The sequence below is a fragment of the Chiloscyllium plagiosum genome, unplaced genomic scaffold (genome assembly GCF_037043375.1).
Source record: "Chiloscyllium plagiosum isolate Xiang-an unplaced genomic scaffold, Cpla_swu_hap1 HiC_scaffold_31, whole genome shotgun sequence".
In the NCBI taxonomy this organism is placed as follows: Eukaryota; Metazoa; Chordata; class Chondrichthyes; order Orectolobiformes; family Hemiscylliidae; genus Chiloscyllium; species Chiloscyllium plagiosum.
The window spans coordinates 4,231,577-4,333,625 of record NW_028270169.1 but is presented as its reverse complement, the minus strand read 5'-3'; the positions used below and the strand labels follow the sequence as shown (position 1 = coordinate 4,333,625).

The 102,049-nt window shown below is 44.0% G+C and overlaps 1 protein-coding gene and 1 long non-coding RNA gene across 3 annotated transcripts; one reads left to right on the top strand and one right to left on the bottom strand.

Moving 5' to 3' along the window:
* Positions 1-39,564: 39,564 nt before the first annotated feature.
* On the bottom strand, positions 39,565-83,455 carry crk (CRK proto-oncogene, adaptor protein). The gene is made up of 2 exons (XM_043718085.2): positions 82,288-83,455; positions 39,565-47,398 (listed from the first exon to the last, which is right to left on the bottom strand). Exons 1-2 carry the CDS (start codon positions 83,068-83,070, stop codon positions 47,261-47,263), a joined length of 921 nt encoding a protein of 306 aa, XP_043574020.1. The 5' UTR covers positions 83,071-83,455; the 3' UTR covers positions 39,565-47,260.
* A 48-nt stretch (positions 83,456-83,503) lies between these two features.
* Positions 83,504-96,714, top strand: LOC122563880 (uncharacterized). 2 transcript variants are annotated; one of them, XR_006315762.2, is made up of 4 exons: positions 83,504-84,058; positions 84,660-84,733; positions 90,029-90,242; positions 91,764-96,714. It is a non-coding gene; the product is annotated as an uncharacterized LOC122563880 (long non-coding RNA). The 2 variants fall into 2 exon arrangements; XR_015752313.1 differs by having other exon boundaries at positions 83,512-84,733; positions 91,764-96,713.
* The last annotated feature ends 5,335 nt before the right edge of the window (positions 96,715-102,049 follow it).

Sequence of the window (102,049 nt, the reverse complement as noted above, 5' to 3'; positions counted from 1 at the left end):
TTCCACACATGTCATTTACTGCATCCAATTCTCCCGATGCGGTCTCCTCCACATTGGGCATACAGGACGCCTACTCGCAGAGTGCTTCAGAGAACATCTCCGGGACACCCGCACCAATCAACCTCACCACCCTGTGGCTGAACACTTTAACTCCCCCTCCCACTCTACCGAGGACATGCAGGTCCTGGGCCCCCTCCCTCACCACCCGACACCAGGAGCAAGAACTCCTCATCTTCCGCCTCAGGACCCTCCAACCCCATGGCATCAATGTAGATTTCACCAGTTTCCTCATTTCCCCTTCTCCCACCTTACCCCACTTCCAACCTTCCAGCTCAGCACCGCCACATGACCCATCCCATCTGTCCATCTTCCTTCCTACCAATCCGCTCCAGCCTCCCCTCCAACCTATCACCTTGCCCCCCACCTCCATCCACCTATTGCACTCTCAGCTACCCCCAGCCTCACCCCTCCCATTTATATCTCCACCCCGAGGCTCCCAACCTATCATTCCTGATGAAGGGCTTTTACCTGAAATGTCAGTTCTCCTGCTCCTCGGATGCTGCCTGACCCGCTGTGCTTCTCCAGCACCACACTCTCGACTGTAACCTCCAGCATCTTCACTTTTGCCTTAAGTTTCCTTATTACCCATGAGAGGTTGGTGGTGAGCTGCTGCAAGTACACCCACAATAAAGAGGGAGTTCCAGGGTTAGGAGCTAGTCACACCAAATTAACGGCGATATATTTCCAACTTGGGATGGTGAGTGGCTTGGAGGGGAACTTGAAAATGGCGATTTTCTCATGTATCTGGCTCTAATGCAACGAGGGGTACGTCGGCTTCCAAGAGATCAATTGTGTTAGGGGATTCTGTAGTCCGAGGTACAGACAGACGTTTCTGTGGCCAGCAGAGAAAAAGCAGAATGGTGTGTTGTTTCCCTGGTGCCAGGATCAAGGATGTCTCAGAGAGGGTGCAGAATGTTCTCACGGGGGAGAGGGGTCAGCAGGAGGTCATTGTCCACATTGGAACCAACGACATTGGAAGGGAAAAGGTTGAGACCCTGAAGGGAGATTACAGAGAGTTAGGCAGAAATTTAAAAAGGAGGTCCTCAAGGATAGTAATATCTGGATTAATCCCAGTGATACGAGCTAGTGAGGGCAGGAATAGGAGGATAGAGCAGATGAATGCATGGCTGAGGAGCTGGTGTATGGGAGAAGGATTCACTATTTGGATCATTGGAATCTCTTTTGGGGTAGAAGTGACCTGTACAAGAAGAACGGATTGCACCTAAATTGAAAGGGGACTAATATACTGGCAGGGAAATTTGCTAGAACTGCTCCGGAGGATTTAAACTAGTAAGGTGGGGGGGGGGGGGGGGGGGGGGTGTGGGACCCAGGGAGGTAGTGAGGAAAGAGATCAATCTGAGATGGGTACAGCTGAGAACAGAAGTGAGTCAAACAGTCAGGGCAGGCAGGGACAATGCAGGACTAATAAATTAAACTGCATTTATTTCAATGCAAGAGGCCTAACAGGGAAGGCAGATGAACTCAGGGCATGTTTAGGAACATGGGACTGGGATATCATAGCAATTACAGAAACATGGCTCAGGGATGGGCAGGACTGGCAGCTTAATGTTCCAGGATACAAATGCTACAGGAAGGATAGAAAGGGGGGAAAGAGAGGAGGGGGAGTGGCATTTTTGATAAGGGATAGCATTACAGCTGTGCTGAGGGAGGATATTCCTGGAAATACATCCAGGGAAGTTATTTGGGTGGAACTGAGAAATAAGAAAGGAATGATCACTTTATTGGGATTGTATTATAGACCCCCCAATAGTCAGAGGGAAATTGAGAAACAAACTTGTAAGGAGATCTCAGCTATCTGTAAGAATAATAGGGTGGTTATGGTAGGGGATTTTAACTTCCAAACATCGACTGGGACTGCCATAGTGTTAAAGGGTTAGATGGAGAGGAATTCCTTAAGTGTGTACAAGACAATTTTCTGATTCAGTATATGGATGTACTAGAGAAGGTGCAAAACTTGACCTACTCTTGGGAAATAAAGCAGGGCAGGTGACTGAGGTGTCAGTGGGGGAGCACTTTGGGACCAGTGACCATAATTCTATTAGATTTAAAATAGTGATGAAAAAGGATAGACCAGATCTAAAAGTTGAAGTTCTAAATTGGAGAAAGGCCAATTTTGACGGTATTAGGCAAGAACTTTCAAAAGCTGATTGGGGGCAGATGTTCGCAGGTAAAGGGACAGCTGGAAAATGGGAAGCCTTCAGAAATGAGATAACAAGAATCCAGAGAAAGTATACTCCTGTCAGGGTGAAAGGGAAGGCTGGTAGGTATAGGGAATGCTGGATGACTAAAGAAATTGAGGGTTTGGTTAAGAAAAAGAAGGAGTCATATGTCAGATATCGACAGGATAGATCGAGTGAATCCTTAGAAGAGTATAAAGAAAGTAGGAGTATACTTAAGAGGGAAATCAGGAGGGCAAAATGGGGACATGAGATAGCTTTGGCAAATAGAATTAAGGAGAATTCAAAGGGGTTTTACAAATATATTAAGGACAAAAGGGTAACTAGGGAGAGAATAGGGCCCCTCAAAGATCAGGAGAAAGTGAGGACTGCAGATGCTGGCGATCAGAGCTGAAAATGTGTTGCTGGAAAAGCGCAGCAGGTCAGGCAGCATCCAAGGAGCAGGAGAATCGACATTTTGGGCATGAGCCCTTCTTCAGGAATGAGGAAAGTGTGCCAAGCAGGCTAAGATAAAAGGTAGGGAGGAGGGACTTGGGGGAGGGGTGATGGAAATACGATAGGTGGAAGGAGGTTAAGGTGAGGGTGATAAGGTGATGGTGATAGGCCGGAGTGGGGGTGGGGGCGGAGAGGTCAGGAAGAAGATTGCAAGTTAGGAAGGCGGTGCTGAGTTCGAGGGATTTGACTGAGACAAGGTGTGGGGAGGGGAAATTAGGAAACTGGAGAAATCTGAGTTCATCCCTTGTGGTTGGAGGGTTCCTAGGCGGAAGATGAGGCCCTCTTCCTCCAACCGTCGTGTTGCTATGGTCTGGCGATGGAGGAGTCCAAGGACCTGCATGTCCTTGGTGGAGTGGGAGGGGGAGTTGAAGTGTTGAGCCACGGGGTGGTTGGGTTGGTTGGTCCGAGTGTCCCAGAGGTGTTCTCTGAAACGTTCCGCAAGTAGGCGGCCTGTGGTCCGGGTGTCCAGATCAGCAAGGCAGCCTTAGTGTGGAGCCACAGAAAATGGGGGAGATACTAAATGAACATTTTGCATCAGTATTTACTGTGGAAAAGGATATGGAAGAGAGAGACGGAGGGAAATAGATGGTGACATCTTGCAAAATGTCCACATTACAGAGGAGGAAGTGCTGGATGTCTTGAAACGGGTAAAGGTGGATAAATCCCCAGGACCTGATCATGTGTACCCTAGAACTCTGTGGGAAGCTAGAGAAGTGATTGCTAGGCCTCTTGCTGAGATATTTGTATCATCGATAGTCACAGGTGAGGTGCCGGAAGACTGGAGGTTGGCAAACGTGGTGCCACTGTTTAAGAAGGATGGTAAGGACAAGCCAGGGAACTATAGACCAGTGAGCCTGACGTCGCCTGACGTCAGTGGTGGGCAAGTTGTTGGAGGGAATCCTGAGGGACAGGATGTACATGTATTTGGAAAGGCAAGGACTGATTCGGGATAGTCAACATGGCTTTGTGCGAGGGAAATCATGGCTCACAAACTTGATTTTTTGGTGAAGTAACAAAGAAGATTGATGAGGGCAGAGCAGTAGATGTGATCTATATGGACTTCAGGAGGGCGTTCGACAAGGTTCCCCATGGGAGACTGATTAGCAAGGTTAGATCTCATGGAATACAGGGAGAACTAGCTATTTGGATACAGAACTGGCTCAAAGGTAGAAGACAGAGGGTGGTGGTGGAGGGTTGTTTTTCAGACTGGAGGCCTGTGACCAGTGGAGTGCCACAAGGATCGGTGCTGGGCCCTCTACTTTTCATCATTTACATAAATGATTTGGATGCGAGCATAAGAGGTACAGTTAGTAAGTTTGCAGAGGAAAACCAAAATTGGAGGTGTAGTGGACAGCGAAGAGGGTTACCTCAGATTACAACAGGATCTAGACCAGATGGGCCAATGGGCTGAGAAGTGGCAGATGGAGTTTAATTCAGATAAATGCGAGGTGCTGCATTTTGGGAAAGCAAATCTTAGCAGGACTTATACACTTAATGGTAAGGTCCTCGGGAGTGTTACTGAACAAAGGGACCTTGGAATGCAGATTCATAGCTCCTTGAAAGTGGAGTCACAGGTAGATAGGATAGTGAAGAAGGTGTTTGGTATGCTTTCCTTTATTGGTCAGAGTATTGAGTACAGGAGTTGGGAGGTCATGTTGTGGCTGTATAGGACATTGGTTAGGCCAGTGTTGGAATATTGCGTACAATTCTGGTCTCCTTCCTATCGGAAAGATGTTGTGAAACTTGAAATGGTTCAGAAAAGATTTACAAGGATGTTGCCAGGGTTGGAGGATCTGAGCTACAGGGAGAGGCTGAACAGGCTGGGGCTGTTTTCCCTGGAGCGTCGGAGGCTGAGGGGTGACCTTATAGAGGTGTACAAAATTATGAGGGGCAAAGTCTTTTCCTTGGTGTTGGGGAATCCAGAACAAGAGGGCATAGGTTTAGGGTGAGAGGGGAAAGATATAAAAGAGACCTAAGGGGCAACTTTTTCACTCAGAGGGTGGTACGTGTATGGAATGAGCTGCCGGAGGAAGTGGTGGAGGCTGGTACAATTGCAACATTTAAGAGTCATTTGGATGGGTATATGAATAGGAAGGGTTTGGAGGGATATGGGCCGGGTGCTGGCAGGTGGGACTAGATTGGGTTGGGATATCTGGTCAGCATGGATGGGTTGGACCGAAGGGTCTGTTTCCATGCTGTACATCTCTATGACTCTATCTGCTGGGTTTTGAAGGAGCTTTGACAAGTTGCTGCAGTGTGACTTGTAGATGGTACACGCCGCTATCACAGTGTTTGTGGTGAAGGGAGTGCATTCTGGAGTTACATTCATCTATAAAACCAGAAAAAAGTAGGAACAGGAGTAGGCTATTCGACCCTTCAAGCCCGCTCCACTTTTCAATAGGATCATGGCTGATCCGACATTCCTCATGTCCACTTTGCTGCCCTTTCCCTATAACCATTGATGCCCTAACTGATCAAGAATCTATCAATTCATTGCCATGGAGTGCAGTGGAGGCTGGGACGTTGGGTGTCTTCAAGGCAGAGATTGATAAATTCTTAATCTCACAAGGAATTAAGGACTACGGGGAGAGTGCTGGTAAGGGGAGTTGAAATGCCCATCAGCCATGATTAAATGGCGGAGTGGACTCAATGGGCCAAATAGCCTTACTTCCGCTCCTATGCCTTATGGTCTTGTGGTCTTACACCTCAGGTGAGATATCCTGAATCTGGGCACCAGGCAAGCAGCACACTCTTTGGGTCCCTCAATCCTAGCCTCAGAGAGTACTGTCTATTCCCTGACTATACTATCTCCCTCCTCCCTTGTACCACAGTGCTATGGTCATTTTCCTCGCCCTCCCTACAGCTCCCACTCTTGTCCACACAGGGAACAAAAATCTCAAATGTGTTCGACAAGATCATGGGCGGAGGCTCCTTCAGCTCTACCTGTCTCACTCATAGTCACACCCTCCTGTCCCTGGCCACTGACCGAGTTCAAGATAGTTAATCTAAGGCAGGTGACTGCATCCTGGAACACAGTATCAAGGTAACGCTCCCCCTCCCTGATGTGTCAGAATGTTTGAAACTGAAACTCCAGCTCATCAACTCTGAGCTGGAGTTGCTCAAGCAACCACCACTTATAGAATCATAAAGTTATAGAATCATACAGCATGAAAACAGACCCTTTGGTCCAAATACTCTACACTGACCAAGTTTCCCAAAGTAAATTAGCCCCACTTGCCTGCATTTGGCCCATATCCCTCTAAAATTTGCCTATTCATGTGCATGTGCAAATGTCTTTTAAATGTTTTAACTGTACCTGCATCCTACCACTTCCTCTGGCGGTTCATTCCACATATGAACCACCATCAGTGCGAAAAAAATTGCCCCTCGGGTCCTTTTTAAATCTTTCTCCTCGCACCTTAAAAGTATGCCCCCTAGTTTTGAACTCCCCTACCATAGAGCAAAGACCTTTGCTATGCATCACATCTATGCCCCTCAGGATTTTATAAACTTCTATAATGTCACCCCTCAACCTCCTACACTCCAGTGAAAGAAGTTCCAGCCTATCCAGCATCTCCTTATAACTCAAACCATCCAGTCCCAGTAATAATTGTATAAATCTTTTCTGCACCCCGTGGCAACCAGAACTCTACACAGTACTCCAGAAAAGGCCTCACTAACATCCATTACAACCACAATATCATGTCCCAACTCATAGCTATACTCAATGGTCTGAGTAATGAAGGCAAGCCTGCCAAATGCCTTCTCTATCATCCTGTCTCGCTGTGACTTTCAACTAACAATGTACCTGAACCCCTAGGTCTCTGTTCAGCTACACTCCCCAAGGCCCTACCATTAACCATGTAAGTCCTATCAAAATGCAATCCCTCACACTTATCCAAATTAAACTCCATCTGCAAATCCTCAGCCACTGGTCCAATTGATCAAAATCCCTTTGTAATCTTAGATACCTTTTCCATTGTCCACTATACCACCAATTCTGGTGTCATCTACACGCTAACTAAGCAAGCTTCCTGAACTCTCATCCAAATCATTTACATAAATGACAACCCAGCACCGATCTCTGCTGAACACCACTGGTCACAGGTTTCCAGTCCAAAAAAACAACTCTCCACCACCACCACCCTCTCACAGAATCCCTACAGTGTGGAAACAGGCCATTTGGCCCAACGAGTCCACACTGACCCTCCAAAGAGTAACCCACCCAGACCCCTTCCCTTACCCTATTACTCTACATTTACCCCTGACTAATGCAACTAACCTCCACATCCCTGAACACCATGGGCAATTTAGCATGGCTAATTCACCCAATCTGTACATCTTTGGACTGTGGGAGGAAACCAACACAGACATGGGAAGAATGTGCAACACAGACAGTCGCCTGACGCTAGAATTGAACCCGGGTCCCTGGTGCTATGTGGTAGCAGTGGTAACCACTGAGCCACCTTGCTGCCCCTCTGTCTCCTATCATCAAGCCAATTTTGTATCCAATTGGTTAGTTGTCCCTGAATCCCATGTGATCTAACTTTACTAACCAGTCTACCATGTGGAACCTTGTCAAAGGCTTTACTAAAGTCCATGTAGACAAGTCCATGTAGACCAGCTCCCACATTATGCAGGCCAACTCAGCATCTCTATTTTATTTGCTTAGTCCTTAATTTATTTATTCCTACTAGTCTTTTAGTTTGTAACTCGTAAATATTTTCCCATTTGCCTTCAATCTGAAAAAAAAACTATAATAGATAGTCAAATTAGTAGCTGGCACCAATAAATTTATGGTTTTTCTGTGAAATCACTCTTTTGTGCCCTGATCCCAGATTTCAGTTTATCCTGTTAAAAAAAAGTCAAAAAAGCAAGCAAAAAGCACCTCTTCCCCTCTGCACTGATTCCCCACTCTGCCTCCAAACTCCCCAAACTATAAACTCACTCGGACTGTGCCTCACTCTGGATGTGATTCTCTCCTTTTTGACCGTGTAAAACTTACGTTCCATGCAAGCAGAGAGTCACTCTCCTGACTTGTGCCTTGTAGATGTTGGACAGGCTCTGGGGGGTCAGGAGCTGAGGTACTTACTGCAGGATTCCTAGCCTCTGATTTGGTCTTATAGCCACAGTATTTATAATGTTGGTGCAGTTCACTTACTGGTCAATTGGGTTTAACTTCAATATCGTAGCCAATCCATCAGTTGACATCACAGAAGCTGATTACTTGGTCATTCAACTGCTGCTGTCTCTGGGGTCTTGCTGTGTCCAATTCACTGCTACATTTCCCTACATTACCAAGTGATTACACTTGAAAAAGTATGGAATTACTTGTAAAGTGCTTTGGCATGTCTGAAGGCTGTAAAGATGTCAGATACATGTAAATCTTTATGTTCGTAAATACCAAATCCCAGATCTTGTTAGTGGGGGATTCAATAATGGTAACATCATTGAAGCCAACAGTCAAGTCTAGAGTAGCTTTATTTGTCATTTCTACCATATACAACTGATACAGTAAAAACAAGACAGCGTTCCTCCAGGACCAAGCACAAACTACAAAATCATACACAACATAAGGTGCATAACAAGCGCAAAACACACAAGACAGCACAGTAATTCCTGACACATCAAGATAATAGGTACAATGGTGTACAAATTACAGTGCAATAAAAGAATGATAATTAATAAAACATTCTTCCAGCAGCAATTCAAAGTTGTGCAAAGGGTTTCAGATGAAATACAGTCTGATTACACAGTGTTAAGGAGCCTGATGATTAATTCCTCTCAGTCGGAGGCTATGTCTCGGGGGGGGTCTGAGGAGAATATCTGAGGTGGAGCGTGAGCTACGGTCCCCCTTCAAATGGTCACAGGAAGGTTTTTCTTATTTAGGCATCTTTATCACAACTGCGTTTGATCAGCTGTTTAAGGCCAATTTTGCCCACTTGCTTGACAGGATTAAGCAAGATTTTCAGCGATGGGATGTGTTTCCAATATCCTGGTTAGGCCGGGTATCTCTTACCAAAATGAATGTTCTCCCCTGTTTGCTCTATCCTATACGAATGTTTCCTTTGATTTTCCCAAGGCAAATATTTCAGAGACTTAATGGAAGGTTTGGCTCTTTTATTTCGTACCAATGGTGGCCTCTTATTAAGTTGTTTAAACTATAGTTATCTCATCGGTTGGGGAGAGTGGATCTCCCAGATATTAGAAAATATCAATTAAGTTCTCTTCTATCGTTTGTTAGTGATTGGGCCTGTAAAAACCTGGCGTCATTGTGGTTAGATATTGAGGCCTCCCAGACAAAATGTCCCCTTATCAGCCCTTTATTCTTAAGTAAATGAAGATGGTCATGGAAAATTGCCGTTGTCCAACTGTTAATAGTACTGTTAAGGCACAGAGGGTAATGTGGCAGAGGGAGGGTAATATGTCCAAAATGTCATTTATTACCCCGGGATTTCAGCCAGGGGTAATGGACTCCGGATTTAAGCTCTGGGCAGCTAAGAGAACCTCCTGTTTGGGTGATTTATTCGAAGGTGAAATAATGATGTCCTTTTACCAAATAATCCGTAAATATGGTCCAATTAGCAAAGACCTTTTCTGCTTTCTCCAGGTAAGTGATTTTGTTTAGTAAGGGACCACGCTCTTGACTAACCCCTGCAGATCTATAATGGAGAAGAGGATACTTTTTACTAAAAGTACTTTCTCTATTAGTATGCTTTATCCTATGCTGGGGGGAGGAGCAATCCTTCAGGAGACTGTGAGCGGCTTTGTGGGGTTTGGGAGAGAGATTTAGGGGTTGAGATCTCTATGGAGGCATGGTGGGCAGGGGGGGGGGGGGGACATTTGCAAGAATACGAGAAAGATATCAATTTGTAATAGGACCCATGCCACGCGACTAAAGATTTTGCATTTGGCCCCAGATGGTTTCTCAAAGTTTAAGGTGGGAGCATCCCCCTTTTGTCCTCAGTGTAAGATAAACCTCAGTATTCTCGCTCATTGTTTATGGTCCGTATGTATTGGAGTTCTATGGCAGGGGTTATAGGTCAGGTCATGAGGGCTGAGGTTAAGAAGGACCCTGTCTGTCTCTTCCTGGGCCTCCCAGTATACCCTCTTTTGAATGCTTAGGGGGAGAAAAAAACTTGTTAACATCCTCACTTTCTGTGCTAGGAAAAATATTTTAATGTGTTCACTTTCTGAAACCACCCCCCAGGTCTGTTGGGTTGGCATGGGTTTATTATGGAACATATCCCTCTGGACATTTTCATGAAAATGGTGCACCGGAAAACAGAAAATGTTTACAGGAAATGGCAGCCTTTTCTGCACTACTTGGGTGCAGATTTCCCTGTCATTTTAACTAGGGCTTTCATGTAGCCATGATGTTCTGATTTAGTGTACTTGATGTCCTTGAAGGAAGACTTCTGAATATTTTGAGTGCAATGCATAGTGCTCTCGGAGGTTGAGAGCTAATGTTTTGTTGTGCTGAGCCGTATTGTTTATTCATTCAGTAACTACCTTTACTGATTTGTCTGTTTTGCACATGGGTATAGTTGATGTTCTTTTCTCTTTTTTGTTGTTATATGTAGATAGAATAATGTTTACTGGTGTTGTAATTTGTTTTCTTTTTTTAAATGGTTTTGTAAAGAAAGAAAAGTTTAATAAAAATATCTAAAAAAAAAGGAACCTTATGGCTTGGGTGAAGAAACTGTTGCACAGTCTGGCCGTGAGAGACTGAATGCTCTGGTATCTTCTGCCAGATGGCAGGAGGGAGTAGGGTTTGAGTGAGGGGTCTTCCAAAATAATGATGTCCTTTTACCAAATATGGTCCAGTTAGCAAAGACCTTTTCTGCTTTCTCCAGGTCAGTGATTTTATTTAGAAAGGGACCACGCTCTTGACTAACCTTCAGGAGACTGTGCAGCCTGTGATGTAAATGTCCATAATGGAGAGAAGAGAGACCCCAATGATCCTCTCAGCTGTCCTCACTATCCGCTGTAGGGTCTTACAATCTGACACGGTGCAATTCCCGAACCAGGCGGTGATGCAGCAGCTCAGGGCACTCTCAATGAACCCTCTGTAGAATGTGGTGAGGGTGGGGGTTCGGCTTTCCTCAGTCTGCACAGAAAGTAGAGACACTGCTGGGTTTTCTTGGCTATGGAGCTGGGGTTGAGGGACCAGGTGAGATTCTTCGCCAGGTGGGCGCCAAGAAATTTGGTGCTCTTCGCGATCTCCACAAGGGAGCCATCAAAGTCCAGCAGAAAGTGGTCGCTCCTTGCCCTCTTGAAGTCAACAACCATCTCTTTCATCTTGTCCATGATCAGAGACAGGTTGTTGGCTCTGCACCAGTCCGTTAGCTGCTGCACCCCCTCTCCCCATGCTGACTCATCGTTCCTGCTGATGAGACCCACTACATTAGATTAGATTAGATTAGATTACTTACAGTGTGGAAACAGGCCCTTCGGCCCAACAAGTCCACACCGACCCGCCGAAGCGCACCCACCCAGACCCATTCCCCTTCATTTACCCCTGCACATAACACTACAGGCAATTTAGCATGGCCAATTCACCTAACCTGCACATTTTTGGACTGTGGGAGGAAACCGGAGCACCCGGAGGAAACCCACGCAGACACGGGGAGAATGTGCAAACTCCACACAGTCAGTCGCCTGAGGCGGGAATTGAACCCGGGTCTCAGGCGCTGTGAGGCAGCAGTGCTAACCACTGCGCCACCGTGCCACCCACTACAGTTGTATCATCAGTGAATGTGATGATGTGATTCGAGCTGTGCGTCGCTGCCCAGTTGTGTGTCAGCGGGGTGAACAGCAATGGACTGAGCACACAGCCCTGGGGGGTGGCATGCTCAGTCTGATGATGTTGGAGGTGCTATTCCCAATCCGAACTGACTGAGGTCTCCCAATCAACAGGATCCAGTTCCAGAGGGAGGTATTTAGGCCCAGCAGACTCAGCTTTCCAATCAGGTGCTGAGGAATGATAGTGTTGAATGCAGAACTGAAGTCTATGAACAGTAATCTGATGTAGGTGTCCTTCTTCACCAGGTGGGTGAGGATCAGATGGAGGGTGGCGGAAATGACATCATCTGTTGAGTAGTTGGGTCAATAAGTGAACTGCAGGGTGTCCAGTGAGGGGAGCAGCAGCATATGCCTCATCACGAATCACTTCATCATGATGGGTGTTAACGCAACGTTGACACAGGACACTGAAGACACCTTCAGCACAGGGACGATAGTAGCAGCCTTAAAGCATGTTGGAACAATGGCACAGCTCGGGGAGATGTTAAAGATGTTTATGAGAACATCTGCCAATATGTCAGAGCATCCTCAGAGCACTCTGCCAGGGATGTATTCCTGATGAAGGGCTTTTGCCCAAAACGTCGATTTTGCTGAAGCTCCTCGATGCTGCCTGAACTGCTGTGCTCTTCCAGCACCATTGATCCAGAATCTGGTTTCCAGCATCTGCAGTCATTGTTTTTACCTCAGGGATGTTATCTGGTCCAGCAGCCTTACCTGGGTTGGCCGTGGTAAGACACAGCACCTGGTCATTAGGAGGGGGGATCAGCTTCCTCACTGCCACATCGTTTTGTGCCTCAAACCCGTGCATAGAAGGTGCTCAACTCATCTGGGAGGGAGACATCACCAGCACAAGCAGGCGATGCTGTTCTGTGGTTGGTGATGGCCTGGATGCCCTTCCACACGCTCCGCGTATTGCTGCTGTCCTGAAAGTGGCTGTGTATTCTCTGTGTGTGGGCACACTTTGCCTCTTTGATGGCCCGGGTCAGGTTGGCCCTCGCTGTTATTAGGCCTGTCTTGTCATCTCCTCTGAAGGCCTCCCTGAACACACGCCAGTCAGTGTGCTCAAAACAGGCTTGAAGAGCAGAAATAGTTCCTGCCGGACAGGTTTTCCCCTGCTTCCGAACCAGTTTGACCCGTCTGACGAGCTGTATGCTGGGATTAACCTAACAGGGATGTGGTCTGAGGAGCTGAGGTGGGGCCGGGGCCCTGCCCTGTCTGCGTTGGGGATGTTTGTATAAACCAGATCCAGCATGCTCCCCCTCTCGTCACAAAGACCCACATGCTGATGGAATTTAGGGAGCACAGGCTTGAGATTTGCATGGTTGAAATCTCCAGCAACAATAAACAGTCCAGGGTGTGCATTCTGCAGTCCGCTAATAGCCCCATACAGTTCACAGAGTGCCTCCTTAGCACTGGCACTGGGAGGAATATACAAACCGACTACAAGGACAGCAGTGGATTTCCGCGGCAAATAAAATGATCTGCACCTAACAGTCACAAACTGCACCAGTGATGAGCAGTAACTGGAGACTAGCATAGAGTCTTTGCACCTAGCATAGAGTGTTGATGTAGAGACACAGACTGCCACCCCAAGCCTTACAGCATAGAGCTGCAATTCTGTTAGTGTGAAACAAGGTGGGCCCGTCTTGCTAGATGCCGGTGTCTGGAACTGTCACTGAGCCATGTTTCTGTGCAAACAAGGACTCAGCACTCTCTGAGCCCACGCTGAGGCACCTGACACAGTCGGATGCAGTCCAGTTTATTGTCCAGGGAGCAGACGATGGAGAGCAGAATGGACAGGAGAGCTGGCCAGCTAGGGTTTGTTTTTAGTCTGGCACAGACTCCTGCACACTTACTGCACTTCTGCCCCCTCACACACCGCTTCCGATGTCACAACACCTGGCCACCGGCATCAGGTGAGGCAGAGAGCTGGAGGCCTGGCCTCAGCAGCAAGCCAAGACCGCATAACTCCTGCAGCAGCTCTCCATTCAGGTACATTTGCAGACACTGAGTTACCTGTTTCACCTGGAATTGAACAGCCCTTGGTCGGGAGAGGCTGCTTCAAGTTGCTGACATGCCGCCTTCTTGCCAAATGTAAAGAGAGTGTGGTCAGACTGTCTCTAATTGGAGATGGTCATAGCCTGGCATTTGTGTGGCATGAAGAATACTTGCCACTTGTCAGCCCAAACCTGGATATTGTCCAGATCTTGTTGCATTTAAACATGGGCTGCTTCAGTATCTGAGGCGTGGCGAATGGTGCTGAACATTGTGTAATCATCAGCGAATATCCCCACTTCGGACCCTATGATGGAGGGAAGGTCATTGATGAAGCAGCTGAAGATGGTTGGGCCTAGGACACGACCCTGAGGGACTCCTGCAGAGATGTCCTGGAACTGAGATGACTAACCTCCAACAACCACAACCATCTTCCTGTGTGTCAGGTATGACTCCAACCAGCAGAGAGTTTTACTCCTGATTTCCATTAACTTTAAGACTCCTTGATGGCACATTTGGGCAGATACTACCCTGATGTCAAGGGCATTTGCTCTCACTTTTCATCTGGAGTGTAGCAAGGTCAGCAATTGTTGTCCATCCCTGATTGCTTTGGAACTGAATGGTTTGCTGGGTGAGTTCTGAGAACAGTTAAGGTTTAATTACACGGTTGTGGGTCTGGAGTCGTGTAGGTCAGACCAGGAAAGGATAGCAGATTTTCTACCCTAACGAGCATTAGTGAACCAGATTGGTTTTTACAAAAATCAATGTTAATTACATCGTGACCATTATCAAGACTAGCCTTCAGTTCCAGAATGATTTATTGAATTTGAATACATTGGTTCTGTCTTTACAAGGCAGCTCACAAATAATGTCCCAAAAGTGGAGAAACGAGCACCGGGGAAATTAATGGGAATAAAGGCCAATAAATCCCCAGGGCCTGATAATCTACATCCCAGAGTACATAAGGAAATGACTCTAGAAATAGTGGATGCATTGGTGGTCATGTTTAAAGATGCTCAAGACTCTGGAATAGTTCCTGTGGATTCAAGAGTTGTTAGTAAAATCTCACTGTTTAAAAAAAATGGTAGTGAGGATGAGAAGGGGCAGTTAGTTATGGGATAGGACGAAATGGCTGAGGCATTGAACAGCTACTTTGCATCAGTCTTCACAGTGGGGGATACTAATAACACGCCAGAAAGTAATAGAGACAAAGGTAAGTGAGGACCTGGAAACACTTATTCTTACGGAAGAGCTAGTGTTGGGTAAGCTAATGGAGCTAAGGATAGATAAGTTTCCTGGCCCTGATGGAATGCATCCCAGGGTACTAAAAGAGATGGCAGGAGAAACAATAGGTGGATTGGCAGTAATTTTCCAAAATTCGCTGGACTCTGGGGCAGTCCCAGCAGATTAGAAAATAGCAAATGTGATGCCACTCTTTATAAAGGGAAGTGTACAAAAGATGGGGAATTATAGACCAGTGAGCTTAAACTCTTTAGTAGGGAAGATGCTTGAGTCTATTATCAAGGAAGAAATTGTCCCCTTGTACAGATGCAGCATGGGTTCATAAAGGGCAGGTCATGCTTCACAAATCTTTTGGAATTCTATGAAGACATTTCAAGCAAGGTGGACAACGGGACCCAGTGAATGTGGTGTACCCAGATTTTCAAAAGGCCTTTGACAAAGTGCTGCACATGAGGCTACTGCATAAGATAAGGATGCATGGTGTTGGGGTAGAGTATTAGCGTGGGTAGAGGATTGGTTGACTGACAGGAAGCCAAGAGTGGGGATAAATGAGTGCTATTCTGGCTGGCAATCAGTGACTAGTGGTGTGCCTCATGGATCGGTGTTGGGATCACAATTATTTACAATTTATATGGATGATTTGGGAGTTGGGGACCACGTGTACGGTGTCACAATTTGCCCCTGACACTATGATGAGTGGCAGAGCAAAGTGTGCAGAGGACTATGAAACTTTGCAGAGGAACATATATACATTGAGTGAGTGGGCAAAGGTCTGGCAGATGGAAAACAATGTTATTAAGTGTGAAGTCATACATTTTGGTAGGAGGGTAACAGCAAAATAGGTTATTACTTGAATGGTAAAAAGTTGCAGCATGCTGATTGGCAGAAGGACCTGGGTGTCCTTGTGCGTGAATTGCAGAAAATTGGTCTGCAGGTACAACAAGTAATTAGGAAGGCAAATGGAATTTTGTCCTTCATTGCTAAAAGGGTTGAGTTTAAAATCAGAGAGGTAATGTTACAGCTTACAAGAAGCTGGTGAGGCCATACCTGGAGTACTGTATGCAGATTTGGTCTCCTTACTGAAGAAAGTATGTACTGGCACTGGAGGGGGTGCAGAGGAGGTTCACTAGGTTAATTCTGGAGTTGAGGCGGTTGGCTCATGAGGAGAGGCTGAGTAGATGGGGATTGCATTTGTTGGAATGCAGAAGGATGAGGGGGTATCTTATAGAAACATATAAAATTATGAAGTGCATTGATAAAATAGAAATAGATAAGATGTTTCCATTGCTAGGTGAAACTAGGACAAGAGGGCATGGCCGCAAGATTAGAGGAAGCAGGTTTAGAACTGAACTGAGAAGGGACTTCTTCACCCAGAGGGTTGTTAATCGATGGAATTCCTTACCCAGGGAAGTAGTTGACGCTACTTCAGTAATCGCTTTTAAAGCTAAGGTAGATACTTTTTCGAAAAATAAAGGAATTAAGGGATATGGTGTAAACACAGGTAAGTGGAGCTGAGTCCACAAAAAGATTAGCCATGATCTTATTGAGTGGTGGAGCAGGCTCGAAGGGCCGAAGGATTCGAGTACAGGAGTAGGGGTGTCATACTGTAATTCTGCAGGGCCTCAGTGAGACCACAACTTGTGTATTATGAGCAGTTTTGGTCTCGTAATCTGAGGAAGCACATTCTGGATGTGGAGGGAGTGCAGTGATGGTTTACAAGACTGATTCCTGGTTTGGCAGGAGATATGAGGAAGACTGAATTAGCTAGATTCATGGGAGTTTAGAAGAATAGTGGGGGGCGTTTCATAGAAACCTATGAAATTCTAACATGACTAGCCAGGATAAATGCAGGACGGGTGTTCCTGATGACCAGGGGTCACAGCTTAAAGATATTGGATAGGCCATTTAGGACTGAGATGAGGAGAAATCTTTTCACCCAGAGATTGGTGAGCCTGTGGAATTTACTCCCACAATAGGCAGTTAAGATCAAAACATTGAATGGTTTCAAGAATGAGTTAGATATAAGAGGAACCTCAATTATCCAGCATTTGATTATCCAAATTTCGGATTATCTGGACAAGATCTCAATGTCCCAGTGCTTGGCTAAACTGTAGTATCCAAATATTCAATTATCCGAACATTGGATTATCCAAACATTTGATTCTCCGAACAAAATACTCCCTGCCCATGTCGTTTGGACAATGGAGGCTCCTCTGTAGTACTTAAGGGTAAATCCTTGGAGCTTGGTGGCTGTGCCCTACATACTAAGATCTATAAGTTTATATGGTTTGCTGGGAACAGTTCCCGAGTCCCCAGGATCATTATCATAACCTTGTACAAAAACAAAAAAGAAAAGCCAGATTGCTCTAACTAGCATGGGTTAACCATCCATCTATTGTTGGGATGTTCCTGGCTAAAATCTTTCAGAACTGCTATACTCATAGACAACAAGAAAGAAGCCAGTCATCTCATCATATCTGCACTGGTTAACAAAGACCTGACCGCACTAATCCCATTTTACAGCTCTTGACCTATAACTCTGGAAGCTATGTCAACATGTGAACATCTAAATTCTGCTTAAATTAGAGTTCTCGACTTCCACCACTTCCTAGACTTCTGGGTGAAAACAATTCTGTTCAACTCCCCTCTTAGCCTTCTACCTCTGACCTTCAATCTGTGCTCCCAATCATAAGTCCCTCTACTAATGCCTTCCTATCCACTCTATCTACACCCCTAACATTCTTACACACCTCTGTTCCCATGAAAACAACCCCAGTCTCTTCAATCTCGCCTCAAAGCTCAGAGCCTCCAGCCCAGGGAGTATCCTGGTGAATCTCCTCTGCAACCTCTCCACTTCAGTCACATCCTTACGGTAATGTGGTGAGCAGAACTACACACGCAGCATTGGCCTAATCAGCATTTTATACAGTTTCAGCATAATCTCTTTCCTCTTGTGTTCTATGCCTTGGCTAATAAAGAGAAATATCTCATCGAACTTCATAACCACCTTATCTACCTGTTCTGCTACCATTAAGGATCTGTGGATGCACACATCAAGGTCCCTCTGATCTTCAGGATCCTAACATTCATTGTGTAATCCTTGTTGGCCCTCCTCAAGTGTATTACCTCACACGTCTTTAGGTTGAATGCCTTTTGCCACTGCTCAGCCCAGCTGACTGGTTTGTTACTATTTCTTACAGTTTACAGCTACTCTCTTCAATATTTACTTCTCAACCAACTCACAAACCTCTTGACCATTCCTGCTACATTTAAGTCCAAATCATTAATGTACAGATACAGCAAGGCCCCAAGCACCTGGCCCTGTGTGGACATCACTTTCGTACCAAAGCCATCAACTTTGTGAGAAGGATGGACTTTGGAAAATCCTTGATAATCTTTGATGTCTGCCCAGGCTTCAAGCAGTTTCATGATGATCAGTTTGGACAAGTTAACCATGACACCAACGTTTTAAAATCCAGTGTTGTGAAGCAGGGATATGGGTTCTGATCATATTCACCAACTTCTTTCACATGATCTGATTTGATTTGATTGATTATTGTCACATGTACCGATACAGTGAAAATATCATTTTGCGTGCCAATCGGACAAATGATACCTTCCAGAAGTACATTAGGGTAATAGGACATAAAACAGATACAGCGACAGAGGAGATGCAGAGAAAGATCAACTCAGATGCTGCTGCTGGCAATGGGAGACCTTAAGAAAGGAGGTTACATGCAAACATAGAGGGAAAGCTCATTGTGAATTACATTTTGCTGATGACTGCGCTCTCTTGTTTGTCTGACACTGCAGAACCTTCTGGATAAAAATCAGTTTAAAGAAAACAGAAGCCCTTCATCAGCCTGCACCTCAAGAGGAAAACAGAGCACCAGGGAACTGCCAGCAAGTGAACTGAGCTGAGAGCTGCCAAGAAGTTGACCTACTGGGGGATTGTCATCTCATTCGATGTCACCATGGACAAAGAAATGGACAATCGACTTCTTAAAGCAAACTCTACAGACAATGTGGAGCAGCCACAGCACAGAGCAACATAAAATACACAGAGCGATTGTCCTCACCGCCTTCTGTATGGCACTGAGTCATGCATTCTGTAACACCAATATGTACAACTTCTACAGAGCTTCCATCGGCTCCGTCATCACAGCATCCTTGACATCTGCTGACAGGACAAAGATCATAAACATTAAGCTCTTGGAAAACAGTGGGAAGGCCAGGTGGAGCTTACAATGCCGAGAGACAGGAGATTGGGAGTCATAGAGTCATAGAGATGTACAGCATGGAAACAGACACTTTGGTCCAACCCGTCCATGCCGACCAGATATCCCAACCCAATCTAGTCCCACCTGCCAGCACCCGGCCCATATCCCTCCAAACCCTTCCTATTCATATACCCATCCAAATGCCTTTTAAATGTTGCAATTGTACCAGCCTCCACCACTTCCTCTGGCAGCTTAATACATACACGTACCACCTTCTGCATGAAAACGTTGCCCCTTAGATCTCTTTTATATCTTTCTCCTCTCACCCTAAACCTATGCCCTCTAGTTCTGGACTCCCCGACCCCAGGGAAAAGACTTTGTCTATTTACCCTATCCATGCCCCTCATGATTTTATAAACCTCTATAAGGTCACCCCTCAGCCTCTGACGCTCCAGGGAAAACAGTCCCAGCCTGTTCAGCCTTTCCCTGTAGCTCAAATCCTCCAACCCTGGCAACATCCCTGTAAATCTTTTCTGAACCCTTTCAAGTTTCACAACGTCTTTCCGATAGGTAGGAGACCAGATTTGCACACAATATTCCAACAGTAGCCTAACCAATGTCCTGTACAGCTGCAACATAACCTCCCAACTCCTGTACTCAATACTCTGACCAATAAAGGAAAGCATACCAAACGCCTTCTTCACTATCCTATCGACCTGTGACTCCACTTTCAAGGAGCTATGAACCTGCACTCCAAGGTCTCTTTGTTCAGCAACACTCCCTAGGACCTTACCATTAAGTGTATACGTCCTGCTAAGATTTGCTTTCCCAAAATGCAGCACCTCACATTTATCTGAATTAAACTCCATCTGCCACTTCTCAGCCCATTGGCCCATCTGATCAAGATCCTGTTGTAATCTGAGGTAATCTTCTTCGCTGTCCACTAGACCTCCAATTTTGGTGTCATCTGCAAACTTGCTAACTGTACCTCTTATGTTCGCATCCAAATCATTTATATAAATGATGAAAAGTGCAGGACCCAGCACCAATCCTTGTGGCACTCCACTGGTCACAGGCCTCCAGTCTGAAAAACAAACCCTCCACCACCACCTCTGTCTTCTACCTTTGAGCCAGTTCTGTATCCAAAAGGCTAGTTCTCCCTGTATTCCATGAGATCTAATCTTGCTAACCAGTCTCTCATGGGGAACCTTGTCGAACGCCTTACTGAAGTCCATATAGATCACATCTACCGCTTTGCCCTCATCAATCCTCTTTGTTACTTCATCAAAAAACACAATCAAGTTTGTGAGACATGATTTCCCACGCACAAAGCCATGTTGACTATCCCGAATCAGTCCTTGCCTTTCCAAATACATGTACATCCTGTCCCTGAGGATTCCCTCCAACAACTTGCCCACCACCGACATCAGGCTCACTGGTCTATAGTTCCCTGGCTTGTCCTTACCACCTTTCTTAAAGAGTGGCACCATGTTAGCCAACCTCCAGTCTTCCGGCACCTCACTATGACTATCGATGATACAAATATCTCAGCAAGAGGCCCAGCAATCGCTTCCCTGGCTTCCCACTGAGTTCTAGGGTACACCTGATCAGGTCCTCGGGATTTATTCACCTTTATGCATTTCAAGACATCCAGCACTTCCTCCTCTGTAATCTGGACATTTTGCAAGATGTCAACATCTATTTCCCTACAGTCTATATCTTCCATATCCTTTTCCACAGTAAATACTGATGCATAATACTCATTTCGTATCTCCCCCATCTCCTGCGGCTCCACACAAAGGCCGCCTTGCTGATCTTTGAGGGGCCCTATTCTCTCCCTGGTTACCCTTATGTCCTTAATGTATTTGCAAGAACCTTTGGATTCTCCTTAATTCTATTTGCCAAAGCTATCTCATGTCCCCGTTTTGCCATCCTGATTTCCCTCTTAATTATACTCCTACTGCCTTTATACTCTTCTGAGGATTCACTCAATCTATCCTGTCTATACCTGACATATGCTTCCTTCTTCTTCTTAACCAAGCCCTCAATTTCTTTAATCATCCAGCATTCCCTATAGTTACCAGCCTTCCCTTTCACCCTAACAGGAATATACTTTCTCTGGATTCTCGTTATCTCATTTCTGAAAGCTTCCAATTTTCTAGCCGTCCGTTCAGCTGCAAACGTGCTACAGTGGGAAGTCCAGGCAGAGATTACAATGCCTAGAGGCCTTTGAGAGTAGGTCAAGAGTTAGCATGGATGACTAACGCAGGAGAAGGAGTCATCCAATAGGCACCAGCAGTAGCTGCAGTGTCACCTCCAGCTGCTGTGGGAGAGTCACTGATGGGCCTGAGCTGTGAGCTGTGGGCTTGCAGTAATGAATAAAACCTTTTCTAAAATCTTCATCTGCAAAGAAATGGAAAGAGAAAGAATTGTCCACCACCTTCCACAACTGGATGTGGAAGGACGACAGAGTTTCGATGTTATTCTTTGAACATGAGATCACGTTGCTCTTTCTGTTGACTGCTTCCACCAATTAGCATTTTTAAAAATCATTCACGGGGTGTGGGCATCACTGGCTGGTCCACTGTGTATTGCCCATCCCTAATTGTCCTTCAGAGGGTGGTTGGTGAGCTGCTTTCTTGAACTGCAGCAGTCCTTGGGGCAGAATTGGGTTCTGAAGAACTCATACTGGACTTGAAATATTAACATAGTTTCTGTCCACAGATGCTGCCAGGCCTGCAGAGTTTTTCAAGTACCGTCTTTTTTTTTAGATTTCCAGCATCCACGGTATTTATTGGAGAGGTTATGATTTTTTTGGCAATGAGTTGTTCTGATCTGGAATGCAATGCCATGGAAGGGCGGAGGGAACAAGTTCCAGCAGAACTTTCAGACAGGACTTGGAGACAGTGTTGAAAATGTGAATATTTGCAGAGTAATACAGAAAGTGTGTGACAAGTGACTATTAAAGACACTATTAAAGGACCAGCAGAGGTACAATGGCCAAATGATTTGTTTCCTGCTATTTTGGTCAATGTGTTCAGACCTGTTTTGGCACATCTCCAAAGCATCTCGATTCAGGACTTGAACCTAGGCCAGAGGTAGGGACACAACCAGTGTGCCACAACAGTGCTCAGCTTATGGTCTCACTAAATATTGCAACATTTTACCATATTTCCTAATTGATCCTGTGGCAATTTCTACTTTGAAGGGTGTTATATAAATGCAAGTTCCTTTTGCTGTTGTTGCACAGTTTCTCCTTTCTTTGAACACAAAACACGGTTTGATTTCTTCCATCTTGTCTAAAATTACTGAGTGCGCCTGGTTAATGGGCAGAGTACTTTAAAGTCTGTGTGAGTTTCTGTTTGTGAGGATTTTTTGCCATGTTTTGAGACTTCCCCATGTGTTTCAGTGTGTCCCATGTGTTTTGTGTTGGCTCTGGGTCAGGTAAGGGCAGGCCAGGGCAGGTATCAGAGTGAGCCACGAGCTGTTCAATCCTGAAGCTGCTTAGCCCAATATTTGCTGCAGCTTTTATTTATTCTTCTTTCCGGTGGCTGGTGTCAGCTTCAACATCCGCAGGTTTTATCTTTCGAAACCAGGAAAAGCTGCTGCTGTCGAAACCTAGTTCCTCTTCAGATTCGGTTTGGTTAGGAACTACATGTTAAATCAGCCTTACATTGATTCTCAGTGACTGTACTAGCAGCTGAACATTCTTCACAAAATTGTGGTGACTAGGGGATGCCATTCGGCCTATCAGGTTTGTGCCAGTGAGAGTGATGTATTGAATCCCAGACTTTGATATAATGTCTGGGAACAGTATTTTTAATCCCCCAGTAACTGATTTGGTGAATGGTAATGACACTGCTCCTTGGGTGTCTGGATAATGGGTAAATGTTAAATGGTGTAACGAAGGATTCACAAGAGGCCAACTTCAGGGGAATATTGCCTTTGTGATCTGGTCTCTGCCAAAACGTTTACTCGCTCCTTCCCTGGTTTGTCCCCTGGCACTCCCTCAAATTCCATTCCGTGAGACTGGTTAACGCAAACTCAGACAGACGTGGCAGACAAACAGTTCAGGTGACTCATTGTCAGATCAGACTGTATCCCAGCAATGACTGACAGCTCTCACTCACTGCTGAGGCTGCTATTTCAGGATCAACCAACAACATTGAGACAACACCCAACATCTCCGTCACTAAAAAATATCTTCAACCCCTTGGCCCTGCCTCTACTCCCCTCCAGCTGCTGGGAGACTCTCAGCCCTGGGTCCATCCTTCTCGATCTGGTCAGAGCTGGAGCCTGCAGCTGCCTCTCTTCCTGCTCCCACCCCGTTCTCTCTGCTGTCCCCCCAGGGATCTCTCCTTGGTTCCTCCCGTTTCCCATCTACACTGAACCTCAGCGACATCATCCGAAAGCACACTGTTAGTCCTCCCACGTGCACAGACAGCTCCCAGCTCAGCCCCACCCTCAGCTCCCAGCTCACCCCCAGCTCCCAGCTCACCCCCAGCTCCCAGCTCACCCCCAGTTAGCTCCATCTCACCCCTCCCCACTCCCAGCTCACCCCCCAGCTCCCAGCTCACCCTCAGCTCCCAGCTCCCAGCTCCCAGCTCAGCCTCAGCTCACCCCCAGCTCCCAGCTCACCCCCACCCCAGCTCCCAGCTCACCCTCAGCTCCCAGCTCACCCCCAGCACCCAGCTCACTCCCAGCACCCAGCTCACCCCCCAGCTCCCAGCTCACCCCCCAGCTCCCAGCTCAACCCCAGCTCCCACCTCATCCCCAGCTCCCAGCTCACCCCCAGCTCCCAGCTCACCCTCAGCTCCCAGCTCACCCCCAGCTCCCAGCTCACCCTCAGCTCCCAGCTCACCCCCCAGCTCCTAGCTCACCCTCAGCTCCCAGCTCACCCCCCAGCTCCTAGCTCACCCCCAGCTCCCAGCTCACCCCCAGCTCCCAGCTCACCCCCCAGCTCCTAGCTCACCCCCAGCTCCCAGCTCACCCCCAGTTAGCTCCATCTCACCACCCCCACTCCCAGCTCACCCTCAGCTCCCAGCTCACCCCCAGCCCCTAGCTCACCCCCAGCTCCCAGCTCACCCCCCAACTCCCAGCTCACCCCCCAGCTCCCAGCTCACCACCAGCTCCCACCTCATCCCCAGCTCCCAGCTCACCCCCAGCTCCCAGCTCACCCTCAGCTCCCAGCTCACCCCCAGCTCCCAGCTCACCCTCAGCTCCCAGCTCACCCCCCAGCTCCTAGCTCACCCTCAGCTCCCAGCTCACCCCCCAGCTCCTAGCTCACCCCCAGCTCCCAGCTCACCCCCAGCTCCCAGCTCACCCTCAGCTCCCAGCTCACCCCCAGCTCCCAGCTCACCCCCAGCTCCCAGCTCACCCTCAGCTCCCAGCTCACCCCCCAGCTCCCAGCTCACCCTCAGCTCCCAGCTCACCCTCAGCTCCCAGCTCACCCCCCAGCTCCTAGGTCACACCCAGCTCCCAGCTCAGCCTCAGCTCACCCCCAGCTCCCAGCTCACCACCAGCTCCCAGCTCAGCCTCAGCTCACCCCCAGCTCCCAGCTCACCCCCAGCTCACCCTCAGCTCCCACCTCACCCCCAGCTCCTAGCTCACACCCAGCTCCCAGCTCACCCTCAGCTCACACCCAGCTCCCAGCTCACCCCCAGCTCCTAGCTCACACCCAGCTCCTCGCTCACCCTCAGCTCACACCCAGCTCCCAGCTCACCCCCAGCTCACACCCAGCTCTCAGCTCAGCCTCAGCTCACCCCCAGCTCCCAACTCACCCCCAGCTCCCAGCTCATCCCCAGCTCCCAGCTCACCCTCAGCTCCCAGCTCACCCCCAGCTCCCAGCTCACCCTCAGCTCCGACCTCACCCCCAGCTCCTAGCTCACACCCAGCTCCCAGCTCACCCTCAGCTCACACCCAGATCCCAGCTCACCCCCAGCTCCTAGCTCACACCCAGCTCCTCGCTCACCCTCAGCTCACACCCAGCTCCCAGCTCACCCCCAGCTCCTAGCTCACACCCAGCTCCTCGCTCACCCTCAGCTCACACCCAGCTCCCAGCTCACACCCAGCTCCCAGCTCACCCTCAGCTCACACCCAGCTCCCAGCTCACCCCCAGCTCCCAGCTCACACCCAGCTCTCAGCTCAGCCTCAGCTCACCCTCAGCTCCCAACTCAGTCCAGAACTAACTTGAGCTCTGTACCAGCTCTGTCAATTCTTCCAACATATTGACATAAATAGGATATTTCCCTTGCCTCCAGTCCTGGATTGAATGTTGAACGCTGGGAGGACTAAAGCCATTGTCATTGGTACATTTCTTGCTGCAGATGCTCACGTTCTGTCTGGTCCTGGTCTCAGAGTGAACCACCCTGACTTCACGGTTCTAGTTGATCCTATACCTTCTCCAGCACAGAGACTGCCCACTTCCACCTCTTTAATGTTAGCCATCTTCACCCATTGCTCAGCCCCAGAGGTGACTAAGATGTAGTGGATGGGTTTTAGCTGCAGATAAATTGAGGGAGGGGTAGAGAAAAGCAAATTAAAGAAGTGGGAATAGAGTTTTTGGAGAGGATACTGTGTGAGGTCAGAAGCTGAGATCAGGGATAAAGAAGCCACTAAGTTTGAGAATAGAAAAAACAAATAACTGAGGTTTGTGGAAATCCAAAACAAAACAGAAATTGCTTGAGAAACTCAGCTGGTCTGTCAGCATCTGTGGAGAGAAAGCTGAGTCATAAAGTCGTACAACCTGGAAACAGACCCTTCGGTCCAACTTGTCCATGCTGAGCAGGTATCCTAAACTGAACTTGTCCCATTTGCCTACACTTGGCCCATATCCTTCCTGTACATGTACCTGTCCCAACATCTCTTAAATGTTGTAATATTACCAGCCTCTGCCGCATGCTCTGTCAGCTCATTCCATACACACACCACCCTCTGCATGAACATTGGGTCCAGTGTTCCTTCTGTAGAACTGACTGTAGCTCAGAAGAGGTTGGTATAAATGCTGAAGATGGGGTGGGGAGAGTGGGCAGGAGTAAACAATAATTTGACAATAGTTTTGTTTAAGCTGACTGTAAGGGGGAATGCTGTCAGTGGCTTGAAGACATTAGCTTCAGTCTTGCAAAAATTTACCTAAAGTTGGCTATGGCTCATTGTCCTGAAGAAGGGCTCATGCCCGAAATGTCGATTCTCCTGCTCCTTGGACGTTGCCTGACCTGCTGCGCTTTTCCAGCAACACATTTTCAGTTATGGCTCATTGTCTCTAGATATGAAACACACAATTTGATAAAGTGAGGATAATCGCAAAGTCAAGACAGTGACTGGAGTATTCCAGCTCAGAACTGAATGCATGTTGCCAGGTGTCAGCAATGGCTTAAAGATAAACCTTCAGCAGAATATACGTTCAATGGAGCAGGGATGGGCGCTCAAAGGGTGTGATTCCCTGGATAAACCTGGATCAGATACTCTCGGAGACACTGGATGAAGGAAGCGAAAGGTTGGACATTAATGTGTGATCCACCCCATCAGTGAGATTATGAGAGGAGAGCCCATCATGGTCACAATGTCATTGTGGCTGTGGTTAGGTCTTGGTCCTGTGTAACGGTGGATTGATGGGTTTCATTTAGGGAATTCTGGGAAAGATGAGCACAGATTTGGCAGACAGCAACTTAATCAAAGATCCCGGACTTTTAAAAAAATATTATTCACGGGATGTGCCCATCACCACCTGGGCCAGCATTTACTGCCCATCGGACTGAGATTTGGGTTAGAGTTGGGTTATTGGTTACCAGGAACAGAATGTAAGAGGAGGAGTAAGGGCAGGTTCCTCCCTGCCTAACTATGCCCCTCACTCAAACAAAGAGTCCAAAAGGTGAGAGGGGAGAGATTTAAAAGGGAACTAAGGGGCAATGTTTTCACGCAGAGGGTGGTGCATATCTGGAACAAACTGCCAAGAGGAAGTGGCGGAGGCTGGTACAATTACAACATTTAAAAGGCATCTGGATGGGTATTTGAATAGGAAGGGTTTAGAGGGATATGGGCCAAATGCTGACAAATGGGACTGGATTCATTTAGGATATCTGATCAGCATGGACGTGTTGGACCGAAGGGTCTGGTTCTATGACTATTATTACAAAAATTATAACAGAACGCTCAGAAATTTGAGGCACTTGGCCAGAATTAATCTGGTTTTGTGAAAGAGAAATCAGGATTAATCAATTTTATTGAGCAAGTAACATGTCCTTTGGATGTAGGGAAATAGGTGGATGAACTTGAATTTCCAGAAGGCATTTGAGAAGCTGCCACATCAAAGATTATTGTGAATAGTAAAAGGATATAGTGTGTGGGGGGGGGGGGGGGGTAACATGTTCACGTGGATAGAAGATTGGCTGGCTAATAGGATACAGACTTGGCATAAATTGGTTAAATTTGGCAAGATGTAACCAATGCTGGATCAGTGCCGAGGTCTTAACAATTTTTATCATTCATTTCCAATTACTTGGATAAAGGAATCAAAGCAGCGTGCTTAGTAAATTTTCTTATGACACAAAGAGAGGTGGGAAAGTACATTTTGCAGAGGGTACGAGGATGTTACAAAGGGATGTAGAGGACAGGGCGAAGACAGTACGCAAATGTCTGTTAAATGGAGTATAATGTGGAAGGACATGAAGTTGTCTATCGCGGCAGGAAGAATAAAGGAAGAGATGCAGAGTTCCGAGATGGCAGCGTTCCAAGATGGCAGCGTTCCGAGATGGCAGCGTTCCGAGATGGCAGCGTTCCGAGATGCAGAGTTCCGAGATGCAAAGGGATCAAGCTGGCCCTATCGCACAAGTCACAAATGGGGAGTATGCAGGTACGGCAAGAATTAAGAAAATGCATGAAATGCTATCATTTATTGTGAAGGAAAGTGAAGACAAGAACAGGGAGATTATTCATTAGTTAATCAGAGCATTGGTGAGACCACATCTGGACTACTGTATACATTTATGGTCATCTCCTTGAAGACAAGATCTAAATGTGCTGGAAGTTTAGACTAATATCTGGAATAGAGTGAGGAGGATTGTCTTCTGAGAAAAGGTTAGACAAGCTAGGATCGTATCAGCTGAAGTTTAGAATAGTAAGAGGTGACGACTGAAACGTACAAGATCCTGAGGAGTCTGAATAGGGTGGGTATGGGGAGCAACACATCAAAAACATCTGGTCCCTCCACTCAGTGGCAGCAGTATGTGCTACTTACAAGATGCACTGCAGAAGTTCACCAAAGATCCTCAGAGAGCACCTTCTAAAGCCAAGATCACTTCCATCTAGAAGGAACAGGAGATTCGACGTTTCGGGCACAGGCCCTTCTTCAGGAATGAGCAGAGTGTTCAGCAGGAGAAGATAAAAGGTAGGGAGGAGGGACTTGGAGGAGGGGAGTTGGAAATGTGATAGCTGGAAAGAGGTCAAGGTGAGGGTGATAGGTCGGAGTAGGATGGAGGCGGAGAGGTCAAGAAGAAGACTGCAGGTCAGGAAGGCGGTGCCGGGCTGGAGGGATCCGGCTGAGACAAGGTGGGGGGAGGAGGGATGAAGAAACTGGTGAAGTCCAAGTTCATCCCCTGCGGTTGGAGGGTTCCCAGTCGGAAGATAAGACGCTCCTCCTCCGACCGTCGGGTTGTTGTGGTTTGGCGGTGGATGAGTCCAATGACCTGCATATCCTCGGTGGAGTGGGAGGGGGAGTTGAAATGCTGTGCCACAGGTTGGTTGGGTTGGTTCGTCCGGGTGGCCCAGAGGTGCTCTCTGAATCGCACCGCAAGTAGGCGGCCTGTCTCCCCAATATAGAGGAGGCCACACCGGCTGCAGCGGATGCAGTAGATGATGTGGGTGGAGGTGCAGGTGAATCTGTGACGGATATGGAAGTTTCCCTTGGGGCCTTGGAGAGAAGTCTCACTTCTCTCCAAGGCCCCAAGGGAAACTTCCATATCCGCCACAGATTCACCTGCACCTCCACCCACATCATCTACTGCATCCGCTGCAGCCGGTGTGGCCTCCTCTATATTGGGGAGACAGGCCGCCTACTTGCGGAGCGATTCAGAGAGCACCTCTGGGCCACCCGGACGAACCAACCCAACCAACCTGTGGCACAGCATTTCAACTCCCCCTCCCACTCCACCGAGGATATGCAGGTCATTGGACTCATCCACCGCCAAACCACAACAACCCGACGGTCGGAGGAGGAGCGTCTTATCTTCCGACTGGGAACCCTCCAACCGCAGGGGATGAACTTGGACTTCACCAGTTTCTTCATCCCCCCTCCCCCCACCTTGTCTCAGCCGGATCCCTCCAGCCCGGCACCGCCTTCCTGACCTGCAGTCTTCTTCTTGACCTCTCCGCCTCCATCCTACTCCGACCTATCACCCTCACCTTGACCTCTTTCCAGCTATCACATTTCCAACTCCCCTCCTCCAAGTCCCTCCTCCCTACCTTTTATCTTCTCCTGCTGAACACTCTCTGCTCATTCCTGAAGAAGGGCCTGTGCCCGAAACGTTGAATCTCCTGTTCCCTGGATGCTGCCTGACCTGCTGTGCTGTTCCAGCAATAAAGTTTCAACTTTGATCTCCAGCATCTGCAGACCTCACTTTCTCCTCCATCTAGAAGGATAAGGGCAGCAGATACATGGGAACACCACCCCCTGCAAGTTCCCCTCCGAGCCCCTCACCATCCTGACTTGGAAATATATCGCCGTTCCTTCACTGTTGCTGGGCCAGAGTCCTGGAATTCCCTCCCTAAGGGTATTGTGGGTCAACCCACAGCACATGGACTGCAGGAGTTCCATGGCCGCTCATTGTTGTTTTGTTTTATTTTCACTTGTGGGACATGGGCATTGCTGGCTGGGCTGGCATTTTTACTTTTTTTCTGTAGCACCAGCCAGCACAAACTCAAAATCTCCTGGTTATATTTTTTTTAATTTTTTCTTTCTTCTGAAGTGACTCTAAATCTCCTGGTTGTTTTTTTTTCTTTTTTTCTTCTTCCCCCACACTACTGCCTAACTGCGGAAGTGCTTATTTTTTCCCCAGCACCCATGCTGTGTGTGTGCAGGTGTGAGACACAGTGAGATACACAAGGTGCATGAATCTTTATTCAATTCCCACCACCAGGAAGAAAGGAAACACCCGAGTGGCCAGTGACAAGCAGTGTCCTTCTCAGAGGACAATGCTGCATGATCAAAACAGTGAAGGGGATGGCAGGGATTAAATCCAAATAGAGTTGGAGGGGGAAATAATCTACTCCACTCCCTGCAGCGCCCACCTCTCCCTGAAAATCTCAAGAATGTTGGTGGACATCACGTGCTCCTTCTCCAGGGACACCCGGGCTCTGACATAATCGTGGAAGAGGGGTGGGCAATTTTACCTGCATCTGTATTGCCTTCCCTAATTTCCCTTGAGAAGGTGGTGGTGATGTTGCTTCTTGAACCATTGCAGTTCACATGCTGTAGTTGGGGGGGTGGGGGTATGAGTAAGGACTTCCCAGCAGGTCAGCAATTGGACAAGTGGAGATGGTAAACACCACTGTCACTGAACATCCGTGGTTGGGGGAAATGGATGTTTGTGGATCAGGTGCCAACCAAGGGGGGTGCTCTGTCCTGGATGGTGTCGGGTTTCTTGAGGGTTGTCAGAGTTGCGTGCATCCAGGAATGTGGGGAGTATTCCATCACATTCCTGAATTGTGCCTCGTAGATGGTGGACAGGTTTTGAGGAGTCAGGAGGTATGTTACTCGCTGCCGTATTCCTAACCTCTGACCTGGTCTTGTAGCCACGGTGTTTATCGATTTGAACTGATTGTCACGTGTACCGAGGCACAGTGAAAAGCTTTGTCTTGTGAGCAATACAGGCAGATCACAGAGTTAAATAGTGTAGATAAATAAATAATAGGTAAACAGCAGCAAAAACAAAAACACAGGTACTGGCAACTGTTAAGAGTTTGTGAGTCTATTCAGTATTCTAACAACAGCAGGGTAGAAATGGTTTCGAAATTGGCTGGTGCACGTGTTCAGGCTTTTATACCTTCTCCCCGATGGTACAGGTTGTAGAAAAACATTGCCAGGGTGGGTGAAATGCTGGCAGCCTTACCTCGTTAGCGGGCTGGGTAGATGTAACCATTTCCAATCTTGAATGGTACAGTTCCCATAACAGGTAGTCTTACATGCAGACAGAATGCTCTCGATGGTGCACCTATAAAAGTTGGCAAGGATTTTTGCCGTCATGCCAAATTTCCTCAGTGTTGGCGGCTGAGGGGCCATCTATACAGAGATTTATAAAATTATGAGGGGCATAGATTGGATAAATAGACCAGGTCTTTACCCTGGGCTGGTTGAGTCCAAAACTAGAGAGCATAGGTTCAGGGTGAGAAGGGTATGATATAAAAAGGATCTAAGAGGCAATGTTTTCACACAGAGCATGGTACGTGTATGGAACGAGCTGCCAGAGGACATGGTGGAAGCTGGTACAATAACAACATCTTTAAAAGCATGTGGATGAATAGGAAGAGTTTAGAGGGATATAGGCCAAGTGCTGGCAAATGGGACTAGATTAGGTTAGGATATCTGGTTGGCCTGGATGAATTAGACCAAAGGGTCTGTTTCCATGCTACACATGTCTATGACAGTATGACAATTCAGAATAAGCCACATTGCTGTTGGTCTGAAGTTATATATATAGACCCAGATCAGGTAAAGACTTCGGATTTCCTTCCCTGAAGAAAATGAGTGGATCTGTCATGTTCTCGTGACAAATTAACAGCTTCATGGTCACTTTGAGTGAATTTAGAGTTTTGAAAATTAATCGCAAACTCAGACTGCCTGCTGGCACAGCTCTAGAGACAGTGGATATTTCAGGGTTTTCAGATCATTCATCAAACAACCGAGGTCAGAGTGAATCAGCTACATTAGGAGGCTGGGTTCCAGTATGTGCAGACAGGATGATTATAGATGATCTAATTGACAGTTTTCGAATAGTGATGGGTGAAATGGCCTTTTCTGAGGTCAAGGAGTGCCAACGAAGGGGACAGAGTCTCAGAGTCTGAAACCAAAGGGCATATATTTAAGGTGAGAGGGGAAAAGATTTAAAAAGGACCTAAGGGGCAACTTTTCATACAAGAGTGTTGTCCACATATGAAATGAGTCACCAGAGGAAGTGGAGGAGGCTGGTACAATTACAATATTTAAGGGGCATCTGGATGGGTATATGAATAGGAAGGGTTGAGAGGGATATGGGCCAAGAGCTGGTAAATGGCACTAGATTAACTTAGGATATGTGGTCAGCATGGACAAGTTGGACCAAAGGGGCTGATTTCATGTTATAGAGCTCTATGACTCTATATTCAGCAGAGCCTGACATGCAGAACTGCTCTGATTATCCCTGGCCAGCTAGTTTAAGAAAACTATATTGTAAGCAACATCCTCAATCTGATATGCCAGCAGAGGTCACTGCAGTCCAGAAATGCTACAGTAGAAAGGGAACATTTCACAGTAATCAGGGAAAGGAGGATTTCCAGAGACAGGATAATGTTCCACGATTCAAGAAATTACAATGTTAAGAAATGAACCATTGTCCTGTTCCTGTGTTAAGTTTCTGAGCAGCCCAGGGTAGCAGAAAGGATCTTGTATCTTTTCTAACCAGAATGGAACAAGAGGGGAAGGCAGGAATAACTGTGCTCTGCTCCCTTCCCCTCAGCATTCGCTAGTGACTCAGACTGAACAACCCATTTATGTACGGAGAAAGTGAGGACTGCAGATGCTGGAGATCAGAGCTGAAAATGTGTTGCTGGAAAAGCGCAGCAGGTCAGGCAGCATCCAGGGAACAGGAGAATCGACGTTTCGGCATGAGCCCTTCTTCAGGAATGAGGAGGGTGTGCCAAGCAGGCTAAGATAAAAGGTAGGGAGGAGAGACTTGGGGGACGGGCATTGGAAATGCGATTGGTGGAAGGAGGTTAAGGTGAGGGTGATAGGCTGGAGTGGGGGTGGGGGCGGAGAGGTCGGGAAGAAGATTGCAGGTTAGGTAGGTGGTGCTGAGTTCGAGAGTTGGGACTGAGACAAGGTGGGGGGAGGGGAAATGAGGAAACTGGAGAAATCTGAGTTCATCCCTTATGGTTGGAGGGTTCCCAGGCAGAAGATGAGGCGCTCTTCCTCCAGCCGTCGTATTGCTATGGTCTGGCAATGAAGGAGTCCAAGGACCTGCATGTCCTTGGTGGAGTGGGAGGGGGAGTTAAAGTGTTGAGCCACAGGGCAGTTGGGTTGGTTGGTCCGGGTGTCCCAGAGGTGTTCTCTGAAACAAGTAGTCGGCCTGTCTCCCTAATATAGAGGAGGCCACATCAGGTGCAGCGGATGCAATAGATGATGTGTGTGAGGTGCAGGTGAATTTATGGTGAATATGGAAGGATCCCTTGGGGCCTTGGAGGGAAGTAAGGGGGGAGGTGTGGGCACAAGTTTTGCATTTCTTGCGGTTGCAGGGGAAGGTGCCGGGAGTGGAGGTTGGGTTGGTGGGGGGTGTGGACCTGACGAGGGAGTCAGAAAGAGAGTGGTCTTTTTGGAACACAGATAGGGAAGGGGAGGGAAATATATCCCTGGTGGTGGGGTCCGTTTGGAGGTGGCGGAAATGACGACGGATGATACGATGTATCTGGAGGTTGGTGGGGTGGTAGGTGAGGACTAGTGGGGTTCTGTCCTGGTGGCGATTGGAGGGGCGAGGTTAAAGGGCGGAGGAGCGGGAAGTGGAGGTGATGCGGTGGACAGCATCGTTGACCACGTCCAGGGGGAAAATGTGGTCTTTGAAGAAAGAGGCCATCTGGGTTGTTCGGTATTGGAACTGGTCCTCCTGGGAGCAGATGCGGCGGAGACGAAGGAATTGGGAATATGGGATGGCGTTTTTACAGGGGGCAGGGTGGGAGGAGGTGTAGTCCAGGTAGCTGTGGATGTCGGTCGGTTTATAGTAAATATCCGTGTCGATTCGGTTACCCAAGATAGAAATGGAAAGGTCTAGGAAGGGGAGGGAGGAGTCTGAGACGGTCCAGGTAAATTTGAGGTCGGGGTGGAAGGTGTTGGTAAAGTGGATGAACTGTTCAACCTCCTCGTGGGAGCACGAGGCAGCGCCGATACAGTCATCGACGTAGCGGAGGAAAAGGTGGGGGGTGGTGCCAGTGTAGCTGCGGAAGATGGACTGTTCCACATATCCTACGAAGAGGCAGGCATAGCTGGGGCCCATGCAGGTGCCCATGGCTACTCCTTTGGTTTGGAGGAAGTGGGAGGATTGGAAAGAGAAGTTGTTCATGCCCGAAATGTCGATTCTCCTGCTCCTTGGACGCTGCCTGACCTGCTGCGCTTTTCCAGCAACACATTTTCAACTTATTTATGTACGTCTATTAAGAGGTCCCTTAACCAGCTCCCCATTCATACACCCATATTTGAAATGTATTTGCAACTGAAACATAGAAAGTATGGCAAAGACGACTCAGGGTGCAGGGTAGCACCTCTACCTTTGAGCCAGAAGATTAAGGTTTAAGTCCAAACCTGTTCCAGAGGTATACTAACCTCTAAACATGTTGATTAGAAATATCATTAGAAAATGTGGCAACAAATTTATACTCGGCAAGATCAAAGAGGATTGATGAGGGCAGAGCAGTAGATATGATCTATATGGGCTTCATTAAGGCGTTCAACAAGGTTCCTCATGGGACACTGGCTAGCAAGGTCAGATCTCACAGAATACAGGGAGAACTAGCCATTTGGATATAGAACTGACTGGAATGGAGAAGACAGAAGGTGGTGGTGGAGGGTTGCTTTTCAGACTGGAGGCCTGTGACCAGTGGAGTGCCTCAAGGATCGATGCTGGGTCCACTACATCATTTATAGAAATAATTTGTTTATGATCATTAGAGATATAGTTGGTAAGTTTGCAGATGGCACCAAAATTGGAGGCAAAGAAGGTTCCTCAGAGTACATGATCTTGACCAGATGGGCCAATAGGCTGAGGAGTGGCAGATGGATTTTAATTTAGATAAATGCGAGGTGCTGCAAATTGGAAAAGCAAATCTTAGCAGGACTTATACACTTCATGGTAAGGTTCTGGGGAGTGTTGCTGAACAAAGAGACCTTGGAGTGTAGGTTCATAGTTTCTGGAAAGTAGAGCTGCAAGTAGATAGAATAGTGAAGATGACGTTTGATATGCTTCCCTTTGTTTGTTAGAGCATTGAGTACAGGAGTTGGGAGGTCATGTTGTGGCTGTACAGGACATTGGTTAGGTCACTTTTGGAATGCTGCGTGCAATTCTGGTCTCCTTCCTATCGGAAGGATGTCATGAAACTTTACAATGATGTTGCCAGGATTGGAGGACATGAGCTACAAGGAGAGGTTGAATAGGCTGGGGCTGTTTTCCTCAGTGTCAGATGCTGAGGGGTGACCTTATCATGAGGGACGTGGATAGGATAGAGAGAGGGAGAGGGAGTCCAGGAGTCCACAACTGGAGGGCATAGGTTTAGGGTGAGGGGAAAGATTTAAAAGGGACTTAAAGGGCAACCTTTTCACACAGAGGGTGGTGCATGTATGGAATGAGCTGCCAGAGGTGGTGGTGGAGGCTGGTACAATTGCAGCATTTAAAAGGCATCTGGATGGATATATGAATCGGAAGGGTTCAGAAGGATATGCACCAAGTGCTGGAAAATGGGACGAGATTAGGTTGGGATCTCTGCGCGGCATGGACGAATTGGCCTGAAGGGTTTGTTTCCGTGCTGTACATCTCTATAACTATCACTCAAGCTGAATGTCATCATATCTGCTTCTAGTGGCATCGAGGGATAAATGAGGACACTGGGAATTACGCTAATCTTCACAATAAATCAGATCCTGAGATCATCCACAGTGCCGGGTTTTTAAAAATTCATGATATTGATACATTAAGTAGGCAAAAAGTTAGCAAATTGAGTATAATATGGGAAAATGTGAAGTTCATTTTGGAAGGAGATCAAAAAAAGTACAATTTAAGTGGTGAAAAACTGCAGGAAGCTGCAACACAAAAGAAACTAGGGGATACTTGTGCACGAAACACAAAATTAGTACCCAGGTGCAGCAGGTAATAAGAAAGGCTAATGGAATGTCAGCCCTCATTTCAAGGGGATTGGGGTAGAGGAGTAAGGGAATCTTACTGCAGGTGTACAAGGTGAGGCCACCATCTGGAGCACACTGAGCAGTTTTGGTCCTCTCATTTAAGCAAAGATATTATTTCAATGGTTGCAGTTCAGAGAAGGTTCACAAGGGTGGTCCCTGGCATGGAGGGAGTAAACACTGAACAGGTTGAGAGTGTACTTATTAGAGTTTCAAAGAAGGAGGTGTGATTTCACAGAAACATACAGCATTGTTAAGGGGCTTAACAGGATAGATGCAGAATGTTTACCCATTATGGAGATCTAGGCCAAGAGGGCATAGTCTCAGAAGAAAGGGGTGCCAATTAAAGACCAAGGTGAGAAGGAATTTCTTCTGAGGGTTGAGAATCTTTGGAAAGCTGTGGGGACAGAGTCCTTATATACATTCAAGGCAGCAATAGATTCTTGATCAACTGGAAAGGCCAAGGTTATGTGGAAAGGCCAGTAAAGTGGATGCGAAGAATGTGACATCCTGTTCAATGGCAGAGCAAGCTCGACGGGCCAAATGGCCTACTCCTGTTTCTTATGATGTAGGCATTACTGGCTAGGCCAGCATTTATCGTTTGTTCATTGTTGCCCTAGAGGGTGGTGGTGAACCAGCTTCTGGAACCACTGCAGTCTACATGCTGTGGGTAGACCCACAATAATGACAGGGCAGGAGTCCCAGGCCTTGGAAATCTACTGCTGTTCCTTTAATGCCACTCAGTCCAAGTCAGATGTGTGGTATAGAGGGGAACTTGCAGGGAGCAGTGTTCCTATATATCTGCAATTCTTGATGTTCTAAATGGAGGTGGATGTGGATTTGGAAGATTTCATTTCTCACTTTAAATATGGACTCTCAGAGGAAAAAAAAAAAAGTGTCCTCAGCACTGACCCTCCAAGTGCAAAACTTCCTCAGTCCTGCTGAGCAAACTCTGCACAGTCAATATACCAAAAATAAGTTGAGATATTGGGGCTCATTGAAGTGACACTAGAATTCATCAACTCTGACGAGAGAAAAGTGTTGTCAGCAAGTTATGGCTAACAGGTTCAGACTCATGTTGCAGGTGACCCAACACCAATTCCAAGACAATTAAAGATTGGCAATAAATGGCAGTAATGCCAGTGAATCCATAGAGAGACTGGAAAATATCAAAGATACAGCAGTCAGTTAAGACCAAGTCAGCAGTATACTTACAGAATATAACTAGGTTTTCTCTGGTCTCAACACCCAAATCGGAAACTCAGTTTCATTTGTCCTGTAGAAATGTCTCCTAACGCATGAATCCCATCCTGCTGAATTACACAATACACTCCCACCAACAACCCAGAGAAGTTCCAAACTTGGTGCAGATATTCCATTCCACACATGCTGGCACCTCAGTTAAATATGCACAAGTCACTACAACTTGGATATCATCCAGTCTCAACCTTATAGAGTGTAAAACCCAACATAAATCACTGAATAGGAGTAGAATGCTAACAGAAGCTGATTCCCATCTCCCCCATATCAGTGATATTAAAAGGAGAATTAAAAATAAAGCAATCTCAACTCAATGTATATGGGGGGGGGGGGGGGGGGGGGAGGAGGAGAAAAGAGGGTGATGTAGAACAAATCCCTCCTTCTCCTACATATAGCTTCATGCCAAAACAAACCCCAAGACAGACTGATAAATATGGCTTTGAATTGGAGGCCAGTTACCTGGACTTCCAGGCCCCATTTGATATGGATACACATTGGTGGGCAGGTGTTTGAAGCTAGCATCATACCACAATTCCATAACAGCCAATCCCTACCTTCAACTGTACTGCAGATTCCACTGGGAGGGGCAGTGAAAAAAGGTTCCATTAGTAAAATATCCTGAAAAATTTCATTCCACCGCCTCAGACATTTTGGGGGTACCCATGTGACATAATATAACTAAGTGTTATATATACACACACTTTTTGTTGTGGTAGTTAGGATCATAAGGGAGAGAAACAAAAAAAAAGGTAATTATTGGCCAGTTAGCTTACATGTTATCGCAAAAAAAAGTTAGCATCCATTGAGAGAATATAATAGCAGTGTCTAGACTTTAATATGTTAGCGTGACTTCAAGGGAAAATCATGCCCAACAAGTTTACTGGAATTCTGTGGTGATAACAAGCAGGAAGCAACCATAAGATGCAACATATTTGGATTTGCACAAGGTGAGAACATGGTATTAAGGTACTTCATTAGCATGGAGACAAAACTGTCTATGAGTCAGACAGCTGAGATATGGGGCATTTTCAGGATGGCAAACTGCAATCAGTGGAGTGCCAAAGGGATGAGTGTTCAAGCTAATAATATTGACAACATACACCAATGACTGGGACGAGGAAACTGAACGTACGATCAACTTTGCAGATGACAATTGGGGGGAAGGTGACAGGTACTCCAACATGCAATTGAAGGCCAGCTAAAAGGAATAACGTACATGGAAACAGATCACAAACATTGGTTGTACCCCAAATTCAGGAGGTCAAAAGGTGTTTAAAAAGAAATGTTTTTCAGGTCATAAGAAACTATTTTCTCTGATGATCGGAAGGATGTTGCGAAATTTGAAAGGATTCAGGAAAGATTTACAAGGATGCTGCCAGGGTTGGAGGATTTGAGCTGTAGGGAGAGGCTGTTTTCCCTGGAGCAGCAGAAGCTGGGGGTGACCTTAGGAGGTTTACAAAATCATGAGGGGCATGGATAGGATAAATAGACAAGGTATTTTCCCTGGGATGGGCAGTCCAGAACCAGAGGGTATAGGTTTAGGGTGAGGTGGGAAAGATATAAAGAGACCTAAGGGGCAACTTTTTCACAGAGGGTGGTACGTGTATGGAATGAGCTGCCAGAGGAAGTGGAGGAAGCTGATACAATTACAACATTTAAAAGGCATTTGGATGGGTATATGAATAGGAAGGGTTATCAGGGATTTGGGCCAGGTGCTGGCATATGGAACTAGATTGGGTTGGGATATCTGGTCAGCATGGACGAGTTGGACCGAAGGGTCTGTTTCCGTGCTGTGCATCTCTGACTCTATAACGAAGAGAAACCCCAATCAGGGGGAATAATTTCACAATTAAAGCTAGACTGTGCAAAATATCAAAAAGTACTCCTGATTTCTGAAGGGTCATGGCAATCTAGAACTCCGTCCTAAAAGAACAGGTGGAGGATGCTGGCAGTCAGATGGATCAAGGTTGGGTAAATGGATCAAAGATACAAGTTAGTTACAAAGGAAGAAGCAGAGTGGTCAAATAGACTGCCATTGCATTCCAGAGCTCATCCTAAATGTGCTTGAAACAACAGGACAGGAAGTGAGTGGACAGTCCATCAAGTGCAACGCTTTATAATATGAATAATTTCTCCATCAAACAAACAAACAAATACAGACTCATTTCTCAAGTGATTTTATTCGCTAGGTATAATAAACATACAATACAGAACATGCTACAGAAAATAAAGCTGGATTTTAATTGTCATGGAGGATAGTGTTGTAGATGACACCTTTTCATATTAACACAATGCATTAAGATCTCCACAGTAACAACCCAGAATTATCCTGAACTGATTAACAAGGGTACAAATACAGATACAAAAATAAGAATTTTAAAACATTGATTGACACTTACTGAGGGAGAGCAGTGTTAAAACAGTGGGTATGGATTCAGCTTTCCCATTTTTTTAAAAATATATTGGGGGAAAAAAAAAGGTCTAAAAATCAATCAGAAACCAAATCTTTTCCCCAGAAAGTATCTAGAGCCCCTCATTTTAAATCTCTGCCTTTAAGCAGAAATATCTCAAGTTGAAGTGTGTTGCTTTTCTTCCTGTATCCTGTAACCACTTACTGAGTCACACTTGGATTGACGGCCCAGTACCAGTCAGAATCCCAATGCATGGGTCAGCCCTGAACAGAACTGCAGAGAAAACTGAGTTCTACCTTTCTTTAAAAAAAAAGGTGTCTGGACTTCCTTTATTATTGTTTGGGCTGTGGTATTGTAGGCAATGACAGCATTTGTTGCGCAGCCCCCAAGTTGCCCTTGAACTGAGTGGCTTCTTATGTCAGAGGGCAATTGAGTCAACCACGTTGCTGAGAGTCTGGAGTCACATACAGCCAGACCAGGCAAGGACTGCAGTTATCCTTCCGTGAAAAGGGGATCAAATGTACCTTAAAAGGGTCTGGTTTAAGAGTGTCAGGCAACCACAGTAAGAAAACAAATGGTCAAATTACCAGCATATCTGGCTTGGGTTTAGTGTTTCTTGACCCATCACATTGAATTTTTCACATTCCACATTATGTCAGCCCATCAGAAAAAGCTGTCACTACCTAGATTCCCTTCAGCTTTCACTCATCGCACTGCAAATAGCAAGCTGGGGTACTACCACGTACTGGCAACTTTCCATGCATTTTCCAAATGTGCTGGCTAGCTATTTAAATATTTGAGGGTTGGGGTTAAGTCTGTAATCTCAAACTTATTTCAATTTCTGTAGGCATCCAGCCTCACCAAGATAACAAACATATTCAGGAGCAGCAAAGTTAGTTTACTTTGCCCAAGATGTCTGCATCCTCAAGTTCTCAAATTGATGGATCACAGCCACTTGGTCAAACTTCAAAATGCAAGGATAGTCTTGTATTGCAGTGCAACTAAAAACATTAATACTTCTCAATCCATACACCATTTATAAAAATTGACACATGGTCTATATGAGACCAAATAGTACAGTTCAAGTCCTCTCTCCATCCTCCCCCCAAAAATAAAATAATTTCACAACATGGGGTGACAGTTCATCACTGGGAGGTGTTCCAATAGGATGACCTGACTGTTGTACTGACTATCCAGGGATTCTCCAATTCACAGAGCAGCTAAGTCTCTGCTTTACTCTCGTATGTTCATGATTTAAAAATCAGTGTGAAGAACTCAATTCTGTTCCAGTCACTAGCCCTGAAACCTTATTACAAACTATAAGCTACACAGCTTCAGCAATTATCTACCAGAAGCAAGATCTTGTCTGTACAAAATTTTGAAATGCTCCCTATCGCATATTATTGCCAAGTGACCTGAAACCACATGTTGCTGCAATGCAGAGAAACTCCATGACTCTTTGCTGCTGCAGAATTTGCTCTATCTCCCTCATACTCAAAAATGCAGACCCTTTGGTGCAAATTCATTTACAGTCCCTAGTTATCACTCAATCCAGTGGTCCATCACTTGGGAACCTTGGTACTTGTACTTGCTTTTTGTTTTGGAGGCAGGGGTTGGGGAGCAATGTTGCATTGGATCATCTAGATCTCACTTAACATCCATGTACTTGCTCAAACTTCCGCTGTTTATGCAATCAGGAACTTTCAAATAATTACAGAAAATGATGGAAAAAGCTCAACAATTCTAGCAGCCTCTTTAGAAAGATCTGCACCCCTTAATCAGAAATGTTCTGAACAAGTTTCAGATCTGAAACTTTGACTCATTTCTCTTATGCACATAGAGTTAAAACTTCTGCAGAATCTTTTTCTTTTAAAAAGTAATTTTGGATTTCCGGTATTTGCAGCATTCACCTTACAATGAGCAGAAATGTAGTTTTTTTTTTCTTAATCTGCAGCATGGATAGGGCAGATATTGCCGCTGGCAGCCATAGGCTATTTTTCAGTAAATAAACTGGTCTCATTGGGCCATATGAAGCCAATAGAATGAATGAATGCCAGAATGGAATAGTTGGAGTCGAACAGACTATTACTTCAACATAAAGGAGCCAATTATATTAAAACTGAGCATCAGCTTATCGAAGTGAGCCTGTGTAAATGTTCAGTTCTTATAAAGTGTGATCACCAAATTAGATTTGTCCTGAAGACACAAGACGGTTACTGTAAATACTGGGGAGGAAAATAGCGTTACAAAGGCATTGATCCACAATAACATCCAATGGTTAATAGCAGCTGAGAGGAAGGAGAGATCCTCCCATTCCAATCAGCTGATTACCACCTAACCCAAAGCATCAACTAATCTTTTCTCCACAGATGTCATATCATTTGACCTTTGCAAATCCAGTCTTTTGTGAAAAGGCAAAATCCAGTGAATTTTATCATTCCAACAGTAAATGGGAGGACTTGCATACACAACCTGCAGTCATTCCTGGTCCACTGGACTCAGTTACACTGTTATATTGCCAACTTTCAGCACAAGTGTTCCAACTGTTACAAAGGCCCAAGCAGATTAGCCTGAACAATGACTGCTGACAGTGATTTGCTTAGGTATATTTTAACATTAAGCGCTGTTCTTAGATATCCATCTGCACTGCAAACTCATCAGAAGTTTTTACAACTGGGAAGGTGTTTGATATTAAGTATTCAAGACTGACAGTTGTTTGTTAAAAAGTGCTTACTACCATTAACTAGCACACAGTCTGATGCACATAAGCAGTTAATACTGCACTCGCAATAGCACTGTTGACTGTTAGCACCAGAGATTTAAATTTTAAAAATCTCACTGCTAGAAAAACACTTTTGTAGCCATTAGCTGGTTATTTCAAAATTTAAAGTATCAAGTTCCGTTGCTGCAAAAATCACTTTTACTGGCTGAAAAAAAGTTAAACAATGAACAGCTGTGCCATTTCCCAAACAGTACGGTTTGCAGTGATGAGGCTACCAGACAGGACAAATCCAAACTTTCAGAACCCATAATTCACAACTTTTAAATGCTAGATTGACAGAAAAATGAAGATTTTCTTAAATACTATAAGAGCTAATTTAAAGATTAGGATACAGACAAGTTATTGGATGGGTAGGTACTATGTAGTCCAGAAAGATAAAATAACAGTTCCCTACCCCACAATGCAAATAGCAACAAAATGGAGGCAGGTAGCAGTCTAGAGTTGTCCAATTCACTTGCCACATCAAGCAAATTGGCCACAGACATGTAGAATATTATATTCATCAGTTGAAAGATTTCAATAAGATGACATGAGAATCCTGCAGCAGCCCATTGGACCCAAGGACAGAGTTTCAGGTCTATTTAACATGAAGGCCAAGTAGAAGTAAGCAGAAAATCCTGAAAAAGTAATCTTGACCATTAAAAAAAGTCTGATGTGACAGATGTCATGGTAGAGAAGCCACCACTGGAAGAAATGAAAAGTTATTGAGCATCTTTATTGCTACACAACTGGATGCCTTGTATAGTGACTAGATGCTGTATTATTCTTTGATAGCTGCCCCCAAGTACAAAACACTACTGCTCACCTTTAGTCCCGAATTTAAAGACTTAGAGGTGACCCATGAAAAATTGTTCACATAATCCTGAATATAGATTTTTTTCCAAAAACAAAAAATCAGCCCAGAGGGTTATTAGGCAAGTGGCTGATTTAACACAAGAGCCAGCAACTTCAATAGTTACAACGGATTGGGTTAATTGGATTGATTAATCACAAGACATTTCGAAAGGCACTAGTAGGGTAATGGCAACTAATGTGAAGAGCAGCTCAGCACATCAACTTCTCACCTTCATTAATCTCAGGATCATTCTGAATCTTCCCCATCGGCCCCAAAATGACCCATTACAAGTAGCAGGAAGATGTGCTGAGCTTAAACGGTAAACTGGAAAAAGCAGGGAGTGAGTGTTAGTGACTTCACAGTAGCAAGATATTCTATAAAAGCTGAAATCCAGGTGCGTTTGCTACCTTCTTGCCCCACAGTATGTTAAAAACACCAGGAAGGGACTAAAAATGTCTATTTTCTTTTACAAGTTAATAATTGGGGCTGTAAAGGTTCTGCAACTTTATGTAGTGAGTGGAGCAGGTTCCATCCCTGGTCTGTGCTGAATTAGTGTATGGGTGCACAGTTCAGTACATAGTGATTTAAAAGTAGCACAGAAGGATGGGTTATCCAGATTGCAGTAATGATTTGGCAGAGGAACTTTAACTGGCACAAAAATTGCTGAATGGCAACTGAAGCAACATCGTAGCACACAATGGAGTAGCACAGAAAAATGAAAACCATCGAGCAAGCTCAGAGACCCGGCTCAAGTGATCAACACCACCTCTCCCATCACAGAGGTAGCTTCAATGTCCTTAACTATCAAATACTATACTATTCACACAAGCATTACATAACAAGTGTGTTAATTTAGGGTGAAGGTTTAATCATGACATGGCTGAGACTGTGCCAAGGGCCCATGATGAATTAATACATGATTAAAATACCGATTGGCACGGATGCATTAGAGCTCCAGGCTGTGCATTATTACAGCTGGGATGAGCAGAGTGACCATCAGGAAACAAAGTCCACATTAATCAATATGGTTGAGCAAAGAGTTACTGAGACTGAGGCAAGCAACCAAACAGTGTGATTAGTGTTTGGCTCTACTTCCATTGCTGTAAGGTTTTATCCAGAAAGTGCGATCTTTGTTGATCGGTTACAGTTGTTCCCTGATGGCCAACTTTTCTCCAACAGGTGCTGGCCACTCCTATTGTTCCACTGTCCATTGATTTTTAAAAGAGCATGACAACTTAATTTAGGAACATTGGTAAGTAACTGCACTTGTTAAACACCAACTAACTTCAATTTTAGCATTGCCTCAAGGACTTCAGAAAAAGTCATGTTTACACATTGGAATATAAAGGAAAGCTGAATACCAGAGTGTATAGAGAGGTTAAAGAGCTTGAAGAATACCAAGATGTCATCCAGCCACCCCCCTCAAGCCAAATTTGCCAGTCTTTCATACTAAAATTGTTTTAAAATCAAAATCCAAATCAAATACTTTTTTTTTTTAAGGTAAGATAATTCATTACTGTGAGTAAAAATCAGTGCCACCCTCTTCGTAGCTCTAATTTTTCTGACTGATGTTAAGCTTTGTCGCACATCTGTATGGCTTCTAGAAAGGAGGAAACTGAAATTTCTCACTTCTACTAAGCCCAAGTGAAAGGACAGGAGGCAATTAATAGTAGACATGAGATAAGTACATGCTAAATTTCTGTTCAACTTCTCTCATTAGCAATCTGCACAGATGGTTTGAATTAAATTTAACTCCTGACACAGATGACAAAGACACAGATAAACTACAGCTGCAAACATATTCAAAACATCTTCCTGAGGGATAGCACAGAGATCCAGTGCTTCAAGGATACGAGCAGAATAGGATTCAAATGGCAATAATTGAAGTTACATTTTACAATGGTTGCTAGCTAGATGCCATTGAAAGGAATGGTCTCTCCCACCCTCTCAATTAACACTTGAAGCCTTTCCCAGGGGACCAAACTCAGAAGGCAGCCAACCCGGATCCCACCCACATGCTATTTCTCCATGGTACTTTCTGAAACATCCACGTCCTGATGTTGCTACAGTTCCAAGTCACAAAACAAAAAAAAATTACAATCTGAAATCAGAACAAGAATTAGAAGGCAGACGAGAACTGGACTTAGGGAGAAATATTTTGCAAATTAGAGCACAACTGCAAAATGATATTTGACTATGATGTAAGTTAACTTAACATCAGTAAAACATTGAACACCCAGTCAGTTCAGAAGAATGTTTCTCAATATTTAGCTTTTCTTTATATCTTCTTGTACTATCAAGTTGATTTTTCACATGTAGAAATTATACTTGTTTGAAGAGTAACGTAATTTTATTCACACCAAAGATAGGAAGACAAGGGATTTAGTCCCTAAACAGTCTAAGTTATAGATCTGCAGAGCACTTTCATTGTTCAATAACTGTCCCGCAATGTCAATGTTCAAGCATACCTAAATATTCAACATTAGGCACAGATCCGCCAGTGAACTCAAACACCAACTTGAAATTCACTGCTCTTGGTCACCTTGGTGGACAGTTTCTACATCATTTGGAGAAAACTCACGGCTGAAATTTGTTGACCCTCTCCTCATTTAGTGTTAACGTACTTAGTGTTTCATTTTGCCGTTCTCCCAGGCATGACAGCACTTAAAATACATGATTACATTTCTTATAAAGACCTGGCCTCTTCAGAATTTTATTTTTGTCAAATTGCGAGGCCTGGGAGAAGGCTGCAACTGGAGAAAGTAGTATTTCATTTGACATTGGACTTGGCCTCATGATGAAACTTTAAAAGCACCACTTCTGTGATTTGAGTCCTCCAAAACCAATAAGGCAAGAGTTGTTTCCATGCATTGTACAGCTGATGGTCCATCTGTAGACTAGGTAGGTCAGTTGCCCATACAAGTGTAGTGTCTCTCTGAATGTGTTACCTTAAAAACATTTGTGTGTTGAAACTGTAGAACATATTCATTGGCTTATTAAAGTACCTGAAATCATCCAAAATTAGTAAGATATATTCCCAATCAGTAGTGTTTAGTATTTACAACAACGAACAGTAAAGATAATGTGTGAGGACATGTAACAAACAGAATTATTAAACTTGAACCTCTCTTCTGCTGTTGATTGGTGCAGGTGTAGGGAACAATCCCCAACCTTCAATGCTCACCCAAAATGGGCTTTTGCCATGTATAGGATGAGCAGGCTGTTCAACCACAGATGGCATCACAGCAGATGTAAATCCTGTCCTTGTTCAAGTCCACATATGCTACATATCTCTTACACCTAATCCTCTGGTTCAGGACTCTAACTGAATTCCTGCTAACTCAATGCAGAACAAAGATGGAACCAGGCCTCTGATCTGAATGGGTTGGTGTTGCAAAAACAAAAAAAGGGGGCGTTGCTATTCACTTGGCCACTGAAGAGAGTTGTTTTTAAACATATTCTCAACACATCTGACCACAGTATCCAACCAATACTTGTGTGGACATCAATTAGTGTCAACTAGAGTTAGACCAGCTCTCTAACTGGCTGCTCTGGAGCAGGCTAGATATGGAGAAAGCTGTACATCACATTGTGTGCCATAAACGCAAGCACTGATGAACAAAATCATTAAGTCAGATGAGAAGTGACATTAAAATATCTACCAGCACAGTTCTTCACTGGGATCTGCAGGCTGCAGACTCAGAGCCAGCTGTTATCTTTCTGGGTTACTGTAAACGTCAAAGGGCCAAAGTCTTCAGGGGAGAAAGTGAACTAGAGAAAACTTGTTCCCATTTGTAATTCAAATCATTGTTTTTAAAAACAAGCGCACTCAGCTTAGGTCCTCCTCAGGGTTCTGTTGATCCAGGAGTCGAACGTGGGTGAAAGGGAAGTGACCATGTTTACCATTGCATTCTCCTTCCCATTGGCCATTCACATTGATCTTGGTCACCTTCACTAGGTCACCAACCTACAGAGAAAAACAAAACAGGGTCACAACACCAGACAATATTAATATAATTTAAACAAGTCATTATCAATATGGTGCAATACAACAATTCCATAGAAGACCGAGTGTATATTACCGTTATCCCAAGAATCTTTAACACAAATGCTATGCCCATCAACAAAATCAGTGAATTTGAGGTTTCACAGTAAAGTCATCATAGGGAAGAACTGAAAGAGGCATGCATGACAGGCGTGATATCAAAAATGTTTTCACGCCCTGTTAAACAGCAGTAACAGCTGGGGGTGACATGGTGCTTCCCCACCCACCCCCTCACTATTCAGCTGTGATTAGAACATTGACAATTCCCAGGGGTATTTTAGAGTGCCTGCTTGATCTTGAGCAGACTTTGAGTCCCACATCCCAAAATCCATCAAAACTGTCGACATCCAACTTTATTATTATTATTAATGGAACGTGCAACACATATACAACCAACTATGGAGCAATGCCAAAACCAGCACTAATCACAACAGTGTTTTAGAAAGGTTTCTTGGAAAAGGACAGCCTGAACAATCACTGCAGAACTTCAGACAGGTGCCTTTAGTTTACTTAGGCACTATAAGACACAGGAACAGAATTAGGCCATTCAACCCATTGAGTCTGTCATGCTATTTGTTCACAGCTGATACTTCTAAATCGCATTGTCCTGCCACCTCCCCTTAATTTCCTAAGAATCAAGAACTGGTCCTAAATCCACTCAACGACTTGGCCAGCTCAGCCATCTTCAGCACTGGAGTTCCACAGAGTCAGCGCCATCTGACTGAAGAAAATCCTCATCTCAGTTTTAAAGGGTCATCTATTCACCCAGAGGCTGTCGTCCCAGGTCCTGGTTTCTTCTCAAAGTGGAAATATTTTCTCCATGTCAGCTCTATCCAGGCCTCTTAGTATCCTGCAAATGCAGTCTGACCAGAGACACTCAGCTTCAGCAGTAGATCTTTGCTGTTGCATTCTAGCCCTCTTGAAAATGAATGCTAACATTGGTCTTGCTAACTGCCAAGTTAACTTGCAAATTAAATCTAGAGAATCTTGAACGAGAACTCCCAAGTCCCCTTGTGCTTCAGATTTCCAAAGTTTCTCCCCTTTAGAAAATACTGTTAGTCACAAGAAAGATTGGTTGAGGCTTTTAAAAATAGAGTTTACAGGAATGATTCACACCAAATCTAGGGAAAAATCTGAAATAAATCTGAATCCACAGGGAGACAAAGTAAAGAAGGTTGTTTTGTAAATTGTATGAGGTACAAAATACAACTTTTCCCACAGGTCAGCAGGTACACATGGGCCTGAACTACACAGATCAAAATGATCCAAAGTCTGATTCCCAGCCAGCAGTAAGTTTTCTAAAACTTCAGCCAAGTTAGTCCACAACAAAAGGGCTTTACATTTGGTGTCTATACCCCTTATCGAAAGAGAGAAGAATGATTTTTACCAGAGTTCCATTTAGTTACTCCCTAGAGAAGAACAAGCATGTGAATACCAGGAGGAGAAAGCTGCACGACTTTAGTCGGAGCCCTTAGAACCAAATGAATGGAATCCAGCAATCTTCATATCTAACAATCTGAGTAAGCAGAACTCAAAAGATCTAATATAGAGAGCAATCCTATCTAGCAACATTCTTTCAAACAAAGTCACTCATTTGAAATTCGGCAGGTTCAGACTGATATATCACCTGGCTTTTACTATGCCCTTACACATCCAGAGAAGGGCTGAATCCTCCTATCAGCCACAACTATGTCAAGGGATGAGTCATTCTACAAACAAGGGAGCCATCACAGAAACTGCCCTGCTGATTTGAACAAAGTTGAGAAAGTTGGAATACTGATTTTGTTGGGGCAAAGTTGGAGGAGGAAATTAAGGAATCCGTTAAGTACATCCCTAGCATACAACAAAACAAATACTGACGAAGATTACACTTTTCATGCCAATCACAAGAACTCCCTCCCTCTTTACACTAATTTGTTTCAACGTCCCAATTCCACTTCAGGTGACCACCATCCAGGAGATCAAACCTGCAGATAGATAATCTTCAGTCTGAAGTGGTCACCATTGATTTGACAAAAAGTGGTGAGATTTATTAATAAAATATTTTTATATATAAGCCATTTTAAAAGTGTGGAGTTTAAACTAGTGGTACATGGGTAATGGCTGATTTAAGCCCTTGACAAAAGTAACTAAGGTCAGAATCCTTTCCAGGACAGTGCCCATATCAGTGTCAGAGATCACGAGACTTCAGCTAACACTGCAGTGGTGCTTGAAGATTGTTATGAACCCCAGGATGTAAATATTCAATGAATTAGATTGCCTTTGGTTTAGAAAGGATCAAGGATTAATTTTATAGTTTAGAAATCCCAAAGATTGAAACCTTTACAGGCCCTTTTGAAAGAGGCTAAACTTGGATCAGAGGTGAATATAGTCAACAAGTACAGGCCAGTTCAGGGAAAACTTTGTGTAAAAGGTAAGCTTGTGAAACTTTCAGACCAAAACAGAGTTTGATGAGAAACTGGCAGGTTATTGAAGGACTGAGAAAACTTAATTATTCAGCTTTTGGAGTATTCATGCAAGTCTTCAGTTCACAGGACAGACTGGGAAGCAGCACTCAAGTCAAACCTAAAGGTTAGACACAAAGGGAAATTTTTCAATATTTGGGTATTTGGAAAGTGGTGGTGCTACACAATATTGGTATTTTGCTTTGTGCGATAACTTTGATATTGTCTAGATTTGTTGCATTTGAACATGGACTTCAGTATCTGAGTCACCGCAAATGGTGCTGAACGTTATGCAAATCAATTGGTGAACACCCCCACTTGTGACCTTACGATGGAGGGAAGGTCATTGATGAAGCAGCTGAAGGTGGTTGGGTTGAGGACACTATCCTGACTAATTCCTGCAGGGATATTGTGACGCCAAGATGACAGACCTCCAACCACCACAACCGCCTTTGTGCGAGGTCTAACTAACCAGAAGAGTCTGGTGCTCCCCATGCCAAATTCCCATTGACTCATTTCACAAGTATGTCGCAAAGCTACAGTCAAATGCAACCTTGATGTCAAGGGCACTCTCGCACCTCACTTCTGGAATTCAGCTCTTTTATCCATGTTTGAACTTACGCTATTATTGAAGGTGTGGCACTGGCAGAACCCAAACCGAACATGAGCAAGCAATGCTGCTCGACAGCACTGTTGATGACACCTTATCACTTTAGTGATGATACGGAGTGGATTGATGGGGTGGTAATTGGCTAGGTTGGATTTGCTCTGCTTTGTGTACACTGTACAATTTTCCATATTGTCAGGTAGATGGAAGCAGTACTGGGATAGCTTGGCTAGGAGTGCTGCAAGCTCTTGAGCACAAGTCTTCAGGACTACAGGTATTGCTAGAATGTCAGGCCCCATAGCCGTTGCAGCATCCAGTACTTCCAGCTGTTTCTCAATAACATGTGAAGTCATTTAGATTGGTGGAAGACTGGCATCTTTCATGATAGCTACCTCAGGAGATAGCTAATTTGACTCACCCACCCAGCATTGCTATCTGAAGCATTTGCAACAGTATTATCTTTTACATTGATGTGCTAGCTCCGCCATTTGTGAAGATGGGAATATTGCTGGAGCTTTCTACCAACATTCATAATTTGATGTGGCAGGACTGCAAAACAGAATTATGATCAGATCCTTTGGCTGTGGAATCATTTAGTCCTGTATGTAGCTTCACCAGGTTTACCCCTCATTTGTTGGTGCCCCCAGTGTTGGTCCTTATATGCCCTCATGCATTTTTCATTGAATGGCTGATAGGTGGCAAGTAACACTTGGGCCCTACATCTGCTTGACAATATAATCTCCAATATGACAGATCATTAAAAGGTGGCAGTACAGGTAGAAAGAGCAGTTCACAAAACATACCATGTCCTCAGCTTTATTAATAAAGACAGAGTATAAAAACAGAGGAGATTGTTGAACTTGCACAAGATGCTTGTTAGCCCTGAGCTGAAGCAGTGTGTACGGTTGTGGGTACAACACTTGAAGGTTATGAAGCCGTGCGAGGGCAAGGAAGCATTTACAAGGATGGTTAAAGGGATGAGAAACTGCAGTGATGAGAGGAAGCCGCTGAGGGGAGGGTTTCAAAATCATGAGCAGGACTAGACAGGATACAATAGAAATTTGTCACATGTACTTTTACGTGAAAAATACAGTGATAAGCTTTATAAGTCACTCCACCATGGCACCTACATCAATGACAGAATTCATGCATAATAAAGCAAAAGTAAAATCAAGACAAAGTTAATCACAGTTCAGTTCATTACTCCTGGGCATGGGGAAAGTCAAGTTAGGAATGATAGAATACCCTGAAGATGCAGTTGGGACAAGACTGCCACATTGGACCACTGAATACTAGACTGGAAGCCTCCACCAAAGATGACTGTCACTCCTGGATGAGACTACCTGCTAGGCTGATGGAATACCTGGACAAAGACAAACTCACACGGGGACAAGGTTGCCACTCTGGGCCAAGACCACCTTTCTCCACCTTCAGGGAACCACAGCCTTGGCCTAGTCTGCAAGTCCAGGCAGGGGACAGTCAGCCCAGACCTGTTCCTCGCTCGCCAGGAGATCCCATGCTAGGGCTGAACTGTGTCTGGCTGCTGACAGAGCCTCCTCCTTCATCCACCAATTTCCAGTCTTAAAAAGAGAAAGAAAGTGGATGGGAGAGGACGAGCCCTGGTCTCAACCCCCCCTACATTCCTGCTCATAAAAAAGGAAGAATAAGACAGCATAAGCAAGTGCGATGCAAGATAAAACACACAAACTAGTCAGGGACTGGAATGCATTGCCTGAAACAGTGGGGGTAGGTTCAACTTAGGCATTCAAGAGTATTTTAATATAATTACTTGGTTAGAAAGTGTGCAAAAATATGGGGGAGCAAGAAAGTGATCGGCACAGGTAACAATGCTCATTGGAGAGAGAGTGCAGGGACAAGAGGCTGAATTGCCTCCTTCTGTGTTAAACAATTGAGATTTTGTGAACTCAGGAGTGTGATGGAATACAGTTAATTCTGGGATAATGTACGTTTCAGCAGCATGATTTGGTTATAATGTCACTGAAGAATTAGGGAACATTATTTTTGAGGAATTATTTGTTCTCAATAGTGCAATTCAAGGGGGGTGGGGAAAGAGTAAAATCAGTTCACATGCTTTGGTCCACACATGCACCAAAATCTCTATGCCATGCTGCATGTGCACGATGTCAGTGTCAGTCTTTGTGCTGTCCTGCGCATGTGCCTGTATCAGATGTCGACAAAGCAACTTTCTGTGAAGGGGTACTGTACAGAGCAGCTCTCTTCTAGTTTTTAAATGTATGGTGTTAAATTTACTTTTGTTTCATTGATAAATATAATTTTAACCTTCATTCAGGCTGCACTACACTGTGTTAGCCAATTGGGTGAATTTTGAGTGGTCATATTTTTTTTCCCCCACCTTTTCCCAAAGATCCCATTATTTACATTAAGTAAGGTTTCACAGGAACGCAATTATGACATCATAGGAGAACCCACTGCACTCTTCACTTGCCTAGATGAGTGCAGTTCCAACACAAGAAGCTTGATACCATTCAGGACAAAGCAACACCCAATCCATAAATTTACATTAAAAAGTCAACGTTTCACTGCAGCACTGATGCTTTGTAGCACTGCACACTACTAACTGTAAAGATGCAGTGCAGAAATTCATCAAGCCTTGCCCGACAGCATCTGCAGCACTCATGACCACTACCAATCGGAAAGACAAGGACAGCAGATGAATAAAAGCATCACCCTCCCAAGTTTCTCTCCTAGCTATTCAGCATCCTGATTTAGAAACATCACCGCTCCTTCGGTATCACTGGGTCAAAAGCCTGGAACTCCATCCCTAATGACACAGTGGGTCTGCCAAATACATGACAAGAGAAGGTATGGATGCACAATAAATGCAGCCATCGACAACCACATTCCATAAGTGAAGTTCATTAAAAGTTAAAAATTAAACTTCCATGGTAAACTAAATCTGCAGCCTCATCCCCAGGTGCCAGTGTATGCCTACCACGCTAATTCATAAATAAGTGTGATCAAGCCAAATTTCAGTTATGGTGATATAGCGGAGACCATAACAGAGGAGGAGCCAACATTGTTTGAAAAAGAAAACAATGCATGGCCAATTACAGTTAAATTGGTTTTTATCTGCAAAAATAACAATTTGCACACAAAATCAAAATATCATGCGAAACCACAAGTTGGGCACCAACTCCCAGCTGTATTCAGGGCTAAGAATAAGTAGTGAACAGCTGTAACAGCAAAATCATTTGTATTTTCTCAATACACACAAACTATCCAAATGATTTCAGAGTTGTGACATGAACCAGTTAAGCCACAAAATATTCATCTGGAAAAAAATTCCAGAACCAAAAAAAAGGAGGTTTAAAACCACTATCTAACATGAGACAAACAAACAGCATGTTAGAGAAGCTCAGGTCTGGCAGCATCTGTGGACATACAGAGAATTGAAGTTAATGTTTCAAGTCCAATATGAGGCTTCTTCAGAATAAAATGCCAGCATTTAATGATTGGTTCCAGTTCTCCTTTGAGCATTCGGTCACAAACTTTCCTAGTTCAAAAAAAAATTGAAACAACTGAAACTATATATGACTGGTTTTTAACCCAATCAATACATGGCAGTTACAGTGGTTAATACAGTGTCTTTCATTACACATTTGATCTGAGCAGGTCTCCCTGCAGTAACACTTCAAACAGGGCTCCTTTTTCACCTCAAAGTCAAGTAAAAAATGTTTAAGGAAAGCAGGCAGAAAGAAGGACAAAAAAATTTAAGACAAAATTGATTTTTTCAAAACACGGATATAATCCTTAACTCCACTTTCCTGCCTTTGATCTACAGCCCCTAATTACCTTACTGATTAAAAGTCTGTCAGCCATGAAGATACACCCTTAATGACCCAGCCTTGACAGTCCTCTGTGATAAAGAGCTACGTAAATGATTCCTCATTCCTCAATTATAGGATTCCTTATTCTAGATATTGTGCCATCTAAGACAAATAAGGCCAAGGCCTGAAAGTCAAATAGAGAAAAATACAAATTCCTCACTGGTTATGAAATTTCACCTGAGTTTACAAGCAATTCACTTAAAACTGGTTTTATATATTGTAAAACCAAATTCAGCCATAAAGAGGTCTAACAACAGCAAACAGCGATAACTCAAAGCTAACCAGGAAACATTAGTCTGTCAGAATCTTGCAAGCTTACTTTGAGTTTGCTGCTACTATTGACCTCTGAACTTTGGATTGTGTTGTCACTAAATAGCACACAACATGATCCAAGAATAAAGACAGCAATCATTACCAAGAGCTATTCTAAAAAAAAAAATCAAACTGTCAATATATATAGATCTAAACCATTCAAGAGGCAGCTACATGGTAATTGCTTGGGCAGGGAAAGTTTAGTACCAGTAGGTTTCTAACCATTGTAGAGCAAAATGAAATAGATGTTGAGACAAAAAAAAAACTGGAGATGCTGGAATCCAAGGCAGACAAAGCAAGAGGCTGGAAGAACACAGCATGCCAGGCAGCGTCAGGAGGTGAAGTCAATCTTTCAGGGAGAAACCCTTCTTCAGGGCTGGAGTTGGGCGAGGTAGTGATAAGTGAACGCAGGTAGAGGGTATGGCCTGATTGGTTGTTGGGAGGAATTAATCCGGTTGGTAGCTGGAAGGAAGGGTTGGTCAGAGGAATGGAAAAGAGGAGGAGGGGCTCCAGTTCCACCCTCAATCCTCTTCCATTCTTCTGACCAACCCTTCCTTCCAGCTACCAATCAGGCCGTACCTTCTATCTGTATTCACCTATCACTACCTCCCCCCAACTCCAGCCCTGAAGAAGGGTTTCCACCCCGGTGTCCCCCAACCCCACCTTCATCTGCAGCTTCCCTTGTCTTCCCCCACCCCCACAAGCCTCGTGATGGCTGACATTCTGCATGTGGCAACTGGTGGATTTACGCAGATAGCAGCATTATTTCCAATTCCGGAAGTAGCTGCTGCTCAGACCCCAAAACATTTGCAAAGTAAAACAAAAGACAGAATCCTGCTCAACAGCAAGTGAGTCTTCCCATGCCCTCCCTTTTCAACATTCTGATGGGACCATTCCATCTGCAACACCCTGATCCACACCCTAGTCAAACTCACCAGCAGTCCCTGGACAACCTTTCCTATAGCACACTGCTCCACAGCCTGCTGAGCCTTTTTAGCAGTTTCTGTTTTTATTTCTATTTCAAAGTCCTGAATTTATCTACAAAAACACACTAGCGAACCTTAAGGTCTACAATAGTCATAATTCTAATCAACTACACATCTCCTCCTCCGTTGACATGATAGAGACAGCCATTCCTGGCTTAGATAAATTGTTTTGAATCCAAAGCTTGATCTGTTATCTTCCTCCTCTAAATTCTCCACAAACTATTTCTTCAACTTCACCCACAATCAGTTCTCTTCATCCAGTCCTCAACACCTGCTCAGATTATGTCCTCTGTCAATTAAACATGAAAAAAGCATCACACTGAAACATGTTGCATGTAAGCATTCCAAGCGTGATGGCAATTGCACTTAAAAATAATTCATTGCAACAGCAACAAAAAAAAAAGATTGAAATGAAGCAGTTCTCGATGCAACACTACTATGAATAGGAGTCTAACCAATGATATTTCAACTCTAACATGAAACCACCCCTTTAAGCATCCTAACTTAACCAGGAATTCTATGAGTGACTGGAATGTGATTCCAAATTGATCCATGCATGAAGTCTAATTATTTTTGCATCTGGATTTCACTTGTCAGGAGTCGGCCATAAAACCCTGTAGTCATTTATTCCAGGCATCGGTGATCAGAAGCCCTTATTTTTATTTCTTTGTCCCCTCAGAGCATTCACATCACTCTTTTCATCTCTTCTGCTTCCTATTACCAGCTTTTGGTCCAATCCTCAAGTTTATATTTCAAAAACAAGTTATTCAAATCAATAGCAAGGTGCCAAAAGCAAGTTCATTGTGTTTTCCTTCAAGCCGATATCCTGTTTGCTGAAACATTCCTTCTGCTGTCCTGGCACAGATCAGCACAGCTTTGTGATCAAAAACTGAGATCTTCTTGAATCTGGAATTACATTACTTCTTCCTTGATATCAAGAGTGTCAATAAGTCAATTTTCTTTCAGAGACTTAAAATGCAGAGGATCAACAAGAATCCAACACAATCTGTTCAACATGTCCCAGAGCATGCACTACAAACATCTTTGATAAACAAGGAAACCGCACAAGAGGACTAGTTTCACATGACTAGTGAATAAATAAGAATACCGATTGCAGGAGCCACTCACTCAATCACAAAAAGGTAATGTTACACTAACTGTGCTACTTGTGGCCGATGCAAAATCTGTTATTTTCTCATGTACTTTTAATTATGGACCAAACAATAATTGTTATAAAACAAGGACTGGTGGATGATTGCAAGCAATTTTACACTGCTGCTTGTTCAAAGGTGATTAAAAAATGCAGTTTCAGACAAACTAGAGCTGAGGGGGTTGTGTGCAAATAGAAATTCAGCTGGTAATAAGTAGCTGTTTCAGAACTGGTCACTCGTCCACAAATCAATGACAGAGACCTGTGCTTGCCAACAAGCATGTGAAGTGGTTCTCGAGCATCTGAACACTTTGGGGCTGAGAACAAGATAAAGGCTCTGGAGCTCTATTCTCTATAGTAAAAGCCATTTAAGCTTTAATAAAACCAGATTACCATTCCTTCATTTGTTGCTGTAATTGGTGACTTTTACTTGTTAAGTCAAGAAACTTTTTAAGTGAACCAGCTGTGCTTCTTGCAAACCAGTGGAAAAAATCTGGAGGATGACCATGATGCAACATTCTGACCAGCATAAGAATTCTCAACAATCCTGATGAACAAAAACTGATTGCCTTCACAAATTTTCCATCCATCCACAACACCAGTGTTTGTGCATGTACAGGTAAGTATATGCAAGAAATTCTATAAAAGATGATCAGTGTTTTAATTAGTTATATGCTAACAGTTCACAATTGTTTCTGTAGCTGTGCAAATACTTGTAATAAATCATAATTCATGAAGTACAGAAATCTGGTCCATTCTATCAATGTGGGTCTAGAAGACAAATTGGACAATTCTGCACACTTTATAAACTTTTGTAACGACTCCAGGAAAAGAAGGGTGTAATTTCCAGCAGGCTTCTCAAGTAAATCCCAATCTTTTTCCTTATGCTTCTTGACATTTTCTACCAGTTGGAAAATTTCTCTATTCTCAAGTCTATTATGCAACTCCACTCCAGCAAAGAGTCAACATCTCTAGCACAGGGAGGCAACTAGTGCAAAGATTTTCAAAAACCTGACATTGTAAACAACATTTCTGACGGACGCACTTTGTAAGCCTAGAAAAATTTGGTGCTCTTTATAAAGACAATGCAATAGGAAACATTCCAATCCTGTTAACACATCACATTCCTGCATTGGAACTTACAGGAACATTTTATTGTTAGCTGAATATGGTAAGAAAATAATTAGATATCAAACCAACGATCAAGATAAAATTAAAATTAAAACAGATTTTTGTAGCACATACAAACTCTCAGGATGTGCATTGCCACTTATAACTGGAGGTTTCCAGGTTCCTATTTTACAAGTGACATGGTTGCAAGCTTGTCAATCCTTTCATTGTGCTGACATTGAAGGCTATATGTTAAGACGTTGTTCCATAATTTTAAAAAATGTATCTTTAACACAACTTGTGCAGCAATTCTATTGTTAAACTTTCAAAGAAGAACATTAGAGCAGTACAGTACGTGCCCTTTGGCCCATAATGTTGTGCTGAGCATTTATCTTAATCTAAGATCAACCTAACCTACACACCCCTCAATTTACTGTCGCCCATGTGCTTGTCCAAATGTCCCTAGTGTCTCGGACTTTACTGCCAAAGTGGCAGCAAATTTCTCACACCCACAACTCTCTGCGTAAAGAACCTGCCTCTGTTATCTCCCCTATACTTTCCGCCAATCACCTTAAAATTATGACCCCTAGTGACAGAGGGGAAAGTCTCTGGCTATCTATTCACAGTATGCCTCTCATTATCTTGTACACCTCTAGCTCACTCAACCTCTCTTCGTAAGACAAGCCCTCCAATCCAGGCAGCATCCTGGAAATCCCTATAAAGCATCTACATCCTTCCTATAATGAGGCGAGCAGAATGGGACATAATATTCCAAGTGTGGTCTCAGAGTTTTATACAGTTGCAGCAAAATCTCAGCTCAAACTTAATCTCCTGTTAATGAAAACCAAAACACCATATTCCTTCTTAACAACCCTATCAACTTGGGTGGCAACTTTGAGGGATCTATGTATGTTCACCCAAAGATCCCTCTGTTCCTCCACATTGACAAGAATCTTGTCTTTAATACTATTCAGCATTCAAATTCAATCTTCCAAAAAAAAACTCACTTCACATTTAGCCAGGTTGAACTCCACCTGCTGCTTCTCAGCTCAGCTCTACATCCTGTCAATGTCATGTTGTAGCTTGCAACAGCCCTAGACACCAACACCACTGACCCTTCAGTCATTGGCCAACTTATTAACCCACCCTTTCACTTCTTCATCCAAGTCATTTATAAGAACTACAAAGAGCAGAGGCTCAAGAACAGAGCCCTGCAGGACACCAGTGGTCACTGACCTCCAGGCAGAATACTTTCCCTCCACTACCACGCTGTCTTTTTTTGGCCAGCCAATTCTGCATCCATACAGCCAAATTTCCCTGTATCCTATACCTAACTTCTTTCTGAACGAGTCTAGCGTGGGGAACCTTATCAAACTCCTTACTGAAATCCATATACACTACATCCACTGCTCAACTTTCACCAACTTGTCCCATCACATCCTCAAAGAACTCAAAATGCTTGTGAGGCATTACCTCCCTCTCAAAGCCATGCTGACTACGTTTTTACAAATATTCAAATCCTAACTCTCAGATTCCTTTCCAGTACCTTGCTTACCACAGACACAAGGCTGACTGGTCTGTAATTCCCAGGGATTTCTCAATTCCCTTTCTTGAATAGAGGAACATTCGCTTCCCTCCAATCATCTGGTACAACTCCCATGGAGAGTAAAGATGCAAAGATCATAGCCAGAGGCACAGCAATCTCATCCCTCACTTCCCATAACCTTGGATATATCTGGCCTGGCCCTGGGGACTTATCTATTTTGATGTTTCCCAGAATTTCCAGCACATCCACTTGCTTAATATCAAGCTGTTTCAGCCTATTAACCTGGTCCATGGGATCTCACTATCAACAAGGACCCTCAGTGAATACTGAAGCAAAAACCTCATTTAGGGCCTCTGCCTACCTCTTCAGACTCCAGGCATAAGTTCCCTCCACTATTCCCGATTGGCCCTAATGATCTCTCTGATCATTCTCTTCTTCCTCATATACTTATAGAAAGCCTTTGGGTTTTCCATAATCCCTCCTGCGAAGGCTTTTTTTTTCCCAGCCCATTCCTAGCTCTCCTCAGTCTATTTTGGAGTTCTTTCCTAGCTACTGAGTAATCCGCTAAAGATGTGCCAGGTCCTTGCTTCCTCAACCTTAAGTTTCCTCCTTCCTTTTGACAAGCAGCACCTCTGTTCTCATCATCCAATGTTGCTTCACCTTACCATCCCTTGCCTGCCTCAATGGGACAAAGTTATCCAACACTTGCAACAAGTGCTCCTTAAACTGCCTCCACATTTCTGTTATGCCTTTCCTGTAGAACAACTGTTCCCAATTTATACTCCACAGCTCTTGTCTAATAGCAGTATAATTTCCCCTCCTCATACTGTCTGCTCCGATACCACCTCCATAGCCATAGAGAGGTGAAGCAGTTGTGGTCACTGTCACCGAAACACACTCCCACTGAAAGACCTGGCACCTGGTCTGGCTCGTTGTTGAGCATCTGCCCAACACAATCAGCCTATATATCGAGTCAGGAATCCCTCCTGAACAAACCTGACAAAAATTGGCTCCATCCAGACCACCATACCATATGGAGGTCCCAATCAATACTGGGGATGTTGAAGTCACCATAACAACTGTTACATCTGCACCTTTCCAAGATCTTCTGTCCAATCTGTTCTTCAACTCTGCTGCTATTGGGGGTATCTATAGAAAACACCCAATAAAATGACTATTCTTTTCCTGTTACTGACTTCTACCCATACTATTTCAGTAGATGAACCCTCCTCACCACCACCTTTTCTGCAGCTGTGATTGCTCTCTCTAACAATGCTACTCCCCCTCCTCTTTTGCCTCCCCCCCACGCCGTTCTTTTAAAAAGATCTAAATCCTGGAACATCCACCAACCATTCCTACCCTGTGAAATCCATGTCTCCGTTATGGCCATCACATCGTAGTTTCAAATACTGATCCAGGCTCTAAGGTCATCACTTAATCCTGACACTCCTTGCATTGAAACAGACACACTTTAACCCAACCCCTTTGCCCCATCAACTGTGTATCCTTCCTGACATACACTCTGTATTCCATTCCTGCCCATTCAACAACTCCTTTCGCTTGATTGGTAGCTCTTCCCCTTCCCTTCTGAACCACGAGCCAGGCTCAGTGCCAGAGACATGGCTATTATGGCTTTCCCCAGTAAGTTCCCAAAGGAACTACTAAAATAAAAACTGGTAACCTTACCAGATCGCCAACAGAACACCCATGGGCTCACCGATCTCTGGACTCAGAGCAGAAGCAGTAATGCAAAGGTTAGAACAAACAGTTTTACCACAAATTTAACCCAAACTCTGGGTCAGATATGTTGATAACACCTTTGTAATAATTAAAAACACAGAAAGAGAGAAAACACACCGGATCATCAACGCCACACTCACAGGAATCCGATTCACGAGAGAAGAAGAGGAGGATAACCAACTCCCATTCCTAGCCGTGATGGTATAGAGAACACCGAACAGAGAATTCACCACAAAGGTATACAGGAAAGCCACACACACAGACCAAGTCCTGAACTATGAAAGCAACCACCCCAACACACACAAACGAAGTTGCATCAAGACACTATTCAAAAAGGGCCACAACACACTGCAGCACACCAGAACTGCAAAAAGAGGAAGAGGAACATCTATACAAGGTATTCGCCAAAACGGATACCCACGCAATTTCATCAACAGATGCCTAAGAGAAAGACAACGAAACGAGGACATGCCACAACCCAAAGGACTAGCCACACTACCATACATCAGGAGCACTTCAGAACTGACAGCCAGACTACTGCGACCACTAGGACTTATAACAGCACACAAACCAACAGCCACACTCAGACAACAACTCACCAGAACGAAGGACCCGATACCCAGCATGAGCAAAACTAATGTAGTGTACAAAATCCCATGCAAGGACTGCACAAAACACTATATAGGACAAACAGGAAGACAGCTAACGATCCGCATCCACGAACATCAACTAGCCACGAAACGACACAACCAGCTATCCTTAGTAGCCACACATGCAGACGACAAGCAACATGAATTCGACTGGGACAACACTACCATTATAGGGCAAGCCAAACAAAGAACAGCCAGGGAATTCCTAGAAGCATGGCACTCATCCACAAACTCCATCAACAAACACATCGACCTGGACCCAATATACCGGCCACTACAGCGGACAGCTGAAACTGACAACCGGAAACGGCAGGGACAGGCCACTATAAATGCCGGAGGAAACACCACAGAAGCGCTTCACAGGAGGCTCCCAAGCACTGAGGATGTCACCTAGACAGGGGACAAAATGTTTGCAACAAAGATTTACAGCTCGGCGAAAAGAACCACAACGAGCAGCCGAGTTACAAATCTTCTCCCAAACTTTGAACTTTTATTTTGGTTAGGAGGAGGATGGGTGAGAGACAATACCTCAGTCGTGTTTCGGATAAAGCAATTGCCCAAATATTACCTCACGTACTTAGCAGTCCCTTGTCCGCTCCTGCTCAGCATGCGCTCTGCCTATTATCTTGGAATTATTTAACCATTTGTTTATTTACTTAAACAAGACGAAAGTAAATTCTTGGTTTAGCACTGGGTACAGAGCTTTAAGTCAATGCACAGCATTTAATGATGGCCCTTAGATGCTTAAATTATTGCAACAAGGATTTATTTATGATTGTGCTTCTGTCTACCACAAGTCACTTCTACCTTTTACATTTTGCAATTATAATCACGAGTAATGTGTTCTAAACAAGGGGCAGGAGCAGAGGCTTTACTTCCAGTAAAATTTAAAAGAGGGCCAGAGTCAAGAATAGAAAGCAATTACAACCCCTCAAATCGTGCAGATCTGAGATGCTGCTGATTTCAGCAACCCAAGAAAAGCTAATTCTTACAGGAGCTCAGACCTAAGATTTTGGACACCAACTAAATCAGTGACCTTTTGAGACTTTAAAATAGCTGTCTCCAATTAAGCTAATATAGGAGGAACTCCAAAAGCACCAACTAGATTTTTAAAAAATGGTAAAATCCTCAAAGTGACTGTGCACAGAATCAGAATCCTTAGTGTGGAAGCTGGCCATTCAGCCAATTGATCCACAACAACCCTCTGAAGGGCAGCCCACCCAGACCCAGCCTCTTATCACTGAAATCATGCATTTTCCATAGCTTATCCACCTAGCCTGCACATCCCTGGACAACTTAGCATGGCCATTCCACCTAACCTGCATATCTTTGGACTGTAAGAGGAAAAAGTGAGGACTGCAGATGCTGGTGATCAGAGCTGAAAATGTGTTGCTGGAAAAGCGCAGCAGGTCAGGCAGCATCCAAGGAGCAGGAGAATCGACGTTTCGGGCATAAACCCTTCTTCAGGAATGTAAGACTGTAAGAGGAAACCCATCCAGACACAAGGAGAATGTGCAAACTCCATAGACACAGTCACCATAGGTTAAAATTGAACCCAGGTCCCTGGTGCTGAGAGGAGCAGTGCTAACCACTGAACCACCATACAGCCCACATTTCCTCAGAATCTGAAGTTCAATTCAGGTCCAAGTAAATTACTCTCTACTTCGGAATCTTCAGTTTTGCAGGAATATTAGTAACATGCAAAAAGCAATAAAATCACAACACTGCCAACTTTTTGAAAAAAAGCACAGCAGTTACAAATTGGCAGAGAAAAATACAAAATATTGGATTGTACAATTCTTGGAAATGGAGCATAAACCAGAACAATCTCTTCAACATGCTTATAAATCTAGATAAGTAATCTAAAATGTGCCTGTCTTCAAGATGAAAATAATTGAGGCAGGATAAATACCCCAATAATTCACACAAGAACGAACACCTAGTAATAAGTACAATTTTGCTAGTGTTCGTGCAGTTGCATTCCTGCATCAAATGAGAGAAACATAGTGCTACTTTTAATAGGCTTATGGCTGGAAGAGACCAATGTAATTTCTATGCATGTAAAAGAACAGATGTCATCTTGAATCATCACAAGCTTACTCACTTGGAACATGTTCTAATATTAAAAAGACTTTCCCTTTTCTCAGCAAAACTTTAGTTTATATTGTAAACAATGGATGAGACAGCTTGATAATTCAGTATTTGAAAAGAATTTCGATACCTCAAAATTCTTCAGATCTACTCAACACCAGATGAATAGGTACCGCTGCTTAAAAACTGTTAAAAATTAACACATGACATACTCCAATGTGACATTTTCAACTGCAGTTAGTCACATACATGCACAAAAACTATCCTACATGATAAACACAATATTGCTTGCCTTCTTAAAAGGAAAAATGCTAATGCATCTAAGTAAAAGTTTCAATAAACAATACCCAGAACTGACAGGTTGTCCTATGAAAGTAGAAACTAGACTTCTGTTGCAGTTTAATATAGCATTAGGCAACTTGATTAAATCATACAAGATTCTCGATGGCCTTGACAGGGAAGATGGGGAAACCCCGGTTGAAAAGATCTAGAATTAGGGATTGTGCCAAAATAAAAAAGTATCACCCATGTAAGACTAAGATTTTTTCTTAAATTTTTTCTTTCCTCTGTTGATCGACTCTTTGGAACTCTTTCTCAAAAGAGAGTGGAAGCAGGGTCGTTGCCTTAAAAAGTATTCAAAAAGGTAAACAGAAGCTTGCTAAGTAAAGGGATGATAGGACTATGTATTTTCAGAAGGGGGAACTGGCTACACTCCAGAAGAGACCAGGAAAGGTTATCCAATGTTTTAATAATGGAGGTCAGGGGAAAATAAAAGGAATAGCACTAGCTACCAGTTTCATCCCTCCTAATGGCGCAGCTTTTAGTGTCACATTCTAAATCATAATCTATTCACTTACTAAATTATCATTCTATTAAAGTTTGACTCCAAGTGACACTTCCAAAATTCTGTTTAAAACCATCAGAAGTTAAATTTGTGTTCCACAGTGCTAATTCCACAGCAATATTATCAAGAAACAGCTCTAAATTGCATTTTTTTAATTAAAAAAAATTATGAAACTTGAAATACAAGTCAATGAAATTAAGACAATTTTACAGAAGATAGGTAACAGATGGTTTGACAGATTGGAACATAAATTAAGGAAGACTTAAAAATTAGACTTGGTTACAATACTGACCAAACTTTAGAATGGGTAGGTAAGCATCTAGTTTGCAGCTGGGACAAGGAGGGAACTGCGTCAGCATATTGCGATTGCAAATACATTGATTGGAACATGGATGCAGGACAAAAGGTTAGTCACCCTGTTATAGCAAAGATATTATTGAACTGGTCAGGTTGCAGAAATGATTTACCAGGATGTTGCCTGGAATAAAAGGGTTTGAGATATAAAAATAGACTGGAAAGGCTTGAACTGTTTTCACTGGAGCATAGGAAGTAGAGAGGTGACTTTGTAGTGGTTTATAAAATCATGACGGGCATTGATAATGTGAAGGACAAAGGTCTTTTCCATGGAGTGGGAGTTCAAAATTAGGGAGCATACCTTTTAAAAGGTGAGGGGAGAAAGATTTAGAAAGGATATAAGGGGCAACTTTTTATTTTAAAATTGTGTTTTTACAGAGTGTGGAATGAACTTCCAGAGGAAGTTGTGGATGCAGGTACAGTTACAATGTTTAAAAAAATTATGATAATTTCATGAATGTTTGGAGGGATATAGTCAAGCAGAGGCAGGTGGGACGAGTTTAGTTTGGGAACATGGTCGATGTGGATTGGTTGGACTAAAGGCTCTGTTTCTGTGTTTTGTAACAGACTATCAAACGAGGGGATTGCAGCTCTATGAAAAGGAATTGGAGGGTTATGGGGAATAATCAAAAAGTGGTGTGGAGGCCAAGATTAGATCAGCTATGATTTTGTAGAATGGCAGAGCAGGCCAACATGCTGGAGGGCTGAATGACTACTGTTTAAGATCATGATTGTGACATCATGCCTGCAATTTAGATCAATTACATGGGTTTAAGTTTTGCTTCAGAGGCATGTGCATGAATTCGGCCTGACACATTCTTAGTGTACTAAGTGGGGACTGCTGCAGAGAAGGGGCTCCTGATCTTCGTAGTTGTTAAATTGAAACCCATGTTTTCGAAGACTGGTGTGAAGACTCAACTAAAAAGGGAATGAATTATTCTGGTGTCCTGGTCAACATTCATTCCCAAACATCTTAAATAGAATCACTTAAAAAGGAGTCCACAAATTGGATCTTGAACCTCCAATACTTCGATCAGTCTTCAAATAAATATCGTACTGGGTATAAAAGCACTTTGTGCCTGCTGTCATCCCAGGATATCACAAGTGTTTGTACGCCCTTTAGGATTACGAAAGTGTAGGGTGAAGATTGCAGGAAAGCAAAGGCAGATTCATGGAATTTAGCAGATATTTGAGAATGTAATTTATTGAACAGCAATGTGAAAAAGTAGTTTATAAAACAGAAAAAGTAATTATACTTGAAATAATATATTTCAAGTGGAGGAAGTTAGGAGGCTGCAAACACTTCAGTCTTGAGAATACAGTCAAAAAGATCCTGGGTTTTATACGGTTGGTCAAGGTTACTACCTGCACTGCAATACAGACTGTTACTTCAAACCAAGCTAGAGTTCTGCAAGCAGCTTTGGACATCTTATTAGCAGATTTCAGCCTCTTGAAGCAGCGCAATGTTATCACTCAGATCCAAACCTTAAAGAGATTATGTAATGAAGAGCGGCATGAGAAATTAAAACTTTTACTTAACAAGATTAAGTTTGATAGGGAAATGAACAATCAGCTTGGTCCAATGATGTCACTTCCAAATGCGTCAAAAGGTTGCGGGTTCAAACTGCAGTCCAGAACCCAGAGTCAATAATCTAGAAGATTACGTTTCACAATGACATACAAACATTAGATTGAAGTAACTTGACATTTTCACAATAATTGAGTATTATCTACTTCAATTATTCCAGAATTTATTTATTTTTTTTAAAAAAAGAACTGGATGCAGATAATAAAGTAACACCGTGGCACATGATAAAAATTACTTTTCTCTTAATTCATTCATGGGATGTGGGCATTGATGACTGGCCAGTACCTATTGCCTGTCCTTAGCTGCTCTTTAAGAAGGTAGTGATGAGCTGACTTCTTGAACCAATATAGTCCTCCTGTTGTGGGTTAACCCACAATGCTGTTTATGGGGGGATTCCAGGATTTTGACCCAGAGGCAGTGAAGGAATGAGAATATATTTCCAACTCAGGATGATGAATGGCTTGGAAAGGAACTTGCAGGGGGTGGTGTTCCCATATATCTGCTGCCCTGTCCTTCTAGGTGGAAATGGTAGTGGGTTTGAAAGGTACTGTCTGAGGATCTTGGGAAAATTTCTGCAGTGCATCTCATAGGTGGCACACACTGCTGTTGAGTGTCTGGGGTGGAGGGAGTGGGTGTGGCACAAATCAAGCAGCTGCTTTGGCCTGGATGGTGTCAAGCTTGTGTGTTGTTGAAGCGCCACCCATCCTGACATGCCTTGTAGATGGTGGACTGGCTTTGGAAGTCTGGAGTTGAGTTACTCACTGCAATTTTCCTAGCCTCTGACCTGCTTTTGCAGTGACTGCATTTACATGATGAGTCCAGTTGAGATTTTGGTCAATGGTAACCCCAAGGACATTGTTAGTGGGGATTCAGTAATAGCAACACCAGTGAATGTCAAGAGTGGTTGTTAGATTGTTTCATATTGGTGGTAGTCATTGTCTGGCATGTGGTGCATATGTTACTTGCCACATGACATCCCAGGCCTGGATATTGTCCAGATCTTGCTGCATTTCAACATGGACTGCTTCAATGTCTGAGGGGTCACAAATGATGCTGAATATTATACAATCAATCATTGGCAAACACCCCCATTTCTGACCTTATGATAAAGAGAAGGTCAATGAAGGGGCTGAAGATAGTTGAGCTGAGGATACAACCATGAGGAACTTCTGCAGAGATGTCCTGGAATGGAGATGACTGACCAATAATTATGACCATTTGTGTACTAGGTATGATTCCAACAAGAGAATTTGCCACCTGATAACCAATGGTTCCAAGTTTACTAGAACTCATAATGCCTTGCTATGTTACAATATGCTATACAAACACACACTTCCATAGGCCCTTCCCCATTTACTGAGCCCCTCCACTGTGAGTAAATAAGAATCTGTGAACTGTTATACATCAAGCTATACAGGAAATTAGATCACAGATATTGTTGCGCAGCTAATTATGGAAGTCATTGGATAAAGCAAACAACAAATCATTTGACAAAATGTCCAACTGTTAAGAGTTAAAGGGTACTCCATGCAAGAAAGAAATTCAGGCAGGGAGATAAATTGTTTTGGTGAAGTTCGTACATACTACAGAGGTTTTCACTCTCACTCAGACAAACTAGAATCTGCTATGTATGAAAAAGTTATGAATAGCAGACAACTGAGATTTGAGTGGAGGTCTATACTTAGGGAATTTATTTCTGCAAAGGAAAGCAGAGTCAGGTTGTAATCGAACAGAAGGTACTTTGCCACCAACCTTAAGTTACTGAATGGTATGCTTTCACGACACGATTGGCAATCCTTTCAGAGTACAAGAAAATTTGCTAATGGATAATCTCCATTTTATTTATATCAAGCTATTATGTTGTATTGCTGAAATGCATTCACACTCCTGCCCTGACCATCAACTCCAACCAGAGGGATGCACAAGATATACACAATTAACGCAAAGCATATTGGCATTGGTAACAGCACCTCATTACAAAACAAGTAAATTCATATGCTCAGGAGGGACTTCTTCAACACTGCGATAGTATAATACAAGTTACCAGGGTGCCTCCAATGACATGCTTGATGTCAGTGGGACCTTTTTTGAAGTAAATAGAGCACAGGAGATGTCCTGCATTTGATATAACAATATTCATAAATTGCTTTGGAAGGAGATCCAGTCTGTTGTCTTGTATCTGTTGCAGTCACCCCTACTATAAATATACCTGATCCACAATAACACAAAAGCAACATATACAGTCAACCTTTTATAGGGAAGTCAGTACTTCTTTTGTGTTGTTACAAACAGCTGTTTTACTTGGATTGTAAAAGGGCAGCTGCACAGGAAACAGAAACTGGGTCTGAGTTATTGAATCAAATGGGCAGAAGGAAATGGCCAGATTTCAGAGATTGGCTTTAACCAAGTCATGGTTTGATTTTCCCCATTTACAGCAACTATTTTCCCAATTCTACGAAATCAGCATGTCATTAGCACCACCACCCCACCCCACCAACTTGATAACTCATTACTACAAATGGGGCTCTTGCTTCTTACAGCTACTTTAAATGGGTAAATCATGCCTATTAATTTGGGTGCAATTAGCAAGTCATGCAAATTAAAAATGAACTCATTATAATAGTACCAAGTATTATGCAAATAATTGTTAAAAGGTGGCAGAATAATTAACATCTATGTTGTGGTACAAATCTTCTCCCAAATTAACATCTATATTCCAAAGATCTTCCTCATCTATTTTAAATGGATAGAACAAGGTCGCTGTCCCTCAACTGTCCAACCATGCATCCACCTCTCTGAATTCACCATATCAAACCCTCTAAATTTCTTGCATGCTTCATTAATGTCATCTCAATTCTTCAAACTCCAATGAGTACAGGCCCAACCTATTCAACCACTCCTCAGAATCAAAATAATAGTGAATCTTCTCTGGACTTTATTGCAACGCCAGTATACTTCCTTAGATAAGTGACCCATTACTCTTCTTTGTATTTCAGCTGTGGTTTAACAAATGCCTCAGACTATTTTGCTAAAATGAGACAAGTTTAAGATTCCATTCCTTTTGGAATAAAAGGCTATCAGCACGCCATCACTACTACCGGTTGAACTCAGATGTTAAATTTTTGATATTCAAGCAGAAGGATCCCCAAATCCATCTGTGAAGTTTCTGCAGTCTTTCCCCCCATTGGAAGGATATTCAGCTCAATTCATTCTGCCTCAGTGCAAAACTTCATATCTTCTCACATTATTTTCCATCTGCCAAGTTTAGATTAGATTACTTACAGTGTGGAAACAGGCCCTTCGGCCCAACAAGTCCACACCGACCCGCCGAAGCGCAACCCACCCAGACCCATTCCCCTACATTTACCCCTTCACCTAACACTATGGGCAATTTAACTTTGCCAATTCACCCAACCTGCACATTTTTGGACTGTGAGAGGAAACCGGAGCACCCGGAGGAAACCTACACAGACACGGGGAGAACGTACAAATTCCACAGTCAGTCACCTGAGGCGGGAATTGAACCCGGGTCTCTGCGCTGTGAGGCAGCAGTACTAACCACTGTGCCACCCAGAAGTTTGTCAACTCAAAAATCAACCAGCTTATATCCAGTGGGCGGCACGGTGGCACAGTGGTTAGCACTGCTGCCTCACAGCGCCTGAGACCCGGGTTCATTTCCCGCCTCAGGCGACTGACAGTGTGGAGTTTGCACGTTCTCCCCGTGTCTGCGTGGGTTTCCTCCGGGTGCTCCGGTTTCCTCCCACAGTCCAAAAGATGTGCAGGGTCAGGTGAATTGGCCGTGCTAAATTGCCCGTAGTGTTAGGTAAGGGGTAAATGTAGGGGTATGGGTGGGTTTCGCTTCGGCGGGTCGGTGTGGACTTGTTGGGCCGAAGGGCCTGTTTCCACACTGTAATGTAATGTAATCTAATCTAATCTAATCATAGTCAGCATTTGTCTTCCTACCTATTTTGTATCATCTCTACAGCATTAGTACTTCCATCATCCAATTCATTAATCTATATTGTAGACTGTGGCCCCAGTAGATCCCTGATGATCTTGCTTTGTACACCACCTGTGCAGCCAGAACCTCGTATGCCTCGTTCTAAGCACCAAACGATCCATATGTCCTTGTTTGCTATGATCTGCTTGTACTGCTTGCAAAACAAAACGCTTCACTGTACCTAGCTATGTGACAACAATAAATCAAATCAACTTCATTCCAACTGTCGAACTGAAAGGCAGTCCTCTAGCAGTGCTAATACTCTACATGGAATTGGGGGCAACATACTGACTTGGATTGACAATTGGTTGGCTGATAGGAAACAAAGTAGTGATAAACTGCTCCCTTTCGGAATGGCAGGCGGTGACCAGTGGGGTACTGCAGGGATCAGTGCTGGGACTGCAGCTTTTTACAATATATAAGATGGTATTAATAGTAACATTAGCAAATTTGCTGATGATACAAAGCTGGGTGGCAGGGTGAAATGTGATGAGGATGTTAGGAGATTACAGGGTGACCTGGACAGGTTAGGTGAGTAGACAGATGCATGGAGATGCAGTTTAATGTGGATAAATGTGTGGCTATCCACTTTGGTGGCAAGAACAGGAAGGCAGATTACTACCTAAATGGAGTCAAGTTAGGTAAAGGGGCAGTACAGAGAGATCTGGGTGTTCTTGTACACCAGTCAATGAAGGCAAGCATGCAGGTACAGCAGGTAGTGAAGACGGCTAATAGCATGCTGGCCTTCATAACAAGAGGGATTGAGTATAGAAGCAAAGAGGTGCTGTTCCAGCTGTACAGGGCCCTGGTGAGACCACACCTGGAGTACTGTGTGCAGTTCTGGTCTCCAAATTTGAGGAGAGACATTCTGGCTATTGAGGGAGTGCAGCGTAGGTTCACGAGGTCAATTCCTGGAATGGCGGGATTGCCTTACACTGAAAGACTGAAGCGACTGGGCTGGTGTACCCTTGAGTTTAGAAGACTGAGAGGGGATTTGATTGAGACATATAAGATTATGAAAGGGTTGGACACTCTGGCAGCAGGAAACATGTTTCCACTGATGGGTGAGTGCTGAACCAGAGGACACAGCTTAAAAATATGGGGTAGACCATTTAGGACAGAGATGAGGAGAAACCTCTTCACCCAGAGTGGTGGCTGTGTGGAATGCTCTGCCCCAGAGTGCAGTGGAGGCCCAGTCTCTGGATTCATTTAAGAAAGAGTTGGATAGAGCTCAAAGATAGTGGAATCAAGGGTTATGGAGATAAGGCAGGAAGAGGATACTGATTAGGAATGATCAGCCATGATCATATTGAATGGCGGTGTAAGCTCAAAGGGCTGAATATACTCCTGCACCTATTGTCTATTGTATGATTTCTCCTTCGTGAAGCCATGCTTGATTATATTATACATTTCTAAATTACATCTTTTATGATAAAAATTTCCCAATGAGAGATGTTAAGCCAAGTTACTTTATTTTGTGTACCTTTTATGAAATAGGGCCTTACAATGGAAGTTTTCCAATCCTATTGGGCTTTTTCAGAATCTAAGAATTTGTGGAAGTTTACGATCAGTGCATCCACTACCTCCGTAGCTGCTTCCTTAAAATTCTGGGATGCAACCCATCAGGTCCAGGGGATTTATCAACCTTTAGTCCCATTAGACTGATGCAAAGTATTATTCAACACCCCCTCCTCATTATTATCTAGCCTCATTGTCAGAGGGGTCTGTGTTCTCTTTGGCCTCTGTTTCTTTTTACATATTTAAAAACTTACTGTTTATTTTTATATTACTTTGTTGGTTTGCTCCAATTTATTAACTTTCTTCCTTTGGTCATTGATGTCGGTTTTTCAACTTTTTAGTCTTTGCCCCATTGTACCTTTTTATCCCCATCAGTTTGATACTAGCCTCAACTTCCTTAGTTATCCATTGTCAGCTTATCCTCTTCCTAGAATCCTTCTTCCCCACTGGGACATAACTTTGCTGTGAGTCTTTACTATTCTCTTAAACATCTGCACGACTGAAAAATTTACTGCCAGCTGATGGCTTTTGACCAGTTTGCCCATTGTGATAAAACAGAATCAATAAGTGATAAGCAGTCAAACAGCTACTTTAAACACGCTACAGTGGCTCAGATCAACGCACCAGGTATATTCTGTTCGAGGGGAAATTTTTTTTTAAACCATGCAGTCATTTAAACTACAGGAACAACCAGTCCCTAGTTTTATACTAATACCCAGGAACTTTATCCAAAGTTGCCCCTTTTCATTTAAAACTTAATTATTCCATCTCCTCCAATAAAAGTTCCAAAATATGTTGACATTCTATTTGAAGGATCTGTTTACTGATACCCAGTTATTATAAACTGACTCCCAGCTGATCCCTTGTGCTGTTCCTCATGAGCAAGATATACAATAGCTATTCAGCTTAGCTGTTACACTCCCAATTCCTGCTGGCATTTTATCATCCACATGGTCTTGCTGAGCCTCACATTCTTTACACTCCCATCTAATATCTCCTGTTCTCTAACCTTCCATCACAAACAGTTTCATTATGCAACTCTTTCACACTTAAGAACATACATAGATGTTGGACTTTTAATCAGAAAAGGCATCATATCTCTATTTCCTCATTAGATAGGGTGTCTGGGTGAGGGACAAAGTCTCCAATTGCTACAAAATGGAAACGAGAGCATAAATATGCCACTTGGCATCTCGAACTTGTACCAACATTCAACCATGTCACAACCAACCTTCTAACACAATTGCAATTTCCCACAACATTCCCATACCTCTTGACCTATTCAGTATCCAAAGTATTTTGATCCTAGATGGGAACTAGGACAGATCAGCTTAAGCTTGGTCAAAGCAGAAGATATAATGCAGCAACTTAAAAGGAGAAAACTAAAGCAAAAAAGGTGGAAGGGGCTAGGAAAGGAATTCCATAACTTAAGTCCCAAGCAACTCAAAGCATGGTTACCAATGGGTAGAGCCATCAAATTCCGAATGCACAAGAGGTCAGAATTAATCAAGTACAAATATTGGAGGTTTCAGGATTGTAAGAGATTTGAGACAGAGTAGTCAAGCAACACAAAGAACATTAAATTCAAGACATTGCTTTGTAAGAAGCCAACATGGTTAGCAAGTGCAGTCTAATTTAGGACAAGGACAGAGTTTTGCACAACCTCACATTTATAGGTGACAGAATTGGAGTGTATGAACTGCAACAATTCAAGACAGCTCACCACCACCTTCTCAAAGGCATCTACGGATGGGCAATAAATGCTGGCCAGCTAGTGATGCCCACAGTCCACGAGTGAAAAAATAAAAAAGAAATGCGTTACACCAGTCAAATATGAAGCTAGCAGCAATTACAATATTTAAAAGAAATCTCGAAAGGTTTAGTGGGATATGGGCCAAGTACTGGCAAATGGGATTAGGTTAGATTAGGACATTTAGTCAACATGGATGAGTTGGACCGAAGGGTCTGTTTCCGTGCTATACATCTCTATGAATATGGTGAGTAGTCAAGGTTTTTACCTCCGGATAGTGAAGTCCAAAGCTAGAGGGCATTAGGTTTAATGTGAAAGGAGAAAGATTTAAAAGGTACTTAAAAGAGCAATTTTTTCATGCAGAGGTTGGTGCATGAATGGAATGAACTACCAGAGGTAGTTGTGGAAGCTGGTACAACTACAACATTTAAAAAGGTATCTGGATGGTGTACACATAGAAAGGGTTGTGAGGGATATGGGCCAAATGGGACTAGATTAATCTAGAATATCTGGTCAGCGTGGACAAGTTGGATCAAGGTCTGTTTCCATGCTGCGTGACTAAATGTGGATGAGATCTGCGAAAGTAAAAAAGCAAAGCCTGAAGCAGAGTCGGACAACATTGTGTTATTGAAATATGCAGTTCTAACAATGGCAGGTGTGTGTGGTTGAAAGCACACTTTAGTCTTGAAACATGACAATGAGCATTCGTACCTGGAGGGGGAAAAAGGATTGAAGAACAGAAAATCCTGATAAGCACTAGGATCACCTCGGCAAACACTGGACAGGACACCATTAAAGGCTCCCCAGTTTTCTTCCCTCCAATTTTCCCTTTCATTTGTGGAGATTTTTAGAAGGGGTTTGGAGTTTTAACTGGTAGAGATATGCTGAAAGTTCATAGTTGTCTAATTGGGGTTACAATCTTGACTGTGATAAATAGTAATCTTATTTAGTACAAAAACGTGGCCTATTTTCTGTTAACTTGGGTCTGACAGACTGGTTAAAATGGAGACTTTCATACTTTGAAATTAAGTTTTATGACGACTTGGAGTGGCAGGGCTCTATTTTCAGCCCATTAGCCCTGACACACAGATTATAATTTGTGACTTTAACAAGAACAGCTTTGGTATGGCAGTGGAACAGAACTCACATTCGACTCTCAAAAATCCATCCAAAATAAAAAGGAAAAAACAAAGCCCTTCATGTGATGCCCCTGGATGCTCCTAAGCAGAAGTCAGCATTGTAATAATGCCATTGAATCCAGGAGGAACTCCATGAATAAATCTCTGTTCTAGATCCACAGATCATAAGTGAAGGGGAATCTCACATGGGGATCGTGTCAGCTTGCAGTCCCCAGGAAGACTCTAAACAAAAAGCATGGGCAAATCACGCTTGAAGTTTATTGTCCCCCACTGATAAGATAAGATATCCACACAGGAAATGTAAAGTTGATTTCACCCAAAAGCAATGAAATTTGTTTTACATTAGACTAATTTCCACTAGTTAAATTTTATTTGACTTTTGGCATCTTCCTCCCTCCCCCACAAATTACCTTTTTAAAATTCATTAATGGGATGAGAGGTTCACTGGCCAGGCCAGCATTTATTGCCTATCCTTAACTGCCCAGTGGGCAGTTGGAGTTATCCACACTGCTGTGGGTCTGGAGTCACATGTAGTCTGGATCAGCTAAAAGGATGACACTTTCCTTCCCGAAAGGACATTAGTGAACCAAGTGGGTTTTTCCCCAGCAATGGATTTATGGGCATCATTGTATCGTTCAGCCCAGATTTTTACGTAATTCAAATTCCACGACCTGCTTTGGATTTGAACCCAAGTTCTCAGAACATTAACTGGGTCTCTGAACAAGCTATCCAATAATAATATCACTATGTCATCACCTCCCCAATGACAGTATTCCAAATAGGAGCTATAAATGGGCAACTCCAATCCGGGAATTAAATTTGATCATCCTGCTTCAAAATGGGACTCCCACATACCAATTTTGCTGCAGATTACAGATATTGTTATACAAGCTTTCATCTATATCTACACTGTCCTACAGACTAGCTATTTTCAGGAAATTAACATGCAAATTTGTCACAGCCCTGGCTCTTATACTGTTGAAACTGTCATCTATGTTTTGCTATCCCTAAACTCAAATTATGCAACTGCACTCCTGGAGAGCCTTCTATATTCTACCCTTAGTAATCCTGAGGTCATACGAAAGTCTGCTGCCTATGTCCCAATATGCATCAAGTCTCATTGACCCATCACTCCTGAGCTCAATGACCTGTTTTCAAATCACACTAGACCATGCCACCACATGAACTTCTTTTAGCCCTCTTTATCACACCAAGTATCACAACTAGACAGTTTAGCAAAGACAACTGAAATTCACTTCCTGCATGTCTACCCAAGACGTGAAACAGACCCAATTTTGGACGTGGTTTTTTCAACTTCATGTCATGCTTTAAAAGAACATTCTGAACTTTGTAATGCAAATTGACGATTATAGATCTGCCACTGGAACTCAATTTCAGCTAAAACGTTATCACAACAACAGCATACTGACTTAAGTATGCACTGCCCTGCATATTTTAGTGTTAGCACACAAGAACTTGGGAAGCTTAGAGCAAAATCAATACATTTGTGAAGCCAATCCTTTACATGTTTTCAAGCAAGGGGTTTGAAACACATGCTGAAAATTACTAAGTGATAAGATTGAATTAGAAGTAAGGCTGTACATTTCAATTAAGAATACCCGAAACTAAATTACAAATACTTAATTTCTCAAAGGATCACAAGATCTATAGAAACTCAACTGACATTTATTGCAAACTCCACAGCATTCCAAGAGGAAAATACAACCTTGGGCCAGAATTTACTACAAAAGGAAAGTTTTTTATGTTAGGTAGTTTCATAAACAGATGTCATTTTCCAGTTACCAGTCATCAGACCTCAGGCAATGCATCACCTTTTATCACGCTTGAATCACCACATCTAATAATTACTCAAGTTTTAGTAACTAAAATATGTAACAATTAAAACTTTGGACTCTTTTTCACGTTAGTCCATTTCAGTAGAAATGAAATACGAAAGCATTTCTGTTCTAATATATTTATTGGTTTAGCCACCTTATGATTTTACTTGAATTACAGAAAGGCAGTACTCAATTAAGTTTGGGATTTGATTGTGTTATCAAAGACTTTGCAGCAACCTTCAAAGGAAAGTGAGAAAGATGGCATGCAAACTATTAATCTGTGAATGAAATGCAATTGCACAATCTTTCATCATCCAAATTTACATGCCTTTCTACTTTAAAATAATGGACTGTTTGCAGTTAATAAAGTTACTGTTCCAGAAACATGTGCCAAGTTTTGATTCCTGACTAAATAGTTAACTGAAGGGTTGTTAATAAAAACAGTGCAGACAAACTTTTCAAGTCAGTTACAAAGCATGAACAAGATAATCTAAACTCAAATGAATTAAAACATGAAATCAAAAGAAAATTCATGATTGTAACATCCCAAAATACTTCATTGAGCGCTGAGAGATCTGCTGCTTCATCATATTCTATTTGCAATTATAATTAAATACGTACAAGTACATTGTTATTAACAATGCTACGCCTCTCAGATAAGATTGCTGATGAAAGGCTGGATGCTGAATGTTGTCAGACTACTGATATGTGATGGTTGTTCAGCCAATGCAAATCCTGTATTCACCTGATACTCCTAGAAAATCAGGTGGATAAGTTAACAAAGTGGAGCAGAATCACTAGTCAATTTCCCCCTCCTCCAACCCAAACCAGAATTATCCCGGTCTATTCAGCTCAAACTCAATGAGCATCTAAAGCAATGGCAGGTCAAAATAACAAACATTTTATTTTGAAGTATAACATTGTTCCAAATTAATTATATTTGAAGTTTACTGTAATTAAGTTCCACACCAACTGAAAATGTAAGTAATGTGTTTTGATGGTAATGGTTGCAGAATGAATGTGAACAGCATGCCAGGAGTTTCTTCTGCTCACTTCAAATAGGGTCCCAAGATTTTTAATCTGACAGATAGGCCTTGGTTTAATATTTCTAAGAACAGTAGTCTGCTTGAGTTTCAACTGACTGGGCCAAAATTTAATGGAGTTGCACAAATTATGCAGATCTGCATTGAAAATGTCATGCAAAACAGTTTTGAGACATTGTCATTCTATACCATGCGACAAGTTCAGGGACTTCTTCCCAGTACCAATGTTGCTAATGCAGAAGTGTGATTTAGACCCTGACTTTATTCTTAACATTTCAATATCTATTTTAATAAAAACAACTTTTGGTTGCAATCTTGACAAACTGTCACATACAAAGTTTGCATTTTAATTCTGTGAGTCACAGTATTAACTAAACTGGAAAGCTTCAGGAAACCAAAGTACATCTTGATTACTCTCAACAATTAGAACGCATCTTTTTGCACCCCTTAACAGGCTTTTTCTTTGATATCCTCATGCGAGTAAAAAGCAGGTTTGCCAAATACTTTGCTTACAATACTAGTAAATGTCTTAAGACAAACTATTCAGTGCCAACCTTAAGCCATGGAAACCATATCCCACTCCCCCTCTCCGTGTTAGCTAAGGGAGGAATATTGGCAAAGACACTCTAAGAACTTTGACCCTAAGTTGTAATGGAATCAGAGGGAACATTCAAATCAAATATAAGTCCAGTCTTGCAATTTTTGTGGATATAGAAATAGAGCCACAAGTCTTTCATTGTTTTGCAATATTGAGGGAACAAATTAAGTGAAATGATCATTCATCAAGACTGCTCGCAGGAACATGCTGTGCCCAAAACAGTTACCATTTTATCTGCATTACAGCTACCACAGTGTGAAATAAGTGTCCACCAATGCATTTCATGAGCAGAGAACACCAAGTGTTCCATTACAACAGGCAGTTACCTTCGTTTAACATCCCTACAATAGATGACAGCATTTCCACTTCTCATCTCTTCACAGAAAATTGAGGCACTTTAGTTATTCTGGTAACCCACACCTCAATTCTGAAATGCTTGTCTCACTGCTATATGGTGTGTGTTTCAGTTGAATGCGGGTAACGGAGTAGATCTGCATTTATTGTCTATCCCCAAGTTGTTTGAAACTTGTCTCTCTATCCTTGTAACTACTCCAGCTCTCAGACAAATCAAGAACTTTCCCTTCCCCCCCCCCCATCTCCTACTTGCTGTGTTCTAACTTGACAGCTGTGCCTTCAGCTGCCAGGCCATAAACTCAATTTCTCCATTCATAAGCTCCTTTGACACTATTTTTTAAAAATGCTACTTAAAACTCATCTTTAACCAATCTTTCAGTCATCATTCCTCTCTATTTCTTTGTATATTGATTTTTGCCAGTTAATTTGACATTTTACATGATTGACGCGCACACACACCCCACAGAAACAGATATTTTAGTCCAACCTATCCATGCCAACCAAACATCCCAGTCTCACCTAGTCCTACTCGCAAGCATTTGGCCCATATCACTCCAAACCCTTCCTATTCATATACCCATCCAGTTGCCTTTTAAAATGTTAAAAATTGTACCAGCTTCCATCACTTCCTCTGGCAGCTCATGCTGTACATGCACAACCCTCTACATGAAAAAAAGTCGCCTTCAGCTCCTTTTTAAAGTCGTTTCCCTCTCACTTTAAACCTATGTCTTGTAGTTTTCCCATATTGTATTCTAAAAGTGGCCTGACCAATGTCCTGTACAGGCACATGACGACATCCCAGCTCCTACACAATGCAGTGAAGGGCCTGTTTCCACACTAATCTAAATCTAGGCCAACCTTGCTCTTTAAAAGTATGAAGTTCTCTCCTTGGAACAATACTTTATTCTCAGCAGATTATCTTCTTATTCGTCTCAGTGCTGTTTGCGGATCATGTGCTGTGCAAATTGGTGGTCACAACTTCCCATGTTAAAGGAAAAATTATTCAAAAAATATTTCCTAGCAACTTGACAAACGGTAGTATAAAAATGCAAAATCCATTTCCACTATAGCCTTAGGTACTGCATTCCAGAAGATAACTTGCTAGCATGCCAATTACTTCAATCTATGCCCTCTGGTTACAAATGAAACTTTTCACCACCTACAAACACAAATTGGGTGAAAGTTGCCACTTAGCCCTTTATGCTCCAAAGAGGGCAATTTCAATACTTCCAATCTCCCCAACTGAAAGCCCTCATCCCAATACCACCTGAACAGAAAATGGCCATTAAGCCCTTTCCAGCAGTCTAAAACACCTATCCAATTCATTTAGCCTGCTGGAAGTCAAATCCATCGAATTCAGCACCGCCTTCCTAACCTGCAATCTTCTTCCTGACCTCTCCGCCCCCACCTCAGTCTGACCTATCACCCTCACCTTGACCCCTTTCCACCTATCACATTTCTGACGCCCCTCCCCCAAGTCCCTCCTCCCTACCTTTTATCTTAGCCTGCTGGATAAATTTTCCTCATTCCTGAAGAAGGGCTTATGCCCGAAACGTCGATTCTCCTGTTCCTTGGATGCTGCCTGACCTGCTGCGCTTTTCCAGCAACACATTTTCAGCTCGTATCCAATTCATCTCCCCAGGCCAACGCCATCATTCCTTGCCTCGTTTCCAGATATTTATTAATTCCAAAGTGGAAATGGATAATGTCTTTATTTCCACACTTTCACATTCTACATTATAATTTGCCATTAAAAATCTCACCTCTCCCATTGGTCCACTGACAACAGCTATAAATTAGTACTTTCTGGTTGCGTGACTTGGGGATGCCAGTATTGGACTGGGGTGGACAAAGTTAAAAATCACAACACCAGGCTGTGGTCCAACAGGCTTATTTAGAAGCACTATCTTTCGGAGTGCCGCTCCTTAATCAGGTGATGTGAAGGTTAAGATCACACTCAGAATTTATAGCCAATGCTGTAAGCATGATCTTATACTCCACAACCACCTGAAGGAGCAGTGTTCAAAAAGCTAGTGCTTCCATATAAACTTGTTGGACTATAACTTGGTGTTGGGAGATTTTTGAACTTTCTGGTTCCAGATCTTTCTGACAATGAAAATAGTTTCATCCTTGTCTATCCTGCCCAAATTATTTGAGTTTTAAACACGATGTCACACCTCTCCCTAAATCTTTGCTTTTCTCCTTAAATGTTCCCTGCATGAGAAAAAAAGTCCCAGTTTCTTCAGATTATGCTTTAATTTCAAAATTCGGAGCCTAGTGTTCAAACCTGTCCAAAGCAACACTGTCAAATTCCTACAAGCTTCTCCAGTTCAACAAATCAGATTCATAACTTTGGCATTTTGCTTGTTCCTAATTTTAATTGGCCCACTACTGGTGGCTGTGCCATCAGCAGTTGATGCCTAAAACTCTGGAATCCATCTCCCTCCCAAACATTGTCCTTTTTAAGTTCACTTCTAACAAAAATAGTCACCTGTTCTAACATCAGTTCGAGTGACATTTCAAACCATATCTAATAACAGCACTGTGCCTTGTGATGTTTTAAGCAAAGGCATCAGATGCCCCATAACTTTCATTCTTTAAATAGAACAGTCTCAGCTTCTTTTCAACACTGCACAAATATTGATGTAGCATCCTCAACATCCCAAGTTACTTGACATGATTAGACTAGATTCCCTACAGTGTGGAAACAGGCCCTTCAGCCCAACAAGTCCTCCAAAGAGTAACCCACCCAGACCCATTTCCCTCTGACTAATACACCTAACATCACGGGCAATTTAGCATGGCTAATTCACCTGACCTGCACATCTTTGGATTGTGTGAGGAAACTGGAGCACCCGGGGGGAACCCACGCAGACCCGGGGAGAATGCGCAGGGTCTCTGGCGCTGTGAGGCTGCAGTGTTAACCACTGAACCCAACACAAATATGAAGTAAAAACTCAATACTAATTCAGGTCATATGTTCAGGCAGAATAAAAACAAACCGTGATGCTAGAAACTTGAAATAAAGAAAAAAAACAAAGTGCTAGAGAAACTCAGCAAGCCTGGTAACACCTGGGGAAAACCTTAACGTTTCAAGTCCAATCGGACTTTTCTTTTAAACTTGGGAAGAATACTGAAAGTTCTTATAGTACTCGTCATCGATTTTATTCAGTCTCTTCAGTGAGTTGCCATTGCTTCCAGGCTGTGCAGCGTCCAGGCTGAGGCATGAGGGAGCACTGCTGAAGGTGGGAGGCAACAGAATGAACGAGAATATACCTACCTCCAGGGCCAGGGCTGTCTTATCATAGGCATTGGGGACTCGCTTCTGGAAGGCCCGGGCATACACCGGCCCGTTCTGGAGGTTGGGCAGCGAGGCGCTGACACTGGGCTGGGCATAGGGCCCGAACTCGGGCTGCCCGACTCCGCCGACCCCCGACGGCGGCTGGTGCTGGGCCGCCCCCACCGCCGCCTGGCCGCCCTCGGGGCTGTTCGCCGGGCCGAGCAGCGAGCTGGGCCGGCACTTCTCCACGTAAGGCACGGGGATCATGCCGCAGCGGCCTTCGCTGTTCTGCGCGTTCCACCACTGATCCTCGGGCTTGTCCAGGATACGGAGCACGTCGCCCTTGCGGAACGGCAGGTCTTCCTCGTCGTTGCCGGGGAAGTCGAAGAGGGCTCGGACGAAGTGGGCCTCCTCGGGCGGGACGCTGTTAGAAGGCATGTACGAGGCGTTGGGCCTGTGGACAGGCTCCAGCAGGGTGGTAGTGTCCAGGTAGTGGATCTTGTAGAACTCCAGCAGGCCATGCAAGTGCTCGAACTCCTGGTCGCCAATGCGGTAACGGCCGGGCCCGGGGCCTGGGCCTTGCTGCTGCCGGCTGTTGATGATATAATGCGACACTTTGGAGTTCTCGCTGACACTCAGCACGTAGTCCCCTGGGATGGTGCGACTGTCCCTCACCAGGAAAGTGCCGTGCTTCTGGCCCTGCAGCAGAGAGACGGCTTGGTCCCGCCTCATGGGCCCGAAATACCAGCTTTCTTGCTTCTGGACGTCGAAATTAGCCGCCATGTCCTCGGTGTGGTCGGCTGTGCCCAGGCCGGGCTCTGCTCTGCCTGCCCAACGGCGCCGGCAGCGGCCTACTCACCGCCTAGGCCTCAGGCCTCAGGCCTCCCCTCACAACACACTGAATAAAATAAAAATAAAGCCCCCGGGGCGGCAAACGGACACGGGTTTACTTCATAAAATCCGCCCCCTCCCCCGGTCAATCTCAGCTGGGATACCTCTTGTTTGTGAAACTTATGCTTTCCCTCTTTCTGTGCAAATCTATTGGAAAATAGCGCGCGAGATCGTTAACTGCGCCCGACCCTTTTAGCCGATTTCTATCCGCCGACTTTTGACGAGGGCGTTTGTTCTCTAAAAGGGGCCGTCCCTTACCCGCTGCGCACGCGCACTCCCTGGAGTGGGTTTGGGGGGGGGGAAGGGAGGGAGAGAGAGAGAGAGGGCGCGCGATGACCTCCCCGCCCCCCCCACCCGGAAGGGTGGCTATTTCGTTGGGGGGGCCGGGATGGGTAATGCCGTCCGCCATCTTGGTGAGGTCGCTTGGGACATTGGCGCCTACAGCCCAGTCAACCAAGAGAAAAGTGTCAGGGCCTCGCTCCGGGGTCGGGGGTTGGGGGGGAGAAGATCATCAAACAAAATTAAAACAGAGATATAAAAATTGCGGATCTGAAATAAACAGACACAGAAATTGCTGGAGAAACGGAGCAGGTCCGGCAGCATCCGTGAAGAGAAGACAAAGTCAGTGACGCTTCACTATCAAACCAAGATTTAATGTTGAAACATCTAAGGGAAGATTTTTGGTACTGAAACGCTTAAAGTCACGTTAGTTTGACAATCAGGTCGGCCCCTGAGGACTGAGGGACGGTGGAGAAGTTCCTCCTCATCTCAGTTCTAAAGGGTTGCCCCTACACTCTGAGGATGTGCCCCTGGGTCTTTGTCTCTCCTACTGGTGGAAGCATCTTTTCTACATCCACTCTATCCAGCCTCTTAGTATTCTGTAAGTTTCAATCAGATCCCCTCCTTGTTCTTCGAAACTCCATTGAGTACAGACCCAGAGTCCTCAACCGCTCTTCATCTGACAAGCCCTACATCATCGGGATCATTCTTGTAACCTTCTCTGGATCACCTCCAACGCCAGCATTTCCTTCCTTAGGTGTGGGACACAAAACTGCTCACAATATTTCAAATATGGTCTGGCCAGAGCCCTATACTGCCTTAGCAGCACATCTCTTGCTCTTGTATTCTAGCCCTCTGAAATGAATGCTAACATTGCATTTTCCTTCCTAACTGTCAACTGAACCTGCATGTTAACCCTTAAGAGAATCCTGAACTAGGTGTTCCAAGTCTTTCTGTTTCAGATTTACAAAGCCTTGTTTAGAAAATAGTCTATGCATCAATTCTTCGTACAAAATGGGAAAACTGCACACGTTTTCACATTGTATTCTAACTGCCAAGACCTTCTGCAACCTCCCCACTCCCTCTACCTGACCTGCCACCTATCTTTGTGTCATCTGCAAACTTAGCAACAATGCATTCAGTTCCTTCATCCAGTGTGTCAATACATAATGCAATATGTCTGTACTAATTCATGACCTCAGGGTAAAGATATGCAAGTAATCCAATTCGGGAAGAGGCCACACTGGACCTGGGGTGAGGAAATGAGCCCGGCCAGGTAGGTGAAGTTTCAGTGGTGGAATACTTTGGGAATACTGATCACAATTCCATAAGTTTTAGAATACTCATGGACAAAGATGAGAGTGGTCCTCAAGGAACAGTGCTAAATTAAGGGAAGGCAAACTATAGCAAAATTCAGCAGGAGCAGGGGAATATAGATTGGGAGCAGCTGTTTGAAGGCAAATCCACATTTGATTTGTGGGAGGCTTTTAAAGAGAGGTTGATTAGAGTTCAGGAGAGATATGTTCCTGTGAAAATGAAGGATAAAAATGGCAAGATTTGGGAACCATGGATGACAGGTGAAATTGTGAGACTAGCTAAGAGGAAAAAGGATGTGTGCATAAGGTCTAAGCAACTGAAGACAGACAAAACTTTGTTAGAATATTGGAAATGTAGGACCAATCTGAAACGAGGAATTCAGAGGGCTACAAGGGGTCATGAGAAATCCTTACTGAGCAGGGTTAAGGAAAACCCCAAAGCCTTTTATTCATATATAAGGAGCAAGAGGGTAACTAGGATAAGGGTTGGCCCACTCAAGGACAAAGGAGGAAAGATATGCATGGAATCAGACAAAATGAGTACTTAGCATCGGTACTCACTGAGAAGAGGGACATGGTGGATGTTGAGGTTAGGGATAGATCTTTGATTACTCTCGGTCAAGTTGGCATACGGAGGGAGGAGGTATTGTATATTCTAAAAGGCATTAAGGTGGACAAGTCCCCAGGACCGGATGGGATCTATCCCAGGTTACTGAGGGAAGCGAGAGAGGAAATAGCTGGGGCTTTAATAGATATCTTTGCAGCATCCTTGAAAACGGTGGAGGTCCCAGAGGACTGGAGAATTGCTAATGTTGTCCCCTTGTTTAAGAAGGGTAGCAGGGATAATCTAGATAATTACAGACCTGTGAGCCCGACATCAGGTAGGTAAACAGTGAGAACTGCAGATGCTGGAGATCAGAGTTGAGATTGTGGTGCTGGAAAAGCACAGCAGGTCAGGCAGCATCCGAGGAGCAGAAGAATTGACATTTCGGGCATAATCCCTTCATCAGTCATTCCTGATGAAGAGCTTATGCCCGAAACCTCGATTCTCCTGCTCCTCGGATGCTGCCTGACCTGCTGTGCTTTTCCAGTACCACACTTTCTATCAGTGGTAGGAAAGCTACTGGCTAAGATACTAAGGAATAGAATATAGAATACCCATTTGGAAGAAAACAGGCTTCTTAGTGATAGGCAGCATGGTTTTGTGTGGGTAAGGTCACATCTTACAAACTTAGTAGAATTCTTTGAAGAGGTGACAAAGTTGATTGGTGAGGGAAGGGATGCAGATGTCATGTACGTGGACTTTAGTAAGGCATTTGATAAGGTTCCCCTTAGTAGGCTGGTGAAGAAGGTGCAGTCACATGGGGTCCAGGGTGTTCTAGCTAGATGGATAGAGAACTGGTTGGGCAACAGGAGACTGAGAATAGTAGTGGAAGGGAGCTTCTCAAAATGGAGACCTGTGACCAGTGATGTCCCACAGGGATCCGTCCTGGGACCACTGTTGTTTGTGATATACATAAATGATTTGGAGGAAGATGTCGGTTGCCTCATTAGCAATTTGGCAGATGACACTAAGATTCGTGGAGTAGCAGATACTGAAGGGGACCGTCAGAGAATATAGCAGAATATAGATAGATTGGAGAGATGACAGAGAAATGGCAGATGGAGTTCAATCTGGACAAATGCGAGGTGATGCAATTTGGAAAATGCAATTTGAGAGCAAAGTACTGTATAGTAAATGGAAATGTTCTGGGGAAAATTGAAATACAGAGAGATTCTGGGTGTTCAGGTCAATAAAGTGGTCAAGAAGGCATACAGCATGCCTGCCTTCATCGAATGGGGTATTGAGTACAAGAGTTGGCAGGTCATATTACAGTTGTATAAGACTTTGGTTTGGCCATATTTGGAATATTGCGTACAGTTCTGGTTGCCACATTACCAAAAGAATGTGGGTGCTTTGGAGAGGGTGCAGAGGAGGTTCACCAGGATGTTGCCTGAGATGGAGGGTGCTAGCTATGAAGAGAGGTTGAGTGGATTAGGATTATTTTCATTGGAAAGAAGGCGGTTGAGAGGGGACCTGATTGAGGCCTACAAAATCATGAGAGGTGTAGACAGGGTGGATAGCAAGAAGCTTTTTCCCCCAGAGTGGGGGACTCAATTACTAGGGTTCATGAGTTCAAAGCAAGAGGGGAAATGTTCAGGGGAGATATATATGGAAAGTTCTTCACACAGAGGATGGTGGCTGCCTGGAATGCATTGCCAACGGAGGTGGTAGAGGCAGGAATGATAGCATCATTCAAGATGTACCTAGATAGATACATGAATGGGCAGGGAGCAGAGGGATACGGATTCTTAGAAAATAGGCGACAGGTTTAGATAGAGGATCTGGATCAGTGCAGACTTGGAGGGCCAAACGGCCTGTTCCTGTGCTGTAATGTTCTTTGTTCTTTGTATTCCTAGGTGGCAGCAATCACAATATGATTATATTTTAGTTTGAAAGGGGGAAGACTGGGATAAAGACTAGTGTTCTAAACCTAAATTGGGCAACCATCTAGGCATGAAAGCTAAACTAGTTTAAGTGATTGTGGGTGAGAGGATAGATCAAATACTCAGAATCAGAATATGTACGAGAATGACAAATTCTAAAGGGAGATCTCATTATCCATGGCTAACGGAATAAAAAACTAAGGAAATCATCAAACCTAAGGAAAAAAACACAAAGGTGAGTGGCAAGTTAGATCATTGAACAGAATATAAAATATGGCAGAGAATAACTAAAAGATTAAACTGGAAAAAGAAATTAGAATATGAGGGGAAGTTAGCTAGAAATGTAAAACAGAAAGTGGACTTTTTAAAAAGGAAAAGGTTATGTCAATTTGATCGTCTAGAGAGTGAGGAAAAAGTGAGGACTGCAGATGCTGGAGATCAGAATCAAAAAGTTTGGTGCCGGAAAAGCACAGCAGGTCAGCATCTGAGGAGCAGGAGAGTCAATATTTTGGGCAAAAGCCCTTCATCAGGAGAGTGAGTATGTGAAGTTAATAGCATGCAACAAGAAAATTGTTTAAATTAACAAATATTTTGCTTCAATAATAAAAGTAAGATACTGTGGTTTTGGAAATCTGAAATAAAAACAAATTGCTGGAGAAACTCTGCAGATCAGATAGCACATGTGGAGGGAGAAACAGTTAACGTTTCGATCTAGTATGACTCTTCTTCAGAATTCAGAAATATTTTACTTTTTGTCATCACTGTAGAGGATACAAAAACATTTTGATAATAACCGTGATGGGAGGGAGTGGTACTCAGCAAACCGATAGGGTTGAAGACTGACAAATCCTGATGGACTTCATCCAGTGATCTCAAAAACAGTGGCTAATGAGATGATAGATGTATGTTGTTAGTTAGCCAAAGTAAGATAGATTCTGGAAAGGTTCTGTTTGACTGAAAAGTAGAAAATATGACTTTAAAAAACCTGAAAGAACTGCGGATGCTGTAAGTCAGAAACAAAAACAGAAGTTCCTGGAAAATCTCAACAGGTCTGGCAGCATCTGTAAAGAAGAATCAAAGTTAACATTTTGGGTCCAGTGACCCTTCCTTAGAATGGTTTGTCAGTTTTGAGGAAGGGTCACCGTGCCTGAAATATTAACTTTGATTTCTCTTCACCGATGCTGCCAGACCTGCTGAGCTTCTCCAGCAACTTCTGTTCTTGTGTTAGAAAATATAACTACTGTATTTAAGAAAGAGGGAGGCAGGACATTATATGCAGGTTAGCTTGATATCTATGTAGAGAATATGTTAGAATTAATTATTAAGGAGGTTAAAACTGTCCATTTAGGAAAACTGAAGCTAATTGGAAGAGACAGTCTGGTTTCTGTGAAAATAGAGAGAGAGAGTAGCTTTATTTGTCATTTCTAACAAAAATAACAGATACACTAAAAACGAGACAGCGTTCCTCCATGATGGAGGGTGCTACCTGGACAGCACAAAGTACACAATCGTACACAGCATAAAGTGCATAAAAGTGCAAAACACGCAAGTTACAGTGTCGTAGAAGCATACAGGTGGCTCAGTGGTTAGCACTGCTACTTCACAGCATCAGGGTTCAATTCCAGCCTCAGGCGACTGACTGTGTGGAGTTTGCACATTCTCCCCGTGTCAGCGTGTGTTTCCTCCGGGTGCTCCGGTTTCCTCCCACAGTCCAAAGATGTGCAGGTCAGGTGAATTGGCCATGCTCAATTGCCCGTAGTGTTAGGTGCATTAGTCAGAAGGAAATGGGTCTGGGTGGGTTACTCTTCAGAGGGTTGGTGTGGACATGTTGGGCCGAAGGGCCTGTTTCCACACTGTAGGGAATCTAATCTAGTAATGCTAAATAATAGACATTTTTCTAGTAGCAATTCGAAGTTTTGCAAAGGGTTTCAGAAAGAGTCCGATCATACAGTGTTATGGAGCCTGTTGGCTTGGGGGAAAAAACTGTTGCACAGTCTGGCCGTGAGAGACTGAATGCTCTGGTATCTTCTGCCGAATGTCGGGAGGGAGAAGAGTTTGAGTGAGGGATGTGTGGGGTCTTCCACAATGCTGTTAGCCTTTCGGCTGCAGTGTGTGGAGTAAATATCTGTAATGGAGGGGAGAGAGATCGCAATGATCTTCTCAGCTGTCCTCACTATCCGTTGTAGGCTCTTACAATTCAAGACGGTGCAATTCCTGAACCAGGCGGTGATGCAGCAACTCAGGGTCCGCTCAATGAACCCTGTGTAGAATGTGGTGAGGGTAGGAGTGGGAGGTGGGTGGGTGGGCTTTCCTCAGTCTGTGCAGAAAGTAAAGGCGCTGCTGGGCATTCTTGGCTATGGCTGAAAATGTGTTGCTGGAAAAGCGCAGCAGGTCAGACAGCATCCAAGGAACAGGAGAATCGACGTTTCGGGCATGAGCCCTTCTTCAGGAATGAGAAAAGCCCTTCCTGAAGAAGGGCTTATGCCCGAAACGTCGATTCTCCTGTTCCTTGGATGCTGCCTGACCTGCTGCGCTTTTCCAGCAACACATTTTCGGCTCTGATCTCCAGCATCTGCAGCCCTCACTTTCTCCTCGAACATTCTTGGCTATGGAGCTGGGGTTGAGGGTCCAGGTGAGATTTGGTGAACGCCAAGAAATTTGGTGCTCTTCACGATCTCAACGGGGGAGCCATCCATATCCAGTCTAGAGTGGTCGGTCCATGCTCTCTTGAAGTCAACAAACATCTCTTTTGTTTTGTCCATGTTCAGAGACAGGTTGTTGGCTCTGCGCCAGTCCGTTAGCCGCTGCACCCCCTCTCTGTGTGCTGACGACACCCACTACATTCATATCACCAGCGAACTTGATGATGTGATTCAAGCTGTGCACCGCTGCACAGTCGTGTGTCAACAGGGTGGACTGAAGTGATATATTTAATAAATGTGTTGGCCTTTTTTGAAGGAGTAACATTTGTTGTGGATACAGGTGAGTCTGCAGACATACTGTAGTTGGATTTCAAGTCTGATTTGGGTTAGAGTTCAGTTTCTTACAAGACAAAGAAAAAAAATCATATCAAGTTTCAAATTTATTTTTACAAATGTTCAAAGAAGTAATGAATATTTTGTGAATAATAAAACCTTACATCTTCAGCTTATCATTCAGAATCACAAGGAGTCTTGGAATAGTGGCATCAAATTTTAAAGAACAGCTTATTCCAGCTTATTGTTAGTAATGTCCAAATGATAATTGATTTTCCATGTTATTATTTACCATTTGTGATGCCTATAATGAGTCCACAGGACATAGCCCTTTTGAACTGGTGTACAGACATGAGATGAAAGGACTCATAAAATTAAAATTATAAACCAATACCTAGGCTACATATGCAGTCCATGTTTCATGTTTCAGAGATAACCAAACTAAGTTTGTGAGTTGGCCAATAAGATTTGAAAATTGCTCAACAAACCATGAAAACTAGAGCAGATATCATGACCAAAGCTTGGAGTTTTGTTGCTGCAGACAAGCTCTTTGAATTAATACCTATCTTTGGGATATCATTAGAAATGAGATTCACTGAACCTCATCAAAGCAAAACTAAACTCAATGATGTGAATTTGTACTGAGTATTTCAGACAGGAGAAGATAAACCAGTCAGGGTATGATGTTACTATTTTCAAGAGTTATTATAACAGGAAGAAAAGTTAGGAAAAATAACTGTATTTACTGTGGTGAAATGAAGTAAGGAATGAAACAAAAATATCAGAACAAATACAGACTGAATCTGAAATTGAAAATTGAAACATTGACCCTCTATTAATCAGATTGGGGTGAGGCGATGGCCTAATGGTATTATCACTGGACTGTTAATCTAGAGACCAGATAATGTTCTGGGAACCCGGGTTCAAATCCCACCACAGCAGATGGTGAAATTTGAATTCAGTAAAAAAAATTCTGGAATCAAGAGTCTAATGATGATCATGATACCATTGTTGATTGTTGGAAAAACCCATCTGGTTGACTCGTGTCCTTTAGGAAAGGAAACTACCATCCTAACCTGGTCTGGTTTACATGTGACTCCAGGCCCACAGCAATGTGGTTCCTCCTAACTGCCCTCTGGACAAGTACTTGGAAACACCACCACTTGCAAGTTCCCCTCCAAGCCACTCACCACCCTGATTTGGAAATATGCTGCCTTTCCTCCCCATTCGTTGGATCAAAATCCTGGAATTTCCTTCCTTTTGGCATTGTGGGTCAACCCACAGCAAGTGGATTGCAGTGATTCAAGAAGGCAGCTCACCAATCCCTTCTCCAGGGCAAATAGGGATGGACTATCAATGCTGGCCAGCCAGCAACCATCAAGTCCCACAAATGAATTTTAAAAAATTAGGGATAGGCAATAAATGCTGGCCTAGCCAGCAATGCCCTAATCCCATGAATGATTTTTTTTTAAAGTTGGGTAATCCAGATGCACTTAAAAGTTATATATAATATTATATTCTCTTCCAGAAAACCATTGAAGTGACTGATGAAAGTTATTCCAGACTCAAGAATCAATTTGTGTGAATAAACAAGCAAAATGCAATTAGTTATACCTGATGTTAATATAGGGGTTGCATTACCTATAAACAAACATCCTTACAGATTCATCCCAAAGAAGTTAACTCAAATGAGGGAAGAAATTAAGTTCATGATGGACAATGATATTATTGATCGAGGGTGGAAGGGCCTGTACTACGCTGTAACGTTCTATGTTCAATGAACTGCATCGTAGGAGCTTGATTTCAGCTATTGAGCAAAAACCAGATTGGTCACAAAGATTATTGATCATTGAATTGAAGTCAATGTGAAAAAAAAAGGCAGATTTATATCTGATTTCACAACTGGAATATTGTATTGAGAAGATTGGACAAGCATTTTTTATTTTACAAAAATTGACGTGTTTAAAGGATATCAGCAAGTTCCATTAATTGGTAATTCCAACCACATTTCAGTTTTTATTAACACCAGATGAACTTTATCAATGTAAAGTGCACAACTCACTTGGGTAGTGCCCTGGAAATTGAATCTCACTATTCCCAGTGATATCACAACCATTAAAGATTTTATAAAGTATACAAAGTTCTCATATTTACTTGACTTTCGGACCTAGATTAATAGAAAGCACAGACTGAGTTTCTGTACTGAACAAGAATGATATTTATTACAAGTAATTAGACTCTAGCTACAGATAAACAATTATATCAATCAGTATAAAACATGACTAATTCAAATCTAATTCCCTTAAAAACACACAGACAGACAAACAGACAAGGTAAAATAGGTTATTTATAAAGGAGAAACACGAGAAAAACAGTTCAATCATCTTTGTTCCTCAGTTCAGTTATTGTGAAAATCTTATGACTTTGTGTGCTGCTGGCCAGCTGTGGCATCAGTTGTCTTTCTCCGGATATTTCCACTGGTTGGTAAGAGACACAAGGTGGCTGGTTCCCTTATAACTGCTGACTTTTTTTGTCCAAAAATCACAGCTAACAACAACTATTACCAGACGGATAAACTTGAGATAAAGTTTTCTTTAGATTTATAGAGTTCCCACTACAGAGATCAGAGAGACCACGCCTGTGGTGAACTGAACTCTCTGTAACATATTCCCAGCTCTTCATTGTTCAGTCACCTGAGAATCAATAACACAGGCAGGCAAAAGCATCTCTGTCATTAATAACTGGTCACTAGTCCATAGACTAATCAACTTCTTGTTGCCAACAAGAGCAGCATGTGTCCACCACCTTGGCTCAAATTGTCTGAAATGTACAGTTCAGTTACTGCTTGTTTTCACAACACTCGAAATGGCTGTCAGGTTACTTGCCTATCAGAACATATAGCCACCCTTTCAAACACTGGGTCATTCTTAATTAAGTTCACAATTTTTCAAAAAGCACAAAATAAAGTCACGCAATCCTTACACCAGTCATGCCAACTTTTTGCTAATTGACAAACAAAGTCTTAAAAGGATTACACAATTGTGAGGTTTACACTGGCGATTTGGTTGTGTTCAGCCAAACTTGGGAAGAAGTTACAACAACTACACAAACTGTTTGCTTGGATCCAAAGCATCACTTTGGTAATAAATCTGGTGAAGAGTGAATTGACAAAACTGAAGATGACATATTTGGGCCACCCTGCAGGACAAAGTCAAGCAGCACTGAGAATAAGTAAAGTGAATAATGGGGATCCTGTGATGTAACATATCTGGACTTCTGGATGGCATTTGATTAGGTTAATTCACAAGGTTGGATCATATGGGATTCAGTAATTTATTAGTTTGGATAGGTGACTGGCTGATGGACAGAAAACAGAGATTCGGGATAGATGAGTTTATTTTTCTGGATGACAAGCTGTAACTAGTGGGATGCCACAGTATTCAGTCCTTGGGCCCCAGCTATTTACAACCTACATTAACGACTTGGATACAGGGATAGAAGGCTCTAGAGCCAAATTTGGGGACAGCACAGATATAGATGGGAGAAAAAATAAGAACCTTACAACGGATATAGATAGGTTAGGAGACTGGGCTAAAATGTGGCAGATGGAGTTTAATGTGGATAAGTGTAAGGTCATGCATTTTGATCGAAAAAATGGGAAGGTGATGTATTATCTAAACATGGAGAGTCTTCAGAGTGTTCTGGTGCAGAGGGATCTAGGTGTACTTGTTCAGGAGTCACAGAAAACTTGCATGCAGATATAGCAGATAATAAAGACAGCCAATGGAATGTTCACTTTTACAGCTAAAGGAATAGAATATAAAGGTAAGAAAATATTGTTGCAACTATACAGTATAGGTGAGACTGCACCTGGAGTATTGTGTGGAGTTTTGGTCCCCTTATTTGAGGAAAGATGTAGTAGCATCAGACGCAGTTCAGAGGAGGTTCACTAGATTGATCCCAGAGTTGAGGGGTTTGTCATATGAAGAGAGATTGAACAGTTTAGGCCTATACGGTGTAAATTTTAGAAAAATGAGAGAAGATCAAATTTAGGTATTCAAGATGATAAAAGGTATGGATAAAATAGATGGGGAGCAGATGCTTCCTCTTGTGGGGCATTCTGGGACAAGCGGTGGTAGTCGTAGGATAAGGGGTAGCAAATTTAAAACAGAGTTGAGCAAAAACTACTTCTCCCAAAGGGTTGTGAATCTGTGGATTTCACTACCCCAACATGTGGTAGATGCTGGGACAGTGAGTAAATTTAAGGAGGAGTTAGACAGATTTTTAATTGGTAATGGGGAGAAGGCAGGAAAATGTGAGAAGCATTTCAGCCATGATGGAAAGGCAGAGCAGACTTAATGGGCCAAATGGCCTATTTCTGCTGCTATATCTTATGAACTTATAAAGTACAGAAACATAGGACCCTCCTGGATTCTCCTGTGAATAAGACAGAAGACAGAATTCTGTGACATGTTCACATGGATGGATTTTCTTGGAGGTTTTTGAATATCGCAGTGAAGTGGTTCCTTTGACAAACTCATTGAAGAAAGTCAATAAATTAGAGTTAACAAAAGAATGTAAAAGAAACAGTACTGACGGAGACCCGCACTGTCGGAGGGTCAGTGCTGAGGAAGTAGACACTGTCGGAGGGTCAGTGCTGAGGGAGCGCCGCACTGTTGAAGGGTCAGTGCTGAGGGAATGGACACTGTTGGAGGGTCAGTGCTGAGGGAACACCACACTGTCAGAGGGTCAGTGCTGAGGGAGTGCCGCACTGTTGAAGGGTCAGTGCTGAGGGAGTGGGCACTGTTGAAGGGTCAGTGCTGAGGGAACGCCACACTGTCGGAGGGTCAGTGCTGAGGGAGTGCCGCACTGTTGAAGGGTCAGTGCTGAGGGAGTGGGCACTGTTGAAGGGTCAGTGCTGAGGGAACGCCACACTGTCGGAGGGTCAGTGCTGAGGGAGTGCCGCACTGTTGAAGGGTCAGTGCTGAGGGAGTGGGCACTGTTGAAGGGTCAGTGCTGAGGGAACGCCACACTGTCGGAGGGTCAGTGCTGAGGGAGTGCCGCACTGTCAGAGGGTCAGTGCTGAGGGACTGCCACACTGTTGGAGGGTCAGTGCTCAGGGAAGGCTGCACTGTCGGAGGGTCAGTGCTGAGGGAATGCTGCACTATCAGAGGGTCAGTACTGAGGGACTGCCGCACTGTTGGAGGGTCAGTGCTCAGGGAAGGCTGCACTGTCGAAGGGTCAGTGCTGAGGGAGATGCTACATTTTTAAATGAAATGTTAAACCATGACCTTGCCTGCTGTCTCTTGCGTTTACAGATCTGATACAAGTAACTCGAAGAATTGTAGGGGAGTTCACCTAGTTTTGTGGGCAGCATTGACCTATTAACTGACATTACTCCTTAAACTTTTAAGGGGAGGTGTTGGCCTGGTGGTATTATTGTTGGACTGTTAACACAGGGACCCAGGTAATGTTCAGGGAACCTGGGTTCAAATCTTGCCATGGCAGATGGTGGAATTTTAATTTAAAATAAATCTGGAGTCGAATATGACCATGAATCGATTGTCAGGAAAAACCCATCTGGTTCACTAATATCCTTTAGGGAAGAAAACTGCTATCCCTACCTGGTCTGGCCTATATGTGATTCCAGACCCACAGCAATGAGATTGACTCCCAACTGCCCTCTGGGCAATTAGGGATGGGCAATAAATGCTGGGCCTAGCCAGCGACGCCTTTGTCCCGTGAACGAATAAAAAAAAAGCAGGTTAGGATCAAACTACTGATTGTAGGATTACAAACACTTGCCTTTATGCACTCAACTTTAAATACTCCCACATCTATACGGAGTGCAGTTAAACATTAATCTGGACTCCATGGTAAATTCCCCAACATTTCAATCTAGTGGCAGGTAGGTGATCTTTCTCGTCCCTCTGTGAGGCCAGATGGGAAATCAGTTTAACATTTCATTGAAGAGACATTGCTATTGCACATGACATTTCAATGACTATTCCATTTTCAGGTTGGAGTTCTGAACAGTAATTTTGATAAGAAATTTGAAAATTATCAAAACTGATGGAATTAGTGCATCATTCTGGTGTAGTGCACTTTACAGCCACTTGATGGTGCTGTAATACAAAGGTGGCTTGTCTTGAACAGGAAAGCTGGCAGAGACCTAATGGGCCGAATATACTCCTCTACTGACTCAGAAAGAAACAAAGTATTTGTGAGAATCGTGTTGTGTTGTAGAGGATGGAGGTGAAGTTTTATCCATGGACCAAAACCAATTGAACCTCAGCTGAATCATCTTCCCCTTTAATTTCAACACTACGTCCAAAACAATAGTAGCAGGCGTGGGCCATTTGACCCCTCAGGTCTGCTCCACCATTCAATATGATCATGTCTGATCATTCAGCTCAATACCCTAATCCCATCCCTTCCCTCTTAACCCTTGGTCCCTTCCGTCAGAAGAGCTTTATCTACTTCCTTCTTGAATACTCACAATGTTTTGGCCTTAATCACTTTGTTTGATAGTGAATCCCACATGCTCATCACGCACTGGTAAAGAAATTTCTCCTCATCTCAGTACTAAAGAGTTTACCGTTATCCTTAAACTATGACCCCTGGTTCTGAACTCTCCCACCATCAGGAACATCCTTCCCGCATCTGCCCTGTCTAGTCTGTTAGACTTTTATAGATTTTTCTATGATACCCCCCGCCTCGTTCTTCTGAACTCGGGTGAACATAATCCTAACCAACTCAATATCCTCATACGTCAGTCCTGCCATCCGCACCGACCTCTACACCGCTGAGGCCAAACGCCAGCTCGCAGATACCTCCTCCTACTGCCCCCTTGACCATGACCCCACCCCCCACCACCAAACCATCATCTCCCAGACCGTCCATAACCTCATCACCTCGGGGGATCTCCCATCCACCGCCTCCAACCTCATAGTCCCACAACCCCGCACCGCCCGTTTCTACCTCCTGCCCAAAATCCACAAACCTGACTGCCCCGGCCGACCCATTGTCTCAGCCTGCTCCTGCCCCACCGAACTCATCTCCGCATACCTTGACACCTTCCTGTCCCCCTTAGTCCAAGAACTCCCCACCTACGTTCGGGACACCACCCATGCCCTCCACCTGCTCCATGATTTTCGCTTCCCCGGTCCCCAACACCTTATTTTCACCATGGACATCCAGTCCCTGTACACCTCCATCCCCCATCACGAAGGACTCAAAGCCCTCCGCTTCTTTCTTTCCCGCCGTACCGACCAGTATCCTTCCACTGACACCCTCCTTCGACTGACTGAACTGGTCCTCACCCTGAACAACTTCTCTTTCCAATCCTCCCACTTGCTCCAAACCAAAGGAGTAGCCATGGGCACCCGCATGGGCCCCAGCTATGCCTGCCTCTTCGTAGGGTATGTGGAACAATCCATCTTCCGCAACTACACTGGCCCCACCCCCCACCTTTTCCTCCGCTACATCGATGACTGTATCGGCACCGCATCGTGCTCCCACGAGGAGGTTGAACAGTTCATCCACTTCACCAACACCTTCCACCCCGACCTCAAATTCACCTGGACAGTCTCAGATTCCTCCCTCCCCTTCCTCGACCTTTCTATTTCTATGTCAGGCGACAGAATCAACACGGACATCTACTACAAACCGACCGACTCCCACAGCTACCTGGACTACACCTCCTCCCATCCTGCCCCCTGTAAAAACGCCATCCCATTCTCCCATTTCTTCGACTCCGCCGCATCTGCTCCCAGGAGGACCAGTTCCAAAAACGCACAACCCAGATGGCCTCCTTCTTCAAGGACCGCAATTTCCCCCCCGACGTGGTCGACGATGCCCTCCACCGCATCTCTTCCACTTCCCGCTCCTCCGCCCTTGAACCCCGCCCCTCCAACCGCCACCAGGACAGAACCCCACTGGTCCTCACCTACCACCCCACCAATCTCCATGTACAGCGCATCATCCGCCGTCATTTCCGCTACCTCCAAACGGACCCTACCACCAAGGATATATTTCCCTCCCCTCCCCTATCAGCATTCCGTAAAGACCACTCCCTTCGTGACTCCCTCGTCAAATCCACACCCCCCACCAACCCAACCTCCACTCCCGGCATCTTCCCCTGCAACCGCAGGAGGTGCAAGACTTGCGCCCACACCTCCCCCCTCACCTCCCTCCAAGGCCCCAAAGGAAACTTCCATATCCGCCACAGATTCACCTGCACCTCCACACATATCATCTATTGCATCCTCTGCACCCGATGTGGCCTCCTCTATATTGGGGAGACAGGCCGCCTACTTGCGGAGCGTTTCAGAGAACACCTCTGGGACACCCGGACCAACCAACCCAACCACCCTGTAGCTCAATATTTCAACTCCCCCTCCCACTCCACCAAGGATATGCAGGTCTTTGGACTCCTCCATCGTCAGACCACAACAAAACGATGGTTGGAGGAAGAACGCCTCATCTTCCGGCTCGGAACGCTCCAACCACAAGGGATGAACTCGGATTTCACCAGTTTCCTCATTTCCCCTCCCCCCACCCTGTCTCAGTCAAATCCATCAAATTCAGCACCGCCTTCCTAATCTGCAATCTTCTTCCCAACCTCTCCGCCCCCACCCCAGTCTGACCTATCACCCTCACCTTGACCTCTTTCCACCTATCACGTTTCCGCCGCCCCTCCCCCAAGTCCCTCCTCCCTACCTTTTATCTTAGCCTGCTGGACAAACTTTCCTCATTCCTGAAGAAGGGCTTATGCCCGAAACGTCGATTCTCCTGTTCCCTGGATGCTGCCTGACCTGCTGCGCTTTTCCAGCAACACATTTCCAGATCCTAGGAATTAGTTTGGTAAACTTTCACTGCACTCCCTCAATAGCAACAACATTCTCCCGCAGATAAGGAGAGCAAAACTGCACATAAGACTGCAGGTATGGTCTTACCAAGGCCCTGTAGAATTGTAGTAAGTCCTCCTCTTCCTCACCCACCACTCTCCCATCCCTCACCTCCTTTTCTGTTCTCTGTCCAGTTCCATCCTTACTTACTATCCTTACTATTTGCTCTTTCCTTCCCTTCCACTTTCCCTCACTCCTATCAAATATCTCCTTGCTCACTTACTGCCCTACCCACTCTGAACCTGTCTCCTCACACACCACACCTCCCTCCCCCACATTCCCAATTCCTGTTCATCTTCATTCCTGTTGCCGTAAACTGACTCCCTCCTTTGCAGTCATTCCCCCCGGCTCCACACCCACAATGCCCCCACTCCCTCCCCTGTTGCTCCTATCCACCTTTCTCTGCTCCCGCAATCCACCCACTGTCCCTTTTTCTCCCATGCACTCCTTCAGTTCAAATCCTATTTTTCTTACTGTTAATTAACAAGGAGGGATAATGCCCAGAAATATCAAGGGACAATATTAAATAGAAATGAGAAATTTCCAACAGAGCTGAGCCGTCACAGCAGCTCATTCATTTCACAGCAGCACACAGTGGGAGAGGAGATAATAAATGATTTTGTTTTTCCATTTTGATTTAATTTAAAAGTAGTCTGTATTTCACAGTGCCATGGATGTAAGTAAATATTTTAACACAAGGGAAAAATTAGATTGGTACAAGAGCATCCTCCAGCTGCCACTCAGCAGCTACATGGCTGTCTATGCCCATTGTCTGAAAGTTTGAGAATTATTTATTCTCAGACCAGCCACCTCTTATCTCTAGGAAATGTTCAAGGTTTCCACAAACTGAAATTTAACTAAAAACTACCGCATATATTTTCAACTCTCACCACATCCTGTCCATACATCACCCCTCACATTGTTCACACTGACTCCCAAACCAGCTACATCTCAATTTAAAAATTCTTGTCCTTGTTTCGAGATTACTCACTGCTCTCACCTCTCCCGATCTCTGCAATCTCCTCTACTCTCACAACCATCTCAGACCCCTGTGCTCTGCCAATTCCACCCTCCTAAACACTTCTGACTTCAGTGGTTCCACCACTGGTGTGTCTTTCCTTGACCTCAAACTGTAGAATATTCTCTGTAAACCCTTCTGCCTCTTTCTCCCATCCTCTGCAATATCCTTCTTTGTTGGAGCTTTGTGTAGTCACTACCTGATATCCCTTTACATGGCTAAGGGTCATAACTTGTTTCCTAATCGTCCTGTGAAATGGGTTAAAATGTTTCATTATGTTAAGGGTGCCACATAAATATAAATTTTTGGACAAGGATGTTGCCAGGGTTGGAGGATTTGAGCTATAGGGAGAGGCTGAATTGGTTGGGGCTGTTTTCCCTGGAGCGTCGGAGGCTGAGGGGTGACCTTATAGAGATTATGAGGGGCATGGATAGGGTAAATAGGCAAAGTCTTTTCCCTGGGGTTGGGGAGTCCAGAACTAGAGGGCATAGGTTTAGGGTGAGAGGGGAAAGATATAAAAGAGACCTAAGGGGCAACTTTTTCACACAGAGGGTGGTATGTGTATGGAATGAGCTGCCAGAGGATGTGGTGGAGGCTGGTACAATTGCAACATTTAAGAGGCATTTGGATGGGTCTATGAATAGGAAGGGTTTGGAGGGATATGGGCCGGATGCTGGCAGGTGGGACTAGATTGGGTTGGGATATCTGGTCGGCATGAATGGGTTGGACCGAAGGGTCTATTTCCATGCTGTACATTTCTATGACTCTAAGTGATAGTTATCATCCCTGTGCCCGGTCTTGCTCAATTGTAAGAGACAAAGCATCCTGATTTTTGTAACTGTCCACCTGACTCCCCAGAGCTCATCCATCATCTACAAGGCATAAATCAGGAGTGTGATGGAATACTCCCAACTTGCCTGGATGGGTGCAGCTCCAACAACACTCAAGAAGCTCAACACTGTCCAGCACTCCACCCCAGAGATCTGAAGGAGATAGCTGAGGAGAGTGTGGAGATATTTGTGATGATCTTTCAGGAATCACTAGAGTCAGGGAGAGTCCATGAAGGTTGGCGTGGGTAGAGAATTGGCTTACTGGCAGAAGGCAGAGAGGTACGAATAAATGGTTCTGAGGAAGTGTCACTTGACCTGAAACATTAACTCAATTTCTCTCCAGATGAGATTTTCCAGCAGTTTTTGTGTTTGTTTGAGAAAGGATAAAGGATCATTTTCAGGATGGCAGCCAGAGACTAGTGGAGTTCCGCATGTTGGGAACACAACTGTTCACATTATAAATTAATGATCTGGATGAAGGAACTGAGGACAGTGTTGCTAAGTTTGCAGATGACACAAAGATAGGTGGAGGGACAGTTAATGCTGAGGAAGCAGGGAGGCTGCAGATGGACTGGTACAGGACAGGAGAGTGGGCAAAGAAGTGGCAGATGGAGTATAATGAGAGAAAATGAGGATATGCACTTTAGTAGGAAGAATAGAGGCATAGACCTTTTTTCTAAATGGGCAAAGACTTTGGAAATCTGAAGCAAAAAGAACTTAGGAGTCCTATTTCAGGATTCTCTTAATCTCTTTAATTCTCTCATCCACTCTTCAAAACTGATGCTCAGCAGCAGCAGTGTGTATTATCTAAAAGATGTACTGCAGAAATTTACCAAGACTGTTTAGACTGGACCTTGCAATTCCACATCGACTTCCGTCCATAAGGGCAGCAGAGTCTACCCCCTGCAAGTACCTCTCCAAGCCACCCACCAGCCTGCCGTCGCTGGGTCACATGGACTGCAGCGGTTCAAGGAGGCGCGCCACCCTCACCTTCTCAAGGGGCAACTAGGGACGGGCAATAAATACGGAACAACCAGTGAAGCTCATATTGTGTGAA

Excerpts from the sequence above, each read along its gene's own strand:
- crk (XM_043718085.2), bottom strand. The coding sequence starts at position 83,070 with ATGGCGGCTAATTTCGACGTCCAGAAGCAAGAAAGCTGGTATTTCGGG. Across the intron at positions 47,399-82,287 it reads AGACAGCCCTGGCCCTGGAG|GTTGGTGACCTAGTGAAGGT; the intron begins GTAGGTATATTC and ends TTTTCTCTGTAG.